This window comes from Bufo bufo, chromosome 4 (genome assembly GCF_905171765.1).
Source record: "Bufo bufo chromosome 4, aBufBuf1.1, whole genome shotgun sequence".
NCBI classification, from domain to species: Eukaryota; Metazoa; Chordata; class Amphibia; order Anura; family Bufonidae; genus Bufo; species Bufo bufo.
In genome coordinates this window covers 530,419,674-530,563,852 of record NC_053392.1, presented here as the reverse complement: position 1 = coordinate 530,563,852, position 144,179 = coordinate 530,419,674, and the positions used below count along the sequence as shown (strand labels likewise).

General features: G+C 44.0%; 1 protein-coding gene across 1 annotated transcript; it reads left to right on the top strand.

The window, feature by feature from the left end:
* The first annotated feature begins 73,292 nt into the window (after window positions 1-73,292).
* FERMT1 (FERM domain containing kindlin 1) lies at window positions 73,293-129,129 on the top strand. Its single transcript, XM_040429777.1, has 15 exons — window positions 73,293-73,649; window positions 88,608-88,778; window positions 91,865-92,098; window positions 97,062-97,202; window positions 99,708-99,918; window positions 101,154-101,256; window positions 103,860-103,967; window positions 106,610-106,741; window positions 113,505-113,554; window positions 114,765-114,889; window positions 117,735-117,841; window positions 119,884-120,111; window positions 121,761-121,885; window positions 122,039-122,180; window positions 128,837-129,129. The coding sequence occupies exons 2-15, from the start codon at window positions 88,628-88,630 to the stop codon at window positions 129,008-129,010; spliced, it is 2,031 nt and encodes a 676-aa protein (XP_040285711.1). The 5' UTR covers window positions 73,293-73,649; window positions 88,608-88,627; the 3' UTR covers window positions 129,011-129,129.
* The last annotated feature ends 15,050 nt before the right edge of the window (window positions 129,130-144,179 follow it).

Below are 144,179 nucleotides of genomic sequence, written 5' to 3'. Positions count from 1 at the left end.
CCACCTAATAATGTGCCAGTAAAAAGTGCCCCCAATGATGCCCCCCGGCCTTAATGTCACATTACTCCTCCTCCATCCATGTCACATTTCTCCCCCTCCATGTCATATCACCCCCTTCGTGTCACATTTCCCCCCCCCCTCCATGGCAGCACTCCCCCCCCATGGCACATTTCTCCCCCTCCATGGGCCTGGCAGCGCAGCAGCACATCTTACCCCCCCTCCCCCCCCCTATGGCACATTTCTCCCCCTCCATGGGCCTGGCAGCAGCACATCTTACCATCCCCGCCCCACGGTACATTTCTCCCCCAACACCCGCTCCATGATGGCACAGAGACTGTTACCAGTAACAGTAAGTTATTATCATCAGGCCCTAAGGTAAGGTTCACAGTATAGCCAGCCAGGGGGGAGGAGGATAGGCACAGCAGCCAGCAGGACACACACCGACCTGACCTTGGGCTTCTTTGGGCACCACTGTCTGTCTGTGGGCGCCGGTGGCAGCCAGATGCGGACACTGAGGTGAGGTGAGGCAGGGCCCTGGCTCCTTCTCCCCTGTGGCTGCGCAGCACTCTGAGGGCGGGGCTGGAGTTGCGTTCAGTCAGAAGACGTGCCTGTGCGGCGGCACGCTCTGAGCACCAGCAGCCACTGCTCTCTTAAAGAGGCAGAGAGGGGCTCAGAGCTGCCGGGCCGTGGCGGCTCTTATTAGTCCGCTTAGCAGGCCACCCGCGGAGGCCAATAAAATTGTACTTGCGGTTGTGGCAGAGTCGGGTGCGGGTGGGAGCCAGAGCAAGGCCCCCACCAGCGAGAGGCCTAATGGAAGAGCCGCCTCTGAGAGCCAGCAGGTGTCTGATATCAGGAGGGTGGCAGCATCAGAATAGCGGCTGAAGCATGTGAACAGAAGTAACGGGCCATATTTCACAATGTTCTGGTGTGGCAGCACTCTGCAGTCAGAACATTACTACCAGAATGATCTAGTCTGATGCATCAGGTACCGGTGTGTGGAAATTCTGGCTGATCCACACTTGATTCATCTTTAACATTTTGTGTTGAAAGGCAAGTTCTCTTTGGGGTAACTATGCCCCCTGTCACACTAAACACCCACTCTGATGCTACACTACTGGCAAGGCAGAAAAGCTTGTCCAGGGCAAACTCGTGCAATTGCAGTCACAATTCAAGTTTGGCTGCCCAGTAGTGCAGGAAATCTTGGATCTGGGGTGACAAGGTGCACTCCAAGTATGCCACCACCTGCTGGTTCAAGTTCTGCTCCATGTTTTGCTGCTGCTGGCTGGTTTCTTTAGCAGGCGGTTGAAGAAACATGTTCATCAAAGACTCGAGACTCAAATTGCTGCTGATGGAGCTGGTGCTGCTCCCGCCCCCTACCCCCACCCACAGATAGGCAGCAACCAACCAACTCGATAGTAGTTGAGTTTATCATCCCTTTCAGAAGGTGGGAAAAAAAGGCCCCAATTTTAGCCCAGTAGCAAAGGTCTAACATCGCTGCCTCTATCTCCACTGCATACTGCCATGGTCTTCCTCATCTGCCTGGTCTTCCTCATCTCCTTCCAGCTCCTCATGCTCCTCCTGCTCTTCCTATTCCTCAACTGTCGCATGGGCAGATAAACCATCTATTTCTGTATACAATTTCTAGGCATTAATGTCCTCCTCCTCGTCCGCCAGCTCAGGTGGATGTGATATGTAGACGCCACATCTCCTGTCCCCTGGCCAGCCAGATTTATCAGCATCTGCTCCAGGACGTGAAGGAGTGGAATGACATCATTCATCCCATAGTTCTGGCGACTGACAAACAAAGTGGCCTCCTCAAAGGGCCTGAGCAAACAGCAGGTGTCACACTTGAGCTGCCACACAGAGCTTGTTCCTGGGCCATGCCAACTAAGTGTGGTGTCAGAGGAATCAACCAACCCCTCGCTGTGGGTGTCTGAGGTCAGTTAATGATATTGAAGTCCGAGTCAACCATTCCAGGACAGCAGGATTGGTCGTCAAAACACAACCGCTGTATGACAGTGGCTCTGGCCTGTTGCTGAGGCTGCTGCTACCACCCCCCTATTCTGCTGCTACTTGTGCCAGCTCCAGCAAGATTTTTTGCCACTGCCCATGCCTTTGGAGGGGCCTGGCAACTGTCTGTTGGACAGACTGTACTGTAACACTACTGTATGTGTAAAATAAGTTATTCAATGTCAATGTGGACACCACTAACAGTAGACCAAGACAGGTTATTCACCCCAACTTGAGAATCAAGGCATAATATAATTATTTATTTATTAAACAAGTGGACACCCCAATAACAGTAGGAGTAGACCGGTTATTCAGCCCAATTTGAGAATCAAAGTCTAATAGAATTGATTATCTATTAAACAAGTGGACACCCCAATAACAGTAAAATTAGAAAGCTTATTCACCCCAATTTGAGAATCAAGGCTTAATAGAATTGCTTATCTATTAAACATGGTGGACAACCCAACAGTAGAACTAGACCTACATAGAAAAATTAGCCCATGATGTACCCATAAAGTATAATGAATCTTTATAATGATACTGATAAAAATAACGCTTAAAATCCCTTGATGCAAGGATAGGTGACATGGCATCCATGAACCACACATTATAATAGATCACATTGAAGCACATGAGGAAGGACCGCTATTTGTTTATGGTCTGAAACGCGTTACTGAACTTGTCCTGTATGTCGGCGTTTTTATACCGCAATAAAGCTACGATTTTTCATCATCTTTGAGCGGGATATTTCTACTTTTCCTGACAAATTATAATAGGAATAATACAGAAATACAAAAATACATATAATGGCTGGACCGCATCCACTGTGCAAACGCCCTATATACAATGTAACTAGACCTAAACCATAGCTTGAAGTAAATATGCCCAGTCTATATAAAAGATATATTACAACAATATTTATAACTCACCCATAAATAAGTGTGGTCAGGGATGGCGCTCCCCTTCTCACGCGTTTCGGCATGCCTTTGTCCGTGGAGGACAGCCATCAGACACAGGAGAACAGAAACACAGATGACAAAGAGGGCAGGACCAGACAGAGTAAAAGAGTCTCTTTACAGAAGGGAGGAGAGTGAGGGAACCTAGAAGAGGCACCCCGAGGAAATCCACCCCTCGGGAAAAATTTACATGGAACAACAACATAATGGTGGGCTACTCATAAAACGTCTGCAGTGGGCCTACTAATGTGTTAAAACAGCCCTGTCTACAAGCAGATTGTATGGAGCTGTAATATGCCCGAGTGCATGAGGTCGAAAGAAAGTCATTCCAAAAAAGTGATTGATAGTTATTCTATTACCAATTCCATAATATTAAAATGAACTTACATTATAAATTATACAGCAATGTTATAGGTCAATTTCCCATGAGTCTATTGGCACAACTGTGCACCCACATTAAATAAACAAATCCCGGCCCGACTCCTAGCTTAAAACTAACAGCAATATGGTGCTGCTAGTTAGGGTAATCAGATCCATGGCCTAGCCTGGATTTGCTGCCACAATGCGGCCATAGAAATGCACCCATATAATGCTTGTGCGAAAATGGCCTTATACTATTAGAATCTCTAGTTTCATTGTGTTTGTGTTTTGAATATTTTCTCATAATGAGACAAGAGCTTCATTCACAGGGAAATAAGGGTCTCTTGGTTCTGGCAGCTGAGAACACATTTATATTGGGGCATCTCGTCGTATTAGACATAACAGGATTATATACACCCTGAGAACAATCAATATTCTCAATGACATTGTAGAAAACTGATTCCTACAAAAAGTCAACTCTGGGCAATTAGCAGAGAATTAAAGGGAGGGGGAAAATCTGGTTTCTTTGTATGTCTTTAAAAAAAACGTTAATCCTAGACTGCAAATTAAGTTGGATTGCATTTCAAAGTCCAACAATTGTAGAGGGAGTGAAATGAAAGTGAGAAATGGTCACTGCACTTTCATGTGTCAGATCTGTTCTGGTTTTGCCCTCCTTCAAACAAAGAAGCTGCCTGCTCTTGTACTCAGTGCCTTCATCAACGTGTGATGTGACCAGATGTCTTTGAAGCAAGGAAAATGTTATTATTGTACTCATATAACAGGGCATAAGGCTTCGTAATGGTGAGATCCATACATAGGACTACAAGCTATCATATGCACCTAAAAACACATTGACACAATGCATATGTTCACCAGCTTTTAGCATCGGTAATAAAATCACATCGGAATCTGCATATAATGTTTCATGTTTGTTATCCCCAATACCAGGGTCCCACAGTGAAGAAACACAACTTAATCCCTTCAGGACCAGGTCATTTTCAATTTTTTTTTATTTTCGTTTTTTATTCTCAGCCTTATCAGAGCCATAACTTCTTTATTTTTCAATTCACATAGCCCAGGGATGCTCAACCTGCGGCCCTCCAAACATGTTCATCAAAGACTCGAGACTCAAATTGCTGCTGATGGAGCTGGTGCTGCTCCTGCCCCCTACCCCCACCCACACATAGGCAGCGACCAACCAACTCGATAGTAGTTGAGTTTATCATCCCTTTCAGAAGGTGGAAAAAAAAGGCCCCAATTTTGTCCCAGTAGCAAAGGTCTAACATCGCTGCCTCTATCTCCACTGCATACTGCCATGGTCTTCCTAATCTGCCCGGTCTTCCTCATCTCCTTCCAGCTCCTCATGCTCCTCCTGCTCTTCCTATTCCTCAACTGTCGCATGGGCAGATAAACCATCTATTTCTGTATACAATTTCTGGGCATTAATGTCCTCCTCCTCGTCCGCCAGCTCAGGTGGATGTGATATGTAGACGCCACATCTCCTGTCCCCTGGCCATGTTTCATGTTTGTTATCCCCAATACCAACAATACTGCAACTTCCACCATGCCCTGCTGCAGGCTGACAGCAGTAGGCTGTCCAGGAATGCTGGGAGTTGTAGTTTTGCAAAAGCTGGAGGGCCACAGGTTGGGCATCCCTGACATAGCCTATTCAACATATACAGAAAGTATATACTATAAATAAGCTATGCCCTGTCTCTCCTACCAAATAGCCAGTGCTGACTGCACAATCTGCCCTGCATCTCCCCTCGGCGGCTGGTTAGTTACTCAGCACTACGGGGATACAGAAGAATTATTCATTGTCAACACTGGCCACGCTGAACAGTGTCAATATAGCAGGAGGGAAGAGCAAATATATATGCACAGTACATATGGTAGTTTCTAGAAATATATGGTAGCCAGCAGGGAGGGAAAAAGAATTAACCCCAGCCATCTCCCCAGTGACAGCTGCTCTGTACTGTGTAGATGGAATGGCAGTTACACTTTAAGTCAATGTCTGTCTCTTTAACAAATCTTGAGAACATGACCAGAGATAGTCAATTTATATATCAATCTGAAGACAGCAAGGTGCTTTGGGATTATTTCCCATGTAGCATTTTAATTAAGTCTCCATATTGACTGATACGATATCCTTAAGAAGAGTGGATAGTATCAGACTGTGCAGGGACGCACCCCAACTGGTAACACCCATCTGGACCTTCATTGAAAATGGCTGACCATTCATAACCTCTAATAAAGGACTAACACAACATACAGTGATAAGAATAGATGCTCCAGAACTATTATAACATGGGGAACGCATGAAGCTATTAAAACAGGCATGTCAGGAGAGATTACAAGTCCTCTTTAAGGGTAGCTGCAGAAGTGGAAAGATTATAAAACAATAGGGAGACAAATGGTTGCTCACTTCACCTCACTCTCATCAGCTCTGCACCGGCATCTTCGGAGTCTCCATGCTTGAGGCCTCATTCACATTAATGATATTCACTGTTATGTGCTTTCCGCATTTTCCATGGACAGCGTACGCACTCATTGATTTTAATGTGTCTGTTCACATATCAGTAGATTTTACTGACCATGACCATGATGCAGACCAAACAGGCCCATTAAAGTCTATGGGTCAATGAAAAATCACTGACACAGCATGGATGACGTTCGTGTTTGGTTCATTTTTCACCGACCACTGGTAGGAGATGCACTGGGAATTAATTTGCAGCTGAGCAGTGTCTGTGAAGGACACATGGAGGGCAAAAAGCAGACTAAACACGGATCCTTTATGGACATCTTCACAGATGAAAGACGGACGGATTCTTTCATGGACGTCAAATGCAGACAGAATTGTGAATGTTGCCTCACAGTGGTAATGTGTGTGGCCGAAGACACTGTAAGGCCTCTTTCACACGGGTGTCATGTTTTAGGGCCGGATAAGATGCGGGTGCGTCACGGGAAAATACACGATTTTTCCGTGGGAGTGCAAAACATTTTAATGCATTTTGCACGTGCGTGAGAAAAATCAGCATGTTTGGTACCCAAACCCGAACTTCTTCACAGAAGTTCGGGATTGGGATAGGTGTTGTGTAGATTGTATTATTTTCCCTTATAACATAGTTATAAGGGAAAATAATAGCATTCCTAATACAGAATGCATAGTAAATTAGGGATGGAGGGGTTAAAAAAATAATAATAATAATTTAACTCACCTTAATCCACTTGTTCGCGCAGCCCTGCTTCTCTTCTGTCTTATTTCTTCAGGAGCTGGGTAAAGGACCTTTGATGACGTCACTGCACTCATCACATGGTCCATCATATGATCCATCACCATAGTGATGGATCATGTGTTGGACCATGTGATGAGCGCAGTGACATCACCACAGGTCCTTTTCCTCACAGATGAATGCAGAAGCGATGCCGGCTGCGCGAACAAGTGGATTAAGGTGAGTTAAATTATTATTTATTTATTTTTAACCCCTCCAGCCCTATTGTACTATGCATTCTGTATTAAGAATGCTATTATTTTCCCTTATAACCATGTTATAAGGGGAAATAATAATGATCGGGTCCCCATCCCAATAGTCTCCTAGCAACCGCGCGTGAAAATTGCACCGCATCCGCACTTGCTTCACTACTATGGGGCCTGCGTTGCGTCAAAAATGCAGAAAATAGAGCATGCTGCAATTTGCACGCAACGCACAAGTGATGCGTGAAAGTCACCGCTCATGTGCACAGCCCCATAGAAATGAATGAGTCGGATTCAGTGCGGGTGCAATGCGTTAACCTCACGCATCGCACCAGCGCAGAAATCTCGCCCGTGTGAAAGAGGCCTAAGGGTACTTTCACACTAGCGTTGACGTTTTCTGGTATTGAGTTCCGTCCTAGGGGCTCAATACCGGAAAAAATCGCATCAGTTTTATCCCAATGCATTCTGAATGGAAAGCAATCCCTTCAGTATGCATCAGGATGTCTTCAGTTCAGTCCCTTTTATGGTATTTGGCCGGAGAAAATACTGCAGCATGCGGTACACTTGCTGGATTGCCGGATGCGGAATTAATTTCCATTGAAATGTATTAATGTCGGATCCGGTACCAAGTGTTCCAGAGACCAGAGAGACACCGGAGAGACGGATCCAATGCATTTGTCAGACGGATCCGCATCTGGATCCGGAAACAAATGATATCCATTTGCATACGGATTTCCGGATCCGGCAGGCAGTTCCGGCAACGGAACTGCCTGCCGGATTCTTCTAACGCTAGTGTGAAAGAGCCCTAAGAGGTATATTTGAAGGAGCGCTACACACCACCTAACACAATTCATCCTCAGAACATGTAGACAGCAATATGGTTTTGGTGGAGTGTATCAAAGAAAGACTGAGGCAGAAGGAATTACATAGACTCTATATAAATAAAACTTCTATGTTGAATATTTGGTGCATTCATGCTTAAATAATTGGTATTAATTGAGCGTTATTACATGACACAATACTTGCCTTCAGAAATGGTCAGAGCCTCATGACGAATTGAACTTATGCCTGTATTTGTTCTAAATGGCTACATCGCCATCTTGTGGCACTAAGTATTTTTTGCAGAAAATGTACAAAAAATTATTTTACAATCAAGTGCAAATATGTATTAAAACATCACCTATTCAGTAATTATTGCATCCATGAATGCAGTGCTGACAATTAATAACTCTTTATCCCCGCAGCGCTGAGTAACTATCCAGCCGCAAGGCGAGGATGCAGGGTAGATCATGCAGTCAGCACTGTCTATTGAGGAGGAGAGACAAGGAGTAGCTGATTTATAGTATATACTGTCTATATATGTTGAATAGGCTATGTGAATTTAAAAATAAAAACGTTATGGCTCTGGAAAGGCTGGGAGTAAAAAACTAAAGCAAAAAAAAAAATTGGAAAATGTCCCGGTCCTGAAGGGATTAGGTTATGCTTCTTTACTGTGGGATCCTGGTACTGGGGATAGCAAACATGAATCATTATATTCAGATTCAGAACTACGCAAAAATACTGTATATATATTTTTTTTTTTTTCAGAACCATGAGGATACACAAAACAATAGCTAATTGTCAATAATGTTATAATCCCTAAATGGCATATGACATTATCCTTCATGGTAAATGACTGCAGTTATAACCCTTGTCTTCCCAATAATTGCAAGGTATTATAACTGCTGGATGACGTGTCATGCATTTTAAATGATATCTAGGTTTAGTTGTAGCTCAAATATTTTATCACGTATTAACAGCCTACATGTGAGGATTCTATGTAATTTTTACACTAAAAGGTGGATGGTTTTCTGGATATAATTTTCAACGTCACTCCATGTGTTGTCCTTCTTGTCCTTGCTCTTTAACTTGCTCGTTGCTTGGACTTTTAGCACAGCAAACACGCTCACTTAAAAGCTATGGAGTATGGACACCTTCGGGGCATTACTCATTTTGGGCTAAAAATCTTTTTTTTAATTGGTCATTATTAGAAATGTTCAGCCATTTCTGAGATATAAGGGTTAAAAACGAGTCTGTTTGCCAGCTATCACAGTTTGTTTTCTGTGAATCCCATCATCTGTAGCTAGTAGCTTTGATCTCAACCTCATCTGATGAGAATATGGCTTAAATAAGTGTTCATGAGGTCAGGAGATCAGAGATAATAGCTACACATAAGCCTTCAGATTAAGGGCTGTGACAGCTGGCAAACAAACAGAATTTTAACCCTTGTATCTCAGAAAATGCTCAACATTTCTAATAAAGACCAATTAAAGAAAGTGATTTTTAGTCCAAAATGAATAAAATGCTTTCATTAAAAATGCCCCAAAGGTGTCCATAGCCTTTAAAGAGGACCTTTCATCAGGCTAGCTCTAGTCTAATAATAATTATTATCCTACCTTATACGACAGCCCCCACTGAAGCCATGGCACTTTTTAAAAAAAAAAAAAAAAAACATGTTCGTCCGCTGTTGGCCCGTATATTTTGGCACCTTATATTATAATGAGGCGACTCAGTTATACTAGGCGGAGACTTGTATTTTCCCTGGTTATTGTCTCCCTGGCTTTGAGCGCATCCAATCAGAGCACCCCGCTCTTAGCCAGGGAAAATGAGCTCAAGTTGTTTTTTTTTTTGTTTTTTTTTAAGTAACTGGCTATGCAGCTATTATAGTGTGGTTAAGTGCCTTGCCTCTAATGTAAAAGGTTGTAAGTTTGAATCCCAGCAGAAACTTTTCTGAAATACAGGATAAATTAGATTTAAATATACTGGGGTGTCCCAAAGCACTGACTCCATATACTGTATGGACATAGCTATATATGGAGTCAGAGCAGGGACTCCTAAGCCGCAGACTCACACTGAGTGATTCCCTCACTGTACAGCGATCTTCTGCATAGAAATAGAGGCTAAATTAGATTTAAATACACTGACTCGAGCCTCACGCTCGAGCACAGACAGTGTTTGGCCGAACTTCGCGATGTGCCGAGCATAGCGATGCTCGAGCCGAACTGGTGTTCGGCCGAGCATGCTCGCTCAACACTAGTTTTGAATAAAAATAAATACTAGAAACTGACTGGCTCCAAAGGCAGACAATTATTTTTTCTTGCCTCTTTGGGCCCCGCTATGGTATTTGAACCTGGGCCCACCTAATGGTCCTCTGGTGGGCCAGTCTGAACCTGTTGCCTCTCAGTTGGCTTACTTTAGAGCAGTATTTCGTGCCAAAACTGTACAAATATGGTCTAATCATTTTACATCTCCCCTTAGCCTTTACTAGACAGAAAACTCTCTAATGAGACACAAAAAAATTCTAAAATGCATAATAAATCTGGTGCACTGCGCATACACCCGTTTTAGCTGCATTTAAGGCAGAATTCTGGTGCAGAATAGGGTACTTGTCCTAGGGTACTAACCATTGTTTTTTTTGTTTAATGTTTGACTCTGCCCCTGAAGGAAGCTAGATGGACTTAGGTCCACCCCTAGTTCAGTTAGTGTGTAATGCAGGGGTGCACAACCTGCGGCCCAGGGGCCACATGTGGCCCTCAATACCATTCTGTGCGGCCCCAACCATCTGGTAACAGATATGTATTTCTATATCTTGTGGCTGCTCACATGTATTTTTCATGTATTCTCCCATTAGATGGGAGTACTAGAAGTGTAACTAGACATTTATGATATCTACTGTATGTTCAATATGCAAAAAATATAGTATTTCAGATGGTAGTACCTCTTTAAGTTTTATTTTCGGCCCTTGGAATTTGTTTAGGCTGACAATGTGGCCCCCAACCAGAAAAGGTTGTGCACCCCTGGTGTAATGTATTAGCTGAAGAAGTGTGAGGAGCGACCGCAGAGAACTAGACCACTAGTTCACTACTCCAGGGAGAGAAAGAAAGAACTAAGAAGGGTCCAGAATCTACAAGGCTGAGCACTGGAGTCAGTCAGTAAGGTGTCAGTAAGGCTCCATTCGCACGTCCATGGCGTGTTTTGCGGATCCACAAAACACGGACACGGACAATGTGCATTTTGCGGACCGCACATCGCCGGCACTAATAGAATATGCCCATTCTTGTCCGCAATTCTTGTCCGCAAATGTTCTATTTTTTTCGGGAACAGAAATGCGGACCCGGAAGTGTGGGTCCGCATTTCCGGAGCCGGGCCTCACATCGTGCGGCCCAATAGAAATGAATGGGTCCGCAATTCCGTTCCGCAAAATGCGGAACTAAATTGCGGACGTGTGAATGGGGCCTAAGGCTGAGACTTTACTGCAGTGAAAGGGACATTGCAGGGATCCTTCCTAGTTCCACACTTTGACACGACCCTGCCCAGCTGTATGTTAATCCTGTACCACTTAGCTTAGTTTGCAAGTACCTTATTGCCAGCCTTGGATTCTGCAGAGATAGACTTTGGAGAGTCTATCCTTACTTATATCCATACATTGCTATCATATTTGTACTGTGAATCATTTGGAATTGTTTGATACCGTTGGATGTACTGTACTACAACTCCCATTCTGCACTTTAGTAAAGGATGACTTCTTTATTTTCTACAATTAACCTGGTTAGTGATTCACGCACTATTCACCCATAGCACCTACATCTCCTACAACACTCATAACAACCAAGAGCACCCCAACTACCATCAGGCAGGAGCCCTGACATCAGGGTTTGCCTCTGTTGCAGCCAGAGCCACTTCCACTCCCATGATCTGCTCCTCTCCTCCTGGACTTGCTGCACATTTGCTTAGTGAAGGGTGCAATGGCAACACTTGTTCTTGTCTATACTATGTAAGACCTACTGTTCATTATCATTTATATTCATACTGCAAAATAAATGGCGGCAGCAAATTTGCGGAGGCACTGGTCAGCGTATAACCCATGCAGCAAAAGAAAATAAATACCTGCTCTGAGCTCTAACTAAACACTAGCAGGTTTCCTCATCTATAAAGCACAGGGTCCAAATGGTCAGACTTCCTACATAAGGCCTATGTGACAAATAAAAGCAGCCAAACTGGAGACAGATTTATTGCCAAAGAGAGTAAAACTAACCCTAAAATGTTCTTCAATTATATAAATGGTAAAAAGTGTAAGGGTCCATTCACATGTCCGCAAGTGTTTTGCAGTCCGCAAATTGCAAAAACACGGACACCGGCCATGTACGTTCCGCATTTTGCGGACTAAATATGGCCGGCACTTTAATAGAAATGACTGCGGACAAGAATAGGACATGTTCTATTTTTTGCGGAACGGAAGTGCGGATGCGGACAGCACACTGTGTGCTGTCCGCATCTTTTCCAGCCCCATTGAACGTTGCGGAACGGATCCGGATTCATTTTGCGGACGTGTAAATGGACCGTAAATCTGAAGGTGTCGGCTAGAGATGAGGGAAGTTCTCAAAGCTTCGATTCGGCTACTTCGCCAGATTTCACAAAGAAATTTGCTTTGTGACAGATTACTTCACCACAATGTACATTTCTTTGTGAGTACCGGGCGCAATGACAGTAAACGCCATTTTAGGGGAAATTGATTTTTTACCATGAAGCACAGGGAAATTCGGCTTCATAGCTAATCGAATTTTCCCTGAAATTCGGATCAAAGTCCACTTCGTGAACTTTGATTCGCTCAACATTAGTGATGGCCCTTTACAGAATGATGAGGGGAGAGTTGCAGAGAGTGATGAGGAGATAGCAAAGCTATTAAATATTTTTTCTCCACTGTATTTACTGAGGAAAATAAACTCAGATGAAATGTAAAAGTAAATTCCCCGTTAAAAGTGCCCTTTCTGACCCAGGAAGAAGTACAGTGGCGTCTTAAAAAGATTAAAATAGACAAATCACTGGGACCAGGTGGCATACACCCCCGTATCCTAAGAGATTAAGTAATGTCATAGCCAGACCCTTATTTCTGATATTTGAGGACTCTATAGTGACAGGGAGCGTTCCACAGGATTGGTGCTTAGCAAATGTGGTGCCAATATTTGAAAAGGGTTCAAAAACATAGCCCGGAAACTATAGGCCGTAAAAATTAACATCTGTTAATCTGGGTAAAAGGTTTTCTAAGAGTTGCTGTCTTGGAGTACCTCAATGAAAATCAGCGAGTAACGCCGTATGAGCATGGCTTCATGAGGGATTGGTCATGTCAAACTAATTTAATCAGTTTCTATGAGGAGATAAGTGCTAGACATCAATGGATGTCATATATCTTAACTTCTCCAAAGCATTTGACACTGTACCGCATAAAGGGTTAGTATATAAAATGAGAATGAAAATCGGTTATCCACCATTACACTGTTCCCAGATACACTCCCATAACAAATAATTCATTACGATGCTTCGACCCAAACCCAATGCCCTTCTCTAGCAACACCGCATAGGGTGTAACAACCAATAAGCCTTCAAGCCAGCGATTGGTAGAAGCACCCCCATACTGTGCAACATAAGTGCTGCTAGTTTAGTGTACACGGTATACATACTTAAATACCTTGTCCAATATTTCTGGATATAGGATACGTCCCAAAATCCGGGATGGATCTGTCTTTATAAACTCTCACGTTCTTATCAAATATTAGCACGAATATATTAGATAAATAGATCAAATATATCTGGCTAATGCGCGTGTATTCAGCTTTATTTAAACATGTATGTTCACACTTCAACTACAGTCCCTATGAGGTTCTACAGCGATTACTATGCGGTTATACTTAATAGCAATTCAGATACAATTCCTATTCTATTCTACTACTTGGTATATCTACATAAATTACCTGTAATTGGAATGACATGTTAGATAAATAGATCAAATATATCTGGTAGTGTTGATCGAGCACCAAAGTGCTTGTGTGCTTGGGCCGAACACATCGGTATGCCCATGTGCTCTACCGAGCACCCAAGCACAATGGAAGTCAAAGGGAGAACCCCAGGCACCCACTGCTCGGAAGAGAAGAGGGTGTCTGGTTCACAAAAAAAGGTTAGAAATTGATGGAAACCCCATCAAAATTGTTTGGAAACAGCATTAAGAGGATTGCTGGATTCGTCTTGGATTCCTATTATCTATGACATACAATAGACAACCACACAAAGGCTATATGCCAAAAGCCAGGTACAGTGTGTGGAAGCCAACAATCTATCCATGAGACAGATAACAGTCATCATACCTTAAAAAGGCAGCCTTGTGCACTATGAGACATTCCAAACTAGCTCTCATCTGACTGAGAGCCAGTAAGCCTCAAAGTTGCTTCACATCTGTTGGATGGCTTGGGTGGATCTGCGTACCTAGATCAATATCATTAGGATGACAAAAAGTTTTCTGATTGTCCTAACATAATATTCAATAACCTTTCTATACAGTTTTGTCATGTAAAAACTTATTTGCATAAACATGGGCATATGGGAAAGACATGCAAATGAGCAGAATCTGCCTTGTTTTTCAGCTGAAAAACCATTTGCATGGAAAAATTTGCGATCTACACTACTCATGAACAGCCCCATCTATTGGATTCATAGTCTTGTCATAAGACTATGAAACCAATAGATGGCGCTGTTCATTAGTCATGAACAGCGCCATCTATTGGTTTCATAGTCTTATGACAAGATGATTAGTCTTGTCATAAGACTATGAAACCAATAGATGGTGCTGTTCATATTGTTGGGGCGCTAGTAAGTGGGGCACCCTGCTCAACAGAGTCCACACACCATGTAGCACTCAGCCTATAATAGCCTGCGCTAACACTGAGGTGTATATCGGATTGCTGCTATCATTCACACATCTTCTAGCACTTTATCTGCGGTGATATAAGCTTGCTAGAGTGTATCTGAGGACTATTGCCCTGCTCGTGATAACTCATGAACAGCGCCATCTATTGGTTTCATAGTCTTATAACAAGACTATGAATCCAATATATAGCGCTGTTCATGAGTAGTGTAGATTGCGAATATTCTAATCACAAATTTTTATAGCAAATTTGCCATGCAAAAGGATGAGTACTACAAGGTGTGTAGAATCTGTTGAGCAGGGTGCCTCACTTACTAGTGCCCCAACAAGATGAACAGCGCCATCTATTGGTTTCATAGTCTTATGACATGACTAATAGTCCGATTGGGCGGAAGCAGGGTGTTGAATCCCTCTCCTGTTTAGTTCTGTGATTAACTTTGGAATTGTCCAATTCCTTAGTGATGAAAAGCTGGCCCGCTCGGATGCTGGGGTTTCAGGAACCGACAAGGCCTCCTCAATGTTGGAAGTGTGCGACATACTGCAGCTGCGAGATGACAAACAGAAATTAATTGCGGATGTGGAGGCCCTGCAGTTCGGAAGAGAGACCCGAGCTGTGAATGGTGGTCGAAGAAAAACGAGTGAGTGGGCGAGTGCCTGGTGCTTTGAAAAAACGGGCGTTACTGTGGAGGACCTGGGCGGACTACAGCGTGAAATGGCATAGGGAAGCTAAAGTGAGTTGCAGCAAAACAGGGAGGTTTGAGAAAAGGATGAAAAACCAAACCTGAAATCATACTGGAGGAAAGGAAAAATGGAAGAGAGTCTGAAACGTGACAGGCAACAGACCTGGCAATCAATAACGTAAGCCTGAAGTGTAATAGGAAACAGGTATAGTAATTAATGAACGTACGATTTCCAGTACGATTTCAGGCAACAGATATAGCAATTGACAAACGTAAGCCTGAAGTGTAACAGGCAACAGATATGTGATTAAAAACGTAAGCCTGAACCGTAACAGGCAACAGACATGGTGACTGCTAAACGTAAGCCTAAAGCGTAACAGGCAACAGATAAGGTAAATAATGAACGTAAGTTAACGTAAGCCTGAGCGTAACAGGCAACAGATATGGTAATTAATACACGTAAACCTGAAACGTAACAGGCAAAAGACATGGTTATTGCTAAACGTAAACCTGCAGCGTAACAGGAAACAGATATGGTAATTAATACATGTAAACCTGAAACGTAACAGGCAAAAGACATGGTTATTGCTAAACGTAAGTCTGCAGCGTAACAGGCAACAGATAAGGTAAATAAGCGTAAGCCTGAAACGTAACAAGCAACAGATATGGCAATTAATAAACGTAAGCCTGAAACGTAACAGGCAACAGACATGGTAATTGATAAACGTAAGCCTGAAGCGTAACAGGCAACAGATATGGTAAATAAAAAACGTTATCCTGAAACGTAACAGGCAACAAACATGGTGATGTGAAAACGTGAGCCTGCAACGTGACAGGCGACAGACATGGTGACTGAAAAGTGAGCCTGCAACGACCGGCAATAGAAATGGTAGCTTCCAAACCCTGGGGGGCCAACCGTGACTGGTAGTGACATTCATAACTAACGTGGGACTGAGTGACGGAATGACTGTGTGGTGGGAAAAGAAATGCAGTTACCAAAATGTCTGCAGATGTAGCAGAGTGGAATAGGCGGAGCTCGGCTCAGAAGGAACGACTGACAGACTACTAGAGAGTCCCAGCAGACGTGATTTGAATGCTCATAGGAATTTTATTGCCATATAACAATATGTCCCAAATCCTAGGACGCGTTTTGGCTAGAAAGCCTTTTTCAACAAGTAGATGTACATTGTGAGAAGCAGATATATATACACGCATCAATGATTGAGGACAGAAAACCTCCCCGTGACGTCAGACGCCCACAAGGGGGCGGTACATTCAAAGTAACATAGTAACATAAACTATCCGAGATCAATCCAAGATCAAAGATCAAGAAACAGCACAGGTATCAGGATATATTGTAAATTATAAATTATAAATGGTAAATACCAGCACAGCAGAGAATATCCTTCATTAGGTGGTAGATGTCTAAAAAATATAATAATATATAAATTAATATTGGATGGTAAACAGAAGAGGTACACAGGTTAACAGAATCGGACCTCAGACATGCATATTTTCGTAATCTCTGTTGAGACCCCTTGGATGAAGGGTATCCAGGGTATGGATCCAGTAAGCCTCCCTGCGCAGTAATAGTTTCTTAATGTCACCTCCCCGTGACACGGTCCCACTCAGTGTTGTATACAAACTCATCCTCGAATTTTGACATATAAGCATTTGCATAGGGCGGGGCCACATTCGACCCCATCGCGGTCCCCTGTTTCTGCAGATAGTAAGAGTCTTCAAACATAAAGTAATTTTCATGTAAGACAAGACGGAAAAGCTGTATAAAAAATTCACGTTCAATAATGGAATAATTACTTTTTTCTAAGAATAACTTGACTGCCTGTATACCTCCATTGTGTTCAATGGAGGTATACAGGCTTACCACATCAATTGTCACCAACAGACTGCCTGGCGGGACAGGACCTAATTGGGCAATAGTGTTGAGAAAATGTTGCGTGTCTGCCAGGAAGGATGGAGTATCCCTTATAAGGGGTGTAAGAATCTTCTCAAGCACTATTGCCAATGGTGATAGGATGGAACCCACTGAGGCCACTATCGGGCGACCTGGGAGGTCAATTAAGGTTTTAGGAACCTTAGGGTGAACGTAGAAAACAGGTGTTATCGGTGTTTGATTGATCAGGAAGGTATACATATTTTTATCAAAAACACCTAACGTAGCAAAATGATCAATAGTTTTCAGTATTTTTTCTTTAATACGGAAAACCGGATCACCGGTCAAGAGTTCATACGTGTTATGATCGGAGAGTTGTCAATTAATCTCTGCTACGTATTTCATTCTGTCCATGAGGTCAATGGCGCCCCCTTTGTCTGCTGGTTTCAAAACTAGGTTCTTATCATCCATCAGTGATTGAATAGCAGTCCTTTCTTGTGGTGTCACATTCTGTGTAAACCGCAGTTCACCCTTCTTAATCTCATCTATGTGCTTCTTAATGTCTCTAGTGACCAGTTCTATATAAGTTTCAATAGGGTGATAGAATTTAGGGGGCATAAATTTACTAGTATTCTTCAGACCTAGGTCTATCAAGCGTAAGCCGCTAGGTCCCTCCCCGTCATCCGAACCAGCAGTTCTGCTACCATAGTCCGAAAAATGAGCTTTAAGTCGCAATTTGTGAAAAAAGTGATTTAAATCAATATCATATTGAAAAGTATCAAAGTGGGTAGATGGACTGAATGAAAGTCCCTTCTGGAGGGCAGACATTTGTGCAGGGCTCAGGATCTGAGAGGAGAGGTTAATCAGAAGCGACTGGTTCTTACCTGCGAGTGGGTTTGAATCGCTTGGCTCAATCCCGACATTGCGGCGATGGCTGTGGTGCTTGCGTCCCGCGCGCCTCCTCCTCCTCGTGGACGCCGGCTGCCTCTCCGTAAAAAAGAAGAAGAACGGGTGTCTTGTGGTCCCATGGACTCGCTTCCGGAGCTGGAGGTAAAGGATCCGGGTCTTGTAGGCCTTCTGTAACCTGGCTTCTGACGCCATGAAGGATCTTGCCATTTGTAAACCCGATTTAAATGGTAGTCTTCACTGTCACGCAAAAACTTGGACCTTTTCTTTTCCTCCGTTTCTTTCCGGTATGTAGAAATATAATTGTCCACGGACTCTTTCAATTTCCTGAATTCTTCAGAGGTTAGGGAGTCTCTCAGCTGTTGTTCGGTAACTGTAATCTGTGTCTGCAATTCAGTTACCGCGTATCTATGCGTCTGATTGTAAGCAGAGTAAGGTCATACGAGCATTTATTAATAATTTTCTCGAAATCACTGCTATATTCAGGATCATTGGGAAAAAAAGTAGGGCGTAAATGAACCCTTAAACCTCTGGGGATCCTTTTGACCTTAAAATACTCTGCCAAAGTAGTCGCATGAAGTTCATACAAGGTAAGTCTCCTATGTTCACGTTCCCAGTGCCACTTCTTGAATTCACTTGTAGGGATGTTGAGGAATTCTGAGGTGGATGTCACTTGGGAGAGTATCCTCTCAGCATCGGCATCTGCAAAACTCAGTGTTGAGGTATCAGAAGTCATCTGTAGACAGCGGTGCACGTTCCTTCAGACAAATATGAAGATAAGTCGGCCAGCACTCGCTAGATGCACGCCGCGCGGGATAGGACCGGTTCCACGTGCAGTTGAATGAAAAATCCCAGCAGACGTGACTTGAATGCTCATAGGAATTTTATTGCCATATAACAATATGTCCCAAATCCTAGGACGCGTTTCGGCTAGACAGCCTTTTTCAACAAGTAGATGTACATTGTGAGAAGCAGATATATATACACGCATCAATGATTGAGGACAGAAAACCTCCCCGTGACGTCAGACGCCCACAAGGGGGCGGTACATTCAAAGTAACATAGTAACATAAACTATCCAAGATCAATCCAAGATCAAAGATCAAGAAACAGCACAGGTATCAGGACATATATTGTAAATTATAAATGGTAAATACCAGCACAGCAGAGAAAATCCTTCATTAGGTGGTAGATGTCTAAAAAATATAATAATATATAAATTAATATTGGATGGTAAACAGAAGAGGTACACAGGTTAACAGAATCAGACCTCAGACATGCATAATTTTGTAATCTCTGTTGAGACCCCTTGGATGAAGGGTATCCAGGGTATGGATCCAGTAAGCCTCCCGGCGCAGTAATAGTTTCTTAATGTCACCTCCCCGTCTGGGTCTGGTGAGCCGCTCTATGACCTGAAACTTCAGGTTTAAGGGTTCATTTACGCCCTACTTTTTTTCCCAATGATCCTGAATATAGCAGTGATTTCGAGAAAATTATTAATAAATGCTCGTATGACCTTACTCTGCTTACAATCAGACGCATACATACGGCGGTAACTGAATTGCAGACACAGATTACAGTTACCGAACAACAGCTGAGAGACTCCCTAACCTCTGAAGAATTCGGGAAATTGAAGGAGTCCGTGGACAATTATATTTCTACATACCGGAAAGAAACGGAGGAAAAGAAAAGGTCCAAGTTTTTGCGTGACAGTGAAGACTACCATTTAAATCGGGTTTACAAATGGCAAGATCCTTCATGGCGTCAGAAGCCAGGTTACAGAAGGCCTACAAGACCCGGATCCTTTACCTCCAGCTCCGGAAGCGAGCCCATGGGACCACAAGACACCCTTTCTTCTTCTTTTTTACGGAGAGGCAGCCGGCGTCCACGAGGAGGAGGAGGCGCGCGGGACGCAAGCACCACAGCCATCGCAGCAATGCCGGGATCGAGCCAAGCGATTCAAACCCGCTCGCAGGTAAGAACCAGTCGCTTCTGATTAACCTCTCCTCTCAGATCCTGAGCCCTGCACAAATGTCTGCCCTCCAGAAGGGACTTTCATTCAGTCCATCTACCCACTTTGATACTTTTCAATATGATATTGATTTAAATCACTTTTTTCGCAAATTGTGACTTAAAGCTCATTTTTCGGACTATGGTAGCAGAACTGCTGGTTCGGATGACGGGGAGGGACATAGCGGCTTACGCTTGATAGACCTAGGTCTGAAGAATACTAGTAAATTTATGCCCCCTAAATTCTATCACCCTATTGAAACTTATATAGAACTGGTCACTAGAGACATTAAGAAGCACATAGATGAGATTAAGAAGGGTGAACTGCGGTTTACACAGAATGTGACACCACAAGAAAGGACTGCTATTCAATCACTGATGGATGATAAGAACCTAGTTTTGAAACCAGCGGACAAAGGGGGCGCCATTGTCCTCATGGACAGAATGAAATACGTAGCAGAGATTAATCGACAACTCTCAGATCATAACACGTATGAACTCTTGACCGGTGATCCGGTTTTCCGTATTAAAGAAAAAATACTGAAAACTATTGATCATTTTGCTACGTTAGGTGTTTTTGATAAAAATATGTATACCTTCCTGATCAATCAAACACCAATAACACCTGTTTTCTACGTGCTCCCTAAGGTTCATAAAACCTTAATTGACCCCGCAGGTCGCCCGATAGTGGCCTCAGTGGGTTCCATCCTATCACCATTGGCAATAGTGCTTGAGAAGATACTTACAACCCTTATAAGGGATACTCCATCCTTCCTGGCAGACACGCAACATTTTCTCAACACTATTGCCCAATTAGGTCCTGTCCCGCCAGGCAGTCTGTTGGTGACAATTGATGTGGTAAGCCTGTATACCTCCATTGAACGCAGTCAAATTATTCCATCATTGAACGTGAATTTTTTATACAGCTTCTCTGTCTTGTCTTACGTGAAAATTACTTTATGTTTGAAGACTCTTACTATCTGCAGAAACGGGGGACCGCAATGGGGTCGAATGTGGCCCCACCCTATGTAAATGCGTATATGTCGAAATTCGAGGATGAGTTTGTATACAACACTGAGTGGCACAGTAACCACATTTTACTGTGGAAAAGATTCATCGATGACAATTTTTGCATATGGGCGGGGTCACATGAGACCCTCGTGTCTTTCCTTTCACATCTGAACCAGGCATGCATTGGTTTACAGTTCACAGTTACTTGTGACAATCATACGGTCAGTTTCCTGGATACAAGGGTAATTAAGGATCCAAATGGTAACCTCTCTACTGACTTATTCCGCAAAGAGACAGACAGGAATAGCATCCTCCACTTCACCAGTGCCCACCCACCCTCTTTGAAAAGAGCAATTCCGAAGTCCCAGTATCAGAGGGTTAGACGGATTGTCTCTAATCCCTCAATACAGGAACTCAGAATTGAGGAAATGACCAAGAGGTTTGAAGAAAGAGGGTACCCGCTATCAGTTCTAACAAAGACCCTAAGTGAATTAAATACTCCATGTAGTCTTGAAAAAGAACAAGATAAAACCCCAAGAGTGGCATTGATCCACAAATACCATCCTTTTAACCAGAAATTGGACAATACTGTAAGGAAACACTGGCATTTGTTAGAAAAAGCATATCCCCAGATTGATGAATTCAAAAGTCCGCCTCTCTTCTGTAATTAAAAAAAAACAAGTTGCAGGGACAAGTTAGTACACGCGGATATGGGGAGCACCCGAGGTACCCTCAAACAGAGTGTACTGGCTACACAGCGGAAGGGCACTTTTCCGTGTCTGCACTGCTTCCAGTGCTCTAATATAATTAAAGGACCCAATATCTATCACCCTCATACTGGACGTATATACCCAGTAGATGGCTTCTTCACTTGTGAATCAGCCAATGTTATATACCTGATAAAATGCCCATGTGGGTTGCTATATATTGGGGAAACAATGCAGAGCATCAGAGACCGTATAGGAAAGCATAAGTCCACCATTAGGACCAAGAATTTGCTTTTACCAATCCCCTCCCATTTTGAGAAATTTAAACACACAATTGCTCAACTGAAGTTTCAGGTCATAGAGCGGGTCACCAGACCCAGAGGGGGGGGTGACATTAAGAAACTATTACTGCGCCGGGAGGCTTACTGGATCCATACCCTGGATACCCTTCATCCAGGGGGTCTCAACAGAGATTACGAAATTATGCATGTCTGAGGTCTGATTCTGTTAACCTGTGTACCTCTTCTGTTTACCATCCAATATTAATTTATATATTATTATATTTTTTAGACATCTACCACCTAATGAAGGATTTTCTCTGCTGTGCTGGTATTTACCATTTATAATTTACAATATATGTCCTGATACCTGTGCTGTTTCTTGATCTTTGATCTTGGATTGATCTTGGATAGTTTATGTTACTATGTTACTTTGAATGTACAGCCCCCTTGTGGGCATCTGACGTCACGGGGAGGTTTTCTGTCCTCAATCATTGATGACATATTGTTATATGGCAATAAAATTCCTATGAGCATTCAAGTCACGTCTGCTGCGACTCTCTAGTAGTCTGTCAGTCGTTCCGTATGAGCCGAGCTCCGCCTATTCCACTCTGCTACATCTGCGGACATTTCGGTAACTGCATTTGTTTTCCCACCACACACTCATTCCGTCACTCAGTCCCACGTTAGTTATGAATGTCACTACCAGTCACGGTTGGCCTCCCAGGGTTTGGAAGCTACCATTTCTATTGCCGGTCGTTGCAGGCTCACTTTTCAGTCACCATGTCTGTCGCCTGTCACGTTGCAGGTTCACGTTTTCACATCACCATGTTTGTTGCCTGTTACGTTTCAGGCTTACATTTTTTATTTACCATATCTGTTGCCTGTTATGCTTCAAGCTTACGTTTATCAATTACCATATCTGTTGTCTGTTACGTTTCAGGCTTACGTTTATTAATTGCCATATCTGTTGCTTGTTACGTTTCAGGCTTACGTTTAGCAATAACCATGTTTTTTGCCTGTTACGTTTCAGGTTTACGTGTATTAATTACCATATCTGTTGCCTGTTACGCTGCAGGTTTATGTTTAGCAATAACCATGTCTTTTGCCTGTTACGTTTCAGGTTTACGTGTATTAATTACCATATCTGTTGCCTGCTACGCTCAGGCTTACGTTTACTTACGTTCATTATTTACCTTATCTGTTGCCTGTTACGCTTTAGGCTTACATTTAGCAGTCACCATGTCTGTTGCCTGTTACGGTTCAGGCTTACGTTTTTAATCACATATCTGTTGCCTGTTACGCTTCAGGCTTACGTTTGTCAATTGCTATATCTGTTGCCTGAAATCGTACTGGAAATCGTACGTTCATTAATTACTATACCTGTTTCCTATTACACTTCAGGCTTACGTTATTGATTGCCAGGTCTGTTGCCTGTCACGTTTCAGACTCTCTTCCCTTTTTCCTTTCCTCCAGTATGATTTCAGGTTTGGTTTTTCATCCTTTTCTCTAACCTCCCTGTTTTGTTGCAACTCACTTTAGCTTCCCTATGCCATTTCACGCTGTAGTCCGCCCAGGTCCTCCACAGTAACGCCCGTTTTTTCAAAGCACCAGGCACTCGCCCAACTCACTCGTTTTTCTTCGACCACCATTCACGGCTCGGGTCTCTCTTCCAAACTGCAGGGCCTCCACCTCCGCAATTAATTTCTGTTTGTCATCTCGCAGCTTCAGTATGTCGCACACTTCCAACATCGAGGAGGAGTGTCGGTTCCTGAAACCCCAGCATCCGAGCGGGCCAGCTTTTCATCTCTAAGGAATTGGACAATTCCAAAGTTAATCACAGAACTAAACAGGAGAGGGATTCAACACCCTGCTTCCGCCCAAAAGGCAGAATTATTTAGACTTCTGATGGCTGAACCGGCAGCCCCAGACTTGGAGCAAGTCTCCATGTCTACTCTCCAACTATCACTAACTCAACTTCATTCTATGATGAAGAACATTGCCTCCTCAGTCTCGATGTGCAGACTAGGCTCCATGCAGTCGAATCCTACCAAGGGTCGGCAGCCACCCAGTCTGCTCCACCCTTGCCAGTAGCCTCCAATACAGGGCCCGTTCCCCCAGGTAGGGTCCTTAGCGTGCCAGAAGTAGCTCCCTCACATTTCATCCCTAGCAACATCAAAAAAGATATCCTAGAGGGTAAGACGTGAACCTAGCCTCCATTCTAATAGCTACGCATGACACAATAGAAAGCAAAACGATCGCATGCGGCGACATGTCCATCGTCCTCAAGGCCAGGGATCCCCGCCTAAACAAAAAGCTGTCCATCACCGAGTTCGTCCTGTTGTTCAGTCTATTCAGGGATGTCCTTTGCTCAGTCCACCCTGAGAGGTGGGAGGAGTTAGACACTTACCTTTACCGGCTCACGGACTTAGGCCATAAGTACGGTGGGCACGCTTTCTACGACTACCACCGCTCGTTTTCGGCCAAAGCTGCAGCCGCTCTGGCCCTATTCCAACACGTCACAAACTGGGCTTCCATGGATATGGAGCTTTTTTGCCGGCACTTCGCAGGGCCCAAGGCCCCAGCATGTGCCTCCTGCCAGTCAATTGCCCACTCTTTAGATTGGTGCCCCAATGCAGGACCCTCCATGTCCCAGGGCAGATCCCTTCCCAGTAGTTCCGGGTCCCAACAACGGTCTGGCCCATCCACAGATAAGTTGGGGCGTCGAATGGTTTTCCTGGGTAACAGCCAGGTCTGTAACAATTTCAACCAGAATGCCTGTTACTACAATAAATGTAGGGCCCCCCACGTATGTTCCGTATGTTTCAGGGCTCATCCCCAAATGGCTTGTCCTCAAAGGTCCTCCAGGCCATTGTGACTAACCGGGGTCAATGTGGATTTGCTGGCAGCCCTTCTGCAGGGCCACCACAACCCGCAGTTTGTCCAATTTTTGGTTTCTGGTTTCGCAACATCTGCGGGAATCAGTGGTTTGCGGGCTTGGCCATCAGAGATTTCGTCAGCCAGAGTCGCTTTTAAATCTTCTCCATTGTTGGAGTTCTACCCAATTGTGGCGGCCGCCCAAGTCTGGGGCAGGCAATGGGCCAATTCTTCCGTGGCGTTCATCACCGATAACCAGACAGTGCTAGATATCATCGCAAGGGGCAGATCCCAGTCACCCCAGATCATGATTTTTGTCTGCAGGCTGGTTTGGCTCTCCCTCCCTGCAGTTTAATTTCCACGTGTCTTGCAGGCACATTCAGGGCATACGTAATGTCGCCGCAGATGCTTTGTCTCGTTTTAATTTTGATACTTTCTTCCAGATCATGCCAGAGGCAGAACGAGTGGGGCTCCCCCTCCGATTTATCAAACACTAATAATGGATTAAAATCATTCATTTCTTCAGCCAAGTCTCTGATGCAGAAGTCTCTGTCTGTTAACACGGCCAGGAATTACAAAACCGCTTGGAACACTTTCAACAGTTTCACACTCTTTCATCCAAGAAAAGATACTGACAGGACCACATACATCACAGCCTTCATAGCTTACTGTCATACTGACCTCAAACTGTCCTATAACACTATCAAGTTGTACTTGGCCGGGGTCCAGCATTTTGCCATGTTGGAGGATCCAGAGAGTAGTTGTTTTTTTTTGTCCCAGGCAGTTAGAGCGACACTCAGAGGCGTTCAGAAGAGTAGCGAAAGGGCCTTTCCAAGCAGACAGCCGGTGTCAGGGGAACTCTTCAGGAAGCTTTCCACTTCCCTAGATGGTCTTCCTTTTGGGCTCCATTCCAGCACAGTCATCGAGGCGGCAATGTACCTTAGCTTCTACGGGTTCTTAAGACCCGGCGAATTCACCACCGTTTCGGCCAGGGCCAAGGGTTTAACTAGGGATCAGCTGGTATGGCGCAGCAACCATTTCTCCCTATACCTTCTTACTTCCAAAACCTCTCAGGTAGGTCCACCAGTGGAGGTAAAGTACTTTCAGGATTTCAACGCATGGTGCCCAGTTCAAGTCCTCAGGAGATTGCTGTCAGTTTTGGGAGACTCCGCCCCGGACAGTCCTTTGCTCCCGCCATCACGGTTTCCCAGTTCATCACACACATTCGTATACTGGCATCTGGTTTGGGCTTCGACCCCAAGGCGATTTCAGGGCACTCCTTCCGCATTGGGGCGGCATCCACAGCTTCAAAGCATAATGTCCCCAGCCTTGTTATTCGTAAAAAAAGTCACCTTGCGGTGTTGGTGGTAATTCACATCATGCGGCAATTCTGCCTCAAGGTAGCAAGCCTTCATTTAGACACAAGGCTCCCAGATCCCAACACAGACATGGCTTCTGAGCCCAGCTGCCTCTTTAAGGTCGGACTGATATTTAAAATCTGGTCCGGTATTTGACCTCACCTGGCTGTAAATCAGCCCATCAGCACATGCTGGGAGGAAAATACCTGTTTTCCCAAACCAAGCCTCTCACTGTGTCACATACCACCCTTCCCTTTGTTCAACCCTGAGGGGGTGTACACACACCAGACAGTGTACCTGGGACAGGGCATCTGCATTTCCCTGTAACCGGCCTGCCCTGTGTTCCGCCGAAAACTTAAAGTTTTGTAGGGAGAGAAACCATCGGGTGACCTGGGCATGTCTGTCCTTGGCCTGGCTCATCCACTTGAGAGGGGAGTGGTCAGTCACCAGGCGGAATTTTCTCCCCAATAAATAATAGCAGAGAGATTCTAGTGCCCACTTGATAGCCAGGCACTCTCTCTCCACTATACCATACCGGGTCTCGGCTGGGGTGAGTTTACGGCTGAGGAAGACAATGGGATGCTCCTCCCCGTTGACTTCCTGAGACAGTACAGCAACGAGGCCTACTTCGGAGGCATCGGTCTGCACTATAAACTCCCTTTTGAAGTTGGGCGTCACCAAAACCGGGGACCCACACTGGGCCGACTTCAAAGCGGAAAAAGCCTCTTCCGCCTGATCATCCCAGCGGACCATCACTGACTTGTGTCCCTTCAGGAGTCCTGTCAAGGACGCGACTAGAGTAGCAAAGTGGGGAAGAAACCTCATGTAATAGCCCACCATTCCCACAAATTACTTTATTTGCCTAGCGGTGACAGGTCGGAGCCAATTCCGCAACACCTCTATTTTGTTCACTTGGGGTTTGATGACTCCGCGCCCAATGACATACCCCAGGTAATTAGTCTCTTCTAATCCTATCGCACATTTATTCGGGTTAGCGGTTAGGCCAGTTTTCCGAAGGGAGTTCACTACAGCCTACACTTTGGTTAGGTGACTTTTCCAGTCGATATTGTGGATGACAATATCGTCCAAGTAAGCCGAAGCATACCAACGATGTGGACGAAGCACAATGTCCATTAGTCGCTGAAAAGTGGCGGGGGTGCCATGCAGACCAAAGGGTAAGACCTTATATTGATACAACCCTCAGGCGTGATGAAGGCAGTTTTCTCTTTGGCAGCCTCCCTTAAGGGCCCCTGCCAGTACCCTTTTGTGAGGTCCAAAACAAAAATACAGGGCTTGTCCTAACCTCTCGATGAGCTCATCCACCCGGGGCATGGGATACACATCGATTTTGGAAACCTCGTTAAGTTTTCGAAAGTCGTTACAAAACCGCAACGTTCTGTCCAGCTTGCTTATCAATACTATAGCCTCGGGCACCCGGTATGGTTTTAATCAGACTTTTGCCTGAGGCTCAGTGACAATGTCATGCTGGATTATTGAAGTGCGTCCACGGAGGTTCGAGAACACATCCGTATTCCGACTAACAAACTCCCTGGCCTCCTGAGTCTGTTTAGAGGAGAGGCTGTCAGCAATTTTTACTGTGGCAGCCTCCTCTCTTGCATCAGACAGAGGGGCCGGTACCTCTTCTCCTAGAAAACCCAGCAGCGGGCTGTTTTCTGTACAGGTTTCCCTATTTTTCCACGGTTTGAGTAAATTCACATGGTAAACCTGCTTTGGCTTTCGCCGCCCTGGCTGGTGTACCTTGCAGTTTACATCTCCAATTCTCGAGTTCCTCGTAGGGCCCCTGCCACCTAGCCAGGAACTTACTGTCCACGGTCGGCACCAGAACCAAAACCTGATCACCCGGGTTAAAGATCTGGACCGGAGCCTGCCGATTATAGACCCAACTCTGGGCTCACTGAGCTGACTCCATATGCTCGGCAACACTGCTTCTATCCGATCTTGTATCTGGGTAACGTACTCAATGACACTTTTATGTGGAGTGGGTTGTTTTTCCCATGCCTCTTTGGCCACGTCCAAGAGACCGCGAATGTGTCTGCCATATAGCAGTTCGAAGGGTGAGAACCCAGTAGAGGCCTGGGGTACCTCTCGCAATGCGAACATGAGATATGGCAGAAGGAGGTCCCAGTCCTTCCCATCTTTAGACACTACCTTTTTCAAGTTTGGTTAAACCGTTCTACCAGACCGTCCATTTGCGAATGGTAAACGGATGTCTGTAGTAGTTTTATGTGCAGTAACTTACAGAGTTCCCTCATCACATTGGACAAAAGTGGTCCCTTGGTCAGTCAGAACCTCTTTAGGTAGTCCTACTCGGGAAAACATCTCCATTAACTCCTTAGCTATGAGTTTGGCCAAGGTATGTCGCAGTGGCACCGCCTCCGGGTACCGAGTGGCGTAGTCTAGAATGACTAAGATGTGTTGATGCCCTTAGGTGGACTTCGGTGCTGGGCCTATGAGGTCCATAGCTATTCGCTCAAACGGTACTTCGATAATCGGGAGAGGTACTAGGAGACTACGGAAATGTGTCTGGGGGCTAGTTATCTGGCAGGTCGGCAAGACTTACAAAACTGTTTCACTTCTTTGAATATGCTGGGCCAGTAAAACCGCTGTAGAATACGATCCTGAGTTTTCTGCAGCCCCAGGTGACTCCCGAGAACGTGCTGGTGGGCTAGATCGAACACAAGCTTGCGATAAGCTTTGGGGACCACCAACTGTTCAATAGGCTCACCCCGTAGTTGGTTTACCCGATACAACATATCTTGATGAACCACAAAATGGGGAAACACTGACTCTGCCCCAGTTTGTTGTGGTTCACCATCTACTATTAACACATTTTCCCAGGCGCAGGATAGGGTTGGGTCCTGACGTTGGGTGGTACCAAAATTATCCCCGGAGACATTGAGGTCTGCCAATTCAGGACCCGGCGGCAAGTCCTCCACGTCTCCCACCATCACACCTAACGGAGTTGTCTCCCCCTCTTCCACTGAAGTGGCGGTCACCCCTACCGCTGGCCTTTCGGTATCAGGTGCCCAGGGTTCTGGTCTCCCCCCCGAGCTGGACCACTCTGCTAGGGTTACCCCTGTCTCATGGGTATCAGTCACTCTCATAGCAGGCCACAGTTCTGGGAAGTCTCTCCCTATTATGAGTTCATAATGTAGATTTGTGGCGACAGCCACCTCGTGGGTACATCTACCGGCCACCGTGGTTAGAGACACCAGCGCCGCGCGGTAGTCTTTTAAGTCTCCGTGGATGCACATCATCCTGACTTTCCGGCTAGTATACTCAGTGGACTGCACCAGGGTAGCCCTTACTAGGGTCACCAGACTCCATGAGTCCAGCAGAGCCTCCACTGGAGTGTCTCCCACTTCCACCTGGCACAAGTGATCTAGAGACTCTGGAGTACCTGTTGCACACAGCTTCCTGGCATATAGCGCCTGACGGTAGCCATAGTTAGTGTCCATGGGCTCAACCCAATGGGGACAGTCAGCACTTACATGGCCAGGCTCCTGACACCGCCAGCAGACTATTGGAGCCAGGTCCGCCGTGGGTACATCCCGGGCGGGTTTTATCAGCTCAAATCTCTAGGCCTGGGGTGGAGATTTCCGGGGTTTTCTGACCCCCCTCCCGACAGAACCCTCCTTTAGATTCCTGCTAGCTTCATAGCGTTCCACCAGGTCCACCATCTCAAGGGCATTGCAAGGAGACACCTGATCGATCCAGTGCTGGAGAGGGTATGGCAAAACCCTCCAGAACATATTGGCTAATAGTCTATCCATCATAGCCGGGGGACTCAGCACATCAGGCTGTAGCCAGTTTTGCAAGAGGTGGAGTAAGTCATAATACTGGGTCCTCGCAGGCTCAGCCGGCTTAAACCCCCACTGATGTACCCGCTGGGTCCGGACCAACATATTCACCCCCAGTCTTGCCAAAATCTCATCCTTTACTTTTTGGTAGTCGGCCTCTTGATCGTCCAGCAAGTCGAAATACACCCACTGGGAATCGGATGCCAGGAATGGAGCGACGACCTCAGCCCACTGGTCACGGGGTAGCTTTTTCCTGATGGCCACTTTCTCGTACATCGCCAAGTTGATTTTGATGTTGTCTGCGGGGGTCATCTTAGGAATCGCGGAATGGACTGCTTTCCGGGCATAGTGGACGCTCAGCCATCACGTGTTGTAGCAGCAACTGGTTAGTTTCCTGCTGCTGCTTATTAGCCTCGCGTTGCTGCAGGTTTGTCTCTCGCTGCTGCAGATTAGCCTCCATGAGGGGCATCACGATGACCATTTTGTCGTGGGGCACTGGTTGTAATACAGCTGGTTTAACAGTTCAGTTTTATTCACACTTTAGGCAAGTGACAAAACAAGCAGTCATATTCAAACAAAAAGTCACCTTGCGGTGTTGGTGATAATTCACACCATGCAACATTTCTGCCTCAAAGAGTCCTTGCTGATAGCAGCACCAACCTGTTTTCACGCCAAACAGGTAGCAAGCCTTCATCCAGACACAAGGCTCCCAGATCCCAACACAGAGACATGGCTTCTGAGCCCAGCTGCCTATTTAAGGACAGCCAGGTGCTGCCAAAACCCGGACCAACATTTAAAATCCGGTCCGGTATTTGACCTCACCTGGCTGTAAAACAGCCCAGCAGCACATGCTGGGAGGAAAATACCTGTTTTCCCAGCCCAAACCTCTCACTGTGTCACTATATATATTTTAGACTTGATAAAGGGGGTCCTTTGTATTCTGAAACGCTTTGTCTTGAATCTAAAAAAAAAAACAGCAATCATCCTATATTCACATCTGGTTGTGTACTGGTCCATTCACTGTCAATCATCAGCTCGACTACAACAGTTTTGCCAATATCCACAGTCATATACATATATAAGGAAAGTCTCTGGTGATTGATATCCATGTTTATGATATAATTGATCTCTTGACACCAGTGGCGTAACTATCAGGGAAGCAGGGGAAGCAGCTGCTTCGGGGCCCGAGCTCAGAAGGGGCCCGGGAGCAGTCACTGTACTTCGTCACCCCGGGCCCCTGTCAGTGCAGCTGACTTCTCCTGCACTTGCACCTCTGACCTGACATCAGGGACATCGCTCCGCCTCTCCCCCTCCTCAGTTCTTATGATGGACACTGACCAGCAACAGGACGGCCCGATGTGGGCGGAGCTACAATAGCCCCGTCCCCTTTTCTACCCGTGATTCCTGCAGCTTGAACCTTCCATGCCCGGCAAGCTGAACATCAGTTGCATTGCCACAACTGCACCAGTGATGTGAGTGAAAGGGGAACTGGGGTTATATTCAGCTTTCCCAGATTGTGCACTTGTGACATGCAGTACAGTAGGAAAGCTGGGTGAATTATATCATAAAATGTCATCCAGCTTCCCTGCTATCCTGCATGGCACAAGTGCAGAGGCATTAGAGTATGGGGGAGAGGCACAGCAGGATAGCTGGGTGTCTATATATGTGTATTGTATATGTGTGCATCCATGTATGTGGTGACTGTGTGTATGAGTGCGCCCCTGTATGTGAAGAGTATGTGTATGAGTGCGTCCATGTATGTGGAGAGTGTGTGTATGAGTGCGTCCATGTATGTGGAGAGTGTGTGTATGAGTGCGTCCATGTATGTGGAGAGTATGTGTATGAGTGCGTCCATGTATGTGAAGAGTATGTGTATGAGTGCGTCCATGTATGTGGAGAGTGTGTGTATGAGTGCGTCCATGTATGTGGAGAGTGTGTGTATGAGTGCGTCCATGTATGTGGAGAGTGTGTGTATGACTGCGTCCATGTATGTGGAGAGTGTGTGTATGAGTGAGTCCATGTTTGTGGTGAGTGTGTGTATCACTGCGTCCATGTATGTGGAGAGTGTGTGTATGAGTGCGTCCATGTATGTGGAGAGTATGTGTATGACTGCGTCCATGATTGTGGAGAGTGTGTGTATGAGTGCGTCCATGTATGTGAAGAGTATGTGTATGAGTGCGTCCATGTATGTGGAGAGTGTGTGTATGAGTGCGTCCATGTATGTGGAGAGTATGTGTATGACTGCGTCCATGTATGTGGAGAGTGTGTGTATGAGTGCGCCCCTGTATATGGTGAGTGCATGTATGAGTGCGTCCATGTATGTGGAGAGTATGTGTATGAGTGCGTCCATGTATGTGGAGAGTGCGTGTATGACTGCGCCCCTGTATATGGTGAGTGCATGTATGACTGCGTCCATGTATGTGGAGAGTGTGTGTATGACTGCGCCCCTGTATATGGTGAGTGCATGTATGAGTGCGTCCATGTATGTGGAGAGTGTGTGTATGAGTGCATCTATGTATGTGGAGAATGCGTCCATATATGAGGAGAATGCGTGCATGACTGCGTCCATGTATGTGGAGAGTGTGTGTATGACGGCGTCCATGTATGTGAAGAGTGTGTGTATGACTGCGTCCATGTATGTGGAGAGTGTGTGTATGACGGCGTCCATGTATGTGAAGAGTGTGTGTATGAGTGCGTCCATGTATGTGGAGAGTGTGTGTATGACGGCGTCCATGTATGTGGAGAGTGTGTGTATGACTGCGTCCATGTATGTGGAGAATATGTGTATGAGTGCGTCCATGTATGTGGAGAGTGTGTGTATGACTGCGTCCATGTATGTGGAGAGTGCATGTATGACTGTGTCCATGTATGTGGAGAGTGCGTGTATGACTGCGTCCATGTATGTGGAGAGTGCTTGTATGACTGCGTCCATGTATGTGGAGAGTGCGTGTATGACTGCGTCCATGTATGTGGAGAGTGCTTGTATGACTGCGTCCATGTATGTGGAGAGTGCGTGTATGACTGCGTCCATGTATGTGGAGAGTGCGTGTATGACTGCATCCATGTATGTGGAGAGTGCGTGTATGACTGCATCCATGTATGTGGAGAGTGCGTGTATGACTGCGTCCATGTATGTGGAGAGTGCATGTATGACTGCGTCCATGTATGTGGAGAGTGCGTGTATGACTGCGTCCATGTATGTGGAGAGTGCGTGTATGACTGCGTCCATGTATGTGGAGAGTGCGTGTATGACTGCATCCATGGCTGCAGTATGAAAGGTACAGAGGCTAAAATACTTGTGGATATGTAAAGGTAAATCAGACGGGTCTATTACAATTGCAGCGCAGGTTTTAAAGGGGTTGAGTTGAATATAAACTCCGTCAGCAACTGGAAATGTTAAAATTCAAAGTCGTGCTAAAAATGACAGTAAATACAGTAAATAAAAAGTCACAAAATAGCCATATAAGAGGGGTTTGCACAGGAGGAGGCGGTTTGTGAAGAAGCGTGTGTGGGGGGCCCCGTACAAAAATTTGTTGTGGGGCCCAGTCAGTTCTAGTTACTCCTCTGCTTGACACCCCCCAGATATTCATATAAATGGAGAGTTAGACTTCTTGAGTCTGGGGATAACTGTATGAGCAGCAGTCAACATCCAGAGGACAACATATACAGAGGACAATTCCGCCCCCATTTTCTTGGTAATAACTTGGACCATGTAACAACTGGTGGATGGGAGCGTTCCTGCATCACTGGATTTTTGAACATCTATCATCATTTCACTCATATAATATTAAGATCCTAAACCTGATAATAAGAGCAGAACAAAAATATGTCATTTCTGCATTTTTTATTGAAAAGCGAACTGATAGTAGCGCATGGCTGCCTCCAGAGAGGACTGTAAATGATAAGAAGATTAATAAAAGAATGGGTCTAGTCTTGTGTATAGGTGTCATGTCTCTTTAAATCTTAAGCTGTATATGTCACCATGGTAACTGCTGCAGCCAACAACCAATAGACTTGCTGGATGTGAATTTGAAAACAACCAGCCGTCAGTTGGCTGCAGTCAGTTACTGGTCAGTGATGAGGGGAGATGGACGTCTACGCGCTCGGCTCTGCTCAGTGCGGAGATCACTTTATGGTGACGTCTTTGGCATCTTCGGAGCTTTCTTCTTGTAACTGTGCGATCTCTGAGGTAAGAGGCCAGGAGCTGATCATGAGGATGAAGATCTGAAGAAATGGCCGCTCATCAGACAGGACATAACTGATAATGGAGGATGGAGGGCTAGTAACAAATGTCCAGTATTATTCTTTGGACTGGTCACAGGAGCTTCTCTCTACATTATATAGCAAATATAACTGTTCATTAATGTCCACACTGATTTCACTGGAGTTTGTATGACGGCCGATGATGTCATCAGTTGTCAGGCTTACGTTCTAATTTAATATTTTTACCATTAAATAAATGGTATCGGCTCTGCCTTTTATTTCAGTCCATCAGAAGATGAAGGCATAGGCCGCCATTATTCAGTATATGCTCTGGAAATGCTCCTAGTGCATCCACCAGATTGTGTATAGACACCCAGGGGGCCCGAGTGGCTTCAATGTATAGTCAGTACAGACAGTATGGCTTTTTTCCTGCTGTATAGTAGATTGTCACCTGCATTCAGACACTGACTGGACCATAATTTGATCAAATTGGTGCAAAGTAGAACAGCCAATCATATTCCACCTTTTATTTTGGACAGCTCCTTAGTAAAATGAAAGGCGGAATCTGGTTGGTTGCTATAGGCAACTAAGCCAGTTCTACTTTACACCAGTTTGATAAATCTCCCCCATAGTTTTTTTACAATGGTAGGTGGTATATGCATCTTTAAGGCATAGAGCTGCATACATTAGAGACCAGACGTGTATAATGCAAAAAACAAAGTTAGACCAGCACCTCCAAAACATGAGAATCAGGTGCAAGAACATTGTACTTTTTTGTGGGGGAAGAACAATATGGTGGCTTTTTGCTATATACTGCGGGTGTTCTGATATATGGTGCTGTTATACTTACCTAGAATTTTTGCTATTTTTGCTGCTTGTTTAATTTTCTAACACTAGATGGCAGGGGCCCAATCTTATTTTGCTATGGGGTCCTATGAATTACAGTTACGACCCTTGATATCATAAACTTTGTTGCTCCTTATTGTACTGTACATATATTAATGCTTTTATCCTTGTATTTACACAGCGACAAAGAACAATGAGGCATCAGAGGTACCAGGTTAATGAAATATGACATGTCTGTGTATGTGACTGTATTCATATGTATGTAATGTCTCCATATCTGTGTCTTATATAGGTGTTGAATGTCTATATATACCGTATATTTATGTATAGAAATATTTTAAAGTGGTGTCATCTACGTATCTACAGTGTATGTAAAGTGATATGTCTATATTTCCCCTGATATGTATGTACTGTATTGTTAATTATACTATAAGTTTGGGTGGCACCCAAAATATCTGGGGTAGAATATAATGATCACAATCCAAATGTTGCTGTTAAAAATTATTTTATTAATATTATAAATATAAAAACATTGTTGTGAGTAAAGTCAGTTTTAGAAAATGAGAAAAAAAAATGGGAAAAAAGAACAAGGGTATGGTGGGTCCACTTGATATATAGCAAAGTAAAAATAAAAAAATTAGTATGAGGAAAAGTAAAAATTCACATAATAGATGCTGCTAAAGTCTTGGAGTTATTGTTGTTGTCCAGTAGGGGGAGCTATTGCAGCTGAAAATAATTACTAATCCCGATTTGCTGGGAGTAAAAATGTGCTAAAAAGTTACAAGATATATATATATATATATAAACTTCCCCTGAGTTGGTAGCTCTGTATCAGTTTTGTGGCAATGCAGGTTATATGCTTTATCCTGTTCACTGCTATGCCGCTAAGAAATGGGGAATATAAAGGTACATATTGCAAGCATTATATCGTTAAACAGCTTGTATAGAAAAAAACGGACACAGGTGCTTGGTGCAGCTGCAACCTGTTGCTGTTACTTTACCCGCTCTGATGATATGATGCTTGCCGGCCCTGCTCTACCTGCCCGTGACGTGGGCTCCCACGTGGACGGGAGCGGCGGCTTGGGGTTTGAAAAAAGAGCGGGTCACAGTGTAAATCCTCGGGTTAGGCTACTTTCACACTGCCGTTTCTGGGTCCGCTTGTGAGATCCGTTTCAGGGCTCTCACAAGCGGCCCAAAACGTATCAGTTCAGCCCCAATGCATTCTGAATGGATAAGGATCTGCTCAGAATGCATTAATTTGGCTGCGTTTGGTCTCCGTTGCATTTTTTAGATGTACACTAAAACGCAGCTTGCAGCGTTATGGTGACCATCTGACTATGCGGAGCCAAACGGATCCGTCCTGACTTACAATGTAAGTCAATAGGGACGGATACGTTTTTCACTGACACAATATGGTGCAATTGAAAACGGACTTAGACTTTTTTTTTTTATGAATAATGCAAACGGCTCCGTTATTAACGGATACAAGCGTTTGCCTTATTCATGCGGATCCGTCTGTGCAGATACAAGACGGATCCGCACAAAACGCGAGTGTGAAAGTAGCCTTAGCGCGTTCCTTGGAGAGATCGGCAGATGCCTTTATGTTCTTTTTTCCAAGCTCTGTTCTGCGCTGTGAAGGGCGGCGATGCTGCAGGATACCACCATTGTTAATGTTCACATCCATACCTGGTATTCATAACCCCCAAGCCCTCTTGACAATGTCTGTCTCCTGTGGAACTAAGAGAGAAATTGATTTTGACAAGGCAGCAAAGGGATCAAATCTATTTTGCCTAGCTTCATAAATGGCCATCAGAAACCCCAGGAAACCCTGAGGTGGCTAAGGGAGAGTCAAGTACTTCTCCAGTGTTCTGAGTGCACCTCATGATCCCCAGAAGAACAAGCCTGAAGAAAATGCCACACGATCTGAGACAAGGTTGACAAGGATCCAGTGAACGACAGTGATGCACCTTGGATGGTCTGGAGAGGAACGCAGGTGATGTAAAAGAGACCCTCTGAGACATCTGCTTGCATCAGGAAAGTCACCAGAAGAGTCCAAATGCACAACACATACAAACAATAGAGCTGAGAAATGGGGATCATTCTAAATTAAAGTGGTATTATACCTACTATAAATGAAAAAATAGAAGCTCTTTGCGCACATTTTTTAACAAATGTGTATCGGGCCCATCTACCAGGCGTCAAGGTGGCTTCCGCAGACGGGTACCTAACACTAATATACCGCCTCTCTTGGACTTACCTAAGCCTACAATTTCAGGGCAGTGCAGGAACCAGCTACATTTATACTCTGACCAGAAGCCCCATGCAGATGGGTGTTGCTTAGTCTAAAAGAGGCGCTACCCTTAATATATACTACAGGAAAATTTAGACCAGCACATACATATTCATAGTCACAGGTGCATATCCATCAAGCAAACATGGCTGATAAAAAAAAAATGGCTGCACAACATTGCACATACAAACAATAGAGCTGAGAAATGGGGATCATTCCAAATTAAAGTGGTATTATACCTACTATAAATGGAAAAATAGAAGCTCTTAGCGCACATCAGTTTTTCTGCGGATCCATTGTAACAATGCCTAAAACAGACAAGATTAGGACATGTTCTATTTTTTTTTTTGCGGGGCTACGGAACGGACATACTGATGCGGACAGCACACGGTGTGCTGTCTGCAATTTTTGCGGACCTATTGAAATGAATGGGTCCGCATTCTATCCGCAAAAGAAACGGAACGGACACAGAAATAGTGGGGGTAGGACTGCTTGGACCCCGAATAATCACTAGAATTAAGACGTTGCAGCACTAGTAAATTACAGCTGTAGGCTTTTTCTTTGCACATAACCACTGCTGACCTTGCACTGTGAAGTCATGCTGTTTCGATATTCACTGAAATGGGGTCATGTTGCAATTCTCTGTAGTGTCTGAGTGAAAATAGCAAAAAGCAAAATAAAATGGTAGAGGGGATATAGCGCTCAGCAATAGGTCATAACTCACTGGACTAAGAAAATGTATTTATCATTAGTGAAGGTGTATGTGTATGTGTATATGTATAGCAGTGTGGTAGTGATAGTAATAATAAGTTAACCCTAACATTGTAACTTTGCAATATAAAAAATACTGGCACTATAAAAAATACTTCACACTCCAATCCCTACCCAAAAGAGAGAGCTCCTTCTTCTTACCATCCCAGATTCCTGACAGAAATATGTGTAGGCCAATCTCATTGAGATGAACTCTCTGGAACTTTTAATGCTGCATGTCTACTGCATCTCCCACGAGATGGAACTGAGGGAGGAGCTGATCTGGATAAGTTAGTAGAGGGATCTAGTTTGAAAAAAGACCCTGGCAGGAGGCAAAAGGTCTGGCAGGAGAAGGGGGAAATACCACTGTTCCACGTTTACCATCTGGACAACTGAAAGAAACCAGAAGATGATAAGACTACCAGACCTACAGGAGATGTCAAGTTAAAAGAGATTGGGAATTTGAGGACTGGGTCCCGCCTAATCTCTTAGAACACTTGGGGTAGATGAGGGACCATAAACTGCATTTCCTGACAGGTCTATGGTTGGACCCCATTGAGCCCCAAAGAGAAGGAGCCTGAAGAAAGGACTAACTGTGTCTATTGGATCTCCAAGCAGAGAAAGCTGACCAGGCGTCCCAGTGGCAGACAGTGGTTTACCCTGGATGGAATGACCTGGAACATAGGCAGATTGAAACAGGGAAACCCTCTAGAAACTGACTAATCCATCAAACAGCTCATCAGAAGAACACTAGTTAATGGGGTTTTACCTGCTAGGGAGGTGAAGTAACTCAGGAAGCAAGGCACAGAAGACTAAATCACCTGTCAACCTGTGCTACCTTGGTTGCAGGCAGTCTAGCCTATACTGAGCATCTCATGCTGCAGGGACCTGCATTAGTTTATGCTTTGGAGGAGGGGCACTAGAAGAAGCTTGGCCCCTCAGCTGTCTACAGTATGTTAGACAACGATGTCTCTGTAAGCTTTTACAAATTGGTGGCTGGCATTCATGGACCCCGAAGCCCCATCAAAGGTGCCTGTTTCCTGCATCTCCTGTGAGGTGGAACTCAGAGACGATCTGAAATGGATGAGGCAAGAAAGGGATCAAGGTTTTTTTGTTTTGTTTTGTTTTTTAAGGCATTGGAGGCTGGGCAGGGGCACAGGGCAATTAAAGTGTTTCATGTTTACTACTGCCTCGATAACTGGAAGAGACCAGAGGACACTAAGGCTTCTGTCTGTTAAAACATTGTCAGACAGACCTAACAGAGCTACAGGAGTCATATGCAGAAGATGAAAGACATTGCTAATTTGAGGACTGGAGCCATCTGTACTTCAGAAAACCCTGAGGGGGCTAAAAGGGGGTCAACTATTTCTCCTGGCAGTGCCATAGTTGCACTGAATGGTACCCCAGGAGAAGAAACCTGAAGAAAGTGCCTAGTGGATCCAGAATATGTGACTAGAAGAAGTTTGACCTCGAGTGCCAGTGGTAGGTGGTGGTACTCTATGGGTGTTCTGATCAAGAAGCTAGGTAACCTGAAATAGGGAGGCCCTCTGGCACTACTAGACATCAGTTGATACCCTCAGACAAGTTATGTAGAAGAGCCGTAATTAAGGGGTGATTCACTTGCTAGGTAGAAGGAGAAGCAGCTGAGGAAGCAAGAAGTGCTACCATGATGGAGGACAGTCTATACTCAGCAGCTCCTGTTACAGGGCCCTGAACCAAAATTCCGGATGAGGAGGATGGGAAAGAGGAGCTAATAATGTAGAGCAAGCAAGAGGAACCCCCAAATCCCCCCAATGTATGCCTATGCATCCCTGGGCACAAAGCAAGCACCATAGCACTAAAATCGATGTAGGGAGCATTGTCACCAAGACATTAAAAACAGGTAAGGCATTATCCACACTTTTTCTGCATAGTATGTGGGGACCCGGAAAGCAAATGGTGCATACATCAGTTGTATCCATTGCCCCATTCATCTGACAGACACTGAGTGTCCTTCTGGCCTTAGTCAAGCCAAAATATGCCTGTATACCATTTTTTACCATAGAGAAAAACACTATTGGTTGCATTTTTCTATGAAGAGGCATCTTGCACACAAAACATATGCTGTGCGGTATACATTTTTTAAACGTGAATGTCTATGGTGTATTTTACCTTTATGAATGACAGTGAGTTACTATAACAGTGCTTTCAATGATGACTAAACTTCAATGTATTACTGTAGTGCAGGGATCAGCAACCTCCGGCACTCCAGCTGTTGTGAAACTACGACTCCCAGCATGCTCCACTCACTTCTATGGGAGTTCTGAGAATAGCCAAGCAAGTGTGCATGCTGGGAGTTGCAGTTTCACCACACCTGGAGTGCCGAAGGTTGCTGACCCCTGCTGTAGTGGGTTTATTTGCACATATATTTTGTGTTTAGAATACTGTAGGAATAAATAGTTATACATTAAAATCATGGTATATTACTAGGATGTGCCATAACTTGCTGATCACTGGGGGTAGTACTGCTTGGACTAGTAAAGTACAGCTTTGTCCTTGCATAGCACCTCTCCTGACCTAGCAATGTATACGTCCTTCTTTGTTCATTTAAATGAGGCTATGTTTGAGTTCTCTGCACTGTGCCTAGATGAAACAGCAGTGATGTGCAAAAAAAAAAAAACAGGTAGGGAGGCCATAACTCGCTGTACTGGGAAAATCCCTTTATTGTTAGCAAAAGTATTTTATCATTAAAAAAACATATAATATAGCAGTAGTCGTAATAATAAGTTAAGCCCCATGTAAACTTAATGCAAAAGTAATTTTTCTAGAACAGGGTTGCACATCCAGCAGCCTCCAAAGCCATTCTGTGTGTCCCCCAGCAGCACTGTGTCTCTGCTCCCATGGGGCCTGTGTATAAACTAAGACACAGTAATGTTGTGTCCATAGTGATATTATGGCACAATTTTAAATGACATTAATGAACCCATCAACCACTTTGTGGCTTTATTAAGATGGGTCTCTACACTAACACTTTATAGAGCAGGAGATAACCTTCCTATATACTCACTGTTCCAGTGTAGTCTCTAAGAACGTGATCTCTGGGATCTCGTCTATAGGAGGGGTACAGTATTTATTATACATAAAGTCTTAGTGTAGGGACCCATCTGAATGAGGTCGCCTTGACGTGGCAGATGGGCTCGCACAATTTGATTAAAATGTGCGCTAAGAACCTCACTCACACTTACAACTAGTGACATATAAAGATGTAGTAAAATAATTTCCACCATCAGAAGTGTAAACTCACTTGGTAGAATTGGGTCTAGTTTCTGTAAAACATTTAGCTGTTCCTGTAATGCCCATATACAGTGGGTTGTATAGAGCAGCTGCATGCAAACATGACCATCAATCTATTCAAACAATGTGTGGGTGAAATGGAGGCAGATACGGCCTCATAGCAGTTTTGGGGATCTCAGCGGATGACCATAATTAATCCAGAAGTTAAGTAATAAATGCTTCCAACTCGGATACGAATTTAACGATGCTAAGGTCTTCACTGTTGGCCCTATGATTCTATTGTTATGGGGAACAGAAAGGGCACTATTTCGCAAAGTAACATCAAACTGTGCATTTGCAGCGAGCCCAGGAGAAGCTGGAGTGGTAGTGTCTCTGGTTCTCACGTTCAATCACAGTTGCTTTCCTGACACCGTTGCTCCCTAGGGCCATGAAGTGAAAGGAGGGCGCACCCTTTCTTCCCTCAGTTCACACCCTAGGTCTTGGGGCTCCTGCCTGAAGGTAGTCAGGGTGCCTGTGATGTTGAGTGTTTGTATGGGTGCAAAGCAGGACACGTAGAGTGCAATGGGCAGCGTAGGGTGCTAGAGTAAGTAACCATGCCATATGTAGCAGAATAAACGTCTCTCTTTACTGCAGTGCAAAATAGGAGTTGTAATACATCCAACAAGAGCAAAACACAGTTCCCACAATGTACAGTGCTATTCTTCCCAGGTGGTTTTGTATGGATTTGAGCAACGGTGAAAATTATCGTGCTCTTTCCTCTATATTCTCTAGTCTCAAAGTGTCATGGGTGTCTTAACATTATTCCTCTCACTGCAGTAAAGTCTAAATACCTTAGGTAGCATGATACCTTACTGACTCCAATGCAATGAATCTTCTTGTCCATTTCTCTTTTTCTTCCTTTGTATAGATCATCCAGAGATCAGTGAGTCTCTGTAGTTTTACTCCAGTCTTGTGAGGAATGGAGTACATAGAGTTGCTTCCTCACTCTTCTTCTCCTAGCAAACTCCAGGCTAGAGCGCTCTAGAGTCAGCAAAGGGGCATATATAAAATTGACACCAAGCTTCCTGTAGAGGCTGTACCAGAGCTGATTACCATTTAACAGCAAAACAAAAATGAAAGTACCCTCTGCTGTGGGGCACTGCACATTGTGTTCTTGACATTTGAGTTTGACATAATGGATCAGGTTGGTAGATTACTCTGAAGGGCTGGTGAGGACCCATGGTGCACTTTGGTACCAATTAAAATGTTAGATGTAGGTGGACGTTTCTTAAAATTGATTCATGGACTTAGGCTGTAAGCTCAGTGCAAGGACCTCAAATGTAGTATTTTCTGAAATATTACCTTACCTGTACCATGTGCAGCAGAAGATTAGCAGGGAAAGGCAGCAGGACATCAGGGAGATAAACAAGTGGCTCAAGATCCGGTGTAGGAAGGATACGTTTGGGTTCCTGGAAAACTCGGCTGAATTTTCTATTTGGTAGAGGCTCTCCAGTAAGGATAAGCTGCATTTGAACGGGCAAGGTACAGCTGTGCTTGGGAAGAGGATGAGTACAAGGTTAGAGGAAAGTTGAAGGCTGAGAGGTAGGGCAATTACATTATAGAAGAAGAAGATAACAACCTGGAACTTATGTTGGAAAAAGGATCCAAAAGTGTAGTAAGTATACTATACTTTTCCATCTTGTGGAGTCAAATAAAATAAATGTATGTTTATCGTATTGTATTGTGGGGCACTATGGGGGCATAACTACTGTATAAGGGCAAAACAACTGTGTGGGCGCACTATAGGGGTATAACTACTGTGTGAAGGCATAACTACTGTGTGGCAGCACTATGGGGGCATAATTACTGTGTGGGGGCACTAATGAGGCATAACAGGTCTGTGGGGACACTAAGGGGACATAACTACTGTGTGGGGGCATTATGGGGGCATAACTACTGTGTGGAGGAACTATAGGGGCATTTTACTGTGTGGGTGCACTAAGGGGGTATTGTACTGCGTGGGGGCATAACTACTGGAATCCATGGTCTGTGTGTAAAAAGCTCCCCTACATTCAAAACTTCTTTCTTATTAACTCTCTTAAAATGCTGGCCCTCACTGAAACCTGGATTCCGGAATCTGACACAGCTTCCCCTGCTGCTTTTTCCTACGATGGCCTATGCCAAAAAACATCAGCGCGTGCTCCGGGATGTACAGTGGCTCCCCCTAGTGAGGGTCGGGGAAGTCAGATGCAGTGTGCAGTAGCCTCTGGCCTCCTGAGTGACAGGAGGCTGCCACACATTAGTTCCTATGGACAAACTGGTGTAAAGTAGAACTGGCTTAGTTGCCCATAGCAACCAATCAGATTCCACCTTTCATTTTCCAAAGGAGCTGTCCAAAATGAAAGGTGGAATCTGATTGGTTGCTATGGGCAACTAAGCCAGTTCTACTTTACACCAGTTTGATAAATTACCCCATTAGTGTATTTCTCATAGATTCCAATGCTAATGCATCAGGGCCCATGAGAAAAGCAATCTAATGATTGCTTGTTATAGTTCCTTAGGGGAACTATTAAAAAGTGTAAAAAAAAAGTTTTTAAAAATACGAAAATGCACATACTAATAAAATATAAAAATATTTATACCATAGGGCAAACGGCAAAATGGAAAAAAGGCAGAATGGCCGATTTGCTGTTTTTTGGCAACTATGCCCCCACAAAAAATTGAATAAAATGAGATTAAAAAGTCATACACAACCGAAAATTGGTATCAATGAAAACTACAAATGGTCCTGCAAAAAAACTGAGCCCTCATACAACTCAGTACACATAAAAATCCAAAAGCTACAGTATGTGTAGCGGAGAGGCAGGGTGAAGTGCAGTATCTCCGCTGGTAGACAGGAACAATCAGAATGAAATGCAGGTAGCGTGTGTATATCCCATCCCTCCAAGAACTAGACGACACATAGCTTGGAGGTGAACTGCCTGGCTGCTAGCTTGCAGCCCTTTTTATTACATGCTCCCTGAAGGAGAGGGACACACACATTATCATACATTAATCGATAACATTGTAGTTACAACCCACACATATTCCTCCCCTCTGTCTAGGAGATAATTGAATCAATCACTGTATCTCCCCCATTATCTCCTAAACTGAAAAGTTACTACACAATGGGACAATAGAAACACACCCAGCATGGTACAAATGAATCCATTAAGCCCAGAAACAGGGAAATAACATGCAATATGTCCAAGTTCTGTAATTAAAGGGCCAAATCGCCCAGGGCCCATAGTCACAGGGATTGTCACGGATACAGTCCAACAGTTCTCAATGTGGCTGGATTTGCCACAATGCTCCCCCAGAACCAAGCCGGCATACACAGTCTGATCCAAACGGATCGGCTTGGGGAGCTCCGGAAGAGTACCCAACGATCATTGTTCAAGATCAGTTTGTCTGGACAACCCGTCGGCGTTACCATTCTGCTTCCCAGGGTGGTAGTGAATTGTCAAGTCAAACGGCTGCAGCGCCAAACTCCAGCGCAACAGCCGGGCATTGTCTCCAGACACCCTGTTTAGCCATACCAACGGGTTGTGATCGGTGAGTAGCGAGAACTGTTGTCCATAAATGTACGGCTGTAATTTCTTTAAGGCCCACACCACGGCCAGGCATTCCTTTTCGATGGCGGCGTAGCTTACCTCTCGGGGTAACAATTTCCTGCTTAAGTAAGCTACAGGATGCTCGCCGCCATCAGCTCCGACTTGGCTCAGTACTGCTCCCAATCCAAACATTGAAGCGTCTGTGTGGACCAGAAAACGTTTAGTTGGATCAGGAGCGGCCAAGACAGGAGCATTTATCAAAGAGTCTTTCAGTTTTTGGAATGCCTGTTCACACTCTGGGCTCCAGGTGACAATCTTAGGGAGTTTTTTACGGGTAAGGTCAGTGAGGGGTTTTGCTACGGCGCTATAATTGGGTACAAATTTCCGGTAATACCCAGCGGTACCTAAGAAAGCTAATACCTGGGTCTTGGTGCGGGGGGTTGGCCATTTGGCGACAGCCTCAATTTTAGCGGGTTCTGGCTTCTGTTTCCCACTACCCACCCTGTGTCCCAGATACTGAACTTCTGCCATCCCTATATGGCACTTGCTGGGTTTTAGGGTCAGGTTGGCTTCCCTGATCCTATCTAGGATAAACCCGATATGGGTTAAATGTTCTTCCCAGGAGCGGCTGAATATGGCGATATCGTCTAAATATGCGCACGCAAACTCCTGGGATCCTTCCAATAGCCGATCTACCATCCTCTGAAAGGTAGCCGGGGCGTTCTTCATCCCAAATGGCATGACCTTAAACTGGTACAGGCCAAATAGGGTGACGAACGCCGACTTGGGGATGGCATCCTCGGATAGGGGAATCTGCCAGTACCCCTTACACAAATCTATCGTCGTGAGTTACTGACCACGGGCCATCTTATCTAAGAGTTCGTCTATCCTGGGCATAGGATAGGCGTCTGATACCGTCTTGTCATTCAACTTCCGGTAGTCTACGCAGAAACGGGTCGTGCCGTCCCGTTTCGGCACTAGAACTACCGGGGAAGCCCAGGGGCTGTCGGAGTGTTCTATCACCCCAAGCTCTAACATTTCGTCAATCTCCTTACGCATGTGTTCCTTGACAGATTCAGGGATGCGGTAAGGGGGTTGACGCATGGGCAGCTGACCAGGGGTCTCCACTCGGTGAGTGGCTAGGGGGGTATACCCTGGTACATTAGAGAAGGTTTCGCTTTTCTCTCGTAAGAGATCTACAATCTGGTCCCTTTCCTGCGGGTTTAATCTTTCCCCCAATTGTACCTCTCCCAGGTCTTCGTTCCAGTTCTCCATTCCCAGGAGATCAGGGAGAGGTAAATTGTCCATATCTTCTGCAGCAGAGGCGCAAATAGCATTTACCTTCTCTGGGCGTTCATGATATGGTTTTAACATGTTAACATGGAGCATCTGACTAACTCCTGCTCCAGTACATGGACCGATCACATAGGTGGTGTCACAGACTTGTTCCACCACCTTGTATGGGCCCTGCCAGGAAGCCTGCAGTTTATCATTCTTAATAGGTTTAAGGATCAACACCTTTTCCCCCACTTGAAAACTGCGGTCCCTGGCACCTCTATCATACCATCGGCGCTGCCGGTTCTGTGCCGCCTGGAGGTTAGAGCGTACGGTCTCGGTTAGCTCCTCCAAGCGGTCCCTAAACTCCAGCACATATGGTACAACAGGGGTACCATCTATCGTGACTTCCCCCTCCCAATGTTCCCGGATTAAATCTAAGGGGCCCCTTACCCTCCTTCCGAACAATAACTCGAAAGGTGAGAACCCAGTGGACTCTTGAGGTACCTCCCTGTATGCGAACAACAGGTGGGGCAAAAACCGCTCCCAGTTCTTCTGGGTCTCCATGAACGTACGGAGCATTTGTTTCAATGTTCCGTTAAATCGTTCACAGAGGCCATTAGACTGGGGGTGGTAGGCCGAGTTTATAATCGGCTTTACCCCACATGTTTTCCACAACTGGCGGGTGACTTCAGCGGTGAACTGGGTGCCCCTATCAGAAATAATCTCTCGGGGGAAACCCATGCGAGAGAATATTTTAATAAGGGCCTCGGCTACGGTCTCGGCATGAATATTAGTCAATGCCACTGCCTCAGGGTAACAGGTGGCGTAATCTACTACCGTCAGGATAAACCGCTTCCCCGAGGGGCCGGGTTTAGCTAGGGGTCCAATAATGTCAACAGCTACCCTACTGAAGGGTTCTTCAATTATAGGGAGGGAGTGTAACTTAGCCTTATATTTATCTCCTCGCTTCCCTCCTCGTTGGCAGGTGTCACACGTTTGGCAATACTGCCGAATGTCTTTGGAGATACCGGGCCAAAAGAAGTTCTGCGTTAGCCGGTGTTTAGTCCGACTAACCCCTAAGTGTCCTGACAGGGGGATGTCATGAGCAATGCGTAGTAACTCACGTCGGTATCTCTTAGGTACTACTAACTGTCGCATAGATACGGGAACTGTACCGGCTACTGTCTTCTCTGCATATCTATACAGTAACCCCTTTTCCCACCCATATCTCTCCCCCTCTAACCCAGTTTGGCTTCCTGCTACTTTATCTTTATATACTTGCAAGGAAGGGTCATTAGCTACCTCACTACCAAACTCTAAAGGGGGGGGCCCAAGGGATAACAGGGGTATTGTTCCTTACCGGAGCCTCAGAGTGATTTGCCGGTGGGTTGGTGCGGGCCTGCTGCCTGGTAAAAACAGGTAAAGCTTCCTGGAGGTTCCGTTGTGGCACAAACGCCGAAGTCAGCTCCCCCAAATCGTTGCCCAAAATAATATCCGCTGGCAAATCTTGCATGAGCCCCACTTCCACATTTCCAGACCCTGCTCCCCAATTCAAATGTACCCGGGCAGTAGGAATCTTGTAGATATTACCCCCGGCTACTCGAACAGCTACACATTCACCGGTGAGCTGGTGAGCAGGGATCAAGTGATTCCGGTCCAAGGTGATGGTGGCGCCAGAGTCTCGTAATCCCTGGCGGCTCCTGCCATCTAGGTGGACGGCCTGGCAATGTCCTTGTCTGTTGTCAGAGGCTGCCTGTATCGGGTTGGCCTCGTGTAGAATGCCCAAGGGTTCCCCTGGAGGCATTGGCACCAATTGCTGCTGGGAAAACTCATTTTGGAAGCAGTGTACTGCCGCTGGGCGATGAATCTGCTGGCTAGGGTTTCCCCAGTTGGAACGGTTTCGGTTCCTGGGACAATCTTTCTGGATGTGCCCCTGCTGCTTGCAAATATGGCATCTGACCTGAGGGCGAGACTGGTATCTGGGTGCTTGTTGGTAGTTGCCCCCACTCGATCTGTAGGGTGCTGGACTGGATGTTGGAACGGGTGCTGGAACGGGGTTAGTTGTAGGGGCCCCGGAAAGGGGTCGTTGTGCAACCTTCTGTGCCTGCCGGGCATCTTGGTACTCGTCTGCCATAGTAGCTGCCACATGTACGGTATTGGGTTTGCGATCCTGTAACCAGTTTTGTAATTCGTCAGACAGTCCTTGAAAAAATTGCTCCAGTAATAACAATTGTAACAGCTCTTCCAGCTGGGTTACCTGTGCTGGTTGTACCCATCCTTTAGCAGCACGGGTCAATCTATGTGCCCATTCTGTGTGGGTATCTCTCTCGGATTTCTTTAGCTCCCGAAAGCGCTGGCGGTATGCCTCAGGGGTAATGGCATACCGGGTCAATATGGCTTGTTTTACCTTTTGATAATCTGTGCTGTCCTCATCTGGCATAGTCCGGTATGCTTCCGCTGCCCTACCCGACAATTTGCCAGCCAATAGGGGTACCTTATCCGCAGGATCGATTTTATGCAGCTGGCATAATCTTTCGAAGTCCTGCAGGTACCCATCAATGTCCTCGGTTTCCACATAGGTTTTAAATGCATGGTGCGGTAATTTCTGTTTTTCTGATATTACCGGATATGCAGGAGGGTTTGCTCCCCCAGGTGAAGTGAGGTTTGGTCGGGTGGCCGCTAGATATTCATTAATATCAGCTGATGTCCTTTCCAGAAATTCCTGGGAATGTGTCAACGGAAAAAATGCCAGCTTTATCCTAATTTCGTTGGCCCATGCTGAGCTATATGTTTCCGTGGCTGCTGGTGTAACTGCTGCTTGATCGCCCTCCATGAGTTCCGCAATAATGACTCTTTTCGCTTTGTTACTGGCAATAATTCCTCTGGCTTCCAGTAATGCCTTTAGCGTTTCTCTTTTCAGCCTGGTATAATCCGTCCCCATTCGTCATCTGTTCGCATAAAATCCGCATACTCACGAACGATGACTTTGTACGGATGAGGTTCCTTTCCGTTCGTATCAAATAAAACAGCTGAACGGTCTTCTGCTGTGAGATTCGAATCCCGTCGCTTGCCACCAATTGTAGCGGAGAGGCAGGGTGAAGTGCAGTATCTCCGCTGGTAGACAGGAACAATCAGAATGAAATGCAGGTAGCGTGTGTATATCCCATCCCTCCAAGAACTAGACGACACATAGCTTGGAGGTGAACTGCCTGGCTGCTAGCTTGCAGCCCTTTTTATTACATGCTCCCTGAAGGAGAGGGACACACACATTATCATACATTAATCGATAACATTGTAGTTACAACCCACACATATTCCTCCCCTCTGTCTAGGAGATAATTGAATCAATCACTGTATCTCCCCCATTATCTCCTAAACTGAAAAGTTACTACACAATGGGACAATAGAAACACACCCAGCATGGTACAAATGAATCCATTAAGCCCAGAAACAGGGAAATAACATGCAATATGCCCAAGTTCTGTAATTAAAGGGCCAAATCGCCCAGGGCCCATAGTCACAGGGATTGTCACGGATACAGTCCAACAGTTCTCAATGTGGCTGGATTTGCCACACTATGGGGGTAAGAATATGGGAACTGAAATGCAAGAAAAACTATACAAATGTGGTATTATTGTAATCATATTAACTCGTAGAATGAAAGTAACAGGTCAGTTTTACCACATAGGAAATGCTTTAAAAACAAAACCCATAAAACCATTCAGAATTGTGGTTCTTTTTTTAAAAAAATTAAATTTTTTTACGCTACATTGCATGCAACTGTAAAGGGTGCCATCAGAAAGTACAACTTGTCTAGCAAAAAACAAGCCCCCATATGGCTATGTGAATGGAAAAATAAAAAAAAGTTATGGCTTTGGGAAGGCTGACAGTAAAGGACAAAAAGGAAAAAATGTAAGGTTGCCCGGTCATTAAAGAGGACCTTTCACCGGTCCTGACATTATCATATAACTAGCTGGCTGTGTAGGGCATACTGAAGTTATGTTATGCTCTTACTATCTTTCCCATGTGCTGCTCTGTTCGCCCGCTGTGCCCCCCGTTCTGGTTTTCCGCCTGGTATGTAAATTCATACCATCGGCACAGAGAGGAGGAGACGCCATCTTTTCTCACGGTCATCTCCTTCTCCCTGGAGGTGAGCTGCTAAATCGCAGCGGAGAGCGTAACAGCCAGGGAGAAGGTGAGCTTTTTTTTCTCCCTGGCTGTGACGCTCTCCGCTGTGATTTGATTGCTGCACAGCCAGGGAGAAGGAGACACCCCCTGAGAAACAGGACCTTCTCCTCCTCCCTGTACCAATAGTATGAATTTACATACCAGGTGGGAAACCAGAACGGGGGATACAGCGGGCGAATGGAACGGCGTATAGGAAACATACCTTCTGTATGCCTTAGACAGCCATTATATGATGTCAGGACCGGGGAACGGTCCTCTTTAAGGGGTTAACATCTCAGATAATCCCCTTTTTTTTTCACACTGGTATTTTTACCACCAAAAAAAAATTCGGAAAAACCACACACAATGGAGATTCATGTGCTTTTCGCATCCATATGTCCATTCCCCAAAAGATAGAACATGTCCAATACTTGCCCGCAAAATGCGGACCATAAACCTATTGACGTCAATGAGCACACAATAAAATGCAGGTACACGGACAGCATCCATATTTTACAGATCCACGATTTGCAGACTGAAAAACAGACACGTTCATCACGTTCATGTGCATGAGGCCTTACTGTCATAGTGTCTATGATAGAGGCCAAAAACCTTTTGCTGTTGTCTTTGAAAATTTGCATAGATTAACCACTAGATGGCGCCTGCAGTACGGAGATTTTTTAGACCTTTTTAACCTAATTCATATTGTTTTTCCCCCCTTGAAATAAACCACCTGAACTAGAACACCAAGTGAAATAAAACAAATACAAGTGTAAGAAAAATATATTGTACAATGTTTGAATTAGAGTAATATCTGCCAGACCTTATCATAAGCAAATCTGTTAGAGGGCATGTATGAGGTCCCTTGCTGAACCCTGAGCGCATACAACCAGGCTCGGACTGGCCCACAGGGGTACAGGTGAATCCCCCGGTGGGCCCCTGAGCAAGGTGGGCCCCTAGTCTCCCACCCCCTGCACAAACGGCACATAACACAGTACAGCACCTCCACCAGCCTATATTCATATAAAAAACTTGATAGATTATTAAAGAAACTTCCCAGTTTAATATTATAGACACGATCAGGGCTGAGATGACTTCTAGGTATAGAGGAAAGCTAGCCAGTGTCCTTTTCTCCCCAGGACCTACCTTTTTAAAGTTGCTGCAGGGACCCCCATATTCAGTCATCTGGTAGCATCTTGCTGCTGTGTGAGCAGGTAATATTTGAATGTATCCGTACGGTGGGACTCCAAAATAATATTTTACTGGTGGCCCTAGGCACCCCAGTCCGACTCTGCATACAACCACTCAAGTGTCTTTCATATGGGCACTAGCAAGCAAGCACAAAGATGCTGCGGCACACAGCGGGCGTTATCATATATGCAGACTCCGAATATATGAATAAATGTAAATACTGTATTTTAATTAAGATGGTTCTTCAAGCACAATTTTGATCAAACTGCACAAGCCCATCTGTCACAACACTACGACCTCTCGTATCAGACCTGTGTCCATTTAAAGGGGTTGTCTCATTAACACAACTTATTGCCTGTCTACAGGATAGGGAATAAGTGTCTGATCAGCAATGGTCCGACCGCTGGGGCCCCCAATGATGACAAGAACAGGGGCCCAAGCTTCCCAGCTTGTACTTGGCTATCACAGGTAGTCCCATAGAGTTCAGTGGAGCAGTTGACACACATGCGTGTCTGCCGCTCCATTCAAACAAGGAGCACGGGCTCCCATTCTTGCAATTGTTGGGGGCCCCAGCGGTCGGACCCCCATTAAGTGGCAACATTCATCTTTATTTCTGTCCAGCTACAATAGACTCCAGCCTGAGTATCGACACCCAGGCAAGTTGGGTTTGCAAGGGAGAGTAAGTGATGTTTTCTACTAGTGAAGTGGACCCTCTAAGCTGCTTGTTTGGAAGAGTAGATCTTGAGCCTCACAGATGGTGTTGATGAACGTAGCAGACTAGGATGGCTGATGTAGCACAGATGGAGTCAGTGTTGTGGAAACGTGGACCTAATGCAATGGAGCTGAACAGAGGAATAGAGTGGAAATGGCAGCAATGACTGAAGACCGGTGAAACGGAGAGTTGTAGCAGTAGACTGGAGACTGGTGTAGCAGAGTTTATGTAGCAGTGCTGTTGCAGTGGACAGTAAACTAGTATAGCAGAAAGATTATGCAGAATTGAACAGCAGAGTTGATGCATTATAGCTCATGAATTTACCTTTCCTGTTTTATTTTCATATTTCAATATATGGCGAATAAGAAAAAAATAACATTTGACACGTTTCATCCACCAGGTTTAAAAATGGTTATCACATATACAGTACATAACGGTATATATAATAAAATGATTCCACTTCAAGGGTAAAAGCTGCCGAAAAACTGGAGCTTTATTGTAATGAAGACACAGTGAGGAAGATTTAGGGTCCATTCAAACGTCCGTAAGTGTTTTGCGGATCCATGGATCCGCGGATCTGCAAAACACGGACTCCGGAAATGTGCGTTCCGCATTTTGGAGACCGCACATCGCCGGGACTTAATAGAAAATGCGTAATCGGACAAGAGTAGGACATGTTCTATTTTTTTCGGGAATGGAATTGCGGACCCGGAAGTGCAATTCCGGATCTGGGCAGCACATCGTGCGACCCCATAGAAATGAATGGGTGTGTAATTCCGTTCCGCAAAATGCAGAACAGAATTGCGGACGTCTGAATGGACCCTTACTAAGCTAAACGCACTAAAATTTACACTACAAACACTGGTGCACAAGCCTTGCAAGATTTTCTTTGTGCTTTAAACACACCGGGGGGAGGGGGATCATTTGCTAAAGACTGCTGTCGTTTCCCATGACCAATTTATTCAAGCCGTAATTATTGTTTTTGTATCATCTTCATAAATTTTATTTGTATTTTTAGAACGACATTTGAATACATCTGACCACATACCATGAACTGTTTTATTAATTAATTAATTTTTATTTTTTTTTGTCTTATAAAATGTATTTATTTATTATTCTATTTCCATGGTTCAATAACTTTGAGGATCTGATTTTGTCTTTGACCGGGCTTGAGAATATACTATCACTATGGCTCTTGTATTTGTGCCAGTCCGATGTGTTCCTATTGACCCTCCTTTCCCCTAAGTCGTTTGCCTGCCTGTTGTATACCCGTGAATGGTGGGGCATCCATCCAGACCGGATTGCTTCTGACCTCAATCTGGGATCAGCATCTATGGTTCTATAGGGATCAGAAGATGCAGCACTATTACCTATATGAGACTTAGTATTTGCTCTTAATAACTGTACAATATAGTATATCTTCTAAATTTTCTATGTGGTCTTGCTCTTATCCAATATGGCCGCATCAGTATTTGAGCATATGCGCCTGTGATTCAGGTAAATATACTATATACAGTACAGACCAAAAGTTTGGACACACCTTCTCATTCAAAGAGTTTTCTTTATTTTCATGACTATGAAAATTGTAGATTAACACTGAAGGCATCAAAACTATGAATTAACACATGTGGAATTATATACATAACAAACAAGTGTGAAACAACTGAAAATATGTCATATTCTAGGTTCTTCAAAGTAGCCCCTTTTTGCTTTGATTACTGCTTTGCACACTCTTGGCATTCTCTTGATGAGCTTCAAGAGGTAGTCCCCTGAAATGGTTTTCACTTCACAGGTGTGCCCTGTCAGGTTTAATAAGTGGTATTTCTTGCCTTATAAATGGGGTTGGGACCATCAGTTGCGTTGAGGAGAAGTCAGGTGGATACACAGCTGATAGTCCTACTGAATAGACTGTTAGAATTTGTATTATGGCAAGAAAAAAGCAGTTAAGTAAAGAAAAACGAGTGGCCATCATTACTTTAAGAAATGAAGGTCAGTCAGTCAGCCGAAAAATTGGGAAAACTTTGATGACCTGGCCTCCACAGTGACCAGACCTGAACCCAATCGAGATGGTTTGGGGTGAGCTGGACCGCAGAGTGAAGGCAAAAGGGCCAACAAGTGCTAAGCATCTCTGGGAACTCCTTCAAGACTGTTGGAAGACCATTTCAGGGGACTACCTCTTGAAGCTCATCAAGAGAATGCCAAGAGTGTGCAAAGCAGTAATCCAAGCAAAAGGTGGCTACTTTGAAGAACCTAGAATATGACATATTTTCAGTTGTTTCACACTTGTTTGTTATGTATATAATTCCACATGTGTTAATTCATAGTTTTGATGCCTTCATAGTCATGAAAATAAAGAAAAATCTTTGAATGAGAAGGTGTGTCCAAACTTTTGGTCTGTACTGTATATACACAGTATATACTGTATATATATATTTGTGGTCATGGCTACGGCAGAGAGCTCGCGCCCCGAAACGTGCCGGACCTGACAGAGGAAACCAACCTGCCTAACTAATATGGCTGGAGAGGTGCCCTTAGCCATGCCACGGGTAAGCCTAAAAGGGGGCATACCCTGAGGAGTATGAAAAGAAAAGGGGGGGGTGGGGCACCTGAAAAACGCACGCAAATGGGGAGAGGGCGTGCCCCCTTTTAAGTGTGCCTACGCCCCTCCCACAAATGGAGGCTGACATGTCAGCCTTAAGCTACTTGTGGTCATGGCTACGGCAGAGAGCTCGCGCCCCGAAACGTGCCGGACTTGACAGAGGAAACCAACCTGCCTAACTAATATGGCTGGAGAGGTGCCCTTAGCCATGCCGCGGGTAAGCCTAAAAGGGGGCAAAAAGACACACAAGTAGGGAGAGAAAAACCTTTATTGGCAGTGTACCAAGTTACAAAACCAAACTGTGGAATGCCTGGGATATCTCGGCCTGAGGGTTAGGAATGTAGCGCGTGAAGCATGAGGAGCGCCAGCGACCCATTTTCCGGATGATGTGACCGGGGACGTTGTGTTTTGAAGCTGCGGATGCAGCTTCAATGCGGAAAGAGTGCCCTGAAATGGCCTTGGGGTCGAAACCCAAGCCCGTCGCCAGAGTGCGGACGTGCGAGATGAATTGCGAGGCCGTGAGGCCTGAAACGGGTGCAAAGGGTGATCAGGGGCGGCGTCCCCCAGAGCCGTCAGCAGACTCCTGAGTACCTGGACCGGGCACCATGCGTTAGTAGATGGGAAGAAATTCACCTCCACTGTTGGACCCACCTGCGAGGTTTTGGAAGTGAAGAGGTGTAGGGAGAAATGGTCGTGGTGCCAGACTAGCTGACCCCTGGTGAGACCCTTGGACCTAGCTGAAGTGCGGGTGAATTCGCCGGGTCTTAAGAACCCATAGAAACTAAGGTACATGGCGGCCTTAATGACTGTGCTGGGAAGGAGCCCAAAAGGAAGACCATCTAGGGAGGTTGAGAGTTTTCTAAATAATTCCCCTGACACGGGCTGCCTGCTCGGGATGGCTGCATGACTACTTTTCTGAACACCCCTAAGGGTTGCCCTGACTGCTTGGGATAGGAAAACCGACCTACTTTCGGGGTCTTCCAACATGGAGAAATGTTGGACTCCGGCCAAATACAATTTAATGGTATTGAAGGACAGCTTGAGATCAATATGACAGTAGGCTATGAAAGCTGTGATGTACGTGGTCTTGTCAGTGTCTTGTCTTGGATGTAGGCCCCTGAACCTGTTGAAAGTGTTCCAGGCGGTCCTGTAGTTCCTGGCAGTGTTATGAGATAAAGACTTCTGCATCAAGGATTTTGCTGAATCAATGGAAAGGTTTAATCCATCACTAGAAATTGGTACATCGGAGGAGGTAGCCCCACACGGTCTGCCTCTGGCATGACCTGAAAGAAAGTTTTGAAATTAAAGCGGGACAAGGCGTCTGCAGCCACATTATGAACTCCCTGAATGTGCCTGCATGCCACATGGAAGTTGTACTCCAGCGAGAGTCAGACCAGCCTGCGGACAAATTACATTATCTGGGGTGACTGTGACCTGCCTTTGGTGATAATGTCCACCACTGTCTGGTTGTCAGTGACGAACGCCACGGAAGAGTTGGCCCACTGGCTGCCCCACACCTGGGCTGCCGCTACGACTGGATAGAATTCCAGCAACGGGGATGATTGTAAAGCGCCTCTGGCTGTTGAAACCTCGGGTGGCCAGGGGCCCGCGAACCATTGATTTCCACAGATCGCCGCGAAAACCCCCGGAGGCGGCGGCGTCCGAAAAAATCAAGGTGGAAGCTGGCCCCAGCTGAGGAACAAACAAAGAGACTCCGTTCCAAGATGCCAGGAAGTCCTCCCACATGGCCAGATCGGCCATGGCTTGGGCGTCTAAAGTGATGAGGCTGTCTTGCTCTGGGGCTGAGGGGAGTAACCGGAGGAGCCTGGACATGAAGGCCCTGCCCTGGGGCATGACTTTGGTGGCAAAGTTGAGCATGCCTAGAAGGGACTGCAACTCGACCTTGGTGCACGTCCTGCTGCCTGCTGCTGTTGAGATGGCCTCCTTGATTTTTGCCAACTTCTCGGCTGGCAACCTGGCCTCCATCTTCCCTGTGTCTAAGATTATGCCCAGGAAGGTAATTACCGTTGCGGGGCCTTCGGTTTTCGAAGCTGCCACCGGAACATTGAGTTGGCCGAACAGCTGCAGCAGAGCCTGGAGTTTACAAGACGGGCAGTCTGGGCTTTCGATTATAAGAAAGTCATCCAAGTAATGGATGCCCATAGGGCAATCGCAGTGGTTGACCAGGATCCAATGCAACGCCTGAGCGAACTGGTCGAACAGCCAAGGACTGCTCTTGGACCCGAACATCAGGCGATTGGCAAAGAAATACTGGTCTTGCCACTTGATGCCATAGAACCTCCAAAGCTGTGGATGAATGGGCAGCAATTTAAAGGCGTCAGCGATATCCGCCTTGGCCAACCATGCCCCCCGACCTACTTGGAGGATCAGTTGGATGGCCTCGTCTATGGTGGCGTAACTCATGGAGAACTCCTCGGATGGCACTAAGGAGTTGAGACTGGGTGTGCTGGAGCCATGAGGTGCCGACAAGTCATAGATTAGACGTTTTTTATTTGTGAACTGCTTGGACACAATACCAATGGGGTTGATCCTCCAGAGGTCGAATGGTATGAAGGGAAAGGGGCCGATGAGAAACCCCTTCTCCAATTCTGACCTGATCAGAGTCCCTACCGGCTCGGGATCCCTGATTGCGGACAGCAGATTGGGCCCTTCCCAAGAAGTTTGTGGGAGAGCTACCAGACCCGTGTGGAACCCGATAGTGAACCCGGAAATCAGGAACTGCACCAACTGAGGGCTGTGATGCTCGCGCAACAGGGATCCTAGCAGAACCACGTTGACCCCGCTTAGTCAGGATGGCCTTGTTCTTTGCGGACATGCCGTCTGCAGGTGAGCCCTGAAACAGCCTGCGCACACGTGAAGGGCCCTGCACTTGTTGTAGTAACAAGCCTCCTGATTAAAATTATTACATACCTGGCTGTTGCCCAGGAAAACTATTGGTCGACCTAGTTTGTCCGTGGTTGAGCCAGGCCGTTGGAGAGACCCGGAGCTACTACGAAGGGATCTGCCCTGGGAAGTGGAGGGACCTGAGTTGGGGCACCAATCAGCGGAGTGAGTGATGGACTGGCATGACGCACATGACAGGGCCCTGAGGCCCGCAAAATGTCGGCAGAAAAGCTCCATGTCCATGGCCGCCCAGTTCGTGAGGTGCTGGAATTGGACCAGTGAGGCGGCGGCTTTTGCTGAAAAGGAGCGAAGGTAATCATAGAAAGCCTGCCCACCGTACTTGTGGCCCAAGTCCGTGACCCTGTAAAGGTATGTATCCAACTCCTCCCGCCTTTCAGGGTGGACAGAGCAGATGACGTCCCTGAATAAGCTAAACGCGAGGACAAACTCTGTGATGGTTAGCTTTCTGTTGAGGCGGGGATCCCTAGCTTTGAGGACGATGGACATGTCGCCGCAAGCAATGGTTTTGCTCTCTACCGTGTCGTGGGTAGCTATCAGGATGGACGCCAGATTGACGTCCTTGCCCTCTAAAATATCCTTTTTGATATTGCTGGGGATAAAGTGGGCTGGAGCTACCTCGGGTGCGCAAAGGACCCTACCTGGGGGAACGAGCCCTGCCGTGGAGGCTACAGGCAAAGGTGAGGCGGCACGCTCGGATGCCAGCCCCTGGTGGGACTCGACGGCCAGGAGTCTGGACTGCACGTCCGAGACTGAGGAGGCAATGGTGTTCATCATGGCATGTAACTGTGTCAGGGACACTTGCAAAGTGGACATAGAGACTTGCTCCAAGTCCGGGGCTGCTGGTTCAGCCATGAGTAGTCTAAATAATTCTGCTTTCCGGGCGGAAGCGGGGTGTTGGATCCCTCTCCTGTTGAGTTCCGCAATCAGCTTTGCAACTGTCCAACTCCTTAGCGATGAGGATCTGGGCTGCTCGGATGCGGGTGTCTCAGGGATGGATAGGGCTTCCTCGATGTTGGAAATATGCGACATACTGTGGCTGCGCGTTGACAAACAAAATTAATAGCTGAGCTGGAGGCCCCGTATGATATGAGGATGACACCCGAGCCGTGAATGGTGGTAAAGAAAAGAACTAGGGTGGGCGAGTGCCTAGAGCTGTGAAAAGGGCACTACTGTGGAGGACCTTACCAGACTAAGGCGTGAAAAAGCGTAAGAGCTACAAGGACATGGCTACCGACAGGGGGTTTAAACATGGAATAGAACATCAAACCTGGGGTCGTACCGTAGAAAAAATAATATGGATCGAATCTGAAAAAAAAAAAAAGTGACAGCGACAAAGAATAGCAATTAACAGCGTGAAACGTATAAACGTAAACCCGAAGCGTAACGGGAAATAAATACAAAGAGAAACGTAAGCCTGAAAACGTGACAGGCAACAGACGTGGTACAGCGGATACGTAAGCCTGAAACGTAACAGGCAACAGAAAAAGAAAAACGTAAGCCCGAAACGTAACAGGCAACAGACATGATATATTAGAAACGTAAGCCTGAAACGCAACAGGCAACAGACATGATATATTAGAAACGTAAGCCAGAAACGTAACTGGCAACAGAAAAAGAAAAACGTAAGCCCGAAACGTAACAGGCAACAGACATGATATATTAGAAACGTAAGCCTGAAACGTAACAGGCAACAGACATGATATATTAGAAACGTAAGCCTGAAACGTAACAGGCAACAGACATGATATATTAGAAACGTAAGCCTGAAATGTAACAGGCAACAGACATGATATATGAGAAACGTAAACCTGAAACGTAACAGGCACCAACGGCAAATGATACGTAAGCCTGGAGCGTGACCGGCAACAGACATGGCATGGAAAAAACGTAAGCCCGTGGCGTCACGGGCAACAGATGGTCATAGATAATGCGTAAGCCTGACACGGAACAGGCCACAGACATGGTAGAGCATGATATGACATACGTGAAACGTAAAGAAAAACCGGCAATGAACATGGTGGTATGACATTGATGCGAACCTGCAGCGTGACTGAATAAAATACGGTGACTGAAAAAAAATAAAAAAAGGATTTACCGAAAACGTCCGCAGATGTAGCAGAGTGGAATAGGCGGCGGTCGACACGGGCGGGACTGTTTCAGAACCCTTGGCTGAAGATATGTGGCCAGCACAGCAGAGTACCCAGGGTCTGCAACAATAATCAGTATCATGAGGGGGGGGGGGGGCCGTTGCAGTCCATAGACTGCATCATTTACAGACCCATGACCCAGGGATCCTTGTATGTCCCTGTGATCTAGCGGAATACTCTGGTGGGCTGGTGATGACCTGTGTTTGTAGGACCTGACGTGGAGGGTAGCGTGAATTGCTACCGTGCGGTGTGAAGGGTTAACTTGTGGAATGATTAACTCTGCAGTGCAAACGTGATTTATTTGAACTTTTTTTTATCTTTTTTTATTTATTGAAAACTAACAACCGCCGGCCGCCGGCCGGCCAGCAGCTGCGGCGGAGTGGAAGCGGCACCCCTGGCGCGGCCCTGGCTGTGGACGGACCCAACCCCTGGGTGACAGGGCCTGACCAGAAAAGAGGGCAGGCTGCTGCGGCGCCCGGAGCCGAGAGAGGGAGCCCGACACGAGACGCAGGCCGGGACGCAGGCTCCGTTGCCAAGGCAACGGAGACGCTGCCCGGCGTCCCACGTGACCTGCACATGCCGGCGCCGGAAGCGTGGATCGCGCCGGCCGCACCACCTGGAGTAGAAGGTGGGTAGTGATTGCATCGGGCAGAGGAGGAGAAGCACGCTGGGGAGGGGGTTCGGGAAGATAGTAATTAACTTACCCTGGCAGCCGGAACGAGCGGCGAGCATCGGTGGGGAACCCGCAGCAACTTACCTGATAAGCAGCACGGCAGTACAGGGCGTGACGTTAAAGGCGGGAAGGCACCTGAAAAACGCACGCAAATGGGGAGAGGGCGTGCCCCCTTTTAAGTGTGCCTACGCCCCTCCCACAAATGTAGGCTGACATGTCAGCCTTAAGCTACATATATATATATATATATATACTGTATTTTTAGGACTATAAGACATACTTTTTTCACTCAAAAGCGGGGGGGTATGAATGGCACTGTGTCTTATAGTGCAAATTTTAATCACCACTTCCATAAGGGAAGCGGTCATTAGTATGCAGGAGGTGCGGGGGGGAGCAGTAAGTAAAGCGCTGCACTGGCTATACTCACCACTGCCTGGTCTTCTACCGGGTGGGCACTGTGCTATGTCCTGACTGCATACATCATCTGGACGTAGTGTACGTAGGCGAGCACTATGACCTGTGCAACATTAGGTAACGTCAGTGCAGCGCAGGTCAAAAGAAGACCAGAAATCAGTAAGTGCAGGAAGAGCTCGCAGTCCGGAGCTAGAGAGGTAAGTTAATTTATTTATTTTTTTTATCTGATGGAGCTTGGAGTTCTGATCTGAGGTCTGAGGAGGAATGGGAGTCAGATACAGAGGTCTAATGGGGATCTGATGTGAGGTCTGATGGAGCTTGGGGGTATGATCTGAGGAGAAATAGGGGTCTGATACAGAGGTCTGATGGAGGTGTGATCTGAGAAGAAATGGGGGACTGATACAGAGGTCTGATGGCAGTCTTATCTGAGGGGTCTGTGGGGGTCTGATTTGAGGTCTGATAAAAAAATATTTTATTTTCTTATTTTCCTCCACTATATCTTAGGTGCGTTGTATAGTTAAAAAAATATATATATAAATATATATACTGTCAGAGTGGCCCTACCCCGATAATAAGCCCATGGAGCCAAAATAAGCCCTACCCCGATAATAAGCCCTAACCCTTTTTTCGGAGAAAAAATAATAATATAAGACCCTGTCTTATTTTCGGAGAAACACTGTATATTTATTGCTTTGTACAGGGTTGGCCGGACCCACCAGAGCTGCAGAGGATTCTTTAATCCTTTCATGATCTTCACAACTATAAACCACATTCAGTGTGTTTGCTTTACTATCATCTGTACATAATACATATTAGTATTCTGTATAATGTTGTAGTCACTTTTATGTTTTTATTGAGTTGCCGTAATCAGCTAATGGTCATGTGGCTGTTCTGTATCATTATTCATACTGTTTGATGACCAACTGTGATGAATGAGTTACTCACACATCCTCAGTGGTTACAACACTCTCTTTTTCCGGATTTTTACTCGTTAGACATAGCTGTAATGGGTGTGACTATAAAGGAGAATAATACAGAAAACGTTCACATCATCATTCCACCTCATGTAGCACAACACAGGATGTTGATATCAGTTTCCACACCAGTTCAGGTTAGTAATTTGAGCTGTAGTAGTACGCATTTTTTTTTAAACTATGACTAAGTTAAACCTGTCTGCAACATATTGCTCATGTCTGAATTGTTATGAAAAGACCTTTCTACAAATAAGGCTAGTTTCACACTAGCAGTAATCTCTTAACACAGAGCCCATATATGAGACACCAAAATTAATCCAGGCCTCCAGACAAACCCCAAAATTAATACTGATCTCCACACTAGACCACAAAATTTATTCAGACCTTCACACCCCAAAATAAATGCAGACCTCCAGACCAGATCTCAAAATTAATCCAGATTCCAGATCAGCCCCAAATTCATACAGACCCCAGATTAGACCCCAAGTCAGCCCCAAATCCATTCAGACCCCAGAACCCCCAAATTCATACCAACCTCAAGTTTATTAAGACTCCTGTCGCCCCCTTTAACCCACACCTCACTCCACAGTAAAAACCTCAGACCAGAAAAAAATATATACTCACCTCTCTGCTCCTCCTCCTACTGCACTGACTTCACACACTAGTCTGCCAGGTCATAGTGTGCTCCTGTGCACAATACATCCTGGAGCTGTGCACTGCCAGGACCTAGTGCAGTACTGGAGCCTTAATTGTGAGCAGCGAGAGTTTGAGGAGACACAGAAGTGGGATGGTTACGCTGATAATAGCGTTATCGTCGCTCACCATCTGTGTTGATTCCTCAAAGTTGCGTATAACCTCACAGAGGTCAGACATCCATGCCCACTCGTCGCTTGTGAAGAGCGGAAACTGACTGGAAAGGCGACGACCATGTTGCAGATGGTATTCCACTACTGCCCTCTGCTGCTCACAAAGCCTGGCCGACATGTAGAACGTGGAGTTCCAGTGTGTGCTCACGTCACACAACAGTCGGTGAGCTGGCAATTGCAAGCGCTGCTGCAGCGTTGCCAGACCAGCGGAAGCTGTCAATGACTTGCGGAAATGGGCACACACGTGGCGCACCTTCACCAGTAGCTCAGGCAAATTGGGGTAGGTTTTGAGAAACCGCTGAACACGTGGGCTAGGCATGGTATGTGTGTGAGCTTGCCGAGCTCCAAAGCCTCCACAAAGTTACGGCCATTATGAGACAAAACCATGCCTGTTCTAGGTTGAGTGTCTGGTCCCTTATCCTCTGCCACAGCTCTGCGGTGGTGTGCTGTTTGTCACCTAAGCAGATCAGTTTAAGTACGGCCTGTTGCCGCTTCCCCACTGCAGTGCTACACTGCTTCCAGCTACTGACTGATGTCTGACTGGTGCTGCAAGATGATAATTCAGAGGTGGAAGTGGAGGAGGAGGCAGAGAAGGAGAAGGGGGGGTGGCAGCCACTAACATAGGTGGTGGCGGAAACCCTGATGGAATTAGGGCCTGCAATCCTTGGTGTCGGTACCACATGTGCCATCCCAGGGTATGACTCGCTCCCAGCGTCCACAACGTTCACCCAGTGTGCCGTCAGGGAAATGTAGCGTTCCTGGCCAAAAACACTTGTCCATGTGTCAGTCGTTAAGTGGACCTTCCCAATAACTGTGTTGGTAAGGGCATGGGTGATGTTACGGACCCATGCTGGTGTATGGCTGGGACTGCACACCATGAAAAATTTTGGCGGCTGGGGACAGAGTAACGCGGGAGGGCCACAATGTCCACAAGCCTAAATGGCAACATTTCCAGGGCCAGCAATTTGGAAAGGTGCACATTTAGTGCTATGGCCTGTGGGTGGATGGCAGGGTATTTGCTCTTTCGTTCAAAGGCCTGAAGTATAGACATCTGTACGCTGTGCTGGAACACAGAAGTAGATGTGCTAGCTGATGGTGCTTTCAAAGGTCCGAGTGCATGGTGGGAGGCATCTGGGCCTGCATCTTGGACAGGGGATTGGCCAGCACGTAACATAGAGGAAGAGGAGGCAGTGGTGTGACCCGCAGACACTGATTGTGGACCCAGGTATTCGGCCCACCTATTCAGGTGCTTTGATGCCATGTGGCGGACCACCACCAGCATGTGGTGGTGGTGATGTTGCTAGTGTTCACGCCCCTGCTCATTGTGGTACGGCACAGGTTGAAAATGACAATTCTTTTATCGTCCGCACTTTCCTTTAAAAAAGAGCCAGACTGCGGAACACCTACCAGGAAGATTACCACAAGGAGGTGCTCCGGGGAACAATTGTGGGCCTGTTTGGTGAGGCCTGCCTTCTCCCTTTTGCCACCCCACTGCCTCTTCCAGCATGTTGCGGTACTGCGGATCCTCCCCCTCTGTACTGCTGTCCTCGTTCGGCTTGCCACCTTCCCAGGATGGGTCAGTGACTTCATCGTCCACCACCTCCTCTTCCACTTCCTCACTCTGGTTATCCTCCTGACTTGTTGACCTAACAACAACCTCAGTTATTGACAACTGTGTCTCCATCATGATCAACCACTTGAGACACTAATTGCGGTTGACTTATTGGCAACTGTGTCTCATCATCATACACCTCGTGAAACACTAATTGCCGTTCCCCACCGTCATCTTCTTGTGACTGTGGATGCTAAAGAGTTTGGGAATCAGGGCACAAGATCTCCCTCTTCAAGCGGCCTTGGCGAGAGGTCCAAATCAAGGAATGGCGCTGAAGAAAGCCCCTTGGAATATCCGAGTGTGGGATCACTTGTTTGCCAAGACTCTCTATGGTGGGAGGAAGGAGGATCAGGGTGAGGATTCTGTTGACCAGACTGTTGGCTACTGAGACTGGACTTTGCGGAAGACAGGGTGGTGCTTAAACGACTGGAAGCATTATCTGCTGCAATCCAACTGACCACCTGGTTGCACTGGTCTGACTTCAAGAGTGGTGTCCTGCGCCGCCTTGCAAACTAGGACATTAAGCTAGGTGCATTATCGTGGATGAGTGTGTTTCTTGTGCTCTGGCAGCAGGCACAGTTTCACCCCGCCCAGGGCCACAGCCTCTGTGTGCACCATCAGCAGCACAACCACTTCCCTGTCCCTTACTGCTCACCTTGCGCATATTAAATGGTATATATACTTGTAAGTATGTCACACGTACAGTAGCGCAGGTTTTGTAAGTGTATGCGCAAATAAAGTAAACAGAATGTCACAGATATTTTTAGGATGCACACACGTTAAACAGGAGATGTAGCACAGATAATGTCGCTGTCCGCAGCGTCTATGAAAATAGTACACTGAATGTCACAGATAATTTTAGGATGCGCAAACATTATACAGGAGGTATAGTGCAAGTAATGTCGCTGTCACCCCCAGCTATAAAAAATTACACTGAATTAATGTCACTGATATTTAGGTTGCACAAACATTATACAGGGGGTACAGTATAGCCCAAATAATGTCGCTGTCACCACCGCCAAATAAAAAATTACACTGAATTAATGTCACTGATATTTAGGACGTGCAAACGTTATACTGGAGATGTAGCGCAGGTAATGTAACTGTCTGCAGCGGACACCGCATACAGAAATAGTACACTGGATGTCACAGATATTTTTAGGCTACGCACACGTTACACAGGAGATGTAGCGCAGAAAATGTCGCTGTCACAGGCGGTGAAAAAAATTACTCTGAATGTCACTGATATTTGGGATGTGCTAACGTTATACTGGAGATGTTGCGCAGGTAATGTCGCTGCCACCAGCAGCAAAAAAATTTGACTGAATGTCACTGATATTTCGGATACGCAAACGTTATACAGGAGATGTAGCACAGGTAATGTAACTGTTGCAGCGGACACCGTCTATGGAAAAAGTACACTGGATGTCTCAGATATTTTTAGGCTGCGCACACGTTAGACAGGAGATGTAGCGTGGATAATGTCGCTGTCTACAGCGGCCAAACAATTGAAAGCTATTTAGCGCAGGTTGCGCTAAAAATATATATTGCTGCCAGATACAACTGTAGTCCTTAAAAGGACTTTTGGGTCTCTAACAATTCCACGCAATTTAGCGCAGGTTGCGCTAATAATTATATTGCTGCCAGATACAACAATAGTCCTTAAAAGGACTTTTGGGTCTAAAGCAAGTTTTTTCACTCCCTACACTGTCTCTCCCTTCTTCAGCACAGCATTCCCTGACTAAGACTGAGCCGAACCACGTGTCATCGGGTGCTATATAGCACCCGATGACACGTTCCGGCCAGCCAATAACTGTAATGCCAGTAACCAACATGGCTATGGCATTACAGTGAGTGGCAGTACTTACCTGCATGTTAATTGGCTGCGTAGCAACCAACAAACGTGCGGGGAGGAGACTCGAGTAAAATTAGTGTTCGGCCGAGCATGTTCGCCCAACACTAGTCATTAGTCTTTTAATCCCGGAAAACTGTGTTTAAGGCCTCATGCACACAAACATATTTTCTTACCGCGTCCGTTCTGGGTCCACAAAGAAAACGGAAGTTACTCCGTGTGCATTCCGTTTCTGTATGTCTGTAATTCCGTTCCGCAAAAAAATTTAAAATATCCTATTATTTTCCGCATTGCGGACAAGGATAGTACTGTTCTATTAGGGGCAACCTGTTCCGTTCTGCAAAATACAGAATGCTCACGGATGTGATCCGTATTTTTTGCAGATCCGTTTTTTGCGGACCGCAAAATACATACAGATAAAGAGAGGTGACGCACTGGATCTGGAGCAGATTATGGTAGAGGTGCTCTCAGTAAAAAGGAATCACCCTTCCTTTGATAAAATGTGCAAATGAAAAAAGTGACCACTGAGGAAGGGGTGATAACAGACCCCGAAACGCATTTGGTGCTAGGATTCCCCCTGATGGACATTGATTTTCCGTGCTAAAGTATCACAGATACCCGGATTAACTGTGTCTCACTGCAGACCTTATGCGCACTCCAAAAGGACTTTTCTGAGGAGTATCATACCCTCATCCACAAATCAAATCCAGCGCAGAAAAAGGAGCCTGCAATATCCATCGAGCGCCGGCTCTTCTACTGATAGAGCGGCGCCTACGAGACAGAGAGGGGAACGAAACTCATATGTGATATCCCTGAACTCAAAGTACCGGCATAGCAGCGGAATAAAGCATTTCAACTGAACAGTGAGTAATAGCGGGACGCCGCACAACTAAATCACTGTATTGAAAAACTGAGATTTCATTTCATTTGTGGAGGAGAAGTTATATTTGGGCTATCAATACCCTAAAGAATATTTCTACAGTATACCCAAACTCAAAGTTGGAGGAACATTTATTTACAAAGACTTTTTATCCCCGAACAATCAGAGGCGATCTTATTCCTATATATATTTTTAGACTATTAGGAATCTAGTTTTATATCTATATTTTAGTATATTTATCCGGATTTTATGTTATGGTGTTTTAATGGTATTAAATGAACTGTCTATATGTTTATATGTCTTATTGATAATAAATTGTGAGGTTCCCTGTATTCTAGAGAGTGCCCAGTATCTTTTTTCATTTGCAAAATACATACAGTCGTGTGCATGAGCCCTAAGAGATGTTATCCTGGAATGTCTCAAGGTATAACCCAATATCAGTGTGGGTCTACATGGGATTCACCTTGCCTAATCAATGTGGTTGTGAATTTTAGCAAGTGATATCTCAGCTAGAAGGTTTCTGATGGCCTTCCTTGGTCCTTGGTGTTTTAATCAGTGACGTAACTAGAAATGACTGGGCCCCACAGCAAAATTTTTAACGTTCCCCGCCCCCAGCAACTTCTTGATAACCCCTAGTCAAGATCGCTCTCTCAGACCAGGCCCAGCAGCCACTCCGTCCGTTTCCTACAAATATATACTGTATGTAATGTCACGGTATATACTGTCACTGTATATAATGTCATTGTATAATACTGTAGATGGGGCCCTGACAATAAAATCTTTTGGTCCTCCTCCCCGGCAGGTCCCTTCTGAGTTAGGGCCCAATAGCAGCCACTTCCCCTGCTTCCACTATAGCTACACCCCTGGCTTTAATAGTAAATACTGTAACAGAACCCAATATAGTTGTGTTGTTTTTGCTGTTTAGTGCAATTGCTCTAGTGCAGCTGCCAATCTTGTATGTCATCTGAATTCATTTCAGGTATTGCTCTAGGGTTTAATTAATTTTAAGGATCTGATGTGAGTTCTGACTTAACAGGGTTGTCCGCTTTTTTTATATTGATGTCCTAACCTCAGGAACCCCCAGACACCCCACCGATCAGCTGTTTGCAGAAGATAGGACTGTCCCATTCTCGTGGAACTGAATGGGATGGCATGGTTGTAATTACACCTAATCACTGCAAGCAGGTAAACAATGAAGAGAAGGCAGAGCTCGCATGATCTGATATTGATGACCCATCCTGAGGATAGGACATCAATATAAAAAATGTGGACAATCCTTTAATTTCAAGGACTGCTCTAGGGTCTAATTCATTTTAATAGCCTGATGTTGAACCTGAATTAATATTAGCTGTCTGGTTTGGCATCTGATTCATTTTAGGAGTCGGGTCTGAATTAGTTTTAGGGTCTGGGGTCTGAATTATTTTGGAGTTTGTTCTGAATTCATTTAGTGGTCTGATCTGGTTTTCCCACTAAAAAATAAAAAAAATCTTGATGCAAATTGTTTTACAAAGTTTGCGAAATGTTAATAGGGTGTCATTTTTATTATTGTTGCTCAGGTTTGATCTTCACCTGACTGCAGACCCAGGTAAGTAGACCTAGTTGAGTATATAATAGTGTAAACAGATGTAGGTTAGGGCATAAATATATTGTACCATTTTTACGAAGAGGATGTGGACCTGCTTTGTCACTTGAACAGATTTGTCTGCTCCTAGGGGGGGTTATCTAAATTTCCCCCTTGATATTCATCCTTTAACCCCTGTACAGGCCGCTACCTCTTGGATTAGTATCTGTTCAAGTGACTGCTGATCCATGGGGGTCAAAAGACACTGGACATCGAGGGATCGGACAAAACCGTAGTCAGGGACGGGACAAGGTCAGGGCAGCTGGAGTTCATACAATATGATAAACAAACCAAGCTCAGGACAGGCAGATTAGGGTCAAAATGCAGAATAGGCAGAAGTTGGGTCAGTCAGCAAAGGGTCAAATCCAGAAAGCAGGCAGAGGTCAGTACACAGGCAAATAAACATAATCAGCACACCTTTAGAGGAAGGTGCCTAAAGTACCTGAGGGTATCCAGCCATTGACTAGGAAAGATTAGGGTACACAGTGGCCCTTTAAGAACTGTTGGGGGAACACGCATTTGCCCCATGGGCAATTAGAGGCATTGCCAGCAAGAAACAGGCCACGGCCTGTGTGATGGGAACAAGCAGAGCTACTCCAGTGGTGTCGGGCTGCCAAAACTTGCTAGAGGAAGTTGTGCGGCGGCAAGCATGGACTGCCCCCAAAACAACAATATCTTATAATTGATCATAAATTAAAAAGAAGTTATGAATATATTTCTACCTTACCTCTAATTTCTTATTTATGGCTTGATGATATATATAGTATTTTATGGTTTGCTGTTATTAAAGCACTGAGGGAGTTGAATATCTTCTCCATATTATAAATTGGTGATTCCACAGATTCTATTTAATCTGCAGCTGATAACAGTTTTATGAAAAAATGATCCAGAACAGCAGCAGTATACACAGCAGTGCACATTCCACAGGTGCACTATAGACAGTATCCTTACCCTTGATTTACTTGTACATCTGGGGAACATCAGTGTGGGAGAAATAAAACTGGAATTTGTTATTGGACCAATGACTTTAAATAATTTACTAAATCCAAGGGAGTTCATGGTGAAATACTTTTTCCGTATACAGTGGGATAACAGAAACCTTAGCTCTGCTAAAATTTTGTTATGAATGAATTACTAGCAGTTTGTAGTCAAGGTCCAGATGGGTGTTACCAGTTGGGGGTGTCTCTGCACAGTCTGCCACTATCCAAAACGTTCTGCCAGTGTCAGACTGTGCAGGGAAGAAAGGGATGCAAATGAGCGCTTAAAAAGCTCAGCCTCTAATGCCACCTGATGTAAGGCATCTATCCTATAAGTCAATGTTCGACCCTTTAATCCCTTCAGGACCCTGCCATTTTTCACCTTAAAGGGAACCTGTCATCTCAGGGACAGGACTCATCTCAGGTTAATTTGCATATGTATCAAATCAAATTTTATATAATAAATAAAAGCACACAGAGCTATGGGGACTGGGTATTGCAGATGTGCTAGCGGCCATCTAGCAACCCATGTCTTCAGCTCTATACCCAAAATACCGGTGACAGGTTCCCTTTAAGGATGGTTTTTGCAAATCTGACATGTGTCACTTCATGTGGTAATAACTTAGAAAAGCTTTTTCTTATCCAAGCTATTCTGAGATTATTTTTTGTAACACATTGTACTTCATAACAATGATAAATTTGAGTCAATATTTTTCACCTTTATTTGTTTAAATAAACCAAAACTTACAAAAAATTGGAAAAAGTCAAATTTTCCAATTTTTTTTATCTCTGCCTTTAAGGCCTCATGCACACGACCGTTGTTGTGTTCCGTTCCGCAAAATGGGGTTCCGTTGTTCCGTGATCCGTTTCCGTTTTTGTTTCCGTGTGTCTTCCTTTATTTTTGGAGGATCACCAGACATAAAGGAAGGTAAAAAAAAGTCTAAGACAGGTTTGCCATGCAAATGATAGGAAAAAAAAACAGACGCGGACGCGGATGACAATCTTGTGTGCCTCCGCGTTTTTTAGCGGTCCCATTGCCTTGAATGGGTCCGCAAACCGTTTTCCGCAGACAAGAATAGGACAGGTTATATTTTTTTGACGGACTGGAACCACGTATCACGGACGCGGAAGCAAATTTTGAAATGTTTAAGAAAATTTCCAAAACTCACTTATTTAAGGACCAGTTCAGTTATGAAGTCACTTTGTGGGGCTTACATAGTATAAACCACCCAAAAATGACCCCATTTTAGAAACTACACCCCTTAAGTTATTCAAAACTGATTTTACAACCTTTGTTAACCCTTTAGGTGTTCCACAAGAACTAAAGGACAATGAAGGCGAAATTTCAAAATTTCACTTTTTTGGACGTTTTCCCAATTTTATCCATTTTTTTCTGTAACACATCAAGGGTTAACAGCCAAACAAAACTCAATCTTTATTACCCAAATTCTGTAGTTTACAGATACATCCCATATGTGGTTGTAAAAAGGGAAGGCGAAAGATGAGAATTTTAGAGGGCAGATTTTGCTGGAATGGTTTTTGGGAGCCATGTCACATATGAAGACACCCTGAGGTACCCATAGTGAAAACCTCCAAAAAGTGACCACATTTTGGAAACTAAACCCCTCAAGGAATCTTTCAAGGTGTGTAGTGAGCACTTTGACCCTAAAGGTGTTTCATAAAATTGGCTGTAAAAAATGAAAAATGTCCTTTTTCTTTCAAGAAAATTTTGCTTTAGGCCAACATTTTTCACTTTCACAAAGGGTAGCAGGACAAAATGCCCCCTACATTTTGTTACCCATTTTCCAATCAATACAGCAAACCCCAAATGTGCTCAAACACTGATGTATGGGCGCATGGCAGGGTTCAGAAGCGATAGAGTGCAATATGGATTTTGGAGGGCAGATTTTGCAGGAATAGTTTTTGAGAGCAGCGATCCCAGATGACTTCCTGCTCTGATTCGTCCTTTGGAGGGACTATCAGAGCGCCGCTGCAGTTTCCATTACAGCCCACCTCCCTGAAGGCGTCCTCTTCTTCAATCACTAGCGCTGATTCGTCTGTGACACTTCACGGACCAATCATAGCGATCGCTGACCTGGGTCTGCTCTCCCAGGGTCCCGGGCTGGCTAGCTGTCATAATCACAGCTCTGCCACCATGTAGTAAAACATGGTGACAGCTTGTAGCCATGACGTGCATACTCGTCATAGAACAGTAAGTAACACTGCTCCCTGACAGATATACATGTCAAATAGCACTAAGGGGTTAAATAGGCCTTGAGACATGACTCCGATATTGTTAAGAGCTCATTTGCATCCCTTTCTTCCCAGAATTCCAGATTAACATGTATGGCCTATAAATCTCCTCATGCCGACTAAGGTGCTCTCTCCCCAAGGAGAGATAGTGCCCCCCAAAGACTGTGCAGAGACACACGCCTAAGGGTGGGTTCACATATGCAATCGCAATTCTGTTATACTGTTCTGTTATAACAGGGTTATGACGGAATTTGAGGACGGAATGTAAACCAGAATCCTTTAAAGGTGTTCCATTTTTCTCTATCCTAACGGAAACAAAAGTCCTGTTAACAGGACTTTTGTTTCCATCATACTGTACATAACAGAACAAAACAAAACCGCCATTTGTGCCCATAAAAATCTACTAGGATGGAGCAAAACGCAATGCCTCTAAAGGCTTCCGTTTTGCATTCCGTCCTCAAATTCCGTTATTTTCCGCTATAATAACGCTGTTATAACAGAACAGTATAACGGAACTGCGAATGCATATGTGAACCCACCCTAACAGGTAACACCCAGCTGGACTTTCATTGCAAACTGCTAGCAATTAATTCATAACTTGTAGCAGAAATAATAAAGGAATGGCACGACATATAGTCATAGGAAATGATGCTCCAGGATTGTCATTACAAGGGGAATGAAAGTTGTTGCTAAAACAGGCTAACAATTGTCAGGAAATGCAAACTACCTACCGTACATGTCATGAGCTTTTTATGATGTACTCCTTGAACGGATTCCATTTTAGTCTATGGGGTATGAATGCATCCGTCAAAGCCTCCCTTTAGCCTATACCATCGGGAGTTTATCGCTGCATATATGTTAAACGGAGACAAGAATTTTTTAATAGGTGCACTGAATGGTAACTAAAACAATGTAATAATATTAATATCTAACAGTGTGTTTGATGAAAGTGATCCAAGCAGGCAGTGAAATGTACTGTGCTGTGGTGACGTCCTACAGGAAAGAGTTAAACACAATACACAAAAGAACACAGCCCTCAAGGTACTAAAGTCCAATCACGAATCCTTTGCCTGCAGGATACAGCTTTGTGCTCTTTGTAAATCACACACAGCATTGTTTGCACCTCTCAGCCAACTTGGCAGGTGGTACTGTGCTGGGAAAGAATTTGTGAAATGTTCCCAACTCTTCTCCAGGAGTGTTTAATCCAAGGGGATCCACACAGAGAGCAGTTTACGGAATTCATGGCTTGCTGCATTGGTGAAGCTGTGAGTCACTTCTGACATGCTGCTACCTGCAGACTCAACAAGGCCTGCGTGTGCCAGAAACCTTGGGCGGGACACCGAACAGCAAGCGGAGGGCACCTTCTCAGCTCATAACCTGCCCCCTTTGCTGTCCTCATCACAGATGGGTGGAGATTAATTGCTCCTTACCTCAACTGTTTGTTCCTGTTCTCTTTGGAATCCAGGTGGACACAGTACAGAGCGCAGGAAACCTAGGTGAGACCCCTTTTTTACGTACTTGTGACCATTTAATTCTAGAATCAATGCTTCTATCTATTTGGAACTAGTATTCGGGTACGGCCACACTGTCCGGTCTCTTCAGGCAGTTTTGGAAGCCAAACCCAGGAGTGAATTCAAAAAAGAGAAGAAGTTGTATCTGTCCTTTATACTTTCTCTTCTTTTATGATCCGCTCCTGATTTTGGCTTCCATCCAGAAACCTGACCGTGTGGCCGTATCCTTAGGTAGGAAGAGTGCTTCCGTGGTGTTTCTGTCCATGCCTCCGCAACGCAACTTGTTCTATTTTTTTGCGGTGCGGACGGATCACGGACCTGTTCAAGTTGAATGGGTCTCAATCCGTCCCGGCCGCCGCGCGAAGTTGCCCGTGCATTGGGGACAGCAAATTGCAGTCCCCAATAGACGGAACGGATGCACAATGTTCGCGTGCAAGAGGCCTTAAGGTGAGAGGTTCTTCACCTCATATATCATTACTGGTTGCACTGATTATTAATGGTCCCTTAATATTGTAAATGTAAGGTTACCGCTGTTTTAGACATAAATAGTTATATGGGTGTGCTTGTTTTAGTGTTATTTCTTTAGTATTGACTTATTTTTAGTACTTTGTTTTACTCTTCATTAAGTTCTTTCTAATATAACATAACAGGGACGGTTACCATTTAGATTGACTTCACCATGATTATTTTAATAGGGTATTCCAGTAGATAATATTATCCCCATCTACAGGTAGATGATCAGTTTTAGATTTGTGGAGCTCAATCTATTGATTGCTAGAATGGAGGCCCTCCTCATTATCATTCTCCACCAGTATGAGCTTCACAATGGTTGTTGATTAGGAGTCTGTATGGAGCAGCAGCTGTGCATCCTCTTTACTGTTCCATGTACCTTTTGCCATTTTTATGTATAATTTCTGGTTCTACTAATCTGAGTAAGACCTACATGCACCCGACCGTGGGGCTGTGGTGCCAGGGTTGCCAACCATCCAGAAAGTTCTCGACAGTCCGTAAAAATAGGTGACTTTTTTCCTGTGTCCGTGATTTTTTTGAGGCTGATGGTTCTTGACTAGATTATTTTGTTGATAATTATTATCATTTTAAAGCTTACAGTAAATGCTGGTAATGAGTTCTTATCAGTACATTGAGCTATAGACCTGTATTACTTATAATCTTTATCATTCATTATGGTTTTCAAATTCATTCGTAAAAAATGTTAGCTGTCCGCGATTTTGGGATAAGTTGTCCATAAAAAAGAAAATCTTTGGTTGGCAGCCCTGTGTGGTGCCCATGTTGCGGTCCTCAAAGTGCAGGAAAGCAAAACACCCGGTGTGCACCCTGCATCACAGTCAATGTATCTGCGACCCGCAAGAAGTGGTGAAAGATAGGACATTTCCTAACTTTTGCAGCACGGACCCAGAAGTCCACAGAAGACCTTCCGTGGGCTTCCGCATCCGAGCCTCTGTGCCGCAAAAGAGAGAACATGTCTTGCGGATCGCGGTCCCATTGAAGTCAACTGCGGTTTGAGGTCCGAAACACGGCACAGCGACCCCAGAGTCGTGTGCATGAGGCCTAACACTGCTTTTATATATACTGCATGTTAATAGGTCTCATTAATATACAGTAGTTTTGCCTACAATTTTACTTGTCATTCTATGATTTCCCTTTCCAAGTAGTCACTGGCATTGTGAAGGCCTGAGGCTCCAATTTTAGTGCATATGTTCATTGGGCGAGGTATATCTATATCTTCTGCAGTTTACTTCTAATAACATGGTTAGGAAATGTCAGTTGTGATTGCAAACATGATAATTATTACTTGTGTTGAAGAGACATTAATTTCAGGGCACTGAGCAGGTGAAAAGGGTTTATAAGTGCAGAAAAAAAGACAAAAAGTACAGTAAACATGAATGGAGTAACAGACTGGTACAGAAGGAGAGAGGACCCTGCCCTCGAGGGCTTGCGATTAAATGAGCATTATATTTTGTATTATCCAGCCGTAATTTAATTCAAAGTGAGGGCCTTGTATGTACACTCTACTTTACTCTTCACCTTCCTTTGATCTGATGACTAGGAATGATGTAGCATCAGCATAAATCAAAGACTTTCCATTCAGATGATTTCTCTCTACACTAGGCTATATGGATCATTCTATGAGTAGCATTTACACAAGGCATGATCATTACACATCGTTATATAAGTGTGTTAAAGGTGCTGCATACTTTCAGACAATTTTATTTTCCCTATTAGGGCACGTGTAGCTAATAAAGGGATTCAGTTCTTGGAACTGGGGAATTGCAGGGATGCTCTAGACCAGTGATGGCTAACCTTGGCACTCCAGCTGTGGTAGAACTACAACTCCCAAGATGCCCCGCTTGCTTGGCTGCTCTCAGAACTCTATAGAAATAAATGGAGCATGCTGGGAGTTGTAGTTTCACCACAGCTGGAGTGCCAAGGTTAGCCATCACTGCTACCACCTCCGGGACCCACACCTACGTCCAGAACGGGCGCAAACATGGCGTGCTCTGTTCTATGGGAGTTCTGAAAATAGCCAAGAGAGCGTGCTCACTGTTTTCTGAAGCCTCATAGAAAAGAATGGACTGACATAGATAGGAGATCCAGTGCGTGGCTATTTTCGGCAGTCTCATAGAAATGAATGGATGGTGCTCTCCTCTCACTTCAGGAGTCCCATTCTAGAGATAGGTGCAGGTCCCAGAAGTGACATGGGATATGCCCCAAATATATCAAATGAGACAACACATTTAACTTTTGTTATATCGGTGGTCCCTACCCGTTGCCTCACTGCTCCTGCGTGCACAGCTTATTCTTATCTAGTACTGTACTTGGCAGGCCACCTTAGAGTATTGGGAGGGTGCCTAAGAAATAGGTTCTAGTTAGCTAGTTTCTGGCAAAGGTGTGCTATAGTCTTAGTTGTCTGCCATGTACCAAACTCTGCCTGTTCTTTCTGAACCTGTGCTGCCCGCCCTGATCTTTAGACGGTTTACGTCTGTCCTGACCTTGGTTTGTTTCCTGACTGGTTTTCCTGATCCCTCCAGTATCTCTTGATTCTCGTATGTCAACAGTCACTAAACAGAGACTACTCCAAGAGGTAGCAGCCAGGTTGTTCCCCTCCAATGGGGTACAGATCCTTGTACAGTGGTGTGATGTTTAGGGTGCCCATTTAGGAGTAGTCCTAAGTTAATTCTGTTCAGTAGTGCAGTGGATCCACACATTCTGTGACAACATTGTAGTTGCTCCACTACAAAACAGCTGAGCAAGACTCTTCCAGCAGGCCAGGAATTTGAGTGTAGAAGACCAACCAGGGCAATACCTATTCATGCTCAAACACTGAAAGATCCAATGCTCAAACACAGAAAGATCCAATGTCCTGTTCTGAAACCTTTTTATCATAGTTACAACTTTTTCAGCTATTTGTGCTACAGCAGATCTTCTGAGGGAACAGACCAGGCAGACTAGCCTTCACTCCCTATAAGCATCAGTGAGCCGTGACCGTCCATGCCCTGTTCACCAGATGTTCTTCCTTGGACCACTTTTGGAGGATACCAACCACTGCGTATTTGGAACATCCCACAAGATCTCCAGTTTTGGAGATGCTCTGACCCAGTTGTCAAGTCGTTATGATTTGGCCCTTGTCAAAAACCCACATATCCTTATGTTTCTCTATTTCTCCTGCTTTCAACATATCATCTTCAAGAACTGAATGTTCACATGCTTTCAAATACAGTCTTGTGAAAAAATTAGGACACCCTTTGAAAGCATGTGGTTTTTTGTAACATTTTTAATAAATGGTTATTTCATCTCCGTTTCAACAATACAGAGAGATTAAAGTAATCCGACTAAACAAAGAAAACTGAAGAAAAGTCTTTTCAAGATCTTCTGTAAATGTCATTCTACAAAAATGCCTATTCTAACTGAGGAAAAAGATAGGACACCCTTGCCCCTAATAGCGAGTGTTACCTCCTTTGGCTGAAATAACTGCAGTGAGACGGTTCTTGTAGCCATCTACCAGTCTTCGACATCGGTCTGAGGAAATTTTACCCCACTCCTCAATGCAGAACTTTTTCAGCTGTGAGATGTTTGAGAGGTTTCTTGCACGTACAGCCCTTTTCAAGTCACCCCACAGCATCTCAATGGGATTCAAATCTGGACTTTGACTTGGCCATTCCAGGACTCTCCATTTCTTCTTTTTCAGCCAATCTTTGGTTGATTTACTAGTATGTTTTGGGTCATTGTCATGTTGCATGGTCCAGTTCCGCTTCAGCTTTAATTTTCTAACTGATGGTCTCACATGTTCTTCAAGCACCTTCTGATACACAGTAGAATTCATCGTGGATTCTATGATGGTGAGCTGACCAGGTCCTGCTGCAGCAAAGCAGCCCCAAACCATGACACTTCCACCTCCATGCTTCACAGTTGGTATGAGGTTCTTTTCTTGGAATGCTGTGTTTGGTTTACGCCAAACATGTCCTCTGCTGTTGTGTCCAAATAATTCAATTTTGGACTCATCTGTCCAAAGAACATTATTCCAGAAGTCCTGGTCTTTGTCAACTTTATCGCTGGCAAATGTCAGTCTGGCCTCGATGTTTCTCTTGGAAAGCAAAGGTTTCCTCCTTGCACACCTCCCATGCAAGTTAAACTTGTACAGTCTCTTTCTGATTGTAGAGGCATGTACTTCTACATCAACAGTAGCCAGAGCCTGCTGTAGTTCTCGAGATGACACTTTAGGGTTTTTGGATACCTCTTTTAGCATCTTGCGGTCTGCTCTTGGGGTGAACTTGCTGGGGCGACCAGTCCTGGGCATGTTGGCAGTTGTTTTTGAAAGCCCTCCACTTGTAGACTATCTTCCGGACAGTGGAATGGCTGATTTCAAAATCTTTTGAGATCTTTTTAAATCCCTTCCCAGACTCATAGGCTGCTACAATCTTTTTTCTGAAGTCCTCTGACAGCTCTTTTGCTCTCACCATGGTGCTCACTCTCACTTCAACAGTCAGGAGCACACCAAACTAAATGTCTGAGGTTTAAATAGGGCAAGCCTCATTCAACATGCAGAGTAACGATCTACTAATTATGTGCACCTGGTGTGATATACCTGTGTGAGATCTGAGCCAATTTAAGAGGGAATACATGTGAGGGTGTCCTATCTTTTTCCTCAGTTAGAATAGGCATTTTTGTAGAATGACATTTACAGAAGATCTTGAAAAGACTTTTCTTCAGTTTTCTTTGTTTAGTTGGATTACTTTAATCTCTCTGTATTGTTGAAACGGAGATGAAATAACCATTTATTAAAAATGTTACAAAAAAACCACATGCTTTCAAAGGGTGTCCTAATTTTTTCACATGACTGTATATCTCACCACTCAACAGGAGCCATTATTAAAAGACAATCAGTGTTGTCTACTTCACCAATCAGTGGTTTTATTTTTATCAGTGTGGATGTTACATCACCAATGTGCTATACAAGAACATCTCTAATACAAAGTATGCCCTTACACAAATTGTGACCAAGCCAGTCAATGCTGGTGAAAGGATTTTTGCCAACACAAGCAAAGCTACATTTTGGCACCCCCCCCCCCCCCTTCTCTGTCACAACACCCCCCCCCCCCCCCATGTCACATTTCACCCCCTCAATGTCACATTTCTCCCACTCAATGTCACATTTCTCCCCCTCCATCCATGTCACATCACCCCCCATGTCACATTTCTCCCCCTCCATGTCAAATCACCTATGTGACATCAGCCATCCATGTCACATTTCACCCCCCAATGTCACATTTCTCCCCCTCAATGTCACATTTCTCCCCCCTCCATTCATGTCACATTTCTCCCCCTCCATCCATGACACATTTCTCCCCCTCCATCATGTCCATTTCTCCCCCTCCATCCATGTCACATTTCCCCCCTCTCCATCATGTCCATTTCTCCCCCTCCATCCATGTCACATTTCTCCCCCCATGTCACATTTCTCCCCCTCCATCCATGTCACATTTCTCCCCCTCCATCCATGTCACATTTCTCCCCCTCATCCATGTCACATTTCTCCCCCTCCATCATATCCATTTTACCACACCCCCCCATGTCACATTTCTCCCCGCGGGACGCACAGACAGACTACAGACATTTGTCCAATTGTCTTGTCCCGTCCCCCCTCCCATCATGTCACCCTCCCAATTAATGTTCTGTTATGTAAAAACATTCTGCGCTCATCACCTACCAGTACCACCTACGGCAGTCCATCTGGTCTGGGCCTGGCTGTGTGAGTCACTGTCACAGACTCACAGTCACCAAAAGCTCCGCTCCAGTTGCTGCCGCCCGCCACCACAGTGGCACTCGCAAGTCAACCCCCCCTTTGACTCCGTGACTGTGTTGCATGCCGCTCTGTGAGTGAGGGTCGGGCCCGCACGGCACACACGCAGGCTGGGGCGGGCGGATGGCGGCGCAACTTCGCAAGTTATTTTATTTTTTTTAAAAGTTACATTTTTCAGACATATAGAAAAGGAATGCAAACTGAGCCATTTCCGTTTTTTTGGGGGGTTTTTTTGCGGACCAATTGAAGTCAATGGTTCCGCATACGGGGCGTAAAAAAAACCCCGGAATGGACATGGAAAAAAATAAGTTTGTCTGCATGAGCCCTAATGGAGCTAACCAGCCACTTATTTCCACAGATCACTTTTTGCTGCAGCAGTTGTAAAAATCTGCATGGAAAACCTAGCAACGTGCATGTAACAAGTCCATCATGTGAACATATCTTTGCAATCACTTTTTACTGTATGGCTTTCTACATCTTCATTTTTAAAGCTACATTTCCAAATTCTAGTGATTGATGAAATACTACCACCTGCCGAATATTTTGACAGGTCATGGAGGGTTATCGGAGGTCACCACAATGTTCAGTAACGACCATCAGTAATCCAGATTGTAATCTAGAGTGGGTCGTGTTGTATTACAAAGTTTATTTTATTAGGCCCAATACTGATATAGCAATGTGTGGTTATATCTAGTGCCAAGAATAGCAATGTCCAAATATCAGTAATGTCCATCACGTAGAGATATTCAAAATGGAGTGCAGCTACCCAGGGCTTCTAATTAGAGTATAATATACCTGGATTCTACATTGCCCTGAATTTTGTAGGTTTAGGCTCAGGAGAGGTGCTGCTGCAAATACTTCAGCAAATAGCTTTTATTATTTAAAGGAAGTTAATACAAGGCACTTACTAATGTATTGTGATTGTCCATATTGCTTCCTTTGCTGGATGGATTCATTTTTCCATCACATTATACACTGCTCGTTTCCATGGTTACGACAACCCCACAATCCATCAGCGGTGGTCATGCTTGCACAATATAGGAAAAAGTGCTGGCCTCTCTGGTGGCCGGGACCGTGGGAGCTCACATATCCTACTGCTTTTTCCTATTGTGTGCAAGCACGACCACCACTGATGGATTGCAGGGTGGTCATAACCAAGGAAACAAGCAGAGTATAGTGTGATGGACAAATGAATCCAGGCAGCAAAGGAAGCAATAGTGACAATCACAATATATTAGTAAGTGCCTTGTATTGACTTCCTTTACATAAAAAATGCTATTTTCTGAAGTGAGACAACCCCTTTAAGTACATAGACAGCTTAGATTGATAGATAGCTATATAGATACGGTACATAGACAGACAGATGGATAGACAGACAGATGGATAGACAGACAGATGGATAGACAGACAGATGGATAGATAGACAGTTGGATAGATAGACAGATGGATAGATAGACAGACGGATAGATAGATAGATAGATAGACAGACGGATAGATAGACAGACAGATAGATAGATAGATAGATAGATAGATAGATAGATAGATAGATAGATAGATACGGTACATATACAGACAGATGGATAGATAGACAGATGGATAGATAGACAGATGGATAGATAGACAGACGGATAGATAGACAGACGGATAGATAGACAGACAGATAGATAGATAGATAGATAGATAGATAGATAGATAGATAGATAGATACGGTACATATACAGACAGATGGATAGATAGACAGATGGATAGATAGACAGATGGATAGATAGACAGATGGATGGATGGATAGACAGATGGATAGACAGATGGATAGACAGATGGATAGACAGATGGATAGACAGATGGATAGATAGATAGATAGATAGATAGATAGATAGATAGATAGATAGATAGATAGATAGATAGATAGATAGATAGATAGATAGATAGATAGATAGATAGATAGATACGGTACATATACAGACAGATGGATAGACAGACAGATGGATAGACAGACAGATTGATAGACAGATGGATAGACAGATGGATAGATAGATAGATAGATAGATAGATAGATAGATAGATAGATAGATAGATAGATAGATAGATAGATAGATAGATAGATAGATACGGTACATAGACAGACAGATGGATAGACAGACAGATGGATAGACAGACAGATGGATAGACAGACAGATAGACAGACAGACTGATAGATAGATAGATAGATAGATAGATAGATAGATAGATAGATAGATAGATAGATAGATAGATAGATACTATTCATCCAGGATGAAATATTAACAGTAAGGAATTCCCTTAGTACTATGGGTAATAGCACTGGTTCTCAAGAGTGGCTGGAAGTTCACATACCGTACTTTTGCCCTTCTAGCCAATGAAACAATAAAGTCATATGAATATACTGTAGAATAGGGTATTTAACATTGTGTAAACAGGCCTATTATACGGTTACACATTATAATGTTATTTAAATTAATTTGTTGTGTAGGATTCAGTTTATATTTTTTATGAAGGGCTGATATACTGTAGCTGATATTCTTCACTCAACGCAACATAGCAATCACTATTTTATTAAATGAGCTTCCATTATTTCAACAGTCCGCTGCTTTGTATCAGCCGGCATACCGTAGCTGTCTTCCATCCAGTGGTTTCTCAGAACCGCTCCTAGCAGCAGGACTCCATGTTTAACTGCTAACACGACCGGACATGCTTCCCAAAACGTCTATGCACACAGTGCCTGCCCTCAGGAGAGTGAAATTACAGGAATGTAGATAAACTTGATGAATGCCTTTTGTGCATAATTTAGCTGTAAATTCCAGATTGCACGATGTCAATAGCTGTAACAATATTTTTTTTTGTAATCTTGTATTCAGAATAGCAGGCATGCAGGCAGCGTGATCACACTTCAGGGATGTATCTTGCTGTAATTAGACTTTATAAAAGTGCAAACACAAAGCAAGAGTTATAAGTTAAAGAGGACCTGTAAAGTCCCCTGACATGTCTGTGTTAGGGTTGAGCGAACCCGTGGAAGTTCAGGTTCGCCGGGTTCGGCCAAACTTCAGGTCAAAGTTCGGGTTCGGGGATTTAGCATTTTAAGCTGTCACCATTGCCATCTTCACTAAAGTACCTTATTTCCTGCAGTCTTTTTCTTACTTTATTTCGTTTTGTCATTTTGATAAAAAAAAAAGCCCTTTTTATGATATGCTAATGAGGCTCCAAGGTGCCCAGAGGGGCGTTTTTTTCCCTCTCCGGTGCCCAGTGACGCCCCCCTGCAGTGCCCAGCCCGCCTTAATTTGAATCCCAAGAACGCCTCCTGATCCTGAAATAACCTCCCACAGCCTCGGCAAACGGTTCCGCCCCCTCCCCGCGTCATCTTCTACCTTCTAGAAATGCTCCGTCCTTCTTCCTGTTGGCGGCTAGAAAACTCGCGCAGGCGATCATCAACCTCCTCAGGGCAGCAGCGCTCAGATTACGTCACTGGGCTTGGCGCATGCCCAGTGAGACTTTTGAGGCTGTTGCCCTCAGGAGCTTGATGATCGCGCAGGCTGCAGGCGGTACTGCGCCTGCGCGAGTTTTCTGGCCGCCGACAGGAAGAAGGACGGAGCATTTCTAGAAGGTAGACGATGACGTGGAGAGGGGGCGAAACCGTTTGCCGGGGCTGTGGGAGGTTATTTCAGGATCAGGAGGCGTTCTTGGGATTCAAATTAAGGCGGGCTGGGCACTGCAGGGGGGCGTCACTGGGCACCGGAGAGGGAAAAAAACGCCCCTCTGGGCACCTAGGAGCCTCATTAGCATATCATAAAAAGGGCTTTTTTTTATCAAAATGACAAAACGAAATAAAGTAAGAAGAAGACTGCAGGAAATAAGGTACTTTAGTGAAGATGGCAATGGTGACAGCTTAAAATGCTAAAAGCAGGTGACAGATTCCCTTTAAGTCAATGGGGACCCGAACTTCAATTTATTATTTTCCGTTATAACATGGTTATAACGGAAAATAATAGCATTCTTAAGACTCACCTCATCCACTTAATCGCACAGCTGGTATCCTCTTTTCTTCAGGACCTGCAAAAGGACCTGCGGGGACGTCACCGTGCTCACCAAAATCACCCAAACACCAAACCCGAACTTCAGTGAAAAAGTCAGTGTTCGGGTCCGGGTACCCGAACTCGCAAAGTTCGGTACGAACCCAAACTTTGCAGTTCAGATTCGCTCAACTCTACTCTGTGTTAGTAACTACTTGCATTGTCCATGTAAAAATTCTGGAGCATCTATTCTTATGACTCTATGTTGCACCATTCCTTTATTATTCCTGATAGAAGTTATGACTAAATTGCTACCAGTTTGCAATGAAGGTCCAGATGAAAGTTGCTAGTGGAGGGTGTGCTCCTGCATAATCTGACACTGGCAGCATGGCAGCACAGAGTGGATAAAGTCAAACTGTGCAGGGGCACCCCTCCAACTGGTAACAACCATCTGGACCTTCATTGCAATCTGCTAGTTCATTCATAATAGCGATCATAACTTCTAGAAGGGATAATAGAGGAATTACAAATCATAGAGTCACTACAGTTATTACAGGGGGATGAAAAACAGACATGTCAGGAGAGATTTTAATGGGGAAAAAATACAGTGCCGGAATCGTTTCTTCATTTCATTATGTCAGGAGAGGTGTCAGATCCTATTTAAGATGGGTGAGGGGATAACAAGTTAAGACACCATCACCAGAATTCAGGACAGGCAAGTGGACATCTATAGCCACAAGCGCCAGCTTACTGCTGTTAGCGAAGGGAAATCAGCAGAGAGAGCAGGACTACTCTGGAGTGCTATGGTCTGCCATCTTGCCTGCCAACATACAGTATCTCATAATCTGGGGATAGAGACATTGCACCTTGTACAGATGACAGTAGGAATGTACTGTAACTCATTCTTTGCACTCAATAATAAAAAAACATTTGAAGTTTTTCTACGTCTGCCTAATCCTTTCCCACCAGCTTTTCAATGTCCCGAACGCCAGGGAGAGACAGCCTGAGGGAGTACACCATGACACAACAACTGATCAGGTCCACTACCACTCCCATCCTCTGCACCGACTCCTTAGGGGCATGCTGCATATACACATCAGATGGTAGGCTAAAATCAGCAGGCTTAACCGACGTTAATCTAATGTGTATGGCCACCACATCCACACGTGCCTGAAAAACAGCAGAAAAGTTAGGATTTGCTGGGGATCCAAGGTAAAAAATGCAACATTTCAGTTTACGATGCTGATTTTTTAGACAGTGCATTATGAGATATCTTAAAATCTCATCTACTTTGCTTGTACTGTAGAATAATGAGGATTTTCTTCATGAAAATAGGCAATGGTAACTCCACGGCTTATTATTATTATTATTATTATTATTTATTAAAGCGCCATTCATTCCATAGCGCTGTACATATGAAAAGGTGTATACATACATAATACAGACAATTGCACAAAGCATTACCAAGACGAGCTACAAACTGGTACAGAAAGAGAGAGGGCCCTGCCCGTGAAGGCTTACAATCTACATGTCCACCACGTGTGAATGCACCCTAATTCCGAGGCTTCTTTCACACTAGCATTAGGCTTTTCTGGCAGGGAAACAGCCTGACGGATCCGTACTAACGCTTACATAGGTGTACTGCCAGAAGCCCGGACCTGCATGTTTGCCATGCTGCAGCCGCATCTCCGAAATTACGTTAGTACAGATCCGACAGGCTGTCCCCCTGCCAGAACAGCCTGCCTTACAAGCCTAACGCCAGTGTGAAAGAAGCCTCAGGCCTCATTCACATGACCTTTGTTTGGGTCTGCATTAGTGTTGATTGAGAACCAAAGTGCTCGGGTTTCTGGTGCTCGAGTAGAACACTTTGCGATGCTCGGGTGCTCTACAGAGCACCAGAGCACAATGGAAGTCAATGGGAGAAACCGAGCATTAAACCAGACACCCCCTGCTCTGAAGAGGGGAGGGTGCCGGGTCCCACTGAGGTCTATGCAGAAGATCGCTCTACAGTGAGGGAATCCCCCAGTGTGAGTCTGTGGCTTAGGAGTCCCTGCTCTGACTCCATATATAGCTATGTCCATATATGGAGTCAGTGCTTGGGGACACCCAGTGTATTTAAATCTAATTTAGTCTCTATTTCTGAAAGTTGAATGATAAACTATGTCAGAAAAATCTCCTAGTAGTTTGTCATGTAGTAAGTATTCCTATACAGCAGAAGTATCATTTCATATTTCAGTGACAGTTAACATGTAGCTGTATAGTGTAGTGGTTAAAGTTCTTGGCTCTAATGTAGAAGGTTATGAGTTCAAATCCCGGCAGAAACGTTTCAGAAATAGAGGCTAAATGAAATTTATATATTTTATATATATAATCATACTTCTGATATATATGAATGCATAATCTGTGGGAAACTACTACTGATGTTTTTAGCCGTAATATATTTACATATATTATAATATACTGTATTATATATTCTAAATATATAATAATATATGTAAATATATTAAGGTTAAAAAAAAAATATATATATATATATATATAGAGACGGAAGAAGTCGGACTGCACTCCAAAATGATAGTGAAATAAACAATTTATTCACCTATAATATGGCAAACTTGCGACGTTTCGGCTCACAAGAGCCTTCCTCGAGTGCAGTCCGACTTCTTCCGTCTCTACAATACTTGGGGTATTGCCGCTGCCCCGTGCTGGACGTTGCACCCACACCTTGGCTGGTGCTCCCGCTGGATTTTCTCCTTTTTCTATATATATATATATATATATATATATACACTCACCTAAAGAATTATTAGGAACACCATACTAATACAGTGTTGGACCCCCTTTTGCCTTCAGAACAGCATTAATTCTACGTGGCATTGATTCAACAAGGTGCTGATAGCATTCTTTAGAAATGTTGGCCCATATTGATAGGATAGCATCTTGCAGTTTATGGAGATTTGAGGGATGCACATCCAGGGCACGAAGCTCCCGTTCCACCACATCCCAAAGATGCTCTATTGGGTTGAGATCTGGTGACTGTGGGGGCCATTTTAGTACAGTGAACTCATAGTCATGTTCAAGAAACCAATTTGAAATGATTCGAGCTTTGTGACATGGTGCATTATCCTGCTGGAAGAAGCCATCAAAGGATGGATACATGTTCTCATTCTGTTTACGCCAAATTCGGACTCTACCATTTGAATGTCAGAAATCGAGACTCATCAGACCAGGCAACATTTTTCCAGTCTTCAACAGTCCAATTTTGGTGAGCTCGTGCAAATTGTAGCCTCTTTTTCCTATTTGTAGTGGAGATGAGTGGTACCCGGTGGGGTCTTCTGCTGTTGTAGCCCATCCGCCTCAAGGTTGTGCGTGTTGTGGCTTCACAAATGCTTTGCTGCATACCTCGGTTGTAACGAGTGGTTATTTCAGTCAACGTTGCTCTTCTATCAGCTTGAATCAGTCGGCCCATTCTCCTCTGACCTCTAGCATCCACAAGGCATTTTTGCCCACAGGACTGCCGCATACTGGATGTTTTTCCATTTTCACACCATTCTTTGTAAACCCTAGAAATGGTTGTGCGTGAAAATCCCAGTAATTGAGCAGATTGTGAAATACTCAGACCAGCCCGTCTGGCACCAACAACCATGCCACGCTCAAAATTGCTTAAATCACCTTTCTTTCCCATTCTGACATTCAGTTTGGAGTTCAGGAGATTGTCTTGACCAGGACCACCCCCCTAAATGCATTGAAGCAACTGCCATGTGATTGGTTGACTAGATAATGGCATTAATGAGAAATAGAACAGGTGTTCCTAATAATTCTTTAGGTGAGTGTATATATATAATTAAATTTAGCCTCTATTTCTGAAAAGTTTCTGCCAGGATTTGAACTCACAACCTTCTACATTAGAGCCAAGAACCTTAACTACTACGCTATACAGCTACATGTTAGCCTGTATAGTGTAGTGGTTAAAGTGCTTGGCTCTAATGTAGAAGGGTGTGAGTTCAAATCCCGGCAGAAACTTTTCAGAAATAGAGGCTTAATTGGATTTAAATACACTGACTCGAGCACACAAGGTATTCGGCCGGACACTGCGATGTGCCAAGCATCGCGTTGCTCGAGCCGAGCTGGTGTTCGGCCGAGCATGTTCGCTCAATACTAGTCTGCATCTGAGCCACATTTTTTGCCGCTCAGATGTAAACCCATTCACTTCAATGGAGCTGCGAAAGATGCGAACAACACTCCGTGTGCTGACTGCATTCGTTGCTCCTTTCCATGACCCCGCAGAAAAAATAGAACATGTCCTATTCTTGTCCGTTTTTCATTTCTATACGCAATTTGCGGACCGCAAAACACAGCATCGTTGTGTGCATGTAGCCTTAGAAGGATGTTGAGTAGCTGCCAAGATTTTGTAGAGATCTTTAGGTACACTTTGTCTTCTTTTCCAATCACCTAAGATTTTAACAAAAAAATTTTAATTCCGGTTGATAACATTGCTTTGCCACTGTCGGACTGCGACAGATCCACCACGTTTGCATGTGGCCTAAGATTTTTCCTGATTAATGTGTACAGTTTATAACACATTTTTCATAAATTTTTTAGAGGCTGGTGAGCTTTCCACAATGACGCATACAGCCGCGACTGGACCGGCATCATGGGAGCTTTGTATGTCCGTGGATCAGCAGAATGAATCCGAGAATCTGGATGTTAAAATAAGAGTGTCCGGAGATCTTCATATCGGTGGAGTAATGTTTAAACTGGTAGAACAAATTGGTAAGTACTGTAGATTTACCACATTACTTACTACTGAATGATGTCAGGGCCGGTTGCTGTCCATCATTTCTAAAAAGAGTCATGTTGGCATTTTAGGATTTGTCTACTTGTAACGCACTGGAGGAGATTTATCAAAACTGGTGGAAAGGAAAATTGGCTTAGTTGTCCATAGCAACCAATCAGATTCCATCTTTCATTTTTCTGCACTCCTTTGAAAACTGAAAGGTGGAATCTGATTAGTTGCCATGGACAAGTATGGCAATTTTGGGGCTGAACTGTCAAACCAAGCACAGCCGCTATCAAATAGATGGCGTTATGTGTGGTAAGCTGCAAAGAGGTGGCGATGCTCATCAGAGGTCCAATGAGAGCTGTGGCTTCCTCAAACAGCTGATTGGCGGGGGTGCCGAGAGTCGGCCTATCTCATATTGATGACCTACCCTGAGGATAGGCCATCAATATGAAAATCCCAGAAAACCATTTTAACAATCCACTTTGCCCTATCCAAGGTAATTACATGATAAGGTTATTGGGGAATTACCTCGGGTCCTCTATTCCCTCCCAATAGTCCTATGCCCGTTTTACGTTACCCATAACCTAAACCCCACCAAGAATGACACGGAGCCTTATATTAAGATGAAATGGCCACAGCAGCCTTTCATTGATACAAACATAACATAAAATCCAATATAAATATATAAACATATATATACATAATACCTAGACCTGACGAAGGAGGTCCTAGAAGCCCCGGTCCCAGCTGATGCCCCAAACAACCGGTTAAGCCACCTTGCCTCCAGCCGTATCACTCCAGCTCGGAGACACCGAGTGATGGTCACCCCACTGAAACCCACCAACTTTCCACACCTGGGAGTCCAGCCCCACCAATTGAGGCCCTCCCATCCACAACACCAAGCCCTACCACCGTCTTCCAGGACCTCCTACCGCCAGACTGCTATGACAGAAATCAGGTTATAAAACAACAACCCAAAATTTTCCCTATCCAACAAACCCAACCCTCACCCCCCCCCCATTAACCGCTAACAATATGAGGGTGGGCAGGAGTTTCTCCTTGCTAAAATGGCGCCTCACTTTCCCGCTTTGCCCCCCCCCCTTAAAAACCTAACGCTCCGCCCCTCTACTAAACCGGCCCCCTTCCTCACTTAACCTTTTCTTGCCCTTTCCCCACCCGCTTACTAAATCCACCGTCCCCTAAACCTATCATGACAGCCTCCCCTTAGGCTGGCGCTCTAGTCCGGCTGTACTGGACTAGGTCAGTGCATTGAACCTCTGCCCCTTGTTTATATTAATGCACATTGTAGCTGTGGTTCTATCTCCTGACTTGATATTAGGTGAATATATTGTGAAAAAGCTGGATTTTAGATTGACAATGAGCAGGGCGGTTTTTCTCAGAGTTTATGTATTTTAGGTATTTCAGGTATTGTTTTACTGAGAGGAATTATTGGCCTCAAGCTAACTCCTTCCACACAATGAAAACCTCTCTCAATGCCATTTTGTATTTTAGACCTTTCTTAATCTCTCAGTGCCTTAGGCATGAAAGGAAATGACTTGTAAACCCTGTAGATATCAGGTATTAAATGTTATGTATACTTTATCCAGCTGTTTGCTCATGTTTGGGTTTTTAAAGTTCATTTTGAGCTTTTAGTAGTCTCCACAGCTGTATGCTACACGTATTGTAGAACAAAAAGTGTGAAGATCGTGATACAAGTAGATGGAAGTACTGTAAATACTGTATGAACATTCAAAAGTCCATAGAGTCATAGTTATTAAAATTAAGTTAGACAGTCAGGTAAAGTACTTAACTGTCTTCTCCTGAGAACTACAGAAAAGGAATAATGGAACATATGTACATACTGTATATCCTGAGCAGAAAATGGGAGCTTAGTGGTCAGCACTTTTGCCTTCTAACCATTGGCTACCTCAGTATGGAGTTTATATGTTCTTTCCTTGTCTGTTTGAGTATTAAGAGGTTAACTTGGAATTTAGATTGTGAATTGGGATATATAAAGAGATTTCATGTAGTACAACGTGCTTAAGAACAATAAAGTTTTCACACAAACGTTAGGGCCAGTTCCCTTAGGTTTCTATAGGCCAGAATAGTGTAGTCTGCAGCAATGTTCTTTTCTGTAAGGATCTGTCATGGAATCTATAATAATAATATTAATAGGTCCTAAGATTTTGGACAAGCAGATGCCTTGGGTCAAGAAGAAGGTATTTAAAATTAAAAAAAATACAGAGATTTTAGGAGGGATATTAGAAGCCTACTACAGGTCAATTTCAACATATCTAGTAATAATTTCATAGTTTTTACTAGGCCACCAGTGACCAAACATTTCCATTCACTTACTTTAGGCTACTGTGTTTTTCTATTCACGTATAAGGCTGAAAAACCCCATCACATCAGACTCAATTCTTTATTAAAACTGACTTGGTATTTAAAAGGGTATTCCAGGACTTACATATTGATGGCCTATCCTCAGCAGAGGTAATCAAAATGAGACCTGTGGGCGTCCTACACTTGGCCAGCACCCCCACCAATCAGCTGTTTTGGGAAACCATAAAGTGGACGGAAGACCCCGTCCATTGTGTGGTTTCTGGCACCAGTGTACTACTGCTCAGCACCCACTCACTTAGGAGCAGAGCTGCAGAATTCATGTACGGCCACTACACAATGGACAGAACTTTGTGTTTCTAGTTCCATCTACTGTACAGCTTAGGGGGTCGGCGGTTGCCTAAAACAGCTGATTGGTGAGGTGTGTTGGGTGTCGGACCCCACCGATCTGACATTAGCAGCCCAAGTGCTGGAAAACCCCTTTTAAGGGTAAGCATAGATAATCCTTAAACACTGTTTCCTGGTCTAGCTCACACCAACCATAAACCCAGTAGGCCCTTCATGACAGAAATACTCATGACATGTCCTGTTGGGGCTCCTTGAGGATGGATTTGGGAATTATTGCTGTAACCAATTATAGAAAGAAACATTGTCAATAAAATAGCTAGAATAATTTGGCATCTGCTATTTCTGTTTTACAGCTTTTCTGATGTTGACTTTCTTTTCTTGTGTCTAGGTGTGGCCAGGGACTGGTCAGACTATGGACTATGGTGGGAACAAAAAAACTGCTGGCTTCTAAAGACTCACTGGACGCTGGACAAATATGGAGTACAAGCAGATGCAAAGCTCTTCTTTACCCCTCAACACAAGCTTTTGCGCCTCCGACTAGCAAATATGAAAACTGTCAGACTTAAAGTATGCTTCTCTTCTCTGGTCTTCAAGGCAGTTACAGAAATCTGCAGAACTCTGAGTAAGTATAAATAATCAAATCCTAACTACATTAATAATACATAATGGATGCACCTATTTAATGTGGATGGAGGTACTAAAGCTGTGGCTACACCTTATATTCTGAGAACACCCATGATGTAATTTAGATGTCAGATTTGTATGAACGATCCCATGCATGACCAGTCTACTGCATTCTGGCCAATTCTTCTCTATTGTGCATGTCCAATCATACTGTCTGGAGCACAGATGCTATTGCATTATCCAGTTCATTACAAAAATGTATCCTTATAGTTAAGAAACAACATTTTTGAATTTTTTTTTAATAGGTTCAAAAGTCTGCACTATTTAATTTTCTTAATATATCTTCATAGTCATTGCGTCATGAAAACAGAGCACCAAATCCTAAAGACATAGGTTTGAACTGTAACATTCTGGCTGCCTGCAGTCACTACTACAGGGAGCTTCAGTGTATACGGTATGCAGTAAGCTCCCTCTAGTGGCAGCTGTAGGCAGCCAAAATGTTACAGTTTATGTCTATGGGTTTTTGGGTTTTCAGGCTGTGTTTTTTGATACAACTATAAAAATATATTAAGTAACTAATAAAATACAAAACACAGCATTAGTCAGGACATCCACCTCAAAGTGGCTGAAAATACACAGTAAAGACAAACAATGCAATAGCACGCTTCAAATATGAAATATATGAACAAATGCTACATTTACAGTATAAATGAACATCAGGTCATTAGCAAATAATTTTGATTAAAATCATATGTGCCTGTCACTGATGATGTTGCAGATAGGTGGAAGTTATGAATAAACGTCTGACTGGCTTGATCCCAAACTAAGGAGCATATAGGTGACCCCTATAAAACCCTAAGAGCTCACCCTGACTACTAAGCACATACAAGGGTCTCAAAGGTAGACGATTGTATGCCCCCATACCTAGACTGTGTGACACCTGAAAACCCTATAATAGTGAGGGGACACGACCACCGGCTCCCTGCACTTCATACGGAGGGAGTCAGGGTCACCTAGAATCAAGCCAGCAAGGAAACACAATACATGAAAGGACTTATCTGAACAAGCAGTAGCAGAAGCCTCCAGCAGTGAACACTTCAATCCAGGAAGTAGTATAAACCGCAAAGTGAGGCAGTATGGGAGGGAATATAAAGGAAAGAGGATTAGTCTAAATAGGTGACACCTGAGAGAAGAAAATGAGATGAGAAAGTGAAACCAAAACAAAAAACATCATGCAAGAGGTAGAGAAGGACGTCTGTCAGACCTTCTCACAGAAGTGGCGGTGACAGTGCCCCTCCACCACATCAAGGTGACCTCTTTTGGATGGAAACCTAATCTATATAACTTTTTCTGTGCCAATGGACCTCAGATTGATTCAGGAAACATGGGCTCTACATGTATATCCTTGCTCTGTGTGGTATCTCTTCCGGTCCCAGCAGGCCTCAGATAAATTAGGTAGGGCAGACAACAGTTATATACACCACTGGTTAAAACAGCCCACGGAAATTAATCAGCACAGAATGTCGGACCTGATGACATACAATATTATTATTATTATTTTATGCACTTATATAACACTACTATATTCCGCAGCGCTTTACAGACATTAGCATCCAACTGTCCCCAATGGGGCTCACAATCTAAGGTCCCTATCAGTATGTCTTTGGAGTGTGGGAGTAAACCGGAGTACCCGGAGGAAACCCACGCAAACACGGGGAGAACATACAAACTTCATGCAGATGTTGTCCTTGGTAGGATTCAAACCCTGCACGGCACCAGTACTAACCACTGAGCCACCATGCTGCCCTCAATATGGAGTATAAGTTGCACACCCGATCCTTCATCACAGCCCTCTCCTTTTGGAATGCATGTATAAATGAACAAAGATTACTCAGTATCCCCTATCCTATACAGTATGTTATAGGTTCACCACCTCCCTTTTTGGAAAATGCATGCTCATGCTGGAGCAGTGTCACAAATGCTGACATTTTACCCCAGTGCTGTATAAGCAATCAGTGGTCACAGCAACAAGAACATTGCTGAAGGTTGCTCTTCATATGGGGAAGTCCTCTTTTTCCCACAATTATTGGTTGAGGTGGCATGAACCAGCCAGGATGGTGACCTTTATCTTTTGCTATCTATACATGCATTCCTGCATGTTCCTATCTGATCTTCTTTCCTATGGGAGCACATTCTCCAGAGCTGCGATTGCGTGAGCAACAACTGTAACATGCCGACAAAGTCCTAAAATGGCTCATTGTTTTCTATAATAATGTCTATTGCTTTGCCAGCTCAGGCTTAGAATGTATGCATGTACCCATAGCATAGCAGTGTCTGGCAGATAATACAGATACCCTGGGGGATCAGGAATGTCATTGAGTAAAATAGATATCACTCCAGCGTTACAGAGCACGTCTATGCTTGTTCTGCTCCACACAATGCAGCAAATGAGACGGGTTTATATTCTGGAGAAGATAAAGATTCAACTTCTAGCTTACCGATTGTAAAGAGATTAGAGAGGCGACTGTGCTGCAAAATCTGCAGATAAAATAAAGGGTTTCAAAAACTGCAAAGGGAGAGCATCTCCAAGTGCACAGAAAAAGTGGGATAAAACTATGAATTATTACAGTACTTCAGGCTCACTCCCCAAAGGCAGATGTCAAGGGAGAGAGGGATTGGACAGTTGGATTTAAACATTCCCAATCCTTTTGATCTCAAGGAAGAAAAGTCACCACTGGAGGGCTCTGGCAGCAAGTTACTTCTCTCTTCCCTTTGAAAACACATGCATGCTGAGCTGAGTATGCATGTGTATGGGTGGACTGTGAAGAACAGCTGTAAGTTGCATGAGTGTATGGCCAGCTAGCAGAGGCGGATTGGCCATAGACCTTACATGGAAATTTCCCAGTGGGCCGATGCCCAGGGGGCCACCTAGGTCCTCCTCACGGCCGGCCAGTCAAAGTTTTTGGAGATGTATGTTGTGCTGGTGGCAGTATTTTGTGATGCACTGTGGTATTTGGCTCTGTTGGGGTGGTATAAAGTGCCACAATATGCTACTTCTGGCCCAGCCTTCCATCAATTTGGATCAGACTACAAAACACAGGCATTTTTGGTATTTTTTCCAGGGCCACTTTAAGTTCCCAGTCTGCCCCTGCCAGCTAGGTTCACATCTGCAGTAAACAGGGGTGGAATGGGAACTTAAAGTGGTCCTAGAATAAAACCTAAAAGTGGCCCCATTTTGTAGGTTGGACCAAATTGACACAAGGAGGGGCAACACAAATAGGCAGGGACAACATATGTAGGCAGAGCCAGCAATACTATAGTGCAGAACAATATACCGCCCCAGCAGAACCAAATACCACAGTGAAGCACAAAATACTGCAATCCTGAGGACGGCAATACAGTGGAATTCAAGAGGGCACCTACGGCCAGTTGCATAGGAGAGAATCAGCTTGTTATGTCCCCGGCTTGTGGGCCCCATACACACACACCAAGACATCGGTCCACCAGGAAATTTCCCTGTAGGGTCTATGGCCAATCCACCCCTGGCAGCAAAACTCCAGTTTCCTGTTGCAGCATAGTGAGAGAAAAGTAGAATGGTTGGATCTGGCATATGCCAGACAGCACCTAGTGGATCCCATAGGCTATAATAAGGGTTGGATAAAATACCGCTGCATTTTATTTATTTTTTTTGTCGACACCTCCACCACAGCTATGAACCTAGACTACAGTTACATTTGTGAATTAAAGGGGTTGTCTCGTTTCAGCAAATGGCATTTATCGTGCAGAGAAAGTTAATACAGGGCACTTACTAATGTATTGTGATTGTCCAAATTGTCTCCTTTGCTGGCTTGTTAAAAATTTTTTATCACATTATATAATGGTCGTTTCCAGGGGTTACGACCACCCTGTAATCCAGCAGTGGTGGCTGTGCTTGCGCACCATAGGAAAAAGTGCTGGATTATGTGCACTCCCGCAGTCCCAGCCACCAGAGAGGGCTGAGCTATTTCCTATAGTGTGCAAGCGCTACCACCACTGCTGGATTGCAGGGTGGTCGTAACCCTGCAAACGGGCAGTTTGTAATGTGATAGAAAAATGAATCTAGCCAGCAAAGGAGGCAATATGGACTTTGTCTACATGATAAAAGCCATTTGCTAAAGTAAGACAACCCCTTTAAGCGGTTCTGGGAGTAATCTGTCATTATAATTGCATTCTCTCACTTCATCTTGCTCAGTGTACCAGTAGCAGTACCTGTACCAGTATCAGTAAATCTAACCATCAAGTCAGAATAATGTCTACATATCTACCACAACAACCCTTTTTAAATGGAAACCTTCAGCGATTGTTATCACCATGGCATACCTCCCAACTTTTTGGACTGTCAAAGAGGGACTCTTATGGTTCATTGTGTGAGAGTCCATTTTTCCTGCATTTTTCTGCACTTTAATAGTTTTCTTAGGGCACAATAGTGCAAAAATTATCTGAATATATAAATTTCTAAAATCTAAATTGCATCAAATAATGAAATAATATACAAGGTGGGGTCTAATATACATAGAACCAGACAAACACCTTCTGGGTCAATATTGTAATTGTAACAATGCAAATCTATCCCTCAGATCAAAAAGAGGGACATTTAAGGAGCAAAGATGGACAGAGGGACTTGGGTCAAAAATAGGGACTGTCCTCTCCAAAAGAGGGACACTTCGGAGGTCTGCCATGGGAGGTCACTAAATGGTCTTCCATGTAATACACAAGAACTCTGATTCATAGAGGCGGACATCAAGCAACCTTATCTATAAGCCCACAGAGAGCTCATAGAAAGGGGTTGCCTTCAGGATGGAGTGTCTGTGCTTCAAAAACAAAGCTATCAATATTTTGTGTGTCTGTCTGATGGTAGCCAGATCATTGTGTGTATGACCAGCTGTACAAGTGCTCTCATAAACTGATTTTATGGTTTTTAGATATTAGAAGACCTGAAGAACTTTCTTTGTTAAAACCTCGGGAAGATTTTGTGAGGAAGAAAAAGAAGAAAGAAGTCAAGGAAACAGTTCTGGAAGAAGTTATAAACTTGGACAGCCCTAAAAGTAATTCCGGATCATTAGGTAAAGACAATGGACTGTTCATGACCAGAATAAATTGTCCCTGTAAATAAATGTGGTTCTCTCTATGTCCTGTAACAGAATATATATTCCGTCTTTTGCATTGTATTAAAGGGGTTCTCCGGTCTTTTAATACTGATTTAGGTCATTAATATCAGATCGGCGGGGGTCCAAAACCCGGCACCCCTGCCAATCAGCTGTATGAAGGGAAGGCGCACACAGTGTGCATGTGCTATCTCCCGTCTCTCTTACTACTAGCTGCTGCTTTGCCATAGACATAGCAGCAGCAAGCAGGAAGAGAGAAGGGAGGCGGCCCGTGCACACTGCGCGCGCCTTCCTTTTATGCAGCTGATCGGAGGGGTGCCAGATGTCTCGCGCACACTGACATGTCACGTCACCATGTCATCACACTGACCGGGGGCGTGGTGACGTCAGCGTGTGCGATTTGGCGCATTTTCTTCCATCAAGTTGGCTGCGACGACCTCTCCGCAAGCAAATGGATGAGGTGAGTATGTATTTTTTGTTTTTTAAACCCCCCGATTAATCCCTGAAAGGCCTCAATGTGACTGTCAGATGCTGCAATCAGCGTTGAACGCGACATCTGAGGGGTTCAATGACGGGGGGTGGCGTGATCATCAGTCCCCATCATTGCGCCCGCTACATACAATGGAATACGATTTGTGACAAAGTAATTCATAACAATTCAAATTTTTGATAACTTCACTTGTCTCTAATTATTATATATAGGTTATATACACACCAACATTGCCTAGAGAGTGCATCCCAGGGGGGTGTGGAGGTAGCATTTGCACCCTAGTCCTGGAGCCTAAAGGGTTCATGAGGCCTTTCTGCCGTATAAAAAACATATAAAGGATGTAGATTCACCAGAAACGAGCCCTAATAACTAGGGATGAGCGAAGTTGTATTTCATGATCGGCGTACAAGATTCGGGGTCAGGTTATCTATGAATTCCATTATGGATTCCGTTACCATGGACCATAACTTGTGGTCCTTGGTAGCGGAATCCATAACGGAATTCTTAGATAACCCGAACATTGTACGCCAAACTTGTAACACAAGTTCGCTTATCACTACTAATAACTTCATATCAATTTGTAACTAGCATAATTATAGGTGAGGGTAGATTGGTTCTTTAAATTGTGACATTTTAAACCATGCAACCCAACTTTATGACAGGATAGTAAAAAAATTGATGTCATGTACACACAGCACTACTGGCACATGATATCACCGTATCTAACCCAAAACCAACAGATGGGGCCTTAGGGCCTATGCACATTGAAGAGCCTGTATGGTAGGGCACAGAGGTTGTATGGATGGCTCCCTGTATACCTCTGTAGCAGTGGCATAACTAGAACTGACGGGGCTCCAGAGCAAATTTTTGAATGCCCCAAATAACCCCCCGACCCCCAGCAACGCCCTCCCCCAATGTGACCGTCACCCCTGCGAGTATCAAGATCGCTCTCTCAGACCAGGCCCAGAAGCTGCTCCACCTGTTTCCTACACGTATATACTGTATATCATGTTGCTGTATATACTGTCACTGTGTATAATGTCATTGTATAAACTGTTGAGGGGGCCCTGACAGTAACATTTTTTAGTCCTCCTCCCTGAGTTTGAGCCCCATAGCAGCCGCTTCCCCTCCTTCCACTATAGCTATGCCCCTGCTCTGTAACTATGGGGCATGCCATGATTTAGCTATATGAATTCGAACAGAAAGAACCTCTGTATTCTGTGTAAAATCAGAGGCTTAAAGAGGTACAGTAGAGGCCTTATGAACCTTTAAGAAAGCCCTACAGTTATAGCCCGTGCCGCGTCCTTGTGCATTAAAAGCCTTGCTCTTACAGCGCGTTTTAGTCCACATTAGGGGTTGATACAAAAAAAGCAGTCTTCCCTGTATACTTCTCTTTCTTTTAGGATCCACAACTGGTTTTCACTTTAAAAAACATGAAAAACTGCAAGTCTTGGGTTTTCCAGTTAATAAAGCTACTAATTAGTAAAAAACTCAGAAGCATTTTCTAAGTGAAAAGATACACGGAGACATTAATCCCTGGCATTAAGAAGCCGCACATCCCCCTTATGAAAAATTCTGATTTGATTTTGCTCTCCACTGGCCACTTTTCCAAAAACTGGGTGGATCGGGGTGGGGAGTGCGGGGCAGTGTATAGTTGGCCTAGCAATTTTATTGTAACCTACCCAGAAAACTGGTATAGATTATATCTTAAATCTACTCCTGCTTCCTTGCTGGTGATTTCAGTTCTGGTGCACAGATCTGCACAAATTCAACCTAATTATTAAGAGGTATGCACCTCCTAATAACTGGTGCCTCTGACAACATTGAGGGATAGATTAATATCTGTGTGTAAAAAAAATGGTCTTAATAAATGTCTTCTAAAGAGTATTTTTCTAGTACATGTCTTTGGTTTATAGTCTACATTTCAAGGTATATACTTGTAATTGATTTCATATCTTTTCTGTTGACTACAGGTAGCCCTGGCCTGTACAGCAAGACTATGACACCCATGTACGATCCTGTCAATGGCACACCGGCCTCTTCAACAATCACGTGGTTCACTGATAGTCCACTGGCAGATCAAAATTGCAATATCTTAGCTCTTAGCCAGCCAATCTCTCCAGAAGTCCTCACTCAAATGTATCAGCCCCGGACACTGATTGACAAAGCAAGACTTAACTCTGGGTAAGTCACCAGTCATTGAGGCCTCCACTGCACTTACAATGAAAGGGAAAGATAACCTTCAACACTTGATCCTACACAAAGCAGAATAAACAACCTGTAAAGGGCCATTTGGGGTTAGCAGCCTTTGCAATGTACCCAAGAAATTGGTAGAACAAAAGGCTAATTGTGCGAAAACTATTTTCAGTTTCAAAAGCAAAGGGACTAAAAAGAAAAAAAAAAAAGCACAAAAAGCCTAATCGAATGTAAACACATCTAGAAAGAGAAAGCGGAAAAGAGAGATTAAGATGAAAGAATCATGAAGATAAGAAATAAAGAGATAACAAGCGTGAAGAAGGCAGGAATGAAACCATTACGGAGAGACCAAAGGTCCACTAGACCAGCACAATATGGTCCTTATATTCTGTAATGGGCTCAAACTTTATCCAGTAGTCCTAAATAAAGTAAGAGTGAGGAATGACATAAATACTCTCATGTTATTTTATTATCTAGTTTTTATCATTGCTGTAAATTAAAGGGATTTTCAACCCCCTAAAATCTGTTATGCAAATAGTACTACCAATAGTAAAAGAATATTCAAACGTACCGATTTCTGTGCCGATTTCTTGCAACAAGGTCCCCAACTGCTTCCTGTTGCCATCTCACAAGAATGACATTTCATCTAGCACCACATGACCATAGTCATCAGTCACTGGCTACACTGGTGATGTGTCAATTATAATAAGGTCACAGAAGAGGTCAGAAATTAGTACCATGTGGCCATAGTCACAAAACGCTAGCTACCTTGGTGGTGGGTCAATCAAAATAAGGTAACAGAAAGGACTAGCAATCGGCACCATGTGACCATGGGCACAAATTGCTGGCTATATTGATGATTTTTCTACTAGTAAGATTGCAGAAGGTGCCAGCATTTGGCACCATGTAACTGATGTCACCAATCGTTGGATAAATTGGTGACGTGTCAATCATTGTAAAGTTAGAGAACGGGCCAGGAATTGTCACCACATGACCATGGTCACCAATTGCTGGATGTATTGATGATTTGTCAATTATAAAACAGTCACAGAAGAGGCCTTCAATTGACACCATGTCATCATAATCAGCCATCACTGGCTATATTGATGATTTTCCAAATATAGAAACGTCTCGGAAGGCGCAACCAATTGTTTGCTGCATCGACTTGGCCATAGACAACAAAATAAGAAAATTATCTGATCTAACAATGTTTTCTTTTACAGGTGGTTGGATTCATCCAGGTCGCTTATGGAGCAAGGCATCCAAGAAGATGACCTACTTTTGCTGAGATTTAAGTATTACTGCTTTTTTGATCTGAATCCAAAGGTAGGAAAATGGTTATAATCTGTAAAAAATATGTAACCACCATACATTCAAGATCTACCTAACTCTTGATTAAATTTTTGTAGAGTACTATCATTTACCACTGGTATTGTATGGTGCCTAATGACATATTGAATTGTTCAATATACTGTATAAAGTACACAATAGTATTTACAAGTGTGTGTGTATACCCTATATACTCCATACACTATACTGAGCAAGTCTCTGGTGTCCACCATGGCTATATGTACAGTAAGAGTACCATGGAAACTTTTTCATAATATATAACCTCATGCTTACTAAAAAACATTACTATTAGCAAAGCCAACTTTCTAGTTAACAAGATTTTAAAGGGAACTTGTCACCAACTTTATGATGCCCCCACTGAAGGCAGCTTAAGATAGCAACACACATCATTCCTGAGTTGTTGCCAAAAACCAGCATCATAATCATGGCAGCCCAAGCCTGAAAAAGAGTCATGGCATCTGAAAGTCGAAAACCCCGAAGCGTAGCGCTTCTGGGTCTGGAAAGACTCCCCCTAGTGGTGATCGGGGAGCCGTTCATTCCCTGCGGCAGCCTCGGTCCCGCTGGAGGAACCAAGGCTGCCACAGCTATGTTCCTATGGAGATCCTCCATAAGAACTTAGTGAAATGCTCATTGAGAGAAGCAATCTAACAATTCCATGTTCAAGTTCCCTAGTGGAACTTTTAAAAAGTGTAAAAGGAAGGGAAAAAAATGTTTTTTGAAAATATAAAAAAATTAGAAATATATAAAAATTCAAATCATCCCCCTTTCCCCAAAATTAATATAATAATAAGCAATTAAACATCATAAGCATCACTACATGTGAAAACGCCCATAATATAAAAATATTAAAAATATTTATCCCATACGGCGAATGGCATAATGGGAAAAAACATAAAAATCTCTGATTTGCCATTTTTTGTCACTTCATCTCCCCCCGAAAATTGAACAAAAAATGATCATAAGGTCATACACATTCCAATATCAATCAATCAATAGAGACTACAGATCGTCCCGCAAATAATGAGCCCCCACACTGCTCCGTAGACATAAAAATAAAAAAGTTATAGGGGCTCAATATGGCAATGCAAATAAAAAATTTGTTTTTTCCAAAGTTATTTTTTCAGTATTAAAACTATATAGACAAACTATATAAATGTGGTATCCCTGTAATTGTACTGACCTGGAGAATGAAGGTAACAGGTCAGTTTTACCACATGGGAAACACTGTAAAAACAGAACCCATAAAACTGTGGCAGAATTGTGTTTTTTTCTAATTTCACCCTATTTGAATTTCTTTCCAGCTTCCTGCTACATTGTATGCAGCAGCAAATGGCGCCATTACAAAGTACAGCCCTTATATGGCTATGTGAATGGAAACTATTTATGGCTCTGGGAATGCTGAGATAAAAAATAAAAAATTGAAAATAGCCCGGTCCTGAAGATTTTAGTTTGTTGTTGTGCCCCTGCTGCAGTCATCTAAATATGCAGTGGTTTATGTACAGTATGTACGAAACCCACATTTTCTAATCATCTACCTAAAATATCTCTTCAGTGAAAAAATAAGTAGGTAACATTAACACTTGCATTTCCATGCAGCCCCTTACTCTCTGTGGCCTTAGGAGAGTGCCTAGTTTGCCTTGCTGGTACATATAGTCCTAGTGTTCAAGAACATTTTAAAATTCCAAATTTTGAATGTGGTATAGATTAATTTCCTCGTGTGCATCTTGACATCCTCTTTTACTTGTCCTGACTTTTATAAAAGAGATCACTAAAAAATGCAGAGGACATGAGCTTCTTCAGGATCCTGTACAGTACACACAGGGAGACATTTACTAATCCTGTCTACAATTTCACATAATCTTAGAACTACGCAGTCTGAAAATGCTCCAAACATATCAGTGTCTCATGCTGAATGATAAAGTTGATGCATCTGTAGACACTTTTTTGTAAAGTTACACTACCTATTGCTTTGTGCAAAATCTTTGGCTCACAGTAGCCTATTTTAAGCTATACTAAGTGCAAGGCACATAAACCAGTTTTTTGCACAGTAGCATAAATAGCAATAATTAAAGGGGTTGTGCAAGAATGGGAGGGTTTCTGGCAATCCCCCCCCCCCACACACATCCCATCCCATCCCAATTCTTTGGGACCTGCAATGGGAATCTTACTTTTTCTCCCGGCCTGTGATGCTCCTCTGGGCTCCAGCGATGTCAACATCCAGTTTGACATTGCCGCAGCCAATCACAGGCCGCAGCGGTGTCAAGCTCCCCTTGCGACCTTGCCCGTGATTCGGTTGCCGCGATGTCAAACCGGATGTTGACATTGCTGGAGCCCAGAGCAACATTACAGAGAAGAAGGAACGGGGAGCCAGCGCCAGGAAGCAGATGAGTAAGCTTCTTTTTGCAGGGAAATACTATAACCTAAGACCACCGAAACTTGAGTAACCACCATATATGGAATTTACAAAATTGAAAACATTCCCAAAAATGTATTTTAAACTACGTATTTTCTTAAAAACATGTCTTCTCTGTTGAAGTTGAACTTTGTGTGAATCTGATATAGTCTTTCCCGTCATTTAGTATGATGCTGTCCGTATAAATCAGCTGTTTGAACAAGCACGATGGGCTATCCTCTTAGGAGAAATTGATTGCACTGAGGAAGAAATGTTAATGTTTGCAGCACTACAGGTAAGTTTCACCTCTTGGGTGTGTGTAGTGGATTGTGCACCCACACAGCTATCTGTCTGCCAAGGTTCAGATCCAGAAGGCCTACATAAAGCAGGATAGCTACTCTATACACAAAGAAAATCCACTGTATGAAGCTCCCCGACACTCCCTGGTCTCGGGGAAGGGCTGTACTTCTTCTCTTCCCGCAGGCTACATTAGTCTATTGATGCTTTTCTGTCTGGTAACTCCTATTCACTATAACTGACAGGAACCACACATTCATATATTGCTATGTCATGTAGTCTTACTGGAAAAAAGTGGTTGGTAGAAATCATAGAAAATATTACTACTTGAGAAACCAAAAAGCTTATTGAATGTTTACTATAAAATAGGCTAATAGCCCCATAAAAGTTCATCTCAGGCAATTAGTGAAACTAAGCTTCTAGAGATGCATGATATGCTCACCAGAGACAAATTATCTATAGCCCCCAGCAAATGCAGAACCGTACTGTCTCCAAGATGAGAGAAACAACACTACGGGGGTACAGTGCTTATGCATCAACACCTACACGGGACGATATAAAAACAGATTGTCGGAAAGGAAGTGTTCCTTCCCGACAATCTGCTGATTGCTAGCGGAGGAGACCGGTGCATTTACGTATAGCGACTTCCTCCAGCTCCTCTATTGCTCTTCCCCATACAGACTCATTGTTTCCTGGAAGCAGATCGGGTTTACTCGGCAAGGCATTTACACTGCCAGATCATTGTTAATAAGCGTTACTATAAACGCTTGTTAGCGTTGATCTGTTCATTTATCAGCCTGTGTATAGGGCCCTTAATGGCCCGGCTTTTGGGAAGGTCAACTACTCATTGACGATAAACACATTGATCAGCGCTTGTTTGCATGAGCCCATTACACAGGTCGATACAAAGTGTATGTAGGAGGAACGATTACTACTCCAGTCGTCCCTCCCTCATTCAGTTCTACTGATTATTCTGATGAAAGATGAAAATCAGGCGACAAAAGCCCACTTGATCGTTTTTTGGCTGATTGGCGGCACGAATATGAGGTCTGTTTATCGAGAACACGCGTTCCTATGAACACTTGATGCCAATATTTGGCCTGAAAATTGCTCAGTCTAATAGCACGGTTTCACACTGCCATTATGAGTTCCGGCAGAGCACTCTGGATCCGGCAGTGCCGGATGTTACCGGAATGGCTGCCGGCCCCATTGACTATAATGATGTTGAGATCCGGCAAATATGCCTTTACCTGGAAAATATGGCAGAATAGTGGTTTTTGTTCAGCCGAATCCTGGCCTATTAGACGCTTAGTAGCCAGAACTCCGCTGGACCTCATCATAGTCAACGGGGTTGGCCTCCATTCTGGTAACATCCGACAATGTCAGGTCCAGATAGCTATGGCACGCTGTTCTCTGAAGGAACATCCTGCCGGAACTCATAACGGCAGTATGAAACAGGCCTAACAAAGGTATGCTTCCCAACACTACAGAGTACGGGTGCTGCTGCCACACGTTCAGGTTTTTAGATGCAGTTTTTGAGGCCAAAATCAGGAGAGTATCACCAAAGGAGTATTAAGGACAGGTACTACTTGTCCTTTTTTTTAATCCACTAATGATTTTGGTTTCAAAAACTGAATAAAAAAATGTGAACTTGTTGCAGCACCCTACTGCTCGGTTCAATTCGGTTTAGGTGATAGGCTCCCTGTGGACAGAGTTAGGCTACTTTCACACTAGCGTTCGGGTGTCCGCTCGTGCGCTCCGTTTGAAGGGGCTCACGAGCGGCCCCAAACGCATCCGTCTGGCCCCAATGCATTCTCAGTGGAGGCGGATCCACTGAGAATGCATCCGCCTGCCAGCGCTCAGCCTCCGCTCCGCTCAGTGAGCGGACACCTGAACGCTGCTTGCAGCGTTCGGGTGTCCGCCTGGCCGTGCGGAGGCGAGCGGATCCGTCCAGACTTATAATGGAAGTCAATGGGGACGGATCCGCTTGAAGATGACACCATATGGCTCAATCTTCAAATGGATCCGTCCCCTATTGACTTTCAATGTAAAGTCTGAACGGATCCGCTCAGGCTACTTTCTGACTTAGAAAATTTTCTAAGTAATAATGCAGACGGATCCGTTCTGAACGGATGCAAACGTCTGCATTATCAGAGCGGATCCGTCTGATGAAACATCAGACGGATCCGCTCCGAACGCTAGCCTTAGCTGCACTAACTAGACTATATAGGAAAACTCTCAGCAGCTAAAATATTGTAGGTTTGTGCCCTCTGCCGCCACGTTTCACCAGACCCAAACTGCTCCTCTGACCTGAACTCACAGCATCCTAACGATTCATTATGCTATCAGTTCCTGCCTTTCCCAGACCAAACATGCTCGTTGCAAGAGGCGTTAGTAAGTTTTTGCATTTGCAGGGGGCCTTATATAATGGGCAATTGTTTGTTCATACTTGGTGAGCACATCATGCATCTCAAGTAGCTTCCTCTCACTAATTGCCAGCGACAGAGATCATGGGGCATATTTTTAGTAACTACTCAATAAAGATCATGGTTGTTAGAATGGTTCTCTCAGTCAGTGATTATTTATAATGTCCATGAGCACATCAATCTTAATGTACAACGTCTTCTTTCTATTATATAGTATCACATAAGCAAATTATCGTTATCAGTGGAGTCAAATGAGCTAACAACGGATGGAGAAACAGATGAAATTGAAGCTGCACTTTCTAATTTAGAAGTAGCCCTGGAAGGAGGAAGATCCAACAAAATTTTGGTAGGTGTTGATTGCCATCTATAACACTAAGGCTAAAGGGTCTTTATTGCTATTAGATGAACACACCATTTCCACTTAGGGTCTGGCCACAGGTTCAGGTTTTTTTATGCAGTTTTTGGAGCCAAAACCAGAAGTGGATACTAAATAAGTCTGCATTCAGACGTCCGTATGAATGGTCCGGATTCATTTTCAATGGGGCCGGAAAAGTTGCAGATATCACACAGTGTGCTGTCCGCATCTGCACTTCCGTTCCGCGGCCCCGAACTTCTGGTCCGCAGCTCCACAAAAAAATAGAACATCCTATTCTTTGTGAAAATTGGACCGGCACTCAAAACATTATAGGAGAGATGTTGGACCAAACAAATTTATTTAAACACAATAGAACACAATATGGTGAATCTACAGTAGATATTATCATCTAATATACAGTCTATCGATTATGGAATGTCGATTATAAAAAATCGATCAGATAAAATCGAATAAAATCGAATGCATGAAATAAAAATAGAGTAAAATATAAACATCAATAAAACATTCCAAAACGGTTGCTACTAGGTTTCTTATAAAGACTTGTATGTAGGTGAAAGTCCCAGTGCAAAAGACTCATATGTATAGGTAAGTCCCAGTAGCAGATATCTATCTGGATATATAGGACCTCTAGTCTTTTTTTAGAGGGCACAATTTCACCTAAATTTCAGGCTTGTATAGTCAATCGATATAACCCGCTTTCAAGAGTAAATGTGCACTTTTGTTTACTCACAACCCATTGCGCTGGTCAAAAGATTATCTTTCTTTTTCTGCGTGTGGAAGTCTTTTTCAGGTGGCGTCCCACCATTCACATCACGATCCAGCAGTGTTGGTTTCTCTTTGCAGCGACTATTAGGATCTCGTCTCCAATCTCGTGGGACTTAGTCCGTCTGTAGGTTTCGTGAGTAAAGCGATATTTTGCTCCTTAGTGGTAGGATTTAATACATGGCCATGTATGATTCGCAGTCGAATTAACGCACAGGTATTCCGTCCAGACGCGTTTCGAGATAACTTATCTCTTCCTCAGTGGGTCACCTGTAGTCTAAACATCTCGACTTTTAAACTCTCCTCATCCATCCTCAATTATTCACATCGGGTTTCAACATGTGTTGATAATTACGTTGAGTGATTAGAATGCCCGATTTTTTCAAATTGAGGGTCTCCGAATTTTCAGAAGTATCCGATTTTTTTATTCATTCATTCTCCATAGTTACAGGAGTTTTACCAAACTCATCGGGTACAAAAGGAAAAATGTATATTAAGAGTCATGGTTGTAGCTGATTTCTACAGTATACAGTTCTACATTCAAATATTCTATAGTTCTTGCGTTATTCACGCTTCTCGAACTAATCCCAAATCGATTTCTAGGCCGATATTTTTGCCGTTAATCGGACTCATTCGATTTTTTTCGATCTTCTATTTTTCAACTCATATTTTTATGGTGGTGCGTTTTTTATGCGTTTTTTTTTCGGTGTATCTGCGTTTTTTATACTATATGTGCAGGAATTGTTACTTAGTGTTCTGTATGTGGGATTTTTTCAAAAGCCTAAAATAAATCTATTTAATCCCATTTAAAGTGAATAAGTGACGTGAAGTGTGTCAAATAGTGTGCTGATTGTGGTTTTAGGATGTGAAAACATTACATTGAAAATTTTAAGTGACAGTGTCACTAGTAGTGCTGTACTTAAACCCTGAATGGGTTATTATCACTTGTCATGTGAAACTTCTATACAATCTCTGTGATGATGAGTCAAAGGTTCAATTGAACCCAAAGATCTCTAGGTCAGAATTCAGACCTGCTGGAAGAAGGCTACCAAAGTCATAGATTCTCCTAGACTCAGCTCGCGACATTTTCATAATATGGTTGCCTTCTCGCCAGTGTGCGTCTACCTTCTCCAGGGCCACATACAAGAGACCCCTGAAGTCACTATTATGCACAGTCTTGAAATGCTTCGACAACGAGTGATTTTCGAAGCCCTTCTTTATTTTATTCAGATGTTCTGAGATCCTTACTTTCAGGGGTCTCTTAGTTCTGCCAATGTATTGTTTTCGGCAGGGGCACTGGATAAGGTAGACGACACTGGAGGAATCACATGTTAGACAACCCTTAATGTCTAAAACAAAATCGTTCTGGGTGGATTGGACCCTAGTTGTTTTTTTCGGGAATGCTGTACTCCTACATCCCAAACATTTCCCACATCTATAGAAACCATTCATGTTTAACCATTTTTGAAGGGTGGTACCATCTTTCTTTGTGTGGTTTCTAATGGAAGGTGCAATCCTTAACCCTAAATTGGGTACAAGGGGGAGGTATGGAGCATAGGGCCAATGGTCTTATCCCTCAATAAGAAAAGCCAGTGTTGGTTAATGATATAGCGCACCACAATAGCGGACAAGAATAGGCATTTTCTATTATAGTGCCGGTCATGTGCACATGGCCGGTGTCAGTGTTTTGCGGATCCACAATTTGCAGATCCGCAAAACACTTACGGACGTGTTAATGGACCCTAAGAGGAGAAGTAGTATCTGTCCTTAAAGGGGTTGTGCAAGAATAGGCGGGGAATGGGGAGGGGGTTGATAAAACCCCCATTCTGCCGCACCTGCGAAGGGAAGATGACTCGCCTGCTTCCCGGCGCCGGCTGCGCTCTTCTTCTTCTCCTGGCCTGCAATGCTCCGCTGGGCTCCAGCCATGTCACCATCTGGTTTGACATCGCCGCAGCCAATCACAGGCTGCTGCAGTGTCCGGCTCCCCTTGAGCCTTGACAAATGGTTACATGGTCGCAAGAGGAACCGGACACCACCACAGCCTGTGATTGGCTGATGTCAAACCGGATGCATGTGAAGCACCAGTCTTTAGTAAATTTAGTAAATGACCCCCATTGCCCGGCAGCCTGCAGCACGGACCTGCCTCATATCTATCAAAAATGTAAAAGATACAAGAACGACAGAATTCTATAAACGGGAGGGTGATGGGAATATTAATCAAAACTGGGGCAAGGGAAAAGGGGTCCATGGCAATCAGTATCTGAAATCTGATTAATTACTATGGGCAACTGCTCCGCTATTTCTTTGCTCCAGTTTTTAAAAATCTTCCCCATTTTACTTACCCCACTGCTGATGTTCTGCAGATCATTCCTCCTTGTAACAGTTGTAATTTAACAGATAAAAGTACAGGCAGATATTGTATATAATACAATTACCTAATATATTATACAGTGCATGTCCAAAGTCAGACTCTACAAACATTAGGGCTCATCCAGACGGCTGTTTTTTGCAGTCCGCAAAAATGCAGATTTTTTTTGCAGTCAATTCAGCATGGCCGCAAAAAAATGGATTGTATTATGCATTTTTGCGGACATTGACTTCAATGGGGACCTGTCCCGATTTTGGTTTATTTGTTTGGCTGGGCCATGGAACGGAAGAAAAGCTGTCCGCCAGGGGTGTAACTATAGGGGAAGCGGCTGCTTTGGGGCCCTGACCCAGAAGCGGGCCCATTTAGGAGGAGGAGGACTAAAAGATTTTGTCAGGGCCCCCTCATCATTATTACACAATGAAATGATATACAGGGTGGGCCATTTATATGGATACACCTTAATAAAATGGGAATGGTTGTGATATTAACTTCCTGTTTGTGGCACATTAGTATATGTGAGGGGGAAAACTTTTCAAAATGGGTGGTGACCATGGCGGACATTTTGAATCCAACTTTTGCTTTTTCAATAGGAAGAGGGTCATGTGACACATCAAACTTATTGGGAATTTCACAAGAAAAACAATGGTTTGCTTGGTTTCAACGTAACTTTATTCTTTCATGAGTTATTTACAAGTTTCTGACTACTTATAAAATGTGTTCAATGTGCTGCCCATTGTGTTGGATTGTCAATGCAACCCTCTTCTCCCACTCTTCATACACTGATAGCAACACCGCAGGAGAAATGCTAGCACAGGCTTCCAGTATCCGTAGTTTCAGGTGCTGCACATCTCGTATCTTCACAGCATAGACAATTGCCTTCAGATGACCCCAAAGATAAAAGTCTAAGGGGGTCAGATCGGGAGACCTTGGGGGCCATTCAACTGGCCCACGACGACCAATCCCCTTTCCAGGAAACTGTTCATCTAGGAATACTCAGACCTGACACCAATAATGTGGTGGTGCACCATCTTGCTGGAAAAACTCAGGGAACGTGCCAGCTTCAGTGCATAAAGAGGGAAACACATCATCATGTAGCAATTTCGCATATCCAGTGGCCTTGAGGTTTCCATTGCTGAAGAATGGCCCCACTATCTTTGTACCCCATATACCACACCATACCATAAATGTTTTTGTTCCAACAGTCTTGGAGGGATCTATCCAATGTGGGTTAGTGTCAGACCAATAGCGGTGGTTTTGTTTGTTAACTTCACCATTCACATAAAAGCCTCATCACTGAACAAAATCTTCTGCGTAAACTGAGGGTCCTGTTCCAATTTTTGTTTTGCCCATTCTGCAAATTCAGTGCGCCGATCTGGGTCATCCTCGTTGAGATGCTGCAGTAGCTGGAGTTTGTAAGGGTGCCATTTGTGAGTAGCTAATATCCGCCGAAGGGATGTTCGACTAATGCCGCTCTCCAGTGACATGCGGCGAGTGCTACGCTGTGGGCTCTTGCTGAATGAAGCTAGGACAGCCACTGATGTTTCCTCATTAGAGACAGATTTCATGCGTCCACATTTTGGCAAATCCAACACTGTACAGTGACGTTATAGACAGCGTAGGAAACTGATGGAACAGCAGCCGGCCCTGATCTGAGACAGTGATCTTTACTAGCCAGGAATGGGGGCGGCAGGAAAGGAAGGGGTTGCAAAAAAATTACTGGGGGAGGGGGGACCCATTAAAAAATTTGCTGTGGGGCCCAGTCATTTCTAGTTATGCCACTGCTGTCCGCATCTTTTGGGATCAGATGTGGAAAGCAACATACGGGCCCTAATTGATATTATAACAGTTCAATATAACGTAAAGGGGTATTCCTACTATAGACAATTAAGGTAAATCCACAGGATAGGTCATAAACGTCCCACAAGGGCAAGTTGTTCAGCTACTTAAAAATTCTCAAGGATCTGAATGGAGCAGTGGTGTACTTACTATGGAGGGAGATGGCAAGACTGCTATGGGGCCCAGGGAGGGAGCACAGTACTGAACTAGGGGCAGCGCAATGCAAAGAAAGTATTTACAGCTCCCTTTGATTAAAATGGTAACTGAATAATTCTTATGAACTGAGCTCCCCCTAGTGGTGGCTGTGGGCGGGCCAGTTTAAAAATATACTATATGAAGGGAAGCAAGAGATTTATCAGACTATTTATCCCAATTGTCTGGTGTAAATAAATTGAGAAATATAGTGTTGGGAATGAGCGGCATATTTATGGAGCACCTGCTCCACTTTTTCTGACATACAAGTCAGATGATAAACTTAATGAGGTGGAAGGCGACTTTTTTATTGCATTTTTTATTTTTTTTTGTACAATTAAATATTTCTTCAACTTTAAAAAAGTCATACATTTGTCAGAAATCTTTGAATTTCTATGCTTTGCATTCCTCATTTCCTGGTAGGCCCCTTTCACACGGGCGAGTATTCCGCGCGGGTGCTATGCGTGATGTGAACGCATTGCACCCGCACTGAATCCGGACCTATTCATTTCTATGGGGCTTTGCACATGAGCTGTGATTTTCACGCATCACTTGTGCGTTGCGTGAATCGCAGCATGCTCTATATTCAGCATTTTTCACGCAACGCAGGCCCCATATAAGTGAATGGGGCCATGTGAAAATCACAAGCATCCGGAAGCAAGTGCGGATGCGGTGCGATTTTCACGCATGGCTGCTAGGTGACGATCGGGCTGGGGACCTGATCTGTATTATTTTTCCTTATAACATGGTTATAAGGGAAAATAATAGCATTCTGAATACAGAATGCAAAGTAAAATAGTGATGGAGGGGCTAAAAATAAAAAAAATTAACTCACCGAGTCCACTTGATCGCGTAGTTGCGGATCTCTGTCTTCTTCTGTAATGTTGAGCTGCCGGCAAAGGACCTGTGGTGACGTCACATCACATGGTCCAATCACATGGTCCCTCACCATGGGGATGAACCATGTGATTGGACCATGTGATGAGCACAGTGACGTCACCACAGGTCTTTTGCCAGGTCCTGAAGATAGAACAGAGACCGGGCAGCTATGGAGCATGTTTTTTTTGTTTTTGTTTTTTTTTAACCCCTCCACCCCTAATTTACTTTGCATTCTGTATTAAGAATGCTATTATTTCCCCTTATAACAATGTTATAAAGGAAAATAATAAAATCTACACAATACCTAACCCAAACCTGAACTTCGGGTCTGGGTACCAAACATGGGGATTTTTCTCCCACGTGTGCAAAACGCATTAAAACGCTTTGCACTCGCGCGGAAAAATCGCGCATTTTACTGCAACGCACCCGCATCTTATCGGGCCCTTACACGCCACGCTCGTGGGAAAGAGGCCGTAGTGTTTGACACATACATACTGGGAAACTGGGTGGGGAAGGGGGACCCATACAAATTTTTGTTATGAGGCCCAATATGTCTCCATTCATTCTCCAACAGTGGGTCCTAGAAAATCATCAGACATTTTTTGCAAATTATCTAAATATGCTACTATAGTCCATAGATAAGAATAATTATCTTCTTTGCAAAATGTATAACGTCATTTAATTATGCTTTTGCAGGAGGATATCACAGACATTCCAAAGCTTTCAGATAATCTTAAACTTTTCAGGTATGTTTTCACATCATCCTCTTGTCTCCTCTTTTATTTTCACATATATTCTTGCAACCCTCTTTTAAAGAACATTCATTGCACCAGTCACTTCAGTGCATCTGGCAATTCTCTGCATACTTCATAGCTTCACCTCAAGTTTAATCATTAACTTAAGTAAACATTTGTGTTTTCTTACCAAGTCCCTTCTGCACTGATGTTGTGCAGCCTGGCATGTAATGTTCACTTTCTACCAGCAGATGGCAGATAGGATTACTTTACATACAGACTGTCTAAATGTAGGACAGCTGGAGGGGGCATCAAGCAGGGGACAGAATTTTGTGTTTGGGGGCGGCATCATTTTCTCACTTATCTAATTGGTGAAGTCATGCTTGGTTCTCATCTTTGAAGTTGTAACACTCACAGGTCATTACGATATGCAGTGTTGCTGACTAGCAGAAAAGCTGTGCTGTCAATGAAAGATTCTGGTGTCTGTGTAGATTCTAGTTGCAGTGGCTGTTAGTTTATAGAGGTTTCTGTAAGGTTATGCGCGCTGTAGACGGGGACGGAGTTTTACAGTATTAGCAAAATGGCGTCGATTTTATGAAAACTCATCCACACACTGCGCAAAAAAGTGACCTGCACTGAGGATAGGGTGAAATCTTCAGAAAAATCTGCCACCAATGCATTTTATAGAAGAGTTCACTGCAGGGGCATAGCTATAGTGGAATCAGGGGAAGCGGCTGCTATAGGGCCCAAACTCAGAAGGGCCCCATCTGGGAGGACTGAAAGATTTTGTCAGGGCCCCCTCAACACTATTATACAATGACATTATATACAGTGACATGACATACAGTATATATGTGTAGGAAACGGACGGAGTGGCTACTGGGCCTGGTCCGAGAGAGCGATCTTGAGTAGCCGCAGGAGTGGGGGTTGCATGGGATGAAGGGGTTATGAAGAAGTTGCTGGGGGAAGGGGGAGTCCATTAAAAAATTGCTGTGGGGCCCAATGAGTTCAAGTTAAGCCACTGGTTCACCGGTTCAATAAATAGGACTATAATGATTTTTTATCATAAAATAGGGGATTTTATGAAGGGCTTGATAGATCTACCCACACAGATTTTAAAGTTCAATCAATATAGGTGAGGTCCAGCAATGTAATAGTCTGATAAGAGGGACTATCAGTGTTCCCACAAGTAGTTGATAACGCACTTCTGTTTGTCTTTCAGACCTAAAAAGCTAACACTTAAAGCTTACAAGCAATATTGGTTTGTTTTTAAAGATACGTCAATATCTTATTTTAAGAATAAAGAGGCGGCTCATGGAGAACCTGCAGAAAAACTAAACCTGAGAGGTAAGAAAATATACTGTGCAACCAAAAATGAGCGTCTACAATCTTTATATACAGGCCGACAATCGGGGCATCTACTGAGAATAAGGGTTAATTTATTGCTAAAGAATTACCTTATCCTACAGAATCAAATGTTATGATTTGTTGTTGAAGGACTTATTTCCTTATGCAATGTGTATCCCTAATGGTTATGTATGGGCAACCAGTAGTTAACACTGGCAGTCTTAGCCCAGTTTCCAGGGTCAAAGGCTGTTCCCACCACGTGCATGTGTGAGCTCCTGAAAAGTAGGCCTGACGAGAAGCCTGGTCCAGGAAATCTTCATTCCTGAGACTGAAAAGACTACTCCTGAGCGAAACCATAGATGGTTGAGAACCACATTACAAGGCCATGCTGAATTCAAAACATTAAGGTACCACACGTTTATGGCAATAAGACTTCTGCTTGTGGAAAGAGTATATTGCTTCGGTGCCCACCACACATTCAGACAGGCTGGCCATCTGAATCTGATATCTGCACCGAGGAGCCTGGGAATCGCAGGAAGAGTTAATGAGAACAGAATTGCACACCTGTGGTTATTTGGGAGGATTACAGAGTGTACCTAGAGAAAGACTCAGAGAGGATTACCACCATCATTGCTAAAGCCTATACAAGTGGGGGAAGCCTACTCTGTACCATACCTCACAGCTGAGCCTTTTGCAGATGTACATACTACTTGCTTCCATTATCTATCCAGTGAAGAAATACTTTATTTACTGTAACTAATGGGCCGCCTGGTCCCTGACCTTCCGCTGGCCCTGCACCTGCCCTGCCAACCATCCACCATCAAGAGCACTGCAAAAGGCCCAAGGTGTGCCCCGAGGGGAGAAAGGGTGTGCCCTCTTTCACTGCACAGCCCCCGAGAACATTGGAGTGAGGACAGCCACCATGAACCATCATCACTCCTATCAGTGCCACAACTATCACTCCCATCCTCCTGGCCCTACTCTGTCTGAGATTGCTGGATAAAAACGCCTGTTCCAGATACGTTTCCTGTGTAAGGCCTCAAGCACATCACCGTGTCTGTACTGAGTTCCACAAATCACAGATCCACAAAATATGGATACCTTCCGTGTGCAATCCGCATTTTTCTCTCCCCCATTGCTAGAAATGCCTTTTCTTTTCTGCATTCCAGACAAGAATACTATGCGTTCTATCATTTGCGGGAGAAACATACAGATGCGGACAGCACAAAGACAACATCCGTGTGCTTTCCTTTTTTTTTCTTTTTGTGGACGCATAGAAATGAATGGGTCCATGTGCCATTTGCAAAAAATGCGGATTGGACATGGACACAAAATACGCTCCTACATTGGATGATCATATCTAGGGATGAGCGAATCGACTTCAGATGAAACATCCGAAGTCGATTCGCATAAAACTTTGTTCCAATACTGTACGGAGCAGGAGCTCCATACAGTATTAGAATGTATTGGCTCTGATGAGCCGAAGTTATTGCTTCGCGAAGTCTTGTGAGACTTTGCGCAATAACTTCATAAATTAATTTGTACTGTAAAAAGACATTTCCCGAACTCGGGTTCGGTTCCAAGGTACCACTTCGGTATTGGAACGAAGTTTTATGTGAATCGACTTCGGATGTTTCATCCGAAGTCGATTCGCTCATCCCTAATCATATCTCATTGGGGTAGATATATCAGTGTCACTTGTCTTGTAAGGTGCTTTACGAATCTCTTCTTAAACTGGAAACACAAAGCCTGATGTGCTGTGTCTGCAAGAATACAGAAGAGGAGTCCCTAATACAAACAGCACATCCCGGCTTTACACGACTCCCACAAGGACACGACATTCCTTCATCCATCTCCCTGGGACTCAGTAATGATTACAGTCCTGTAACCTTCTGACCGGGAGATGTTTGTACTAATCAGATAACCACTTGTTGAGCAAAAATATCACAGCACTTTCCCAGCAAGCAGTGTTAGGGTGCTTTCCCATCAGCAATCCACGGGATGGGTCACTATCCCAAGAACGAGGGGCCTCCTCTCTGAATGGAGAGGTAGTATGTATTGCGGTCCACTGCTCCATCCACTCCTGGGACTGATAGCGCACTGTCTACCTCAGCCCCATAGTGAAGGGTTGTACTTGTGCGCATAAGGGGACTCAGGAACCCCTTGTTCTTGGGATTGCATGGGGCCCAAGTATTTGGGCTGAAATAGAGAAAAAAAACAGTCCTGCCATGATTTTTTGGGGGTTTTGTTTCTACAGCATTCACTGTGCACTAAATATAGTAGGACAGCTTTCTTGTTAAAGTCAGTACAATGATTTACAAAAAAATAAAAACTTTTGAAAATAAATTCTTTTCATCGCCATATTCTAATACCCATAACTTTTTAGGTTATCTACAGAGCTGTTTGAGGGTATGTTTTTTGGAGGGGGAGCTGTAGTTTTTGGGGGTACATACATCTTTTTATTCACTGGTGACCAAATTGGCCATGTTTTTCCCATTGCATTGCCGCACATGCTAAATATTTTTTTAATTTTATAAGTTTGGAAATTTTCGGTTGCAGTGAGATCAATTATGTTTATTTTGTGTAAACTGTGTAAAGTAGAACTGGCTTAGTTGTTCAATCAGATTCCACCTTAGCAACCAATCAGATTCCACCTTTCAGTTTTCAGAGCTCCTTTGGAAAATGAAAGGCGGAATCTGATTGGTTGCTATGGGGCAACTAAGCCAGTTCTCCTTTACATCAGTTTTGAGAAATCCCCCCCCCCCCCCACCACCACCATAATGTCTATAAAACAGATCCTGCCATCCTGTGGACGGAAGTTTTTGATAATTCTCTGTGCGCGCAGGTTGTGAAGTTGTACCAGATGTCAATGTATCACAGAGAAGATTTGGGATAAAGCTATTAATACCAGTCGCAGACGGAATGAATGAAATCCTTCTAAGATGTGATAATGTGAGTATAAAAATCACATACAGGTCATATTACTGCGTTATTGTCATTTTTACTCCTAGATTAACCATCGAAAGGGTGATTTTTCTTCACAAGTCCTTCCCTATATTAGACTTTTCTGTCACTGCTGATGGATAGTCAATGAGAGGGGCTGGCTTAACTATTGAAATGAGCCAGAAACTCCGCCCCTTCCCACACAGCACTGGTCATGTATGGACACAACAAACTCAAGCCGGAAGTGGAGCTGCCGGGACCAAAGACCAGGACTGATATCTGGAGATCAGGCAGTATATTAAGAAGTGGTATCCCACATTTTTTTTTCCATCTGGAAGCCCCTTTAATTCCCTCTGAGCTGGCGCCGCAAGGAAACGTAACACTTTACTGTCAGGTTTGTCATCAGTGGCTTACCTTGAATGGAGGCAGACCACACGACTGCTACAGGGCCCAGGGAGAGCAGCACTAAATTCCTCTTTCTGATGTGAAAACACCCCTAGGGGGAGCTCAGTGCAAACAGATTACTGCAGCTTCCATGCATAAATTATTATGCACTGAGCTCCCCCTAGTGGTGGCTGCAGGTAGCCAGCTTTGTAATAGATGGGAAGCAGGAGATTTATCAATGTATTTATGCCAGTTGGTTGGTGTGAACACATTAAGAAATATAGTGTTCAGAATAAGTGCTATATTTATGAAGCATGTGTTCCACTTTACTGACATTGATATGTAAAATAACCGTGGAGCCCCAGTTATGGGTCTTCAACACAGTGAAAGCCAGATATCCCTCAAAGGAAGGAAAACCAAGCAAAGGGGTGTCATCCCCATTACAGAGATCACCAAATCCACCATATGAAGTGGCCCTTATGTCAAGATCCCGCTATTTTACAAGCTTTAAGCTTGTGATGGGGAAGACCTAAGCCAGTTATCCATCCACAGAAAGCTGTTTCAGGATGTTGTCCCCTCATCAGTGTGGAGTAGGATTCTGGCTAACCGGGAGCAATGCCTTGGAGAATACTCAAACAAAACAATGGCTGATCTTAGGGAGACCAGCTACAAAGAACACCATGGAGCCTCATTTAAGAGTCTCGACACAGCAACCCAAAGTGCAAAGCTCCATGGGAAACAGTAATATGCAAAATAATTGTGGAGCCCCAGTTATGGGTCTTCAACACAGAGAAAGCCAGATATCCCTCAAAGGAAGGAAAAGCGAGCAAAGTCAGAAAAAGTGGATGAGGCCAAGGGTGACATTCTTATTACAATATTTTTTTAACATTTTTGTCGGCTTAATAAAAAAAAAACAACGTAATTTCATCTGGAATCTGGGTATTGTTCTTTGCATTCTGCATTGCCTGGGAGTGATAGATGCATGTATACCGGGAAACTGGGTGGGGCAGGGGGCCTACCCTAGGTACTGCTGTGGGGCCATATGAGATCTGTCTACGTCCCTGGTTGGGATCATGCTAATTTCAAGAGATTCTTCTAAGGGCTCATGCACACGACCGTATGCCCTCCGAGACATACGGTCAGTGAGCGGGCCATATATCCCGAAGCGGCATACATCGTGCTCCAGGGAGCGCACAGCATCATAGGTTACAATGATGCTGTGCGCATCGGGCCGCCCGCGGGACTATTGTCCTGCACTCATATGATCATATGAGTGCAGGACAATAGTCCCGCAGGCAGCCCGATGTGCACAGTATCATAGTAACCTATGATGCTGTGCGCTCCCGGAGGGCATACGGTCGTGTGCATGAGCCCTAACTAGTAGGGATAGTGAAAAGCAGATTTAAGCAGAATTATTCAAAAATAAAAATGCAACTGATGAGCAATAAAAGGCAAGGTAGTACATGCCTCAAATAAGAATCTGCAGCCCATAGTTTATTAGGGTGGAGTGCTGTTATTTAGTGTTTTACTCACTCCTAATGCAAGCAATTCATTTATGTTTATACTATTGACTGATGGTCTGTCAGACTCTGAATTCCTCATGAGTAATGAACGCATGAACATTCGGCAATAGTTTAATCTACTTTTTCCTACTTTTGTATTACTAGGAATCCCAATATTCCAAATGGATGGCTGCTTGTATACTGGCATCAAAAGGAAAGACGATGGCCGACAGCTCATATCGATCAGAAGTACAAAACATCCTCCAGTTTCTGAGGCTAAAGAACACAAACACTACGAACACAAGTCAAATAAATACCAACATCGAAAACGTGGACATCAAGCCAGACTGCTTTGTCTCGCCTAAGTATGCAAAGAAGTACAAAACGAAGCAGGTACCTAATGATCAGCCATTGGTGACAAGTATATGTGCGGTAGATTGGTGTAGTACCTGGGATTATTGAAGAGTTCAGTGTAGGCAATGTTCTGTGAGCTAAATACATCAGCAACAGTTTAAGGGTCCATTCACACGTCCGTTTTTTATTTCCTGATCTGTTCCGTTTTTTGCGGAACAGATCTGGACCAGATCTGGACCCATTAATTTTCAATGGATCCTGGAAAAAATCGGACAACACAATGTGTGCTGTTTGTTTCCGTTGTTCCGTTCCGCATGTCCGATTAAATATAAAACTTGTCCTATTCTTTTCCGCAAAAATCGGATCCTGGTACAATACAAAGTCAATGGATCCGCAAAAAACGGAAGACATTCGGATGTCATTACGTATGTCATCCGTTTTATGCGGATTCCGTTCCTGGAAATTACATTTTAATTTTTTATTTTTTATTTTTTCAAAGAAATCCAAACAACTTTATTTGCTTATTGAAATTTATACATGTTTCCGTTTTTTGCGGATCTGCAAAAAACGGATGACATACGGATGACATACGGAAACATTTTCAGGAACAACGGATCCGCAAAAAACGGACTGAAAATCGGGATATAGAAAAATACTGACGTGTGAATGTAGCCTAAGTGTACTTCCAGTTATCAACCCCTTTACATAAATCAATAGTACATGTGCGGATGTGAGACTTTGTAATATATCTTTTTAGAGAAAATGCCTCTTTCTTCACTTACCAAGCTCCCCCCCCCCCACACACACACACACACACTGTAGCTGAAATCTTTAGACGGGAAGAAAGAAGCAGTTGCAGAGTGCAAGTAATGCCCTTTAGGCCTCATGCACACGACCGTTGTTCGGGTCCGCATCCGAGCCGCAGTTTTTGCGGCTCAGGTGCGGACCCATTCACTTTAATGGGGCCGCAAAAGATGCGAACAGCACTCCGTGTGCTGTCCGCATCCGTTGCTCCGTTCCATGGCCCCGCCAAAAAAATATAACATGTCCTATTCTTGTCCATTTTGCGGACAAGAATAGGCATTTCTACAATGGGCCGCCCGTTCCGCAAATTGCGGAAAGCACAAGGATGGCTTCTGTTTTTTGCGGATCCGCGGTTTGCGGACCGCAAAAAACGGCACGGTCGTGGGCTGAGGCCTTATGCTGCTGCTGATTCTAAGGCTGCTGTGCAGAGAGATAGGTGAGAAAGACCATAGCAGCTCGTCTCCTCCTTCTCCATAGACTTCTATGGGCAGCAACTGTAGCCTGATCCCTCAGTATATGGACTCCTGTGTACATATTTTAGCTGTGGATTGACAGTAAGTTATCTGTTCAGAAGGCAGGGGTAGATTAGAAGCCTAATAAGTGGAGACATTTTTTTCTACTAAGATATATTACAAACTTTAGTGTGTTTGCTTGTTTTTTTTTATTTATGGAAAGTTGTTTATAATCGGAGGGGCACTTTAAGGCTTCATTTTGACAATGCTAATAAAGCCAAAGAAAGATCATCTGCTGACACAGGAACTGTCGGCTTGTGTTGAACTGTAGGTCTGAAGTCGCTGTGTAGCGGTTGCTTGTTATTTTCCATTCTGATACCACATCAAGATAAAATTAACCCATTTATTAATTTTTTTAATTTTTTTTCACAGTTAGCTTCCCGCATTTTGGAAGCACAGCAGAATATATCACAAATGCCACTTGTGGAAGCCAAAATGAGGTTTATTCAAGCATGGCAGTCACTTCCTGAGTTTGGCATAGCCTACTATATTGTCAGGTAAATATATGTTGCTTCAGACATCTTCCAAGTTAGAGCAATAGTGGCACAATCATTAAAGAGGTTTTCCGTTTTTTTGTTTGTTTGTTTTTTCCCCAACTCTTACTCATATCATTGTAACAATAAACTGTATTTTTTTAATTATTTTTCCAGATTTAAAGATGCCAAGAAAGAGGAATTGCTTGGAGTTTCTTACAATAGACTGATCAGGATAGACATCGCCACTGGAGACCCTGTTGCAACTTGGAGATTTTCAAATATGAAACAATGGAATGTCAACTGGGAAATACAACAGGTACAAAAATATCTTTTCTTCCAGCATCACCTATTGTTTTATAGAATGAGAGCAACTTTTTTTTTCATTTTAGTTGCCTTGACTACAGTTTCTGCTGATTGTTAGAACAAAAATGTCATTTTAACCGGTTCAAAACCAAGCCAATCTCTTCAAGAACACACTGTTTTTGTTTTAGTACATGCAACTTCTACAGCCATAGCTTTTTCATTTTTTAAATATTTTTTGCTTTTTTATGGTGATTCATGGGGCTTTATTTTTATGGCATATACAGTACAGACCAAAAGTTTGGACACACCTTCTCATTCAAAGAGTTTTCTTTATTTTCATGACTATGAAAATTGTAGATTCACACTGGAGGCATCAAAACTATGAATTAACACATGTGGAATTATAAGTGTGAAACAACTGAAAATATGTCATATTCTAGGTTCTTCAAAGTAGCCACCTTTTGCTTTGATTACTGCTTTGCACACTCTTGGCATTCTCTTGATGAGCTTCAAGAGGTAGTTCCCTGAAATGGTTTTCACTTCACAGGTGTGCCCTGTCAGGTTTAATAAGTGGGATTTCTTGCCTTATAAATGGGGTTGGGACCATCAGTTGCGTTGAGGAGAAGTCAGGTGGATACACAGCTGATAGTCCTACTGAATAGACTGTTAGAATTTGTATTATGGCAAGAAAAAAGCAGCTAAGTAAAGAAAAACGAGTGGCCATCATTACTTTAAGAAATAAAGGTCAGTCAGTCAGCCGAAAAATTGGGAAAACTTTAAAAGTAAGGGCTATTTGACCATGAAGGAGAGTGATGGGGTGGTGCGCCAGATGACCTGGTGTCCACAGTCACCGGACCTGAACCCAATCGAGATGGTTTGGGGTGAGCTGGACCGCAGAGTGAAGGCAAAAGGGCAAACAAGTGCTAAGCATCTCTGGGAACTCCTTCAAGACTGTTGGAAGACCATTTCAGGGGACTACCTCTTGAAACTCATCAAGAGAATGCCAAGAGTGTGCAAAGCAGTAATCAAAGCAAAAGGTGGCTACTTTGAAGAACCTAGAATATGACATATTTTCAGTTGTTTCACACTTGTTTGTTATGTATATAATTCCACATGTGTTAATTCATAGTTTTGATGCCTTCATAGTCATGAAAATAAAGAAAACTCTTTGAATGAGAAGGTGTGTCCAAACTTTTGGACTGTACTGTATATATTTTATTTTTGCAACTAAAATATAGCTTTCAATTGTGTTTTTTTTTTCTTACAGTTGTTTTGATATCTATGGGGATATACAGTTTATGTTCACTGGGGTGAAGCTAGGAGCTGCATTGGGGGCTAGTGGAGGAGTACTTTATTATTTTATTTTTCCCTTTTTTAATTTAGTTTTCTCTTTATTTGTATTTTATTTTATACTTTGTGCCCCCCATCTCCAATAAAATCATAGATCATTGTGGGGTATTTTAGGATTCCATTTTTTAAATATATATTTTTTGCTGATTTCTCATGTAACTGGTGTGATCGCTAGGACCACAGCAGGAAGTAGCATGGCTGTTTCCTGATCTGTATACACATCGCTGATTGAACGCTGTGTATACAGCAATGGGGAAGGCAGCGAAGCAAAAACCATCTCTGACAACCGTCTCCCTGCTCCATGATCTGTGCGGTTGCCATCTCTGCAAGGATGTGCCAGCTCAGTAGTTCAGCTCATTAGAGCTATATATATGATGTCTCTGTAACAAATCACTAGTAAATGGACATGATGGTTATTTCATGTACCAGTTTTCCACTTTATAATTAGTGTTGAGCACGAATATTCAAATAGCAAATTTTTATGGCGAATATCGCCACTTTGAGAATTCGCGAATATTTTGAATATAGTGCTATATCTTCGTTATATCGAATATTCGACATTGAGAAGGAAGCAATGTCAAGTTCATAACAATACTTAGTGCACCAATCAGTAATCTGTAGTCAGACCTGCTAAAGTGTGAAGTTGCACGTAGTGCGAAAAAATATTCTAATCACTGCCGATTAGCGCAATCGCGAATATATTGGAGCACTTGACTCTATCTGCATCTAAAGCTATTGTAATATTCTGCCGTGCCAACCATTTTCTCCAGTCTCAGGAAACTTCTAGCAGCTTGAAAATTTTTGCCAAAGTGACCCACGCCTGTATTTCGTGTTACGAATTCGCATTCCGCGATTTTTACATTGCCGATTTTTCACAATTCAATAAAATAATCTTGAATTTGCGAATATATGACGAATATTCTACAAAATATTTGTGAAATATCGCGAATTCGAATATAGCCCCTGACGCTCATCACTATTTATAATATACTGGTGTGTTTAATGTCATGGGGTGTAAAAGCTTTTTCTTCATTGTCTACCCCTACAAACATTAAAGGGGTAGTGCAACTTTTTTTAAATATTTTTTTATCTTTATCTGTTTTTTATTTGGGAAATCCTGCAAAGTGAAGCATACCTACGTCCTGGCGCTGGCCTCCGCTCCTACTCTCCGTGGCCTCAGGATGTAAAGTTCCGCAGACAATCGCCTGCTCTCCTTGTGTCATGTCAAATGGTCATGTGATGCAAGGGTAGTAGGTCACCGCTGTGGCCAGCGATTGGCTGCAATGGCCTTAATATGGAACTTTACATCCTGGGAGCGCAGCAGACCAGCCAAGGATGAGGAGGGAAGGAGCAGGGAGCCAGCACCAGGAAGCAGGTAAGTATGCTTGCCTTTGCAGGTCTGCCCTAGGTGACGATTAGGAGTTTATAGCAAACTGAGTTCTACGTATTTGCACAGTGAAACCCATTGGTCCCCTAGTGGTGCAGGGCTCCAGATGGCGACCAAAATGGTCGCCAATGCGACTTAGTATTGCAAAATAGTGACAAGACTTTGTAGTCTTGTCGCCATTTGCGCCTAGACCCTCTGCTCTGCCTCTTTAAGAAAAAAAGGCTTTCATCCAGCAGACACACGCTGCAGACGTCTGCTGGGTGAAGATCCGCCCCTCACACTACCCGCCACAGAGGGTGGGCGTGGCTTGGGTTCCCGCATCTTGTTTTTTTAAGTATGTTTTCATTTTCAACACTTCGAGGGCAAAGCCTCTGACCACCACATGCTTTTTCAGTCGTGGCCATCTTGCTACTCCAGGTGGAGTAAACATTGCGCTTCACACATCCAATCTCCATTGTCAGCCCGGAATGGCAACAAACCTCATCCTCCAATCAGGTGTCCGGTCACATGCAGGCGAAAGACTTTGGATTCTGCTCACTGATTGGCTAATCTGGCACTCCTGCATTGCGATAGGCTGTCGCCAATGGGTGGGCGTGGCTTAGGATGGCGGGCGTTTTGATGGACAGCGCTGATAGGCTGCAGTATCCAGTCACTATCAGGGGCACTTGTGTGAAGGTGAGGGAGTCGGAGTGGTCACAGTTTAGTGGCACATTTTCTGCCCCCCTGCGACTAGCGGGGGTTGTACAGTCAGTCAGATTTCACATGTGATTAGCTAGGCTCGCGCCGGGCTCTGTGGTACTTGTAGTACCACGGGTGCTGGGTATATTTGCCACGGGTGTTGGGGAGCCGCACAAATCTTCACTTCATTCTCTTTTATTAGTCATTTCAGAGAGAGGCGGAATCTAATAGGTCAGTGCCAGCAAGTAAAAAAATCTCCTTTAGGGCTGGTTCACATTGTGCAGTTTTTCAGTTTCAATCTGCAGACCCTCTTGTGTTTTAGCCGCTATAAACCGTGGCCACGTTACATGCCATCTCCCATTTAAACCTTCGGAGGCAGATGAACTGCTGCTGCTGGTGGCTTTTTGGTGCAGAATGTGTGAACGGGGCCTGAGGATGCTTTCACATGTGGGTTTTTAGTGGATTTTTTTTTTTTTCCGTATAGGAGGAAGACACACTGGCCCAGATTTTCTAATGTGTCTGCGCCAACGATCTGTCTAAAAAGTGGCGCATCTAGGTCTTCTACACCTAGGGGAAGCGCGGAAATGGATGGAGTCTTAGATGCACCTCTTAGTGCCAACATTGTGCCACAGTTCTGGCATAAAATTCTGACTCAAAATAAGCCAATCAGTAGCTGGTACAGAGTCAGAGTAATGGTCCGTTCACACGTCCGTAGTTCTGGGTCTGCATCTGTTCCGCAATTCTGCACAACGGGTGGACCCGTTCATTTCAATGGGGCTGCAAAAGATGCGCTGTGTACTGTCCGCATCTGTTGCTCCATTCCGCGACCCTTAAAGGTACAGTCGCAGACTAGAATAGGCATTTTTATCATAGGGCCGGCCATATGCGCTCCGCAAAATGCGGAACGCATACAGCCGGTATCCGTGTTTTGCGGATCCACAATACACTTACGGACATGTGAATGGACCCTTAAGGGTCTGTGCCTGCACCAGATTTATCCTCCAGCCTGACCCCCGTGATAGATCTGGTGCAGGTCTGGGCCGCCGGTCTAAATTCACGCCATCTACAGGATTAGTAAATCTGGGCCAGTGTGTAAAAAAAAAAAAAAAAACAGATGCCAAAAAGCGCTTATTCTTAAATCTCTGCATAACCTGTCAGTACAGGAGACCCAGGCTTTATGGAGCGGGCAGGGGCAGCGATGTGCTTCTGCCAGGTCTGATCCGACACTGGCGCCTGTAACTGTAAGCGCAACAGTCTTCCTGCAGGACATTGCGAAAATACATTTTAGGGATTTTAGGAAAGTTTACTTAACCTTTAATAAATCTCGTCCACTCTCTGCAGACGCTTTCCACAGGAAAATCTACATCATGTCAATTTATGTTGCAAATGTCACCCTTTGTAAGGGCTCATGCACACAACTGTTGGATTTTTTGCGGCCCGCAAATTGGTGATCCGCAAAACATGGATAGCGGCCATGTGCGTTCTGCGTTTTACTGAACGTCCGGCCCATCATAGAACAGTCCTATCCTTGTCCGTAGTGCGGACAAGAATAGGACATGTTCTATATTTTTTGGGGGCCGTGGAACAGATATACAGATGCAGAGAGCACACGGATTACCAATGCGAATCTGGCTAGTCTGGCAGGTCATGGAAATTAGTGTACACCCCCTTTAACTGCGTGGGCTGTAGCTTAGGGCTCTTTCACACTTGCGTTGTCCGGATCCGGCGTGTACTCCATTTGCCGGAATTACACGCCGGATCCGGAAAAACGCAAGTGAACTGAAAGCATTTGAAGACGGATCCGTCTTCAAAATGCGTTCAGTGTTACTATGGCAGCCAGGACGCTATTAAAGTCCTGGCTGCCATAGTAGTAGTGGGGAGCGGGGGAGCAGTATACTTACAGTCCGATGCGGCTCCCGGGGCGCTCCAGAATGACGTCAGAGCGCCCCATGCGCATGGATGACGTGTCCATGTGATCACGTGATCCATGCGCGTGGGGCGCCCTGACGTCACTCTGGAGCGCCCGGGGAGCCGCACGGACGGTAAGTATACTGCTCCCCCGCTCCCCACTACACTTTACCATGGCTGCCAGGACTTTAGCGTCCCGGCAGCCATGGTAACCACTCTGAAAAAGCTAAACGTCGGATCCGGTAATGCGCCGAAACGACGTTTAGCTTAAGGCCGGATCCGGATTAATGCCTTTCAATGGGCATTCATTCCGGATCCGGCCTTGCGGCAAGTGTTCAGGATTTTTGGCCGGAGCAAAAAGCGCAGCATGCTGCGGTATTTTCTCCGGCCAAAAAACGTTCCGGTCCGGAACTGAAGACATCCTGATGCATCCTGAACGGATTTCTCTCCATTCAGAATGCATTAGGATAATCCTGATCAGGATTCTTCCGGCATAGAGCCCTGACGACGGAACTCTATGCCGGAAGACAATAACGCAGGTGTGAAAGAGCCCTTAGAAAACCCCATGCTCCTGAGCATCCCAGCTATATTATATGTATTTTATATTTGGCGACTAAAAATTTAATTTGGCTCCTAAATTTTTCAGGTTAGGAGCCAATGGCTCTTTGATATTTTTTTTAGTCTGGAGCACTGTGGTGGCTGCACGAAAAACACTGAGGGGATTTAAAAAAAAATGTTTCCTATGAAAATGTATTTAGAAATAAATCAGTGCAACTCTTAAAGGGAATATGTCATCAGAAAATAACCATTTGTTGAAATCATGTTTTTATGTTAAACACATTTTTTAAGATTTTTTTATTTTATTTTGTCACTACTTAATAATGTCACTGTCTATATTTAAAAAAAAAATAATAAAATCCTGCAGTTTTCAAACTGGCCACTAGGACTAAAATATGTTAAGACTTTGAGAGCAGCTACATGGGCCATAGACACAATGGACAGGAGCTGACCCCATTGATATGTGAGAGTTTTCTAGGCATGCTCTGTGACCTGTGCAGAAGATAAGCTTATATCACCTATTGTGAATGGTGGGTTCTGTGTTATCTATATAGAGGTGTTACTTGTCATTGGCATTCTGCCTGCGGTGGTGATAATAATAACTACTGAAAAGTTACCTGTACAGAACCGGAAGGCTCAACATATTATTAGACCTAGTGGCCTAGCTGCTTTAGAGGAGACCTTCTCACAAAAATTATGAAAAACCTACAATGTATTTTCCATGTATTAGAAAGACCCAACCCAAAATGGCCTATTAGTTATAATACGTGACTTTGTATGTCTTTTAGGTTGCTATGGAGTTTGACCCCAACATTGCTGTGGCATTTACATGTCAGAGCGCAAGCGGCAAAGTAATCCATGAATACATTGGAGGCTACATCTTTCTTTCTACTCGTTCAAAAGACCAGAATGAAACTTTGGATGAAGACCTTTTCCACAAACTGACTGGAGGCCAAGAATGATTACTAAACCTCTTTACGAGCGTCTGTGTCTGTGCGAGTGCGTCCGTGTATGAGTGCGATTGTATGATTGTTTGCTGGGTTTCCACAGTCTGGTTATTTTATGCATTTTTTTTTAAGCTAAAACCAGGAACAGATCATAAATGGAGGACACTCCTGGCCTTGGCTACAAAAACTGGAAACCCAGCCTTGTAATGTGACGTTAGAAAGAACAATAATTTTATGCATTTCAAACTTGCTGTGTAAAAGACTATTATAATGCTTTTCATGGAGTTACTAGATACATCACAGGCTCATGGGATACCGGTAATATGGCTTCATGGCTTCTGCTGGTCCAACTATGACCTTAAAAAATAACACTACATTGGTATTAGTCTGTTGTACATAGGAACTTCAATGGCTATCAAATTCCTCCTTGTGTTTCTTGACATTTGCCCTGATGTTACTTTTCAATAAACGCTGATTTTCTAAATCTGGTGTAATACTTTACCTGTGATGCAAAAAAGCCTTGAACAATACAAACCCGAACTTCACCAGTAGAGGAAATCGGTAAGGCACCAAGGAAAAAAGATTGCCAGTGTCTTGGGCTTAAAAGGCTAATCCCAAGATCTAGGTTATCCTGGTTATAATAGAACATTGCAGGGCAACATCGCCTCCAACCCTGGCAAACCATCCCATCTTGGTGAGTCATAAATTCAATCCAAGCCTGGTCAACTGCCCCTCCTCATATTAGAGCCCTCTCTATGTTATGTGACCCCCCCCCCCCCCCCCCCCCCCCCACCCCGCCACATCCATCTGGTCAGCTGAACTTCCAAAAAGTCTCTCCTTGCAATTTTGGGCAGTTCCCCACCCTAAAGTCATGTCTTCCTTCCTTTGTTCTTAACCTGTCCTATGTGTACCTCAGGGGTACATGCCACGTCTCTAGTTGGTGGTCACACTGCGCTCACGCTGTGCTTTCAGTAGGCAGAACAGTATATAATCATGGCCCTGGCAATTTCTCTGATTTGGGAGGTACCTGGCTTAGGCATATTGAGAGACACTGCTCTATGGGATCTGGAGAAATGAGCCCATCGAGCCTTGTTCCATTTTCTCCATCCCAACCCCACATAAGACTGTTCTAATACTATATCATCACTTAAAGGAGTTGTCCCACGAAAAATATTTTGCAGTTTTCAAACCAGCACCTTGATCTGAATACTTTTGTAATTTGCATGCAATAAAAAATGTAGTATAGCCATTGAGTTCTTCACTGATATCTATCTGCTGCTTGTTTTGTTTCTTATTTCTCTGTCCACCTTGCTGAGGTGGACACACATGCTCAGTTCTATCCTTCAACTGCTTCCTGAGCTGTGATAGGGAGAGAGCTGCAGAAGAAAGGACACGCCCTCTGTGCTGCCATCTTCATATAACTCTAGCAGAGCAATTGGAACAATACTTGGGGAGATCTCTGCATCCATGTCAGTGGTTCTAGGTTTGCTAGAAAGAGATTGCCATGTATTATATCATGTCTGATTTACATTTTTTACATTAAAGTCTCTAAGAGCAATGGAGGCATTGCCATTACACCTAGAGGCTCTGATCTATTTGCAACTGACGCGCCCTCTGCACTTTGATAGGCCTCTTTCACACGACCGTTTTTTTTTATCCGTTTACGTTCTGGTTTTTTTGCGTTCCGTATCTGGTCCGTATACGGAACCATTCATTTTAATGGTTCCGCCAAAAAAATGGAACGTACTCCGTATGCATTCCATTTCCGTATTTCCGTTTTTCCTATTATTGCCCGCAAATCACGTTCCGTGGCTCCATCCAAGTCAATGGGTCTTCCCAAAAAAAGGAACACATACGGAAATGCATCCGTATGTCTTCCGTATCCTTTCCGTTTTTGCGGAACCATCTATTGAAAATTTTATGCCCAGCCCAATTTTTTCTATGTAATTACTGTATACTGTATATGCCATACGGAAAAACGGAACAGAAACGGAAACACAATGGAAACAAACAATGGAACAATGGATTCATGAAAAACGGACCGCAAAACACTGAAAAAGGGCTCATGCACACGACCATGCTGTTTTTTGCGGTCCGCAAATTGCGGATCCGCAAAAAACGGATGCCGCCCATGTGCCTTCCGCAATTTGCGGAACGGAACAGAAGGCCCATTATAGAAATACCTATTCTTGTCCTTAAAACGGACTGTCCGCTTTTTTTATATTGATGACCTATCCTCAAGATAGGTCATCAATAGCGGATCGCTGGGGGTCCAACTCCCAGCACCCCCGCAGATCAGCTGTTTGAAGAGAACGAAACCCTTATGCGTTCTCTTCACGGTTTGCCTGCTCGCCATCGACATTGCAGCAGCGAGCAGTGTAATTACAGCTGCTCCATCCTATTCGCTTTAATGGGACGGAGTCTAACTACAACTGCTTAGTCCCATTCAAGTTATTACACTGCTCGCGGCTGCTGCTTGGTTTCTTGACTGATTTCCCCTTCCACCGCTCGTGAGGAAACTGCTGTCACTGTACAGACAGTCCCTGATGCTGAGGACTGTGTGACCCCCTCTGCTTTCAGTCTGCACATATTCACTCCCTGAGGTCCCTTTCACACGAGCGAGTTTTCCGCACTGAATCCGCACTGAATCCTGACCCATTCACTTCAATGGGTCTGAGTACATCAGTTCTGCGTTGCGGAAAAAACGCAGCATATTCTATATTCTGCGTTTTTCACGCAGCCCTGGCCCCATAGAAGTGAACGGGGCTTCAGTGAAAAACGCATTGCATCCGGAAGCAAGTTGCGGGTGTGATGCTTTTTTCACTGATGGTTGCTAGGAGATGATGTTTGTAAACCTTCCGTTTTTTATCACGCGTGAAAAACCCATCAAAACGCATTGCACCAGCGGTGAAAAAACTGAACAACTGAACGCAATCGCAGATAAAACTGACTGAACTTGCTTGCAAAATGGTGCGAGTTTCACTGAACGCATCCGTTACGCTCGTGTGAAAGAGGCCTAAGTGATTCTCCCCCATACAAACATGATGAGCCCCTCACCCTTCATAAATTAACTGTTGGACTGCAAGGGGCCCACAAACTATTCTTGCTCAAGGGCCCTTTATTGTCTTAAGTCCACCCCTGCAGTCCAAGCTGCGGTTTTGTGTCCGGCCTGCGAAACTGAACAAACCAGGTCCGGCATGAAAATCAATGTCAGGCCTCCTGCACACGACCGTATGGCTTTTTCAGTGTTTTGCGGTCCGTTTTTCACAGATCCGTTGTTCCGTTTTTTGTTTCCGTTGTGTTTCAGTTTCCGTTCTGTTTTTCTGTATGGCACATACAGTATACGGTAATTACATCTAAAAAATTTGCAATAGATGGTTCCGCCAAAACAGTACGGATACGGAAGACATACAGAGTACATTCCGTATGTGTTCCATTTTTTTGCGGACCCATTGACTTGAATGGAGCCACAGAACGTGATTTGCGGGCAATAATAGGACATGTTCTATCTTTCAACGGAATGGAAAAACGGAAATACGGAAACATAATGCATACGTTTTTTTTTGCAGAACCATTGAAATGAATGTTTTCGTATATGGACCGTATACGGAACGCAAAAAACAGCCCGTAAACAGGGAAAAAAACGGTCATGTGAAAGAGGACTAAGGCCTCTTGCACACGACCGTATGGCTTTTTCAGTATTTTGTGGTCCACAATAAGGCTCCATTCACACGTCCGTATAATGGGTCCGCATCCGTTCCGCCATTATATGGACAATAAGGCTCCATTCACACGTCCGATATAAGGGGTCCGCGTCCGTTCCGCCATTATACGGACAATAAGGCTCCATTCACACGTCCGTATAATGGGTCCGCATCCGCTCCGCAAATTACGGAACGTGTGAGGACCCATTCATTCCCTATTGGGACGGAATGGATGCGGAGAGCACACCATGAGCTCTCCGCATCCGCATTACCGGAGCGCGCCCCCGATCTTGCGGTCCGTGGCTCCATAAAAAAATAGAACATGTCCTATTCTTGTCCGCAATTGCGGACAAGAATAGGCAGTTCTATGGGGGTGCCGGCCGGATGTATTGCTGATCCGTAATGCACTACGGACATCTGAATGGTAATGCTCCATTCACACGTCCGCAATTGTGGTCCGTATCCGTTCCGCAATTGTGCAGAACGGGTGCGGACCCATTCATTCTCTATGGGGACGGAATAGATGTGGACAGTGCGCCGCCGATCCGGAGCGAGCCGCCGATCTTCCGGTCCGCGGCTCCAGAAAAAATAGAACATGTCCTATTCTGGTCCGCAATTGCGGACAAGAATAGGCGTTTCTATGGGGGCGCCAGCCGGGTGTATTGTGGATCTGCAATGCACTACGGACATGTGAATGGACCCTTAATCAAAGTGCAAAGGACACAGCAGTTGCAGAGAGAGCAGAGCCGCTAGGTGTAACGCCAATGCCCCGATTGCTCTTAGAGGTTAATTTGCATATATGAAATATTTTTTCTCACCAATGTGGACACATATGGACATGGGACCAACACAGATGCTTTCAGCTGCCAAGCGCACATGGAACAGGTCAGCAAGTGTCATAGGCACAAATCTGCTGACAGATGCCCTTTAATCATGGGATAACCCCTTTAATGTGGAATCATGACTAAAGCTCCATGGTGACAGAGGTTCGCACACAAGCCATAGTAAAATTGTGATATTACTATGACCGACAAGCAATATTTCCTTTAAAGGAAAAATCCCCTAGTGCGTTGTTGTTGAAATATTCTAGAAGTCCTGTGCCACATTATCCTATATGGGATCATTGAGGTATGGGGAGCTCTAACCTCATGACGATATTCTACTTTCATATACTCTATTAAGTACTTCTAAGATTATTGTGGGGGGGACCCCTTATAGTAGAGAATGGTTACAACAAGTATATCTCACTGGAGGACCTGTCCTGTCCAGCATTAGGGCTCGGTCACGCGAACGTGTGAAGCCCGTGCCCGTTCTGTGGACCGCAAATTGGGGCAGACGCATGTGGATCGCAGACCCATTCACTTGAGCAAGTTCTATCTTTTTGCGGTGCGGAAGCACGGAACGGAACCCCAGAAAGCTCCGTAGTGCTTCCGTAGTGTTCCGTTCCGTTCTTCCGTTCCGCATCTCCGGATTTGCGGATCCATTGAAATGAATGGGTCCGCATCCGTGATGCGGAATGGCCACGGAACGGTGCCCGTGTAGTGCGGATCCGCAAATGCCGTCCGCAATACGGCAACGGGCATCACACGTTCGTGTGAACGAGCCCTTATTCAGATCCCACTGATGTGAATGGGCAATGTGTAATACCATATCTCTCCTGTGGTGGTGCTGTAGGGAAATTAAACACTTACTACCAGGTTTACTAACGGTTTACATCTGATTGCTGGGGAATCCTAACGTGCGGAAAACTTTGTCATGAAGGAAACCATTCTGACAACTCGGAAAAAGAACCGCTTCATGGATTCGTGATCCGGGGAGGTAGAATCTCTGATTAGTACATGTACAGTGCACATTTAGGTTGGCTGTATACATACACTGTACACTTGTTTTCTTATCCTCTTTCTATATCATGTCTACAAATGTACTTGGCTCTGCTTAGTCCTCATGGGGGATTCCAGGCTGGAGATGCTAAAACCTGGTACCGTTTCACACAAATGGTTCATATCAGGCTGTGCTTATCTCTCCTGCCAGTCAGGAATGCTCGGCTCATCCTTAACATTCCTCAGATTCAGCTTCTTCAAATTTACGTGTCATAGGGTATCAATCCACAGGCAACATTGAGATAAATTGCAGAAGAACACCAAACACCTTGCTTTCAAGCAGGTTCAAAGGCTAGGAAATAAGCATGTAAAAGGATCACGTGCATCATACATATGTAGCTATACACTGCTGCCATATTGTGTCAAACCTTCATGATAGTGTCATATAGCAACCAACAAGATTCAAGATTTAGCTTCTTATTACATTATATTACATACGGAGCACAAATGAGAAGGTGAACAATACTTCATTCTTAGACTGTATTTTGGGTTCCTGTCCAATCCGCTTTTTTTTTCTGGATCACATGTGGACCCTTTAATTTCTAAGGGTCCGCTTCCATATGGCCATTTCGCAAATTATAAACCATATCCTATTCCTGTCCGTTTTGCAGACAAGAATGGGCATTTCTATAACAAAACTGTGGCAGGCACAGAGGCGGTAACCGCATTTTGCGGATCAACTGTTTGCGGACTGCAAAACAGATACGATTGTGTGCATGAGGCTTTAACTGTAGCAAAAACTAGTTGATTCTCTAGATTCCACAATATAATGTAGAAATGGGAAGATTTTGAGGTCAGCATACTGTGATCTTTTAATACTCGAACTAGAGTATGTATCGAAGGTCTGAACTGCTGCTTGCCACACCAAGAAAGACAGTTAGTCAGGGTTGGCTTGTCCCACCAGAGTATCAGAGGATCAAGGTCAGATTGAGCCCATGTTGTGGGCTGGTCCAAATTGACAGGAGGCAGCTCCAACAAAAGTAGGTGGGGCCAGCAATACCATATTGCGGCACAAAATACCACCACAGCAGAACCTAATACCAAAGGGTATCACAAAATAATGCCCCAGCAGCAAAATACCTCCCCAAGAACTGCTCCTCTGTGGTGGTCAGGAAGCATCAGATCATTACTTACCATTCTGGTGGTCGTGAGGAGGTCTCAGATGCCCCCTGTGAAGTTTCACTGTAGGGTATATGGCCAGTCCGCCACTGTAGAGGATCCTCCAGTGAGAAGGAACTCTATATCATACAATAACTGGCCCCAGTGGTCCAGCAGAAGACAATCACATATGGAGCCCATCACTTGCCACTAAGGTCTTCTTATTTTTGATTCATGTAGGTGCCTCTAAGGCCTCATGCACATGACTGTTGTTGTGTTCCGTTCCGCAAAATGGGGTTCCGTTGTTCCGTGATCCGTTTCCGTTTTTGTTTCCGTGTGTCTTCCTTTATTTTTGGAGGACCACCAGAGATGAAGGAAAGTAAAAAAAAAGTCTAAGTCAAGTTTGCCATGCAAATGGACGTGGACGGATCACGGACGCAGATGACAAACGGTGCATTAGCCGAGTTTTCAACGGACCCATTGAAAGACAATGGGTCCGCAGAAAATCACGAAAAATGGAACAACGGACACAGAATAAAACAACAGTCATGTGCATGAGGCCTAAGACTTCCTGTTAAAGGGAGCATAAAAAGAGCCCTATGAGTCGTGGGTGTCAATTACTCCTTACTGCTCCCTGGCTGAGGAGTAAATTCTTAATTCCAATTAGAGATGAGCAAATTTCCTGCATAACGGAAACGGGACGGATCCATTTTGCCGCCCATAGACTTCTATTATGATGGAATGAAAAACGGAATGCCTCTAAAGGCATTCCGTTATGCATTCCGTCATAGAATTGCGTTATGGTCTGTGGTAACGGAATCCATAACGCAATTCACCTTTTACCACCAAACGAAGTGTGAACGAATTTCAAAATATGAAACTCGCTCATCTCTAATTCCAATTGTACAAACATATTCAGCTTTGACATTATACAGATACCCAAATCTAAAACAGCTTGAAGGACTGGTTCCCTATAAATCAATAACTTATATTTTTCACACGACAAAGAGTAAAGATAAAGTTGATTTAGGCTATGGCTATACTGGGACTTTTACTGATGAATTTTAATTATCAAGCCACAAGCTGCAGTCCAAACGAATATATTAGGTTGTACAGTATTAAGTCTTGAGGACTTCAGCTGTCACTCAATAGTTAGAAGCAATCTGAAGTGCTACAAAAAGTTGCAGTGTGGTCCAGGCCGTTTTCTGTTTATACATGAGATATAATATTAAGAAAACTGTAAAAATTAAATTCGCCAAAGCAGCAGCGTTAAAATGTGTTATTGTCAAACAGTCACATTTGATGTACAAGGTGGGCCATTTATATGGATACACCTTAATAAAATTGGAATGGTTGGTGATATTAACTTCCTGTTTGTGGCACATTAGTATATGTGAGGGGGGAAACTTTTCAAGATGGGTGGTGACCATGGCGGCCATTTTGAAGTCGGCCATTTTGAATCCAACTTTTGTTTTTTCAATAGGAAGAGGGTCATGTGACACATCAAACTTATTGGGAATTTCACAAGTAAAACAATGGTATGCTTGGTTTTAACGTAACTTTATTCTTTCATGAGTTATTTACAAGTTTCTGACCACTTAAAAATGTGTTCAATGTGCTGCCCATTGTGTTGGATTGTCAATGCAACCCTCTTCTCCCACTCTTCACACACTGATAGCAACACCGCAGGAGAAATGCTAGCACAGTCTTCCAGTATCCGTAGTTTCAGGTGCTGTACATCTCGTATCTTCACAGCATAGACAATTGCCTTCAGATGACCCCAAAGATAAAAGTCTAAGGGGGTCAGATCGGGAGACCTTGGGGGCCATTCAACTGGCCCACGACGACCAATCCATTAAACTGTTCATCTAGGAATGCTCGGACCTGACACCCATAATGTGGTGGTGCACCATCTTGCTGGAAAAACTCAGGGAACGTGCCAGCTTCAGTGCATAAAGAGGGAAACACATCATCATGTAGCAATTTCGCATATCCAGTGGCCTTGAGGTTTCCATTGATGAAGAATGGCCCCACTATCTTTGTACCCCATATACCACACCATACCATCAATTTTTTGGTTCCAACAGTCTTGGAGGGATCTATCCAATGTGGGTTAGTGTCAGACCAATAGCGGTGGTTTTGTTTGTTAACTTCACCATTCACATAAAAGCCTCATCACTGAACAAAATCTTCTGCGTAAACTGAGGGTCCTGTTCCAATTTTTGTTTTGCCCATTCTGCAAATTCAGTGCGCCGATCTGGGTCATCCTCGTTGAGATGCTGCAGTAGCTGGAGTTTATAAGGGTGCCATTTGTGAGTAGCTAATATCCGCCCAAGGGATGTTCGACTAATGCCACTCTCCAGTGACATGCGGCGAGTGCTACGCTGTGGGCTCTTGCTGAATGAAGCTAGGACAGCCACTGATGTTTCTTCATTAGAGACAGATTTCATGCGTCCACATTTTGGCAAATCCAACACTGAACCAGTTTCACGAAACTTAGCAAGCAGTTTGCTAACTGTAGCATGGGAGATGGGTGGTCTCGTAGGGTGTTTTGCATTGAAATCTGAAGGCAATGACCCGGTTACTGCGTTCACCAGACATCAACACAATTTCTATCCGCTCCTCACGTGTTAACCTCGGTGACATGTCAATGGCTGTAAACAAAGAGAAACTTGTAAATAACTCATGAAAGAATACCAAGCACACCATTGTTTTTCGTGTAAAATTCCCAAGAAGTTTGATGTGTCACATGACCCTCTTCCTATTGAAAAAAACAAAAGTTGGATTCAAAATGGCCGACTTCAAAATGGCCCACCCATCTTGAAAAGTTTTCCCCCTCACATATACTAATGTGCCACAAACAGGAAGTTAATATCACCAACCATTTCCATTTTATTTAGGTGTATCCATATAAATGGCCCACCCTGTAGATCTTGAAAGACATACAAGCTTCTTTTTTTTTAGAAAAAACATCATCTTTCATTTGTCTCTTGGATCCAATAGAACATTAAAATATACACAAAAGGAAACAATTAGCGGTATATTTCTAATAACATTATTTTGTTCAGTCTTCATCAGGACTGGATTTATATCTCTTCTGTACCCGCTGCCTTATGAAGGGCCCCATTAATAAATGTAATCTGAAATGTATTAATATTACTAACTCTGATACTATCAGTTCTTATCACAGCTGTTCTACATCTCATTTGTTAAATTCCAAGAAGACTTATATTAAACACATATAAATATTGTATAAATGCTATTTAATGTTTACATCTGGGTAGGAATGAGATACAATAGTCATAAAACTTGTCATTTAAAATGTCATGAATTCCAAAAATGTTTCAGATATTTCTATCTTTGCATCTATCTATCTATCTATCTATCTATCTATCTATCTATCTATCTATCAATCTATCATGTCTGTCCATCTCTCTATGTCTATAATAAAGTATAAAAAGAACATTACATCCATAATTACAATTTGCAAATTTATGACCGTTCCTTCCTTCACTCTTCACCTGAACCACACATCTGAATATGATGTCTACTTTTCAATGATGATATGACACCAGAAAGCAGTCATGATGGATTGGGTAACAGGTGCCTTAGAGAGCAGTGGATCCATGTATACCAGTTTAAGAACCAATAGAGAAATGGTAGGTGAAGCAAGATTATATGGCGTGACGTAGAGGAAAATGGCCCTGTATGATCCTCAGAAAATTGTAATACCAGATCACCAGAGAACTTCTAATGAAACTGTTACTGGTTAGGTCCCATTTCAAATACATTTTTAGAGGTTTTGATTGCTTGGTGTCTGGTCGCTGAGACCCTCAATGAGAGGTGACTAGATATGCATGGGTCTTATGTTTCCTTTATTCTGTATAAGTTTCTCCAACTGCTTAGAAGAGCTGATGGGGCGCAGAAATCAGGCAAGTGTTATATCTGGGTTTGAGATGACCCCCAATGCTTCTCCGGGTCCCCCGGACACTGTCAAGGTGTCATCACGTGTTGCTGCTCTCCAAAGGGGATGGTAAGGTGTGCTACACCCCAATGGGAAATAAGCCCAGAGAGTCAGGGTCTGCAGTAAACAGTATGCTTCTCTACTGGAGGAACGCAAGTGCAAAACAAAACAGGCAAAGTATTGCAGTATTATTACTTTATTACTAGCATGTAATAGTTTGGGGTCCCTGTCACAGAATCCTCCCTTGGGCGAGTTCACATTATGTAGACTAAACCTTGCCATATACTTTAAATAGCTGTCAACTGAACACTCATTTGTCTAGAAGTTAATCCTCCTGTCCCCTAAAACACATGCATGCTCAGCTCAACTGACAAAGAGCAGGATATAAGCCGTTTATACATAGAGTTGAATAGAGGCGGACATGCATGTGTATGTGCCACTTTATTCAAACAGAGAGCATGGAACCATGTTCTCAGGATTGGTGAGGAACCCATGGTAAGACCCCTGCCAATCAGACACTTACTACCTATTGTGGATAGGGGATAAGTCTTTATAATGAGACAACCCCTTTAAGCCCTCAGAAATAAACCATTCATTTATAGAAAAAAAAATCGATGTTTTACCGTTTTGATCTATAATTATTGCATGAGTTGAAGAGAAGACCGCGGCACTCAGTGTCTTCAAGATGGTTTCAGAGTTTATTCACCAACTGTGCAACGATTCGACTCCTATGAAAAAGACTCATAGTAGTCGAAAACGTCGCACAGTTGGGAATAAACTCTGAAACTATCTTGAAGACACTTAGTGCCGCAGTCTTCTCTTTAACTTATGACTACCAGAGGCCCAAGGCTAGGGCCTAACACTGCTGCCACTGCCACCGTTTGGATTTACCAAATTGGATTAGTAAGTAGTGCTGTCTGTAATCTGGACTTTCTCTATAATTATTGCAGCCACCATTTCAGTTATTTAAAAGCAATACAGGTCAGGTACACATTGCTGTGGCCTCTAGTGTGTGTGTATGGGGGGAAAGGGGTCACAGGGTCCTAAATATCTGACTGTGGTCAAGTGCTGTTTGTTATTTCTCAAAGTTCTTATCATCAGTCTCATAAAGATAACCTTAAATGGTACAATGAATTGCACTTTAGCACCTGCTTTTAGAAGACACTAATCTCTCCAGAATCCTTGGCCGTCTGTTTTTCCCCAGTTTCCTGGAATGATTGCATTACAAGGATCCTAAATATTTTAGTTGTTTACATTTCTTAAAGAGGGAATTTCCTTTTAGCTCAAATTGACTGGGACAGAACTGGACATCAGTATGTTATTCTGGTAGGGTAATATATATACATTTATATATTTTCATTTAAGCTGCTAATTATTTCTATATCCAACGGGCAAATGTATTATCACTCTACACTCCTCAACACTAAAATTGTAACACCAAAAAGGACAAGCCGTAAGATTATGCAAATCAAGGTATTAGCAGTTGTTCTTAAGATCTGCAGATGATTACATTTTCAATCAGCCTAGCTCCAATCTGTGGCATGTGAGAGGGGTCAGATTGAAAGCAAAGTTTTTATCCGCATGTAACCTCAAAAATTGGATGAAGTCATGTGGGATGATTGTATGATGTCCTGTTCGTCGGTGTGCCAGTTATCACCACTTGTCTCAAACTGAAAAGGTCAGAATCCTCGGTTTGTCACTCTGGCAGATCGCTACACGCTTAGGCCAAGATGTCAGCATTCTTCAACGTTGTGTGTCCCGGTGGTTGGGATAAAGGACAACAAATTGGAATGACAGCAAGAGGTGAACCTCTGCACGGGAGGATCATCTGATTAGAAGAATGGCACATAGTGATCCATTCTGTACTGAAAGTGAAATTGAATGTCAAATCCCAAGCTTAGGGCGGCAAACATTGTCTACACAACCTTGGGCTACTGCGCGCCACCATGGCCCAAAGCGTCTCTGGACTTGTCTCCCATCAAGCACATCTGGGACATCATTGTTCAACAACTGCAAATTGAGCTTCCACCAGAGAATCTTGATGATTTGCGTGCCCAAGTGCATTCAGTGTGCCAGAACATTCCTCAACTAACCATTAATAACCTCATTGATGGAAAGAGGGTATGCAAATGAGCTCCTAGCACGCTCTGCCACTAATGCTACCAGATATTTAAAGGCAGAGTTTGCTAAGAGATAATTTACATACCTTCTTCCCAGAATTCCAGAGGACTGCTGCCTGGCCTATAAGACTTCTCACGCCGTTTGAGGCGCTCTCCATAATGATCTATTGTATTTCCTAAATCCTATTCTCATTGATAGTACTGCAAGGCATGTGGTACTCATACTCGATAATGATTAAATAGAGTGTTTTGAATATTTTGTTTCCATTTTTTATCATTGGTGTCCATTACTTGTCCTTCTTGGTGTTGCAATTTCAATGTTGAGAAGTGTACAGTCGTGGCCATAAGTTTTGAGAATGACACAAATATTAGTTTTCACAAAGTTTGCTGCTAAACTGCTTTTAGATCTTTGTTTCAGTTGTTTCTGTGATGTAGTGAAATATAATTACACGCACTTCATACGTTTCAAAGGCTTTTATCGACAATTACATGACATTTATGCAAAGAGTCAGTATTTGCAGTGTTGGCCCTTCTTTTTCAGGACCTCTGCAATTCGACTGGGCATGCTCTCAATCAACTTCTGGGCCAATTCCTGACTGATAGCAACCCATTCTTTCATAATCACTTCTTGGAGTTTGTCAGAATTAGTGGGTTTTTGTTTGTCCACCCGCCTCTTGAGGATTGACCACAAGTTCTCAATGGGATTAAGATCTGGGGAGTTTCCAGGCCATGGACCCAAAATGTCAACGTTAGCCACTTAGTTATCACTTTTGCCTTATGGCATGGTGCTCCATCGTGCTGGAAAATGCATTGTTCTTCACCAAACTGTTGTTGGATTGTTGGAAGACGTTGCTGTTGGAGGGTGTTTTGGTACCATTCTTTATTCATAGCTGTGTTTTTGGGCAAAATTGTGAGTGAGCCCACTCCCTTGGATTAGAAGCAACCCCACACATGAATGGTCTCAGGATGTTTTACTGTTGGCATGACACAGGACTGATGGTAGCGCTCACCTTTTCTTCTCCGGACAAGCCTTTTTCCAGATGCCCCAAACAATCGGAAAGAGGCTTCATCGGAGAATATGACTTTGCCCCAGTCCTCAGCAGTCCATTCACCATACTTTCTGCAGAAGATCAATCTGTCCCTGATGTTTTTTTTTTGAGAGAAGTGGCTTCTTTGCTGCCCTTCTTGACACCAGGCCATCTTACAAAAGTCTTCGCCTCACTGTGCGTGCAGATTTGCTCACACCTGCCTGCTGCCATTCCTGAGCAAGCTCTGCACTGGTCGCACTCCGATCCCGCAGCTTAATCCTCTTTAGGAGACGATCCTGACGCTTGCTGGACTTTCTTGGACGCCCTGAAGGCTTCTTAACAAGAATTGAAGCTCTTTCCTTGAAGTTCTTGATGATCCTATAAATTGTTGATTGAGGTGCAATCTTAGTAGCCACAATATCCTTGCCTGTGAAGCCATTTTTATGCAACGCAATGATGGCTGCACGCGTTTCTTTGCAGGTCACCATGGTTAACAATGGAAGAACAATGATTTCAAGCATCACCCTTCTTTTAACATGTCAAGTCTGCCATTTTAACCCAACATAATGATCTCCAGCCTTGTGCTCGTCAACATTCTCACCTGAGTTAACAAAACAATTACTAAAATGATTTCAGCAGGTCCTTTAATGACAGCAATGAAATGCAGTGGAAAGGTTTTTTTGGGATTAAGTTAATTTTCATCGCAAAGAAGGACTATGCAATTCATCTGATCACTCTTCATAACATTCTGGAGTATATGCAAATTGCTATTATAAAAACTTAAGCAGCAACTTTTCCAATTTCCAATATTTATCTAATTCTCAAAACTTTTGGCCACGACTGTATATCTCCTATTCTTTATATAGCACCAACATATTCCTCGGGATTGTGCAGATATTGCAATCATTCATCAGACACCATCCTCAATGAAGTTCACAATCTAAAGCTGTCCATACACATTCAATAGCTTTCAGTGTACAATTCGTTAAGCCAACAGATATCCCTCCAAACTCCCTCTTACACATACATATTCTCAGCCAAATATGTATGTGTTGTCGATGGGGAGAAACGCGATGTCAGACACTTCTGCTGGAGGCTTATCTCCTGGGAGATCAAAAGGTTTAGATCAGTGATGCTCAACCTGCCGCCCTCCAGCTGTCCCCAAACTACAACTCCCAGCATGCCCGGACAGCCTACAGCTATCAGCCTACAGCAGGGCATGATGGGAGTTGTAGTTTTACAACAGCTGGAGGGCCACAGGTTGGGCATCCCTGGTTTGGATGAAAAGAATCATTTTACCCAATCCATCTCTCTCCCGATGTTATCTGTCAGTGGAGAGTCGGGAGCTCCCCACACATTAGTTAGTCAACCAAACAGTTCAATCAGATCC

Coding starts and splice junctions, on each gene's coding strand:
- FERMT1 (XM_040429777.1), top strand. CDS start 88,628: ATGACGCATACAGCCGCGACTGGACCGGCATCATGGGAGCTTTGTATG. Junction 103,968..106,609: donor TAATGTTTGCAGCACTACAG/GTAAGTTTCACC, acceptor TCTATTATATAG/TATCACATAAGCAAATTATC. Junction 121,886..122,038: donor ATAGCCTACTATATTGTCAG/GTAAATATATGT, acceptor TTATTTTTCCAG/ATTTAAAGATGCCAAGAAAG.